Raw genomic sequence first — 144,179 nt, 5'->3', positions numbered from 1 at the left:
TCTATTAGTTATCCAAATTCCAGATTTTCCAAGAACAGCTGAACCACACTGTGAGAGCGGGTGCTGTGTACTTGTGACCGATGCTTATTTCAGTCTGCATAAGCTCACTACCTTACTGAGGCTTAAGTAAAACCTCCAGCAAAAAAATCTGGCACTTCAACCATACCACAAAAGGGACAAATTCTAAGTGGTTCCCGGTCAAGAACAAAGTCTAAAACTCAATGACTTCCTCTATGAATTCAAGTTGCTTTTATTCCTCATATTTCATTCTGGAGAGGAGCAGCCACAGAATACTCGTCCACTGCAAATATACACTAAACAAATGAAAGTTGCCTTCGTTTTAAGAAAACTAGTTACATAGGTACATATACTCCAGAAACTGAAGAGTGCTGTGAGAAGATAGGATGGTATTTCTTTTCTCCCTTTGTCTTTTTGTGTTAGATTTTCGGTGGAGTTTTCTTAAGGCGAAGAAGAATCCTGAGGAGGGAGGAAAAAAATAATTTGGAAGCTGCGTGGGTTAACAAAACACACTGGAGAAAATAAGAGAAAGGGTCTTAGTACTTCTATACTGTTAAGCAGGAAAGAAGCAGAGGATAGATACTTTCTAATGAACGTGATGCTACTTTTACATCCCTGTTCTCTCTGGAGACTTGCACATACTTTTTAGTTTTGACTGATAATAAATAATAGGTTTCCTGCCACTAACGACAAGGTTCCCCTCTCCCCGCCCAGGTTAACCGGGTCTGTCCAAGAGATCTGGCCCTTCGCACACAATAGCTCGCTTGCCGCAGAGCCCCTGCAGAGGCATGCTGAAAGCACACAGAAAAATATTTCTTCTGCTCTCTTCCTGAACTTCTTAAACTCTAGGTGACCCAGAGTAAAATCCATTTTAATGGGGCCTCGGTTAAATCAGTTAACTGAGTCCTTGTTGAACTAGGCAACGCTATGCAGAAATAAAAAAAAAATCATTAGAAGACGACATTCTTGTTTCTTTTTGGAGTCTTGGTTCTTACTTTCTTTAGTCAGCAAGGAAATTATTATGTTCCCAGTTTCAATCCTCACTTCACTGTAGAGCTAATCAGCATTATTCAAATACTGCAGCTACTGTTCATTAAATAGTGGTGCATTTGGTTCTATGGCAGTAGTCCTCCAGTGCCATAGCAGATGAGGTCTTGTTACTCCACTAAACTGTTCAACACACACTTCTGATTTTCACTCAGTAATTCCCTCTGATGGTGACACCAGCCCAGTGAACAACAGTTAGAACTGAGAATTCATAAGGAGCACATCAAAGTTGGTTTTAATGTAAAAAAGAAAGTAAGCATACGTCTCTGTATTCTGCCAGAACATCAACTTTTTAAAGTCTCATTTCAATCTGATGTTGCAATGAGAGAAGCCAGAGATATTACAGTAGATGTTTTACTTTATCTATGTTGTGCTCTTCTCTGGAGCCGAAGATATATTATGTTTAACTGTAAGGCTATTCTAGCAATTTTAACACAAGTGCGTAGAAAAAATACAGAAGACGTCACATGTCTTCAAAAACTTATGTTATTAGTATAGTAAACCTCAGTCTTCACACATCCAAAATCCTGCAAGTATGATAAATCTACATTACCAAAATAGCGCATTCTTGAATCAAGTTTTAATCTGGATTAGAGTAACAGTGACAAAAGAGGCGAGTTTTGCAACAAACCCAAACAATCTCGGCTCTTGATATTGTCACAAGTATTTAAACAAAATCAGTTACACCAAAACAGTCAAAGTAAGTTAAGAACACATCTTTCCTGTTGCATGAGCGACAAGTACTGCAGGAGGTGTAGGAGATAGCTGAGAGATAGATCCTTCCTATCATCTTACTCTGTAGCTTCTCATGAAGCGTTTCAGTCTTCCATCGACCTTTAGGTGCATTCCTGTGAGATACAAACCAAGCACGAGTGTTAGGACTGCAGCATCAAACTTCTGTTGAGTGGTTTATTTGCAGAGTCTGAAAAGCTTGAATAAACCCTGCCACATTCACCAGTCTTTCAGGACTCCACATCCCCAGTTCCTTATACAACTGCATGTTCTCTGGATTTATGTGTATATAACACTATTTTTTATGACTGAAAGACCTAAGCACACATTCCTTCAGCTCTCCCTTGCCTTCTAATATTTCTACATCGGCAGCTAGAGTCTCTACCAATCCACAGCTCCACAAAATGCACTTCTTTCATGCTGGCATTTCATTCGATTTTCAAAAGCACTTTTAGGAATGAGTCCGAGGCAAACAAATTTTCTAAAGTATGAAGCAGTTCTTGGTTTTTAAAACCTTACCACATCGTTTAGATGGCCAGTCTATAAGCCCCGAGGCAAATTTTCAGTACTGAGACAACAGAGGAGACATACACTCCTTTTAATACTACTAGTATTTGATCATTTAAACAGCCACATACATTTTGAAATGCAGTCCTTGGAATTTTTACTCTACCCCCCAGGCACTCTTTAAACAAAGGGTGCCTACATTTGCTGTACAGGTCTTTACACAGAGGTTAGGAAAAACTTCTTACAGTAAAAACCACAGAAACAAGAAAAACACCAGTTTAAATGATGAGCCACAGCTGGGGATCAAAGGGTCAGCATTTTCACCAGGAGGGAATCCCTCTTCCACTCCTTGTATTATTTATCAAACTAATTACTGGACTTTGCTTCAACAAAGAGCACTGTTTCTCCACTTTGGGCTCTGTTTGCCTCTAAATTTTGAGTAATTTAGCCACAGTTGGTCTAAGTAAGAAAGCTGCTAAGGGCTACAACACTAACTGCTTCTATTTTCTTTTTGCCTCTGCCCTACCCCATAATCCACACCGAGTTTTGCTCTCTCCATTATCCGTAACTTAGATACACTATATTTAGATTAAACAGTCACAGTCCTTAGAAAAAGATGCTTATCTCCTTTCAACTGCTCCAGTCTGAAAGCGATCAGAGTCTTCAGCCTTTGTGAACTTTACAACTTGTTGGATTTTTCTTGAAATGTGTCTATTCTTAAAAGCCAAACCCATGGAAAAATAACTGAAACCAAATGCCATGTGATCAGGGCCAACCATAACACATGAGAGCCCTAAAATAACAGGAGAGATACTGCGGTAATGCCTGACCTTCTGAACTGTGCATATGGGTTGAAGCAAAACAGCCCATATTCACGTCTTAAATGGTGCATACTAATAGTTTATTTGTAATGCAGAAGAACCCAGTTTAGAGAGCCATGATTTTAAAGCTTCAAGACTTGCTTTAGATGCCAGAAATGACTTCACTTTTGGAATAAGCTTAAACAAGGTCACAGTTGAACTTTATTAGCTTATATGGTCAAAATCAGTTCAGCAGGCAGTTTCAATGGCTGCAGACATTCCCGCTTTCTCCTGTCATGTTTCCACCTCAAAAAGGAAGGTGCTCTAGCAGATTTTCTGTTCTAAACATCTCTGAATTATGGAGTTATTCCGGCTGGCCTGAAACTAGCTGTTCGAAAACTTTTATTTAAAGCATACAGGCAACACAACTTCAGCAAGATGTTTCTTATAGAGATGTTAGCAGCCTGTTCAGATCGGCTCTCAGCCCTTAACTCAAGTGATAATGTCTATCAATTACACTCAGATCATCCCTGTAGAAACTGAGCATGTGTAATCCCAGTAACCTAAAACACAGATCGTGTTGCTGCTGACAAAGATGACTGGAGCCCTTTGTATATATCCATATGCAGATCCTAATGCCACCAGGATACAAAGAAAGCATATTCAGGTTTGCTCAGGAATTAAGAGAGGTGTTTCCTGGGGAATATTTTTAACAGGATCTGCAACTGTGACACTAGGAAAGGAAAAAGTACGGGGGGAAAGGACAGATGCATCAAAGAAGACGACATCTAGGCAGTTGCTGAAGTCTTGGTATTGTGAATAAAAGGGAAAAACTTTGAGAAAGTTGCTGGGTCTGGTGCTAGCTGAATGAGGGTGACAGCTGAAAGCAAGGAAACCTTTTGTTATTATTCCTATCCTGTTTTCGGAGAAACTGATTGTCCTACTTTCTTTGTAAATGAACGGGATCGTTCTGGAGACTCCTCAATCCACAGCCATGCTTTCTTCCCTGGGGGAAAAACTTGTAATGCCCTTGGTCTTCCAGACAGGCACGCAGTCGGAAGAGTGAACTTCGTTGCCAACTAACACCACTCGTGCTACCTACAGCCTTTATGCTACACACATACAATGAAATCCTGATCCCATTCTAGTTGAAAGTCCCACTGCTGGCAGCACACAGACAAGATTTTCTTTTCAAGCATACCTTTACTTCATTAAAAAGTTTCATGTGAGTAAAGAGAAAAGCATTACAAGAACTATATAAGATAGTTTTGTCTTTTATCTGCATACCCATACTTACAGGACCCTTGCAGCAGAAGCTAGCAAAGATCCTGGCAGAGGTAGGCAAATCAATAGGTAAAAGATACCGAAACTGTGTGCAATTTGCCATGCTCTGCTTGATAGGTAGTTATCTGAAATAAACAGTTTTGACAATAAAGGTGAGATGTGGCAGCGCGACCACAGAGGAAAGAACAGTAAAACGTCTCTTAATGCATGAAGAATTCAAGCATAAAAATGGAAGCACTTGTTGTCCACCGATAGGGTAGAGGGCCCAGAGGATGAACTGTTACAACAGTTGATTTTGGCACAGGATCATACTTCACTGTACTACTTCCTTCAGGTGAACTCCTGCCAGAAATATTGCTGGGCAGAATCCAAACCTTCATCTGACCAGAATCACTGAGCACAAGCAGAAACCCTTCAAACTGAACTGTAGAGAAGGGGTTAAAAATATAAATCACCACTTCTTACACGCCTCAGAAAACAGGATCACCATAAAGAGTTACCTTCTTTGTAGGACCTTATTTAAAATCCATGGAAGTCAGTAAACTGGATGTTTCTAACTGTGAACAGGGATACCTCTGTGTTTTGGTTTTGGGTTTCAGTATCATCCGTCCAGAATATTGATTTCTTTCTTCTCTGTTGGTTACAACCTCAAGAGAGAAGATGAATACACAGAGCTAACTGTGGCTCACACAAGAAGGCGTAGGACTTACAGCAGGCTGACCCTAGATGATGACAATTAGTACCAATATACTGTTCCACCATCTCGTACTGTATCTCCTGCTGGCAGCACTCATAATGCTTTCAGTATAACACTGCAAGATGTTATTTTTCAGAAGCGTGACTCTGCAGGGAAAAAAAAGAACAGTTGCTGCAATGTCTTTCTTCTGAAGTCAGTAATTATAACGGAAAGTCCAATTATTTAATATGATCAGGACAGAAATCCTTCAGCTCTGCATCTACCCGGTCCTGTGACTTGAAGCATGATCCTGATCTTTCCAAAAACATCTCTTCGTCTGCCTCCTCTCCCATCCCATCAAACCACCGAGCTGTTCTCAAACACTTGTACAAACAGGAAGAGGAAACTGAACTGATACTAACATCCTCATCTTCAAAAATGAGGTAGCTCCCTTGTGCTGTATCATTTGCTCCCTTCTGAGTCCTGATGAAGTACAAAACATAACAACACACAAAAGCTCTGCTTAACCTTAATTCTTAACATTCAGGTTTAATTCGTGGCTTGAGCAAAGGGGTCTTCCTCCAGAACTTTGAATTGTTATCTACAAAAGACTTTAAATGCTGTAATTTCTGATTTCAGAAAAGTAATTTAGTTCTTCTGTATACTGTGGCCTCTTTCTAAAAATAATCTTAGTTTCCTGTCTTAAAAATCTGCCTTCAGTCACAAAAAGAGGATGATTTGGAAAATTTTTCTTCTATTCATCTGATACTTTCCTAAGTGCTGGAGGGAAACAAATAATAGTGTCACTCTTCGTAATAATTTTGATTATATCAGTATCCTATGAACTAAAAATTAACAATAATGTAGATCAGAGTCGTACAGTGTAGCCTATTAACAAAAAAAACATGCTACTTTTATACACGTCCAGGATAGGACGTTGCTAAACAAGATGGGTCAGGGAAGGAAAGACAACTCAGGTTTAGCCTGGTCAAGAAACACTTACTGAAATTGGGCACAGTTATGTTTTTTCTTAATAGATACAGCACTCCTCAGAGCAGAAATGCATGATATTGTGTCAACATTTGGCTTTGTTAACTGCATTTGAAGACAGCTTTGTGATTACAGAAACTATCCTGGAATGATATTGGCTCATACGTACAACAGTATCTCAATCCCCTCCTTTCACAGCTGGCTTTCTCTTGCCCTACTAGCGTGCTGGTTTTTATGTGGATTGGTAGAACTGTCTGGCTGTTCAGACCCAAATCACCCAGAATGAGGCTTTTTTCCTTGTAGCGTCTTAATTATCTTGTCAAGAACTGGCCCAAGCGGGAACCTGCAACGCGGAACTGCAATGAAAGAGCCCGTTGCAGAGCATCTGGTTCCCCTAAAATGCAAAATGTCAGAACAGACTCCTGCAGTCTCTGACATGAATCTCTCTTTTGCTGCAGAACTTGGATCTCAGAAATCATGCACGTTAATTCTTCCTACAGATGTCAAATATAAAGATGTGCTGACAGCATAGATGTCAAAGACAAAAAAACTTCCTTTCACTCCGACAGTTAATCTCTTTATCAATAGCATATTCTTTTATGGATTTTTGTACCTAGTTCATGACAACAGCTGGAAAACAGAGGGCGAAATGCACAAAGCAAGCCACAAGAAATACTGAGGGCTGACAGCGTCCCAAGAATTTGGGGAGCACAATAAAGGGCTGCATGTTTGTAGCTTCCTCTTGCTGGTTCTATCAAGTAAACAAGCACCCAAAAAACATTTTCAGAAGTTTCCATTAACCTGGGTTTTCTGAGTTTCACAACCATTGAGATCTTCCGGGAAGCTACAACATAGAGGTACACTAGCAGAGGATGCTGTGGAGCATCGGCTAACTCTAAAATGCTGAGTATTGTGGTGGGTTGACCCTGGCTGGATGCCAGGTGCCACCAAAACTGCTCTGTCACTCCCCTCCTCAAGTGGACAGGGGAGAGAAAATATAACGAAAGGCTTGTGGGTTGAGATAACCACAGGGAGAGATCACTCCCCAATTACTGTCACGGGCAAAACAGACTTGACTTGGGGAAAATGAACCTAATTTATTACCAATCAAATCAGGGTAGGATAATGAGAAATAAAACCAAATCTTCAAACACCTTCCCCTCACACCTCCCTTCTTCCTAGGCTTAAATTTACTCCTGATTTTTCTCTAGCTCCTCCCCCCAGCAGAACAGGGGAACGGGGAATGGGGGTTGGGGTCAGTTCATCACACGTTGTCTCTGCCGCTCCTTCCTCCTCAGGGGCAGGACTCCTCACACTCTTCCCCTGCTCCAGCGTGGGTCCCTCCCACGGGCTGCAGTCCTTCGGGCACAGCCTGCTCCAGCGTGGGTCCCCGCGGGGTCACAAGTCCTGTCAGAAAACCTGCTCCAGCCTGGGCTCCTCTCTCCACAGATCCGCAGGTCCTGCCAGGAGCCTGCTCCAGCGCGGGCTTCCCACGGGGTCACAGCCTCCTTCGGGCATCCCCCTGCTCCGGCGTGGGGCCCTCCCCGGGCTGCGGGTGGAGATCTGCTCCCCCGTGGACCTCCCTGGGCTGCAGGGGGACAGCCTGCCTCACCATGGTCTTCCCCACGGGCTGCAGGGGAATCTCTGCTCCGGCGCCTGGAGCATCTCCTCCCCTCCTTCTGCACTGACCTGGGGGTCTGCAGGGCTGTTTCTCTCACATATTCTCACTCCTCTCTTCAGCTGCAGTTTCTGTTGCACGGGGTTTTTTCCGTGTGTTATCACAGAGGCGCTACCACTATCGCTGACTGGCTCAGCCTTGGCTGGCTGCGGGTCCGTCTTGGAGCCGGCTGGTATTAGCTCTGTTGTACATGGGGGAAGCTTCCAGCAGCTTCTCACAGAAGCCACCCCTGTAACCCCCCGCCGCTACCAAACCCTTGCCACGCAAACCCAACACAGTGGCATAAGAGTCTCCTGCCCTCTGTTACCTGAATGTGCGTGCCAGAGGTTCGATACCTAACTCCACAGCATGGTTTTCATTCTTAGAGATAGTGAGCATCCTTCCAAGTGATGACAATGCACGATGAGGATTTACCTTACATTTTAAAAACAGGATGAACAACTAATGCCTATGTTAACGTGTTCAAGTTTTTACAAGCTGGTGCGTGAATACGTGTAACCTAATGACAAATGTAAAGATTTAGACGTGGAATTTGACATTTTATCTTCATCACATAGATCTAACGCATAGAATATAAGTTCTTGTATTTCACATGTATATCATATATGTGAGATATACTTTGGAAAATACAGCCAGATCCTTTGCCAGATATTGAACTGTTCTCCTCAGCTGCTTTTAATCTTTGGAACGTCTTTAAAATGTGCAGATTAGCTCTTTTGTAAACACTTTAGCCAGTCATAAATATTCAGCATTATAAAGAACAGTAAGGTCAAATTCTTGCTTTCCATAACAGTTTACTCTTTCCACAACATTTTATGAAATACTTAGGGAAAATCAAGCATCTGTCAATCTAATTAAATATCAACTCTTTGTCTGCTTTTGTTAGATTAAAACACACAGACTGAGATTTATGCAAGCGATGAAAGGAGCCTCATGCAACGTTGAAGAGTTGCCTCCTTAGTCTGAAGAAGTCTGGAAAACTTTATTGAAAGCACATATACCAACACAAAACTTTATACGTAATGTCTCCAAGAAGCATACTACCTTCCTGAATAAATCAAAAGGAAACCCATAACTGTATTAGTTATATATGTAGTTAAGACCATGCCAAACTGGTTCATATGTCATGACTGACTGTACATTAATTGTTGCACCCCTCCTTATACTGGTCTGGTGATAGAAGGCGAAAAGGTAAGTCTTCATATTCCCTTACCTTCCTGTAACCTGCCTGTGCTATCAAGACTTACTTGGAGGAGGAGAAATAAGAGATAAAGAACACATGATTAGGGGGTTAAGAAGTCAATTCCACGAGAGAAGGCCTGGAAGGCATGCAGTGTGCTGCGTCCTAAAGATGAAACATTTGCTTTTCAAAGCAGCTGGGGAGAATGAGCTTCCAGCAATGACAAGAGAACCTAGAGATACATTAGGACCTAGAGTTCAACTAGATGAAAGAAAAATCCCACCCATTTCTATCAGCATTTCCATCTAAACAGAATAGATTGAAAACGTCTTTAGAGTCAAACTCCTTGCCATTTGCCTAATGCACTGATTAACTGATATTTTCTTTGAATTATTTGCTTTGCAATCTTTTTATTATTTAAATCCAGGTGAACGATTACATATTATAAAAAACTAAAGCTAATGGGAGCAGTAATATTAATCTTCCACTGGGTTAAGAACTGGACAAACATTGCAAACCTTTCATTGAGACGAGGATTGTTTGGTTTGACAGAATTGTTTTCAGATTCAAAAAGTACCCATTCCTTCTTAAAAAGCAAAATTAGTGCTATATGGTATAATTGTGTAATGATATCCTCATCACATAGTGGGCAATGAGGAACGTACATTCTAGATACTAAGACCTGGAAAAGGTTTTTGAAATGGATGGGACTTGTGCTAACAAGTATGGCTCCAAAAAATTCAAAAATCCAGTTATGTCTCAGGTTCTTTTTCAAGACTCAGTTTACCAAGAACCATATAACGTCCAGAATACTACAGAGCACCAAGACATCTAGTGAGTGAAAAATATATTGCAAGTAAAATTACATTATATAAACTAAACAGCGTTGGGTTTAGTTATTAGATGAGAAGTCTATGGGATCATTGCTAGAGGAGTATCATTACCATATGAATTTTTCACTGTACATTTACGATTCTTAAAGTTCCCAGGAAAAGAAATGAGTGGAAAGAGACTCCATCAAAACCCACCTGTGTGGGACCTCTGACATCCAACTGTATTCATATATTGCATTCCACTCAGCAGTGAAAGGAAAAACTCAAGTTCCACCAGGAAAGGCATACCTCAGCTAGTGCTTTTGCAACTGCCATTTCCCCCTTCCCCAAAAATGGCTGAGGCAGATCCTTCACTCTGTGTGTCTGGGTGTTGTTTAAAGTTTTATTCAGTAGTTTTTCTTATCCTGGGGGCTTTCACCATTGCAACGCTCTGGTCTTTTATCATGTTCTTGCTTTAGTAAAGACCCAGTACCATAAGAACTCGGAGAAATAAAGTTTACTGGTCTTGCCAATAGTGCAGGTCTGGCATTAAGTCCTACCCGTTAAACAGATACCTGGCGTATTTATCACTATAGAGCACATTTATTTAAATTAAATTTCAAAAACCGTGATGAAGCACATGGCACAGGATGCGTGAACCCTTCTTTCTTTTTAAAGGAAACACAAGTTTTTCACAACTGTATTGACATAAAGAAGTATGACAAAAACCTGGAATGACTTAATTCCTGAATCAATAAAAAGATGAAGCTAATTATTTTCCCCATGGGCCTGGCAAACACAGTTAAAGCAATCTACCGTCATCAGCTTCAAATACATCAGAACTGCTTCTTGAGGCTCACAAAATAAAGAGCAAGCAAATCAGTTCAGAGAGCAGAACCCCTGACATTCTGCTAGGAAACCGTGTGTGGAAGACTACGTAGCAAAGAGGTAACATCAACACATGAATCACATTTGAGAAACAGAAGCATATTCAAATTGAAGTAAAAATTATCAAATAATCATAATCAAAAATGGAAGTTTAAAAAAAAAATCAATGTATTGTAACAGGGTCACTATAAATTGCCAAGGGTTGGTAATGCTTAGAAACATTCAGATTCCTTGAAATTGGAAATTAGGTCAGATTCTCTTGTTTACATCTTTGTCTTTATCAATTCCCTTTTTTTTTTAAATCTAAGCAAATTCATATTGACCTTTATACACAATAAATAGCATATATTGGATATACACGGCATATATATTTGTTTCCTTATGAATCTTTCATTAAGAAAAAATATTCTTTAAAAAAAGGAGCAGTAGGACAGAATGTTTTTGATTTTTTTCCCTTCAAGAACTTAAGGGAAAAAAAGTATTTTCCAACCACACTATTACAATCCCTGTTAAGTTTGAGACTGACTATGTTCGTAGGGCAGGAAAGGCTTAGAGGGAATTTCTGTTTGTCAGAACCCCTTGAAAACAGACCCCTCAGTCTTTAGTCCTACATTTTATGCAGCGGTCTGCTGAGATGGAGACAGACCTTGTATTACCCATTGGCTGGCCTTTTTGCTAGGTCAGACGTCCTTGACCTACTAAACTGCTTAGGTTTTAATTGCTTAGGTTTAATTGCTTACGTTTGACCTGGTATTTTCAGAGTTTTTGGTATGTGAACTTTGCTTTTTGTGGTGATGTGAGAAAATTTTGGATTGAAAGAAAAGGGAATCCCATAAATCTTGAGTTCAGACCACCTTCAGTTATCTATAAGAGTTTCTTCTTCACATTGATTAGGATTCCATCATTAGTTATGGTAACATATCAAATTACTTTTGACAAATCTCTTGTATCACAATCTGGCCAGAGGCTCCTAAACCAGGATTTCTCAGAAATTCCCAATCATTTCACGAGTTGCAGCATGTCTGGATTTTTAAAGGTGTTCGCACAGCTGCTGAAAACACTAGGAAATGGGTAGTTAGGTAATCTAGAAGGATTGGCGAGTAACAGTCCTAGTGACAGTGAACACAAAATTAAGGGTTATATACTGGGTACTTTCCTGCTGCTGGCAAAGAATTTTTTTAAAAAGTAGGTTAATTAGGTTTCATAAAAACCCTTCTGTTTTTTCACATATCACAATTTTCAATACTGCAATATCATTACTAAACCGTACGCTGAGAATTTATGCATATCATCAGCTAACTACCTCATCAATGCCACAAACACACAAGCTTCAGAAGTCTCATAGAGGTTTCTTCATAGAAATCATCTTCCAGACAATTTGCAGGGTGTTCGATTTTGCAGAGTAAATAGAGCATTATCTTTTGCTTTTCTTTGTTATGTTGCTTTTCTCACAACATATAATGCTGCTGGGCACCAGATGCACAACCCATACTGTTCATTTATCTGTCATACATTTGGGTCCTGCTCAAAGTGATGCTGAAAACTCTGTAAGGACTGAGGATATACAGGCTGCTAGCAACTCTTCAGTCCTACCAGAAACCTACGCAACCATATAAGCAAATGATGTCTTTATACTTCTAAGACCTGCTTCTTGGTTTTCGCCATCTGACAATGCAAATTAAGTTAGCTGTGAGACACAGCAACAGCTAAAATCTGCTAGACAGGTACAATTTACGGCTGGGAGGAACCGGAATCCAAACAAATAGAAATTTAGTTTGGATTGACCAGTAGCGTTGCTCACCAAAAAGCATGATTTGATTCTCAGTAAATTATTGGGGTATTAGTTTACAAATCACGACACTAAGCCTCCTCTGTTTTCATAGTATTTCGAGGTGGTGGTTTTTTTTTTTTTTAATGAAAGTGAGATTATCATTCAATCCAGGATTTTACTGAAAAAATACCAAATACAAGACTCAGAATAAAGTTGTGACAGTGACAATAATAATAGACCCAGCTGATCTCAAGACACAGCTAATGCTACAAAAGCTATGACCTGAAGTGACACAGATAGGATTAACCTGACCAAGCAGCAGAGACCTGCACGGTAGATACCCTCCAAGATAGTAGTTATATACAATGGAAAGAAACACACACTTCTAGAGTTGAATTTGCCTTTCTGGAAGACCATTGCTGCACCCTGAGCATGCCAATATGTATCCACTGATACAAAAGAACATGGTGGGAGTAGTTTACAAGGTAGGTGTCTAAAGTTAGGCAAGATGAAACTGAACCCAAGTGACCTTCACTTTTTCTTTGTCTCCACTCCTTTGACATAAATATTAGGAAAGGTATATCTGATTTAAACTGATGAGCAATTTCTAAAATTCACCCACTTTGAGGCATATCAACAGTTGATCACCTAAGGAAAAAACCAGCACTTAAAACCACTCTTGAAAGTACACAGCACTGCAACCAAATCTCGATGTTGCAAATCAAGTTGCATTTGAAATCCATGACACAGACTTTCATCCCTCCCCTCCCTTCTCCAGCAACAGGAAGAACTCGTCTTTCCAAAAAACTGGATTCTAAACTATGCCTCAGGCTGCAGTGAGTCAAGGTTTCATATGGGATTGGTTGAGCGGTTGTTTCTTTTTTGCCTTGTGGTTTTTGTTTTTTCTTCCCCTAAAAAACTACCAAAGGGATTTGGGGTGGACTCAAAGTGTAGAAAAGTTACCATGTTTTATAACTGGTAAGAGACAGGAAAACTTTTACTAAGTAATAACTGCTCTGGATATAGTACTTATTTGTGCGGTATTGGACGTTACAATTGGTTATGATTTCCTTTATTGCCAAAGTTTTTTTCTTTTATTTCTTTTTTTTCTTTCTTTTTTTTTTTTTGTTTTTGAGAGGGCAAGCACATCTGGCTTATAATGTTAGTTCCAGACATTCTTTGAGCTTGGTTTTTTCTCTACCAGGAAGCTTTTATTATATTTTTTAGCTTTTTAAAAAGTTCATGTTGCCAAAGTGCATTTAGTTGCCTAGCAGAGCATGCCTTTAACTCGCAATCAAGAACAACAACGTGGCAGCAAAGATAGAAAAAAAATTAAAACAAAGTTGTGGAAAACCTGTAGTGATCTGGTTTCTAGATAATATTTAATTGCATCTGTTTGAGACAGTGCCTCTTATAGCAATGGATCATCAGCGCAGTTAAAATAATACTGTACATGCTAGCCAATACAAAAAAGCCAGACAACTGAAAGTCTCCCTTATCACTCAGCTATTCAGTGTAACCCTGCCTCCTACACCTTCTTCCATATGTGTGTTTCTACCTGGCAATCAAAAGTGCTAATTTATGAAAGCTAGTAGCTTTCAGACATGCTCTAACTTTGGCAGAGAGAAGTTACTTAGCTTGTCCTAGATCTAACAAAGAGTCAGAGGCAGAGTCAGATATCTAATTCGGGAGTTTTAAATCAAGTTCTTTGATTTCATCACAAGACAGCATTCTTTACCCACTGTATATTGTCTCAATGTTAATTAAAGAGTGTACTGTGTAATTCTACAAACTATACACAGCTAGACAAGAAATATTTTTTGAGATCATGATTCAAAAGCTTATAATTATTCATTTTACTTCCCTTTTGTGTTCAGGAATTGAAGCAACACTAAAACTTAGCCAAATGTTTTTCATATATATAAAAATACACATATTATATATATTAAGACTCCAAGAGAAGTACATTTGAAATCGTTATGCAAATAAAAATATCATTTTATACCCTTGAAAAAGTCCCAAGATAAAACAGAACAAAAATGCTTCACAGTGTTAGAAGGAAGAAGAAAACAAACCAATCCCCGGATACACTTTGTAGATCGTATCATTAACGTGTGAGGCGTGTCTTTTGTTTACCAGTGATTTGGTCTAGAAAGTCTAGATGCAAACTCTTTTCATATAGGACTTAAACATAATTTACGACTGAATATGTGCAAAATTAAAAGGAAACAGTAGCACAGTATTGCAATACTTGTATTACAAATAAAGTCAAAACGCTAATTAATCCTGTTTCTCTTCCTAGCTAGCCTCTCTGTTGACCACACAGGGAAAAACAAGTTGCAGTGCACAGCTATGAGTCACCATCCATGCATTCGTATCCTGCCAACCAGCTGTGTGCAGCAAAACCTTAACTGTAACTTAGATGCTAAGGGACACTGTTGTAAAAATAATTAGGGTTTTAGCATCAGTAGAGGAACTACATTTTCCTACCTCAATCCTTTCCCCAAAATGTCATTCAAACTGCATCCAAACAGAAGCTAAAACTGTCCTTATCAAGATCAAAAGCCTAAAATATTGTTCACTCAACATTAAACTTTTGAGATAAAACAATTGTAATTGTTACTATAAATAAAATATAAGATGATTAAAAGAGTTTTTTTCACAAAGCTTCTGAAAAAAACCCAAACACTTTATTTCCCAGTAGTCAACACTTACCAGTGATTTCCATTCATTTCTCCCATGCGTATTCAGGTGAGAGAGCTAGTGGCCAAATAAGAATATATTACCTGGAGATGTTTAATCCCCTCTGCTCAAAGTATCTTACTTTGCATATATAAGTAGAAGTTCATGGATCAGAGACTGAAACTCACGTATCTTATTTTCTAGGCCAGTGGCTCTGGAATCATTATTACTTGTAAGTTATTCTGTAAAAAACCACAACAGTTTCAACAGCAATGTCTGAGGGAGGGCAAATTCTGTAAATTTATTGGCAAGGACAGTAAATTAATGATAAATCACCATTCAAAACACTGAACTAGGCATGAAGTCGATTCATATTTTAAGTGACTATACCAAACATTTGAACTGCTTTACAAGAAGATTATGCCTTAAAAGTATCAAAGGCTTAAGGGTAAGTTGGAAGGTGCAATGCCACTTTTCAAGAGTTTTAAAAGGTATAATGTTGAAGCTTAGTTGCCTTACTCCTGTTTAAGCATTTTAATCCTGAAATATTATACCTCCGAAGCTGTCTTAGAAGAACCCTAACAATTTTATGTATGAGCAACACACCCAGACCACCTGAAATAACAAAAAAGTAGGGAGGTTTTTTTTCAAAGATTTGTTTGTGTTGGAATCTCATGAAACATGACCAGCACATCCACTACATTCAGGAGATTACATAAAACCTTACCAATTTTCAAAGCTGTTCATCTTAACCAATATCGAAGTGAAAATAGTTCCATAGTCAGCATTTAAGCATGGACTATTTACAAATAGTTCAATAACAATTTAGGCCTAAAAAACAAGAAGGAAAAAAAACCAAAAACAAAACAAAACAAAAAGAGCAAAAAACATCAGCTGCACCTGGATGCTAGAGTTTCTTCAAATTAGAGTTCCTGTAACATTTTGTATTACTAGCAAATTAAACCAGTATGAGAATACTTTCCTTGCTAAATTCATTGGGGTCGTATTACCCACTTCCCCTACACCAAGAATCTTGGTACAGTTAAACAGACTTACCCTCCCATTTTTCTTCCTGAGGAGTACAAGAATTTGGATATGAAACAGTACTAAGTTCTGGAAAGCCATCTGAGGTTGAAGTACACGCAAGGAGACAAGGAAGTTTCGTACAGTTTATGTCAGCTGCAATAGCCTGGAACATTATAAACAAGTGCTAGCCAAAAGCTTTAATGTTCAACCCTATATCAATGCAGCAGCTTTGGCATTTAGCTTAATAAATATCACACTGTCTAGATTCTACTGGTGAGGGTACTTCAAGCTGTTGTCATTCACACTTGGCTTGGGATAATTTTGATACACCTCTGACAAACTGTGCATAGGGTGGCATAGCAAAAAGTGCTGGATGAGCACAATAACTCACTTGTTCTGGTTCAACATTGCATACATTCCTATGTCGTGTGAAACAACTAATGCGACATAGGTACCTTATTCTGCCCATTCACAGCTGGAGCCTCAGTTGCCATCTGCCTTTCATCTTCGTTTCCTGCATCCCTGGCAGTTACTTCTAGTGGGGAAATTGTTTTTGCAAACTTCCCATGTCCTTTTATACATTTGTCATTGCCTGACTCAACATGCTCTGAGCTATGCTCAACTGGAGCAGACATTCTAACAAACAGAGAGAGAAATCACTTCTGAACAGTGGAAGTAAAACCATTGGTGTTAGCCTTTTAAACTAGTGCACTCGCTTAGCAAGAACAACACAGGAATTCCTGGGACCCATCCTCTATAACTTGATCACAATTTTGTTAGCGAAGGCTGACATGTGGATTTATATCGGTATATTTGAAGGGCTCTTTGAACTCAGGCATACCACAGCTGTCTCGCCTTCCTCCTGGGTACTGATAAATATTCTAAATAGCTTTCACTAACTGTTATTTAAAGATGGACGCACACGTGTCAATGTAAAGGGGAAACGGAAGAGCTTTCTCCTTACGCTGATCAATGTCTTAACAAAAAGGACCTATACCTTATGGATTTCATACCTGTACGACTATATATGGTGGCATTGTATAATAAAACTTGTAGGGTTTTTTTGGTTTGTGTCAGACTCAAGTTACGGAGAAAACATTCTAGCATCTATTAACATTTTGGCATTGCTGGATTACTTGTAACAACTTGTTGCCTTAATCCCAAAACACACAACCTTGTGTTGTTTAAATGAATTACCCGTGAAAGTCAAAGACCCATCTTCCACAGAACCTATACACGAAAGCACCTATTAGGATATTTATCTAGGTGGGCTAAGCACTTATTATTGTTTAGCACTAATAATACTGAAATAATTTCTGTTGTGACTTTAGTAAAAGAAACCGAAGTCTAAGTCCTTTGTAACAATATCATTATCAGTAACATAATTGAATCCACCCTTGGCATCTGGCCACAGCATAGTTCAATAGATTTTGATATTAAGAGCCTCAAGTATCTCACTTTTCAAATCACCCACCTTGCCAATTTTCTGTAAATTCAAGTTTGCCTGTGAATTAAATACTTGCAATCCTTGCTTGAGTCACCTAGACCAAGCAAACATTTAAGTCCATATACTAAGAAAAAGTCTTCACATTTTGCAAAAATTTACTCTCGCTTAACTACAGCTTTAAAGAATTGTCTAATAGGTCATTATAAAATGAGTTACACATGTAAAAACACAGACATAACATTATATATGAAATGGAGGCTGTGCTAACTGAATAGGCTTTAGGTCCTAGGCCTCAAATCCAGGAAAGCATGACTGCTTTAGGCCTGCTTTATCAATGATCTCCCTAACACATTTCAAGTTAATCAAGTGTTTATACACTCTACTAGATCAGGGTGCTCAGATTTCCTTTTCATTACCGAGTTTAAACACAGCTCATGACGTTGCCCAGGGGACAGGAGTCTGGAACATTCACCTTTTGACCACAGCAATAAAGTGTGAAATCTTCCATATTTACTCACAAAAATCTCCCAGTGAAAATGATCTCAGGACTACGGACTGCTTTTCAATCTGGTTTTCAAAATGACAAATTAAGAAATTAATTTTACAATTAAACATCACACTGCCAAGGACATTATTAGAATCTGATGCAATTATTGGGTTCAGGTGAAGCCTTGGCTCCACACCAGAACCAGTAAGAAAACTTCCAACGGGGAAGTTGTATTATGTTACATTAACCGGACTACTTCCTAAGAATGCAAGGCTGCCTACAGCAATAGTGACCTCTTATCATATGCTCTTCTGTGGCTTCTTTTGATCCACTTTACTGCTTGTAGACTTTCAACCCTGAAACATCTGTGTGAAGATCCACCGTCAACTCCTGGAAAGTCATGCTACTTTACAGAGCACCTACACAGTAATTTTCGAAACCAGTAAAAGCTCATAGGAGCTGTAATCCTTCACAGTGAGGTTGACTGGGGCACTCTATGACTGACAGGTGGAGAGGAGGAAAGGCTGGGAATCCTAGAAGGATGCAGCAGCTGGGATTTTGAAGTGGTCTATGAATTCTCGCAACCAGAAGTTCTGCAAAAACAAAGGGATGAAAATAAGCTGAAGTTGAGTCTCAAATTATTTTAGCAGCATAGACATCAAGATGCAAGATCTTGGATGGTTTCTAGTGAGTAATTCGAGATTCTGAAACTTGATCTACTGTGAAATTCCATGAGCAGAGAAATCCAGGAGAGAACTTAATAAGAGACTACAGAATGCTGTTTAAGCTACAACAAAGTGTTAAGATTTTATCTTTCTAACATCTGAGAAAGAATGGTGTAAATTAATTATTTGCTGCAACAGCATGAAATTATAGCTTTCTGTAACATACAATCTTAAACTATGCTACAAGGTCAGATCATTTTATTGTGTGGTTGATACCCTGTTGGAAAAAATCCAAACAATATTTGTCTTTGCTCAGCAAAACCATTATGTTGATTGAATCGGAGCCAATATGTACGCTCATGAGATATCGTGCCTTAACCTTATTTGTAATTTCGTTAGGACAGAACTGCATTTACAATGCTATAGATAAGCTACAGCAAGGGCCTCATCTTAAAGCTGCTATTTCAGGGGTTGTAAGTCCACTTAAAGTCGGCTGTCTCCAAATGAAACACTGTTCTGACTCTGAAGACAGGATAAACCTTTCCACAGAAAATTTGGTGGAGGAAAAATAACACTATCTTTGGTGGGGAGAAAAAACAGAATAATGGCTGTAGATATTTATTAGTATTTTCTAAAATCTCTAAACCAGAATTCCAGTAAGTACTCAGTTTGATTATTCTGGCTAAGGCATCTGAAAGAAAACTACTAGACTTCAACATTTACTGCTATATTCCCATTCCTGAACGAAATACACATTGAAGATTTATTTAGCCCTTCACCCTGGGTGCAGACATGCGATCCTGAAGGACAACTCTATTTGGGTTAGCACAGGATCCCCTGTTAAATTGCCATTTGTCACTCTTCAACAGAAATCTCGTCAATGATGCGTTACAGCAGAATTGAGCCAGAGATTCTTTCTTACTCTGTTAATATAAATGCTATCAATACCTATCTTCACACGATAGGCTATTTTGTGTCACTACAAGCAAATAAATGCTAACAACCCAAATACAAAGTCTTAAATATACACTCAGATAATTATTTCAACACACCGGTGGCCAAAGGCTATTTCAGAAAAACTTTTAGAGGAAATACTAACATGATAGTATATAGCTCTTCAACTAAACCAGAGTCCCAAGAAACCTCTGCAAGCTAATCCAAAATTAATCATTTACATTACAGTAAAATGCTGTCCCTTCATCTAAACACTAATGAGCTTCTGGTAGCATACACAATTGTCAAACTTCTGACTCTCGTAAGACATCTCCACAGGGCAAGGTCAGCTGGAGAGATTAACAACTAATCCATTAATCCACTAGTTTCATACCAATCCATCGTGGAGGTCCTTATAGAGAAAGCCGGGCACAGAGTTCTACGTCCTGAAGATAATGTGCAGACTATTTCTGTGAAGCCCGTGTTCTCCTACTTAACAGAAACACAGTTTGACACTCTGCATATTTTATGGAGTCCAGACTTCTCCTAAGTGTATATAGTAAAATTAATATAAAATAAACACACAGAAGAGAATAGTGCATGAGCCATTAAAATTACTTTCTGCCTTTAAAAAAAAAACAAAAACCTGCAGTGAGCCAAAAGCTTTGCATACTTTAGAATATGGAAGTAACCTATAAACAGCATTAAGAGAACATTCTAGTAAGTCACGGCGGTGGCCTTGCTAGGAGTTTTTATTGTCTTTAATGAGAGCTGCCTTACGTATCTTTGTATCTTTTGCTTCTTCTCCCGATTTTCTCCCCCATCCCACTGGGTGGGGGGGAGTGAGTGAGCGGCTGCGTGGTGTTTAGTTGCTGGCTGGGGTTAAACCACGACATATTTACATATTAGAATAAATAGGAAAATAAACTGTTAAATAAATACAGCATTAAAAATTAACAGTTTTTACTCTGTATGCCCTATGACAAATATTAGACTGCAGAAAGTCAGGCACTCTTAACAGACATTCATTAACTAATATAATGATAACCCATGTTGCATATGACATATTTATAAATGTTTGGCACTTGATTTTCACACTGTTACAGAAGTAAGAAGAACAGACCCATCAGGGACACTGTGGAGCCGAGGTATCTTAGTGATAGTAGAAGTGAAATGCATCAGATCAGCTTTTGCACCCACCATACACGATAAACTGATGAATATACTCATATACTCGTACTAGCTTTTGTCTATTTTGTCAGCTTAAATGATGCACCTTCAAGTATTAAAATGGGCTTACACTTGTACTTAAATCTGTCGTACACAGCGGTCCCAATTTTAGTTGGTTTTAGCCACTACTATAATAAAATTATAGAATTGAATTAAAGAAGATTCATACGTTGCTCTTTAAATCATTTTTTTCTTTTCCTTGTGATGAAGAATAGCTTTATGTTCAAGACTTTACATTTTACAGTGTAAAATGAAAAATTAAACTCAATTGTATAATGTCCTTTGCACTGCTTTAACAATAGGCAAACATGAGTTACTTTGTGAAAGTCTAAATATGTGAGACTTCACACTAATTCATATCATAAATTACTGACAAACACAAACCGAATAATCCATTAACTACTGTAAGATGCTGCAGTCTTGTTATTATTTGGCATTATCTAGAAAGAACAGTCATAGGCGTATTGTATAAACTGATTCACTCAAGGTAAGGGTACAAGTAATGTTTTAAGTATAAACTTGACACGAGATAGTTTAGTATTTTTCATGATTTGCTCTGAAGAAATTTGAATTGATTATTAAGATTAGAAGCAGAATCAATACATTGAACTACTTACATGCCAGAATGTGCCTTAGTGGTTTTTTTACAATTTAAATTTTATAATATGTAATATACTTTTTAATATTGTGTCATTTTTAAAGGATAACAATGTATTTCTTAAAGTGATACAACTATGATAACAGGAAAAAGTCTTACTTCTTTCTGCTTTCTCCTTTTCACCATTGATCACAGAATTGCTGAGATTGGAAGGGACCTCTGGAAATCATCTAGTCCGACTCCCTTGTTCAAAACAGGGCCGACTAGAGCAGGTTGCTCAGGGTTGTGTCCAGTAAGGTTTTGAGTATCTCCAAGGATGGAGACTCCACAACATCTCTGGGCAACCTGTTCCAGTGTTTGATCACTCTCACCTTAAAAATTTCTGTCTCATGTTTAAATGGAATTTCCTGTATTTTAGTTTGTGCCCATTGCCTCTTCTCATGTCACTGGGCGCTACTGGGAAGGGTCTGCTCTGTCTTCCTCTCTCCACCCATCAGGTATTTACAGACATTGGCAAGATGTCCCCAGAGCTTTCTCTCCTCCGTGATGAACAGCCCCAGCTCTCTCAGCTTCTCTTTGTCCGTCAGACGCTCCAATCCCTTAATCATCTTTGTGGCCCTTCACTGAGCTTGCTCCAGTATGTCCATGTCACTCTTTTACTGGGTTGCCCAGGACTGACCGTAGCGCTCCGGACGTGGCCTCCACCAGTGCTGAGTACAGGGGAAGGATCGCGTCCCTCAACTAGCTGGCCAACGCTCTTTCTCATGCAGCCAGGAGGCTGCTGGCCGCCTTTGCCGCATCCATCACCTTTCTAGGTGACTGAGGTGAGGCTGACTGGCCTGTAGTCCTCCAGACCCACCTCCTTGAAGATAGAGTTGACATTTGCTTTCTTCTAGTCCTCAGGAACCTCCCCTGATCACCACGAATTCTCAAAGATAATTGAGAGGGCCCTTACAATGGTATTTCCTACCTCCCTCAGCATTCACAGGTACACCCTATCAGATCCCACAGACCCGTGTATGTCCAGTTTGTTTAGATATTCCCTAAACTGATCCTCCACCAACAAGGTTGCCTCCCTTGCTCCAGATTTTCCCACTGGACTCTGGGACCTGTGATTGCTGAGGTCAATCAGCAGATTGCCAGAAAAAAAAAAAAAAAGAAAGAGTGAAGAAGGCATCAAGTACCTTGGCCTTTTCTATGTCCATTTTCACCAAGCCCCCGCCCCATGTGGCAGCGGGCCCACATTTGTCTTAATTTCCTTTTGCTGACGATATACTCACAGAAGCCCTTCTTGTTGCCCTTCACATCCCTTGCTAGTTTCAACTCCAGATAGGCTTTGGCTTTCCTAATCCCATCCCTGCACACTTGGAAAGTGTTTCTATATTCCACCAGGGTCACCTGTTCCTGCTGCCCCCTCTTGTATGCTTCCTTTTTCTATTTTATTTTAGTCAGGGGTTCCTTGTTTATCTATGCGGGCTTTCTGCCACTTCTGCTTGACTTTCTGCTCATTGGGATGGACCATCCTTGAGCTTGGAGGAAGCAATCCTTGAAAATCACCAGCTCTCTTGGATCCCTCTTCTCTCCATGACCATATTCCACGGGATTTTTCCAAGCAAGTTCCTGAACAGGACAAAATCTGTTCTCCTGAGTTTCGGGGTTGTGATCCTGCTATTTGTTGCCTCCTCTCAGGATCCTGAACTCCACCATCCTATGGTCACTGCAGGCAAAGCCGCCCCCAACCTTCACATCCCTGACCAGTTCTCCCTTGTTTGTACATCAGGTCCAGCAAAGAGCCTCCCCTTGTCAGCTCCTTACCGACTGTGTCAGGAAGTTCAGGAAGTTACCAATGCTCTCCAGAAACTCCCTTGACTGTTTGTGCCCTGCTGGTTGCCCTTCCAGCAGATTTCAGGGTGGTTCAAGTCTCCCTATGAGACCAGGGTCTGCAAGCATAAGGCTTCTTCCAACTGCCTGAAGAATGCCACACACTTCTTCCCGGTCAGGTGGTCTGTAGCAGATGCCCACCACATCGCCCACCTCAGTCTCCCTTTTTAATCTTAACTCATTAGGTCTCAGCTAATCATCAGCAAAACTTCATGCGTTTCTCCTGCTCTCTCCCCGCCTCGCCGTCCCAGCCTATGCTTCCTAAAGAGCCTGCATCCATCCACTGCAGCACTCCAGCGATGTAAGCTATCCCACCTACATCTCTGCGATCCCAATGACATCATAGCCCTGCAACTGCATGCAGGCCTTGAATTCCTTCTGCATTAAGCCAAGAATTGTCTTAAAGTCTGTTATAATTAGCACCTTTAAAATGACCCAGTAATACTGTCGCCCAAAAGAATAATCACAAACAGAAAAGAACTTCTTCAACAACAAAAGAGGAGAAAAGGAAGAAACAATCTGTGCGTTTTATTGGTATTGAGGTACAGTTCCGTTACAATTGGCTAAATATGACTTTTTTTTTCTTTTTCTCTTTTTTTACTAAAATGCAACATATAAAAAAAACATATAAAAACGCTGATTGGTCAGCTATAAATACAAAGCCTGTTCACAAAAACTAAAAAGCAGCCTGTTTTGGACATATAACTACATATAACTTCATATTTATGGCCCAGTTCACTCAAGATCATAAGAATAGTTTTGTTTTCTGTACTATAACTGCTTTCTGCACAAGGATCCAATACAAGGGTTGGTTTTGGGCTTATAAATTACTATAGGTGAAGACACATGTGACTGACAAGATACAGGCCTCTTACTCTTCTTCATGGTAAGAACACCATCTTCCTTTGGAGGAGGCACATTTACAGGTTTCCAAGGAATGGGGTTACAATATGCTGGAGCTGGATACAGATTTCCATCAGCACACCCTAAAACATTTAGAAAACACACATAACTAAAAAGGAATATTTACACTACAAGCTTTACAATGCAAGCAGTTATAATAATCATCTGGACTAACAAAGACACAACAGTGTCTTCAGAGGAGGACAGCATAGGCACATCACATAATTTAAATGATTCAAAGTAATACATCTTCCACCTTTTTTTTTTTTTACCAATAACTGGCATATTGTTCATCTCTATTTAAAATAATAAGCAGGTCAAATGCTGTGTAACATTCAGAATGCTCAGTCCTTTGTATACTTAAAAGCTGTAAATGTCTATGAATTGGATCCTTAGCATTATTTCAAAACATTTATAAATAAAACTTCCTGTCACCACATATGCAAAGCTCACGTATTTTTCCATCTTTGCTTAACTGTTATTCTTCATTTTATTGAGGAGAAAAAGACACTAATTATCCACATATACATTAATAATCTGCAATTAATAACCTAGGGCCCATAAAGCAATATCAGAAAAACTAAAATGCAACAGAAGGAACATGTTGCCCTATCAGTCATTTGTCTGTAGTGAAATTTCAGTGCATACGTCATGTGGTTGGGTAAAACAAAGCCTGTAATATATTCTACTGCATGAACACAACTGAGTAGAGAAATATTTTTCAAAAATCACTTAAACAAGTGATTGCAGCTGTGGGGAAGTAATGAAGGTCCAAAACAAAACATGAAGGCAAAGTGTATCCCCATCTATAAACAGATGTAAGCAAACGAGCAAAGGTTGTTCACCTGCTTTATACATTTTCTTAAACATTCAGAGCCTGGAATTTAGGTCCTAAAATATTTTCTGTTGCGAATTCAAATAATAACAATGATTTTAATTATATAAAAAAATAAAGGCAAAAGTATATATGTATTTTTAAAGAAAATTTAATTAAGCACTCAAATGTAAAAATGCAATGCTATTTCTTACTGCTCTTCTGCTTTTGTACCATGCGGGATGAAGAAAAATACAATAATAAAGTAAGACTCACAAAACACCACACTATCAACAGCATTCTCTTTAACGCTTCCCTTTAAAACAAAAAAGGAATAGGATTACAGAAGCCAAGAAGGTGTGATGCAAGTGTAAAGCTAAATGGAAAGGAAATCTTAGCTTGGAACATAGGTTGATTCCCATGTCTCCTTTTTCAGACAGGACTTCTGTCAGCCTCTTATTAATCTTTGCATCTGAAAAAAACCCTCTTTTCTAAGGAGGTGTGATAAGGTGGCACACACCTTCTGTAACACGAACACTAACTTTACTAGGATGCTAGCATAACTGATTTGCTTCAAAGGAACCAGTGACTGGCTCTCGTGATTCCGATGCCTGATAAGGAAAATGAGATCAAAATCAGTTATAATTTGGTATGCCATATTATTCTCTCAAATAATATCAATTTTCTCCCAAATAACATGAAGGGCTACAAAAAATGCACAAAGGGTCTCAGAGTAAAAGCTTCTCTGACTTATACCATATGAGATATTCATTACCATGTGCCAAAATTAAATACTGGATGAAAATCTTAAACAGGCTTCATTTCACATTAAACGATTAGAGGGAAGGAACCACAAACCTAAGTAACTACGTCTGTGTAGCAGAAGTACAAACCTGTAGACTTCCCACGTGGGAAGCCATAACCATTTAAAACAGGGCGTGGTTTATTTCTAGCATTATGTAGCCACTCCTTAAAGATCTTCTCTGATCTTGCTTTCTTCTCCTGTAGTTCAGCTTCCCTTTCTTTTTCTTTTTCCTAGAAGTAAAAAAAAAACCAACTAAGATATTTATAGACAAAGCCCTGTACAATAACTGCTGAATATATTTCAAATATGTTTTCAAATAGAAATACATTTTCCTGACCATTGAAAAGTTGCATTTTTTTTATTTAACTCGGGGGGGGGGGGGGGGTGGGAAACAAATCAACCTTCTGCGTTAATCCAGTGTTTCTCTGAGAAAAACCTCTCAGAAGATATTCTGAACATAATGGGCAGATGGCCAGGGCCTACTGTGCTGCAGTTAGCCTAAAGAGGCTATTGCATCTGGGACAACCATGCACTCTTCTCACTTACCCACGTTTGTACAACCCTGTATCAGCCATGACTGGGTTGCCTCCAAGCCTGGAGCAGGCTTGTGGAACCATTAATCAGAAGTAAAACAGTGTGTTTAGGCATGGCATTTGGATTTAAACTAAGTTTAATTGATACTGTGAACATGGCTTATAGGAATCTACGTAATGAAGATATGACTAAAAGAAGGCATGTGGTTTAAATCTGTCTGATGACTTTAATTTTCTTGGGTTTCGAGGTCCTTCTACTGTGCATTTTAGAGGCTCAGCAGAGACACAGAATCAGTTTGCTAAGCAGGAAATAACCACTGCCAGTACAGAATATTTAAGTGTGTTTTAATTAGATGGGAAATTTTGAAAGACTGCAAAATTAAGGTCATTAAGACCTGAAAGTTGATCTGATACAGCTTACAATATTTTGAAGTTAATCCAAAGAAATTATTATACGTACTCGTGAAATACTTACAGATGTGCTCTGCACTTTAAGAACAACTGCTGTAATTACCGGGGGAATATAGATAAATTCTTCTCACCACAATCCTCCCCCACTTAGCTACAACAGTAGTGTAGTACTCCTATAATATCGCATATTCTACTGAAAAATTATACTGTAATGTTAATTAAATTAAAACACAACCAATCAGCTTCACAGTTGAGACTTCTGGTCACACATTTCATAGTTTTCAGGCATAATCATTACCAATATGTGATATTTCAGAGGAATTCTGGATGATTCCTGCAAGCGTAGCCTTGTTAGAGCATTTGTTCTAGTGAGCGAGAGGACCTCAAAGCCTGTACTTTATGAAGCTTACAAGTAAGAAGTCTTCTGAAGCTCACTATAAAAATACATAGGTGATTAATTAATACGAAATAACATCAAAATCAGAACTCTTAGCATCAGATTAGTACAGACAGTTATGAAGAAAAATGCTTTTAATTAGAAATATGTGCAAGTATAATGATAATATAATGATAGCAGTGGTGCTGGGAGAAAAATGCCCAGAATGCTGCCTATTTTCTGTCTGGGTCACCCTGCAACAGACTGACTAATAAAGGTACACTGTGTCGTTTGCATTTCTCTTTCCCTTATCATATCACAATTGCAGTGGGTTTGCAAAGACTGTTAACAAAAATGTGTTAATACGCATCTTGCTTTGCTGACCACACCTCAATGTCTTCAGTGCACTAACATTACAACTTTTGAAAGTTTTTCTCATGTACAACACTGCCATTTGATAAATTCTAATCAATTCAATCAACCAATATATTTAATATAAATTACAAATTAGGTAACCGCATCCAAATAAATGATTAGTTGATTAATACCTTCTCTTTCTTCTTCTTTTCTGCCTCTTCAGCTCTCTTCTTCCTTAACCATTCTTTATACTTTACTTTGGCCTTTTCTTGTAACTGCATTTTTTCTAGTTCCTTTGTGGCTTTTTCTGCCATTTCTTTGCTCAGCTTTCGTTCCCTTTCCCTTCTTTCCTACATTAAACAGATCAAAGAAACAGAACAGAAACTTTTCAGTATGTTTCAATGGGCAATTCTTTTGAGGGATACAGTTAATTTTATTACATAATTACAAATAAAATTATCACAACCCTGAAAAAACCATCATATTGGAAGATCTTTGAAGACAGAACCTATTCATCACTAGGTTCTAGATAAAATAGTTTTAAACATATAAACTTGTCAGAAAACATGATAAAAAAATTACTTTCAGCAGTCCTTATGCAATTAAGTTTACTACTCTGTTTTATTTATTCAGACATTTTTTTAAAACACTTCAGACACTTCTCAATATTTCTGGGAAAGAAATATATGTTGCAATTCTTGACAATAGTGTGTTAGTTTTACTTTTCAGTGAATCCAGAGCAAACTACAGTTCCAAATGGAAGTCAGGAAAACTGTCCCCTTCTAAGAGTCATTGACATATGCAGATTGTTCAGCACACTCAAGCATAAATTGATATGAAAATAAGAAGTTCACATTAGAATCCAGTTCATGTTTTGTGGTATTGCCTACATTTTTTATATTCTTTAGTTCATTTGTGTATGGCTTTCTTCGACGAATCAATCCACACATTCCTCTGCTTCAAATGATGAAAGGGAAAATGAGAAAACACATTCTAGGGCAGGCAAAAAGTGGCAACTGAGTGTGAAGTGAAATTGCTACCTGTATAATTTGGAAGATACAACACACAGAGGTGTCATTCACTTCTACGTCTTTTCAGGGTGTGTGTATCTTAATGGTACAAACCAACGTTTTGGGGGACCATTCTCTAAGCTAACAAGCACATATTGATGGCCTTTTCTTGATCTGGAGAGGGAGGTATTTTCATTTGAAGACTAACAATAGCTCTCACTTCCCTTCCCTGTAACCTTTATGAAATGACTGGGATTCTACTGATTCAGTACTACTTCTGCTTAGCTTGCTTAGCTCTGAAGAACCTGCATACACATGTAGAGGAAAAAATCTTTACCAGACAAGCTGTGCACATGACTTGGAGGGGAGGCAGAAGACTTGAGATCAAACAGTTTCCACTTCATAGAAAAGAACTGCTGAATAAAATCTTTTTCTCTGAAGAAATCTTTTTCTTGTATGCTCCCCTGCAAACTCCTCTTGAACAAAGATGTGTAGTTTAGCATGAACTGATGCTGACTTAGAATTATTATAGTTGGCAATATGGATGTCAAATGCCTAGAACTACAACTGCAAAGTATAATAAACTGGGTCTGTCTGCTTCATGGAAAAGAGGAAAAACACATTTACAAGAAGAGCAGGAATATACTTCCCTTCCCATTTTACCTCTTATAAGCACAAAAAGGCGGAAAGCTAGAGCTCTGCTCTGCTCCCCCCCATGGGCCCCTCCCCCTTTTTTCCCAGATTTATTGCACTTTTGGAAAATTCAGTTATGCATAAAGAAGCAGAATACTGGAGCTGGAGACCAGCACAGTTCTCTCAGTCTGGTCTAAACAGGGCATCTGCTGGTTCAATCCTTGTCCTCCATACCAAAATCCACCAGTAATTCAATATAGTAGCATCATACAGAATAAAAATTTTAGCTTATATTGCCCTGCAAAACACTAACTCATTTCTGCCATTTATTGGATGAGATGACAAGTTGCAAAACCAGGGCAAATAAAGAGGAAATGTATTGCTTTCAGGTTAAAACATTTGCCAATTTTTTTGTAAGACTTAGTACTGGATATTAAACGCTTTCATGTTTGAATCCTTATCCACACTACATGAAATTGTCTCAATAAGGAAATCAGTCTAAGCATAATCTTAGCTTACTCTTGGCATTCAGTTTCTCTGAACGTGTCGTAATGCTAAACTGCAGACTTCTTATCAGAAGAAACCAGTTTACAGAATTGTTTGAGTTAGCGTGCCCCTCTCTGTGTTTGCCAACACTAGAAGCATGAGTACAATTTTAACATCAGCAGCTAAATTATGCATTAACTCTGGGGTATTTCCCCCCCTTTTACAAGCTATACCTTATTAACTGTATTTACCATAATCTCTGAGGTGGATGTTTCTTCACCTAAACCATGATGATACTTTCAGTACCACTGTTTTGGTACACTCTTGACAAATATTCTAATCTGGGGACAAAGAGTTATTTGTGTACACACTGCACACAATTTCACGAAACAATTAGCTACTAACTATATTTTTTCCTTGGGTTTGGAGTGTTGGGGTTTTTTTTCATTTCACTTCTAATCCATTCTAGTGAACATCAGCTGAATCTGTTCTGCAATGTAGGGAAAAAGGTCAGGTATGAATACACTCCAATTTCCATGCATATTCTGGAAAGTAAAACTCCATAGAACTACAAAATAATGGAAGTCTTATTAATATGATTTCACAACAATGTTTGTAAGGCCTGTACATGCGATAAAACTATTATTTACAACTAAGACCAATGAAAAAAGAATTTCATTCTGGAAAAAAAAAAAAAGAAGCTGAGATTCTGAAATATTTTTGTACTAGTGAAGAATGGAAACAAGATCTTTCTTAACATGAAACAAACCCTTCCATGCTTAAATACGTTAAAAAGGAAAAATAATCTATTTTTGGCAAATTATGCAGATCCTAAGTATCACCTGCCTGAAAAACAAATTACCAATTGTCTAAGCTTTTCTTCATTCTTCATCTAAATTTCATCTTAATCTCTTTTATTCAGAGCTGTTCCTCTGTCCCTTCATTACCAAATATTCCCCACATGCATCTCTCAACAACTCCTGTTTTGAGACAGTGATAGTCTGGGACACATAAAAAGCATTAATGTAGATGAGAGATATATGCTAAAACAGTGAGCTAAAACCATTGGTGAAGACGGCTTACAAAGATTTCAAAGCTTTTGTTGTTTGCTGGCTTATCTCTGTTGTACATGAAAGTTACAAAAGTAAGGATCTTTCAAAGCTACGGTCTTTAGCTGAGGGTCTTACCAAATAAAAATCATGAAAATAAATATAGGAGAAAACGAAAAAAATGGGGCCCTTCCATACCTAAAGGAAATTGTTCAATAATGGACAACAATTATAAACAGAAAATAGACTAAAAACCTTTCTGAAGACTGTAATTAAAAGGCAGGGAAGCTTCCTAAATTATTATCTTTAATCGCAATACTTCAGATGAGTTTAGCCACTATCTAGGCTGACACAAAGTTAAAATAGCTCCTAATGTAAACAATGACATGCCATGCACACTACCATGAAAGCCACAACTATTGCTAAGTTTCACTTGCAGTGAGACATCCTTAAGACAGGAGAGTCCCTGCAGAATTGCAGGCTTGCAGCTGCCTAGATTATTCTGCAGACAAATCAGAAATGCTTCCTCTTTCTCTCATGCACAGAACAGTTTTTCCTTCATAAAGTTAGTGTACACCACATTCCCAGCTGCTTTAATAACCTGCTTCATGTCAAGTTCCTGTCACCCTGGCCTTCCCAGCTTCTCCCATCCTCATTACTTTCCCTTATACAACTTTATCAAAAATGCTAGGAATGTGCATATTAATGTACATGTTCTTCAATCCTACCTTCCCTCTCCCTCCACATATATACAGGGGGATATACAGGGGGAGGGAACTTATACAATTTGTTTATGCTTGGTGTTGTCAGATTGGGTTTTAAAAATTCTCTTTGATCTTGTGTTCAAAACAGACGTGATCTATTCACTAAACCACTAGCAAATTTACATATACTTTAAAATATGATAAGGCATATTACATAAATTAAGGTATTGATTGTAAAACATCCAGTTACTCATTGCAAGAAAGGCGTGTTTTCCCACCACCCCACCCAAGCACATTATTAAGGAGAAAGGATACAATCTGGCCTGCGGGTTCACTGCTCTGGGCTGTGATCCTATCAAGCCTCGGAACCTAATGAAGCCTGGGCTAGGTCAGTACTTGGAAATCCCCCACCCAGAACAAATCCAGCTATCCCACAAAGCAGTGATGGTGACTCAGTAGGCAGCATGTGTCTCACTGAGTCAGTACCAAACCAATGTCTCAACAGCAGAACTACTAACTTTTCAAGAAAAGTCAGACCTATGCATCTGTGGAGAATTCTCAAAGGAATTTAAAATTTGGAGAAGCATCCCACTTCCTTCCTGACAGAAGGTAGACATATTAAATAATTTTCCAGGCAGAAAAAAGCCCAATTGCCATCAAAACAGAGACGCTATATCCAACTGGAAGAAAATTAATAAAATATTTTCTGTATTTTCATATAAATGATTAAATGAGAGGCTGGAAAGGGTAAAGTGCAAAGCTGCTTGCTGTTCTGCATTTTCTATGTAGAGTGTCGCTGAATAGAAACATTTCCAGATATTAATGTTGTGGTTTATATTTTTTTTAAGATACTTCTCACGGCAATCCTCTCCCATTTTCTGGTCTGCAGAACATGACATTTTTCTTTTTATAGATAACTGATGGTTCTATTTCGCGGCTGTTTGCTCTGACATCTTAGCTACTATATTCTAGCATCATTTTATGCTGACTGATGGCAAAATATAGGAAAAGTCTACACTGCCAACATCAAAACATATATCCAAATTTCCTCATATATCCGCATAATAACCCTGAATGTCAATCACATTTAGCAGCCTCGGAAATCTGGGTTGTTCAGCCAATTGTTATTATCTTTTCAATTTAGCCCTATTACACAGCTCAGTCACCAAGCCTAGCCTGCAGAAATACTTCTTTAATGTCTCCAGAATTGGCATGTGAAAAGAACAAGAGGCTAGAAAGGAGGTCAGTGAAACAACACTGAGCTGCATTCGTCTACTGACAGGCAGGTTTACAAAAATTTACTGCTCAAGTTCACACAAAGTCAATGCAGACCCCACTGCAGTCTAGTAGTTGGAGAACTGTAAGATGGTTACACCCATGGATCTTTCTCCCAAACTGTGTTTCTTTCATGTGGGTACTCAATATACGTGACAAACAGAAAGTCTTAGTGTACTTGGTCTCTGAACACTCTCAGGGTCTTCAGAAGAATGCAGACTCCACAAATGCTGCTGAAATACAGGAGTACTCATATTTTAATCATCTGCAACCCTGAATTCCTCCTCCACAAATCTATCTAAAACTCATTCTAACACTAACCATGAGAAATTAGTTCATTCTACTTACAGAAATCTCAAGGCAAGTCTGGACACAATTAAGATTCAGGTACAACCTAAAACTAAAAGCACAGCACTGGCCATGCAGAACCTCACAGAAAAGTTTTGTGTAAAGACACATCGACACTGTGCTAATAAAAAAAAAAAAAAAAAAAAAAGACTGTCTTGTAAAGTACTCCAGGTCTAGATGCTGAAAAACCCACAACATGCAGAAAAAAACCCTTATGAAATTAAGCCCAGAGTTACAAAAAAGTTTAGATATCTAAAGACAGACTTGGGCACCTAAACAGAAAATTTAAATTCTTAAATGACGTTGCTTCTCAAGGTTGGAAGGTATTTATGCTAGATATTTAAGCTTCCCTCACAAATACATTTCTTGAAAGGGTTCAGTCTTCAAAAATGCGAACACCTCAGCATCCCTTTCAAGTCTAAACTGTCAGCAAAAAACCACAGCACATCAGGCTCTATATAAAATGTAGCAGCAAACACAGCTTTGACTTAGAAGAATAGCTCAGCTGTTAGAACATTAACCTAGGACAGGGAAGATCCGAATTTCATTACCTCTCTCCCTGAGGGGATTCAGACTAACATGTCCCACTGTGGGGAGAAGACTCCATCTACCAGGCTGCAGGCTGGGATGACAGGATTCTCCACCCCTTCTGTTGAAGCGGTACCACTCCTCACAAAATAATTAAGAACTCAATGGATGAAAGAGAGCATGAGCGAGCATGACTTTTTAACTTGAAAGTCATGCTCAAGCTGCTAAACAATCTGTATTCTATATTAGCAGTGGTGAAATGAAGTATGCGTTAAACAAAATCTTTGGAGTAAGAGTTGAAATCTAAGTCTTTCTTCTGTGAGGAATCATGCAGCACACCAAGAAAGGGAAGTCTGCTCCAAGAACATTGTCATTCATTATTTTATAGTGTGTTGGTTCTAAGTGTTCATATTTCTTACTGCTTTTTCCTTCTTATAAAGTTTATCAGCCAATAGCAAAGGAAATCATAAGAACAAAATTTTCAATGAAAAAGCATCAAAAGAGAATTTTCCCATCCTGTACATGTTTTCCATTAAAATTATATTTTTCCATAAGTAATGGGGACTCACTGAAAGAAAAAATGAACAACAAAAAGTTGAACAAAGTTCTATGATTAACGCCCGCTTTGCTCATATTTAAAGAAAAAATAAAAAGTGATGCCTTATTCTCTATTCAACAATGCAGAAAGTATTTGAAAAGCTACAGTCAAATTAACATGGGTATTAGAATAATTAGTTTTTCCAATGTAAAATGCGTAGCTTCACTACTTGTGCTCTTACAACCTTGTTAGATATCACATTAATATAGCATAAAGTATTATATGCAAGTTAAAGACTAAAGACAACATGAGTTTCAGAATTACAGTTATTTGGGGATGCAAGCATTCTGCTTTTGAGATTTCAGTTATTGTTGCAAATATATGTATTACGTATATGCACTGGGGTTTGGCTGGGATGGAGTTAATTTTCTTCATAGCAGCTTCTGCAGTGCTGTTTTGGATTTGTGACCAAAACAGTGCTGATAACACAACAGTGGTTTAGTTATTGCTGCGCAGTGCTTACACGGCTTCAAGGCCTTTTCTGTTTCTCACTGCCCTGACAGCAAGCGGGCTGGGGGTGCACAAGAAGCTCGGAGGGGACACAGTTGGGAGAGGTGACCCCAACTAACCCAAGGGGTATCCCGTGCCACGTGATGCATTGCTCAGCAATAAAAGCTGGGGAAAGAAGGAGGAAGCAGGGGGACGTTAGGAGTTACGGATTTTGTCTTCCCAAGTAACCGTTATGGGAGATGAAGCCCTGTTTCTCTGGAGATGGCTAAACACCTGCCTGCCGATGGGAAGTAGCGAATGAACTCCTTACTTGGCTTTGCTTGTGCGCATGGCTTTTGCTTTACCTATTAAACTGTCTTTATCTCAACCCACAAGTTTTCTTACTTTTACTCTTCCCATTCTCTTCCCCATCCCACTGTGGGGGAGTCAGAGCGCGGCTGCGTGGGGCTTAGCTGCCTATCGGGGCTAACCCACAACAATATATAAATATGTACGTGTACACATATGCATATACATTAATTGAATACTCTAGATAATTCTAAGTTCATATTCTATTGGCATTCTAAGAATGAAGTAGTTTTGCAGAGTCAATAAAGGTGGATTAAATATGATTGGACGATACCATATTAAATAGAGTGCAGAGGGTAGACTGCACTGCATCAGTGTTAATTTTTTAAATATTTAAATCAAAAAGCCGTTGTCATTAGGCCTGACCTTTAATCCTAATAGTTTCTTCAGCATCAATTCATAAGAGGTTCTGACTGTTATGACAATGTTCTAAAGAATTAAACGGTCACATCAGTTTACAGACACTTTACAATTTATGCATCCACAGTGCATTTCTCAAAGCCTTGGTACTTTGATTTGAAGGCAATTAATCAGGACTTCAGCAATTGCATGTACCTTACTTAAGTGTTCAATCCCATAGTTATTGATAGGAATGAGACTCCACATCTTGGGATCAAAAGTTCATGTAAAACAGGAAAAGAAAAAGAAACCTGCTACTGTCAACAAGCTTCCTACTCTATAGTAAAACATTAGGAAGTAACTCATATATAACTGGGGTTCTTCAGATACAGTCTTCTAAACACAGCAGTCTTGATAGGTGGGCAAGTCTTAAACCCAAATTATGCTTACAAACTATAAAGGCAGGGGCTGGGCCCCCATTTAGATGAAGATAACATTTCACATGAGGTGAAATAAAGGTCATAAAGGTCCACAGTCAAAACCATCCTCAGTTCTTTAGAGAAATACCAGTAAGGGGACACAGAATAAGGAAGAAAGGGAGTCTGGGAAAACAAAGGTTTTATAAACCAAACTGTAAAAAGGAGTTCTCCACACTGCACCTCACGCCTGGGAGATGAGGCTGTCAGGGTAAAGCCTTCTTCCTGGAAGAAGGCTACATATGTCTTGAATTAATTAACTCAAGGGCAAATGAGGGCAAAAAAACCAAAGTGGCTTCAGACAGCAGCTTACATATTTTCCAAAAGAGAAGAGAAGCTTTTTACTAGCATCTCCAGAAACTTCCACTGAATAGAACACAGTAAATTATCAGGCAGTAGAACCAGTGCCTGGTCACACTGTGAAAGAACTTGGAACTGAACCACACTGGACAAATTCTGAATAGTGGTGATCTTCAAAGGAAACACTAAAAAAGAAAGTATGAGTGAGTGATCAACTCTGAACATCTATGACCTCACCTATCACTTTTTTTTTTTGCATGTTTTATACCCAGCCAGAGTTTTGTCATCGCATATTAATCCATCAGAATTTAGACAAAAGAGAAAAATCCTTGGAAGGAACCAGAAATGGGATTCCCAAATATTTTTAAGATATTAAGCAGTACTTTTATCTTCGTTCTTAAACTGTTATTTACCCCGGTCTGTAAACAGTCTTGGTATCACCTACAGCCTGCTAAGCCAGTCACAAAACCTTTATTTGTTAAGCAAGAACACATTTGATAAAAGACAAGTCACAAAGATGCCACTATGGAGAGGAGATTTTCAAAATATATCACACACGTAGTTCCCCCGATCCAAATAATTCCAAGACACAGTTGGGGGGGGGGGGGGGGGGGGGAGGTGAGGGTGTTGTTGGTTACTGTTTGGTTTTTTTAAACTTACTCAGTGGAGAAAATGACTGAAGTTAACTGGTCTGTTCAGCATCTACAGGGAGTCAGCATATAAACATGAAATGATAAGACTTTGAAGGCCTCTTTTTTTTAATGATAAATTCTAGCCATTCTTTACCTCTTGGTTTTACTTTCAATGAAAAACTTAATTCTACTAAGAATGGGTCCTTTCTTGGCCCTTTAAATACTTCTTTCTGTCTGTACATGAGTGCTGTGTACTAGTTCAGAATGGTTCCATAAACAGTTCAGGTTTTGTGCTTACTTAGCATATCAGCATATTAAACTACATAGTTACACTAAATAGATCCAACTTTTAAGAAAACATTCAGCTACAAAATCATTGTAGACAATGTCAGAAGGAGCTACACATAAATGGCTTTTCAAAATCAGTCCAGTACTGAATATTTTAGTCTAACGTTTTAAAGATTTTTCAAAGGTTTAATCTAAATCCTAGTGTTTTAAAAGTATGAGTTTAGTCCTGACTACTGCCTCTTGTATAGTTCCTGAATTTGAACAGAAGAATCACATATTTTCAAAGAACTTGGAAGAATGCGGTGAGTCAGTGAAATCAGGTAATTTTTCCCTAAAGGAAAAATACCTTTTTCCCTGAAGCAATAAAGAACTATTAGAAAGATATTAATAGTTTTTCAAGATTTTACTGACAAAATAGAAAATAACAGTGGAAAAAACAGCTTACTTATTAATGTGAAAAAGTAGGCAAGTGAGCTTTCTATGGGATCTTTATGTATACACATATGGGAGTATATATAACAAAAGCAGTGGCTGACTTTCAAAACAGCACCATAAGTAAGAAAAAGTTCATAGACTCAATAAAAATTTGAATTGATTTAGGAGCCAATACAACTACATAAATATATACCTACCTTATCCCAGCTTAGAAGTAGCTCAGGTTCTACATTACTTCACCAAAATACACCTTTGTACTTAAAATTTAATAAAATTTATACTTGGCATAATGAATTATAAGCTTTCAACACAGCTACACCGTTTCAATCCAAAATAAACGATACTTATATGGTCAATTTCACCTCTTAGCAGCTTTACTCCTCCACATAACGTTAACAGATTTACCCATTTGTGGTTAGTGTAACTTTAAAAATAAAAAGAAAAAAAGAAAAAAACACATTAAGTGCCAGAATGAACACCATGGAGAAAGTAAGCTTTCACAAGCATTAATTCTAACCTGAAGAAATGAGACAGTAGTTAGTTTTCAATACCTATTTAAGATTTAGTTCTATGATAAGATTGGGATCGAGGACATCAATTCCTTTCTTTTTAAACTTCACAGTTCCGCTACGAGTTGCCTCACAAAGCTCCTTACCAAATTGGAGTCTAAATACAACAAGTAGCAATCAAGCAAACATTTTAACATACCAGAAGGATTAAGACAGATTCTAATGGCTTTGCTGATCTATGTCCAGTTCTGCATACCATTCAAATCAAGGGTACTTTAATAACGAAAACATGACACTGAACACCAACTTTGCTTGCTCAGCATTTATAATCATGCCCCCCTCATTTTTATCACTAAATCTAACAGTAACTCAGAAGTAAAAGTTTTAGTTACATACAAAGTCATGTTGGGTTCAAGTAAATTTTCTTCTGGAATCAAAAGCATGTTTGGAGATATTTTAGAGTTAAAATATTTTGATTAATACTTCTGCTATTTGTTAAAAACAGAGCTCTATTACATCGAAACCAAACCAAGTCAAACAGATTATTTACTGTTTGTCCACAAATGACTCAACCTTAGGAGAGAGTGAAAGTAAGACTATTTTTGTCCAGCAGAGATCTAGTATCTTACCGAAAATTCTAAAGGCATTAGTAGAACCAGGATAGCGCCTGACAGTTGATTTTATTAAGCTTTTAATTCCTAGTGAGCTGCAAAATTTTGCCATATTTGCATAAACATATTTGACAGCTTAGAATGTTCTTTGATATCTCCTATTTCAATATACTACTTCTAGTTCATTTACAACCTTTAAAATCACAAAAGCTATTTACACAGAAGGATATTAAATGGTTATGATTCCTTTATTTTCAAAAATAGTTTAACTCAAAATGATTGGAAGCATAAAAAAAAACTTCACAGCATATAGTTTTAAATATACATTAAGCAATAAAAAATGAAACTGCCAGTGAACAGAAACAGTGCTCAAGCTTTTCTTCCTAACCTGACCCTAAAGGACTATATTTACCAGTCAGAGCATCACAATGGACGTTGCCATGCAACAAAATACAAGAAAACTGGCTTGGCATACAGAAAACCAGCAGAATTCTTTTCTGCACATACAAACATTCTACTTCTGATATAAATATATCTCACATTCACGGTATGAAGATTTTTCCAGCAGTGTCTCCTGGTGCTGGATGCTCAAGATGAAGAAAAAAGTTTCATGCGCGCTCAACCATCCCTTACTTCCTTTGTCAGTCCAGTATTCAGCAATGGGAAAGGATACAGACTTGTGGACATCACAGAGGTAACATCCCCAAAAGTACTGCCTCCTGTCAAGTAAAGCATTTTCTGCAGTCTACACACAGGGGCTCAGAATCACTAGCTGGATACGAAAAAGGTGAGCGCTTAATGCATATTTCAGTGAAGAATACTGCGAGTTTTGCCTCAAGGAGCACCTTTTGATGCTTCTAGGAGGAAATGAAGTGAGCTTTCCCTAATATGAGATGTATACATCCTCCCCAAGAAAATCACAGCAACTGTCAGTGCTCATGAATCGAATCTTAAACTTCGTGTGAAATCTTCATGCAATTCTAAACACCTTCTTAGTCACTGAATTGACATTTTTATCCTTCAGTCTGTGTCCAGATCCACAGATAATCTTGCAGAAACTTGAAGTGGTAAGATCTATGCAGCACAAATGTTAATATCCTAAAGACAGCTAAGCTTTTAAGTTCAGTTTGTTCTTGATTTGAGTGTGGTTTACAGAAAAGACTAACCAATGAATCATCCTATTTAAATGAAAATCAGATTACTTTTGGTAAAAGCTTGGGACATGGCCTAAGAATGACCTTATCCTTCCAAAATATAATATGATAAAGTCCAGACACAAATATGTTTCTTACCCTGTCCTCTGGGCCGATGTGAATACCATTAAAAAAGACCTCCTATTCCCATTGACAATAGAAAAGAAGTTGTTAATCAGTAAATTGACAAAGGTCTTTGGAAGACCCAAACAGGTAGAAGTTTACAGAAGTTGAAGGTGGGGGGGGCTGTGAAGAGGCGGGAGGAGGGAGAACAAGAATTTTCACTGTTTTGAACTGTAAACAATTTTAACAGGCAGCCCAAACTCTTTCAAGCCAATGGTTACAGACACATATAATTTAATTTGCATTTTAGAAGAGGAAAACGGCATTGTTTGTGCTGAATAATAAATCTTCAACTTTTTGATGTGTACTTTAATAAGGGAGGACCCTTTCTACATCATAATAAATGCTTAGAGCAGGATTGGTTTGGGGGTGGGTTTATGCCAATCATCCAGTTAGCACTGAGACTAAGAGTAAGTAGGTTAGATCCAAACTCACGTTATTCTAGTGGTTCTAGATTGAATCTGAAAAAAGAGTTCTGAAATGGTGAAATGTATGAGGTCTGGATACCTAGCCCAGCTAGTGCTATTGTATTCAATTTTCATCTGATTTTATTCAGAACCAGAAGTACATAACGGTAAGCAACTGGTATTGCTACAGACCGTAAGACAATGAAGGCATGTGCCCACAAACTACCAGGGGCTGAACAAGCCCAAGCCTTCCAAACGTTCCCATTTTTGCCACCCAGTACACATGCTTGCTTTGTGTGACACTGAGCTGTACAGTGCCCTGTGGAGGTCAGGATTCCGTCTGCTTCTGACTCTGGACTTAGGCATCCCTCTCAAGAGAACTTAAAAAAATTTTTGATCCCACTCAGAAATGACTTTTTGGATGAAGGAATTCCCAATTGCTAACTGTGGTCTACTGAGAATTTCCTGAATCTGGCCTCACACCTCAATTATCCCTCTAAACTCTACCATACTATTTGCCTGTCCACAATGGTACTTAACTAAATCCTTCTTCTGGCTCTACTTGGTGTACAAGACATCGCAGACAGTTAAGATGTACACTTTACCCAAAATGCTTGGGCACTGAACCTAGGAAGTCAGAAAGAGTAGGGTATACTGAAGATCAGAACCCCAGCTATAATTAGCAGAAGGCTACTGCACAAGATGTAGGTCAATTATCAGTTACCTGACTACTCAGAAAACAAATCTCTTTATACTTTATGGAAAAAAAAAGAAATCAGTCTTGGAAAAATGTTTTAACTGTGTTGGCATGGTTTTATAATTTTCAATTAAAACAGCCATTCATTCAGCAAACTAAAAACATGGTTTTCCAAACAGTCTAAGTAAATTTTACATAGGTTTACTTAAGCATGGTATGTGCTCGAATATTTGCAGTCAAAGCAATATTTACCTCTTCTCTTTTTTTTTGGACCCATTCCTTGTGCTTCTCTTCAGCTATCCTTTTCCTCCTTTCACATTCTTGCCTTTGCTTCATCTTCTCAAGCTGTATATTCATTTCCTAATTAAAGAAAAAGTATACATCTTAAATCTGTGGTGACCATCTACACCAGTACACTCGATACTGGAAATAGTGCTGCAGTTAAAACAATGTAAGCATTAGATTTTGAAATTTTTTCTTCATTAAGATTTTGGAAAAGATGGATGACAGTCAATACAGAAATATTATGAAATACAATCAACGGAAATGTGTAATTTTTAGAATATGAACTGGAAATATGTATTTTAATTAGGCTTTGGAAACCACTCAACAAATCACTCCTCAGCTTATTTAAACGCCCTTTCAGTCAGTAGAATCTTAATTTGCAGCAGTACTTTTCTACAACACTTAAAATTTGCATGGTGTACTGCTCTGCATTCAGGAAGGCATCAAAAGCCAAGTGAAATATTACTCACTTGTGACGTTTAGTACCAGAACTACAAAAACCTTAGGGCTTAACCCAAAGCTTATTAAAGTCAAAATTACTGCAGATTTTAGCAAACTTTGAACCAGCAGCTTTGTTTTGAAGGCGACAGAAGAAATTCTGAAGTATTTTATCTTTATAGGACATAGAGTATATATGCAATCACTTCTCTCTCTCCAAGGAAATGAATCGATAAAGAAAAAACATGACTAAGATGACAATTTGAGATGCCTAGCTTCTCTAACAGTAGCATTAGCACAAAGTGCTATTTTTCACTGAAAATTCATACCTTCAAACACAGATGGAATTATTTCCATGAAACTGATTTTATGGTCCTTACACTGCAGTCAGTTTCAGAGAGAACCCCCTCTTCTTATAACTTCGAATTTGAATTTATTAAGTCCTCAAGCAAAAATAGGAGCTTACAGAAAGCTCAGAGAAAACACTCACAACACAGACATAGTTTGAAAATATAGTTGTTGCTATATTGAGGGCAAAGTTACAGCAACTAACATCTCCTTTGACTTCTAAGACATCTGTAGTGCAGGGTTCCTGGTTTCTGTAAAAGGTGATGGCACTCTAAGGACCTTAGAAGACCCCATCCACTATCCACTCAAAATGTTTATCCACATTTCCGACATTCAGGGCAGACTTGGCGCTGATGTCAGCAAAAGATCTGGGACTTCACAGTTGTTTCTTAGGATATCAGTTTAGAATACTTTTTATAGGCAAATGTAGTAATACATTTTTATATCACAATCGCATACTTTGTTCTCTTCTGCCATCTTACAAAAAGGTTAATTGTATTTTTTCCCCTGATATAATCTATTTGAGTTGCCTACATTGCAGTTTAACACCTAATATTCTCAAAATCTTACAAATTAAAAATAAAACACTATTCCACAAATTTCTACACAGCTTTAAGTAATGCTTATCCTATGACTGCTCCTAATATATATTTAAAAGACATCTTCTAGATTACATTTAATACTGTATAAACGCTATTGTGTGATACACAAGAATAAATTGCTTTGGTTCCTCATCAAGACCACGTGAGAAGTCCATACACAAACCACATTTTCTACATGACGCCAGAAATTACTTTGGCTCCTTTTTTGTACTTAAAAATCAAAACAGGGAGATGACCACCAAACTGGAATCTAAAGGGGAAGTCATGAAATGTGTGGTGCATATTAATGGATCAGAACACATTCCTCAAGTTTAACAAACTATTTTGGTGTTATGCTGACCTCTAAAAGACTGTTCCAGAACCTTCCAGCAGTGGGTGTTTTATAAAAAACCTAAGGTAGCCCACATAAAACAGCTGTATGTTATATTCACTTTACAGATAAAGCAAATCACAGAAAGGTTAGGACATTGCTCAAGGTCAAACAGTAAATCAGTAACTAAAGTGAGAAATGATGTAACTTTGATGTGATTGTTCTAACCACTACCCAATACTTCCAGTTTGATCTTAAATGACAGTATGATTTAATCAACTGCAACTACAAATATATTAATCAAGAAAAGATATAATGCTCTCACTTAACTCTGCCCCAGTATTCCAGAACTGTTCATTTGCAAGGGGGCAAAAGATAGAAGGAGGGGAAAATAATGCTGGGACAGGGAAACCTATCCTGGGAAAGGACACCAAACAGTTGTATAATTACACACTAAGTGTGTAACAACACGGTGCCTCATATCTAACCAAGTAGTTTGGCATACTTATACCCAGGACACGCCCTGTCGTGTTTTACTACCTACATGCAGGCATATGTACCCATGATGAAAATCAAGGTACCAATTATATAAATAAGTTTTAATCCTTTAAACTTGAACCATCACCTGACAGTTGGATAAGCAAAATATTATACAGCACCACTTCAATGAAGCATAACATTTAGCAAAAGAGAATGCATGTAGCATGAGTCATGTCAGCATTATCAAACACAAACACTATGGAGGCCCAAGACACTAAAAAATAATGGACAAAACTACTTGTGTTTCCACAACCAAAAAAAAAAAAAATTCCTGTGCTTGCTATCTTCTATTAGCCTTCACATCAAGCCAATTGGATGTATTCACCTCTGCAGCTCTAGCTTGTAAGCGGGCACGTAGTTCCTTCTCTTTGCCAATGAACCATTCTTCCCATGGTGAAAGATTATCTTTCAAAGGTGACTCTTTTTCCTCCCCTGCTATTTCAGAGTCTTCAGCCTTCCTGAATTAAAAACAAGAAACGTAAAAGAATATTATCTGTAATATACTTGGCTGAAAAATTAAGCAGTGCTACTGCCTTAAAATTACATTTCTATTATGGCATATTGTGACAACGATGACATCATTTTTCTACTTGCTTAGCAATCTCCAGAATGGATAACTTGCATTTATAACGCACCTCTGACCATCCCCCTTACATTCTACTTATTGAATTCTAGCTTTTTAGTGATTTCTGCCCCCCCCCTCCCCGTTCCAAATTGTGGAACAGATTCAAACATTACCTTTTATGAACTAAACAAAAACTAACACCAGAAACATCAAAGTGCCATCTTCCTTCTCACATATGGAAACCAAAGGAAATCAGAGATTTAACATTAACATCCTGTCCTTGGTCACCAAAAGGCTCCATGTATCAACTGGCCTTTAGCACGAGCAAAGAATAATCAAGAGTATTTTTTCTTCTTTTAAGTCCTATAGAATTGGATTCATGATATCAAGCAATCTCAGCATTAAGAATCCATTCACTCTAACAGGTAAAGTTTTCCACTCTAAAAAGCTTTCAGGGGAAACATACTTAAGAAATATGGCTTGCATACAATACTTGATAATATTATACAAGGTTCTGTTAGACTTTTAATAGAGTACCTTGCATAACTCACTCGTAACTTCTTTACTCATGAATAATGCAGCAATCCTAGCCGCAGGCCAGAAATATCTTTTATAATATTCTATACGTGTACTATCTCATAAGTAAGACAGTATATTAGGCTCTAAGTCAACAAAAATTGAAAACATGCCAATAGATTTCTTGATAAGATTTCTTCTATCTTATACAGAATTCTTTCTTAAACAACAAAACAGTGAAACTAAACTTCAGTTTCGTATTTTATATGGACACATGGGCTCTGGAAATACCTACCTACGTACATAATTCGCTACAGTGAGTAACTCTGCTGAATTCAAGCTACAGAAGAGGCATCCCAACAAGCATATCATGTTAATGCTCCTGAAATAAATCTTTTAAGCATAAGATACCTGTTTTTTATCAATATAAAAGTATTACATATTCACAAGGAACAGCAATACTCTGTTGGAGAACATTTTACGTCCCGGTAATCTTCAGAATCTATTTCTGTGATACAAAGCATTTGAGGACAACGTCAGTGCCAATGAGTTTTGTCTTACTCTACTCCATTGTTGTTACCCACATGTGTGTGCACTAACATGATCATTCGCTGGTCAAGCCAGGACATGTCCAGGGGAACTGATCCACGCTGAAACTAACCTGGAAAAGGGTTGTTTTCCCCACACACAGTCAGCCCCCAACCCGCCTCATACTGTGCTGCCACAGAGATGTAGCACAACAGAACGGACAGGACACCCTGACAATGCACGGACAGAAGCGGCACAGGCCAAGCACTCCCAAGCCCAGTGTTGTCCAACGCATTCTGCTGCACCTTAGGGCTTTTATGCTACAGTGTTAACAAAGACCAAAAATTTAAGAGAGACAGTTTTTGAACAGGTACACATAATAAGGGATGCAACTTAAGAATGCATAATAACATATTTTGTTAGAAAATAACTCTCTGAAAGTTTATTAAAGATAAGGATAAAAGCATTATGCATTCAAATTCAGGAAACCAACGCAACTTTGTCCAGACTTGACATTTTGGGCAGGGATACTTCCTCAACACATTCTTTTGCTGTGCATGATTTGCATTATGGCACCTTGAACTAGAATAATGCTGACATATTAGACCAACCTGAGAAAAAGTACTAGTAGAAGGACTGAATTAAGAAAAGTAATATTTACTATGTGTTTTCTTGTATGAGTAATTATAAAGTTCACGCTGTTAACTGCTCAAAAAAATAATTCACAGTAATGAATTAAAAACTTACTGTATACAAGTAAGAAAGAACAGGAAATGAAGTTTAAACAGAGTAAAACACAAGCTCAATATGAAGAACTGTTCGGAGAAACATTTCTCTCGTTCTGCAGTACTGTCGAAAGCTCTCAGGTTGCACCAGAGCACAGACTGGAATCCAATCCCTCTCAGTGTGCATCCCAGCCACCATCACACTCTCCCTGGCACACCAATTACGTATTTTGAGCCACAGAGACCTTGAATATCATGGGACCATTTTCTGAAATGCTAGCGTGTTCACATCTATGACCTTGCTCTGAATAATTAAAATAACAGACTTCTTAAAGTACCACGTTCTCAAGTGCATTTATTTTTAAATAAGTATCTTAAATCAAATTAGATGTATTTGGCATTAGAACTGAAGTCTGATTAATAGAAAACACTGTGATTATCATTTACCATATATTCACTTAAGTCACGCCATAAAACATAACACTGATCCATAATGAAAGTATGAAAACACCTAATACCATTTCACAAGGCCTTGCTTTCAGCCTTTCTCTTTTGCAAATATTGCATTTCCCACATTAAATGTCTGCCTCGGGCTAATTTTGTGTAGTTTTAAGAGGACAACAACAACAAAAAGACTCTTTGAGAGAGCGCGTGTATACGTTGAGGGTAGTGGCTGTGTAAAAAGAAGTGTTTTTTATTATTATACTTCTGACATCTTGGCAGTTATACACGGAAGCTGCTATATGAACATTTGGTAGACACTGATTACAACACAGCAGCAGTATTACTCAGATGCAGTGTCTGCACGAGTGAAGTATATGTTGTGCTCGCAGAGTTTCATGAGATTGTTCCAACCAACTCAGGCCCTAACAGAGGTCATCTTCAGTTCCATCTTACCACCACCAGGAAATACTGCAGCAACAGGCCCGAAAACTGACAGCTGTTTCAAGCAGCATCTCAAGCTGCAAAGACACGTAGCAGTTTGAAGCGAGTGCTACAGAACTTCAAGGTACATGAACAAAATTGCTTATTGGGAGGGAGTGAAAGGACAGGTAACAGAAAACTGGAAACAGGAGGGACCGTAAACAGGCTAATATCCTTTTCATTCTGAGGCTTCTATTTCTGGCTACATTTGAGCACTTTCCCTGCACTTTTAGCACCTTTTTCAAGAAACGCTTGTAAGAAAAGTTCAGCGTGGTCCATACGCCTTCAGTCCATCTGGGAGGTGTGCACTGCTCTCCATGAGAGTTTGAGAACCACACCGGAACCCTGCACTCCCGTGAAGCTCGGCTATCCTCCCCTTACCCCACTGCCACTTTTAGCTCAGCTCAGTCTCGCTAGTTACATCCACCATCAGTTACCGCACAGATCTGCGAAGTTTCCATTGCGAAGGTTGTATTCCAGGCACTCCCTGCTCCTCCCCCTTCTGTTTTAAAGGGAGGAATAAGTATTATTTATTTTCCTGCCAGGCAGAGAAGATCCCGAGGGAAAGAAGACATATTAAGTTTGCGTACAATTAAAAGGGAATGAAGTTAAGCCACAGGAACAAGAACTGTGCAATGCATACACATGAAACTGACTCTGGATATGGCTATGTACACTAGGCAAAACAGCCCTTCAGTCTCCAAGATCATTTAAAAGGATGACAGGAACGGCTGTACCTTTTTTAACTTGCAAAGACCCCGAGGCTCAGTTCAACAGCTCATAGATATTTTACAAACCCACGACGACGCTCAACTGCCCCCAGAAAAGACTGCCGTAACCTGCCACTTCCCAAAAAGGGACCGAGGTGCCTAAAGCGCTTATCTCTGCGAACAAGTCCATACTTCTGTGAAATAACCTTCCGTCCCCAACAAAAGCCTCAAGCGGAGGGAGCCGAGTTCGGGAGCCCGGCTCCTCAGGCGGGAGGCGGCCCGCAGCTCCCCGCTCCGACCTGGGCCCAGACGCAGGGGTTACCTATCGCCTCGCCGGCTCCGGCAGGCCGCCGCCCGCTCCTCCTCCTCCTCCTCGTCCTCCTCCTCCTCCTCGCCGCTCGGGGAGCCGGGGCGGGACGGGGGGGAGAGCGGGGAGCAGCCAGAGGGACTGAGGGGCTCCTCGCCCTCGGAGCTGGCGGAGGCCGGCGGGCTGAGGCGGGCGGCCCTCCTCCTCCTCCTCCTGCCGCGGGTCCGGGCGCCGCTGCTCATGCCGGCGGCCGGCACCTGAGGGAAAGGGCGGCGGTTAACGGCCGCCCGTCACCGCAGAGCGGCGGCGGCGGCGGCCTCCGGCAAGCGCAGACGACCCGGCCCGGCCCGGCCCGCGCTCCCGGCGGCCCCCGCGGCTTCCCGCCGGCTCCGCGCCGCCGCCACGGCAACCGCGACGCCTCCGCCGCCAGCGGCCTGCGCCCGCCTCGCCTCGCCTCAGCCGCCGCCCTCTCCCGCCTGAGGGAGGAGCGGGCGGCCCCGGCCCCGGCGCCCGCCTCGGCTTCCAGCCGCCTCGGCTTCCCGCCTCACCACCTTCCAGCCGCCGGCGGCGAGGGCTGAGGCAGCGCCTGGGAAGAGACACCGGGAAAACACGGGGTCGGGAGCGGCGGGCGCTGGGTCTGCGCGGAGCAGTGAAGTCCTCTCCCGGGATGAGGGGGGAACGCCGCGCCAGGGAAGGCAGCAGCCCCTGCAACCGCCTGCCTGGCCCTGGTCCTCTCCACGGCCATCACGAACGCCCTCGTATGCTAATTGATAGGAGCCCTTTACAGCTGTTCCTTATTACTTAACATTTTTGCACACTTACAGGTTCCATCAGCAGGTACCAGCAACCTCAGCCCCAGATGAAGATTCCAGTATGTCAGAAGAAGGTAGCTCAGTGTTTTCTAACAGCCAAGTCAAAGTTGGTCACCTATCCTTATGTTAAACTGCAGCATCCCCTTTCAGTCCCCACAATTAGAATCTTGTTTCTGATTTAAAGTTTTAAAGACTTTTGTTTTTCATGCACTTCTGCTAGGCTAATGATGTCCTTTCCCTTCCCTCCTGTCAGTTATTCTCCACTGAGTCTACAACAATCTGTCCTAAATAAAACTTTTTTTTTTTTTAATACATTCCTGTCCTTTCTTGTTTGCCACTGGATACTTTGCCAGTATTCCATCATGGTTCCAAATCCCAGGAACACAGTCCCTCTGTACTGCCAATGTTGGGCCACCTCGACCACCTTTTTAGCCAAATCCTTAAGCAGAATCAGCAACAATCATGTGTATCACCAAAGCTTTGCATTGCCTTCGAATTTCATCTACCAAGGAGATAACCGATAAAAGTGGATAGCTTTTTATAACTTCATTGAGTCATTTTGCTGTGGCTGACTAAGCAGAAGTGTTACTGATTTGAACATGTGTATTGGGTTCGCGTGGCAAGGTTTTGGTACTGGGGTGGCTTCTGTGAGAAGCTGCTGGAAGCTTCCCCCATGTCCGACAGAGCCAATGCCAGCCGGCTCCAAGACAGACCCGCCGCTGGCCAAGGCCGAGCCCATCGGCAACGGTGGTAGTGCCTCTGGGAGAACAGATTTAAGAAGGGGAAAAAACTGCACAAGGGCAACTTCAGCCAGGAGGGAGGAGTGAGAATATGTGAAAGAACTGTGCAGACCCCCAGGTCAGTGCAGAAGGAGGGGAGGAGATGCTCCAGGCGCTGGAGCAGAGATTCCCCTGCAGCCCATGGGGAAGACCGTGGGGAGGCAGGCTGTCCCCCTGCAGCCCAGGGAGGTCCACGGGGCAGCAGATCTCCACCCGCAGCCCGGGGAGGACCCCACGCCGGAGCAGGGGGATGCATCTGAAGGAGGCTGTGACCCTGTGGGAAACCCACGCTGGTGCAGGCTCCTGGCAGGACCCGTGGCCCCATGGAGAGAGGAGCCCACACTGGAGCAGGAGCAGGTTTTCTGGCAGGACTTGTCACCCCGTGGGGGACCCATGCTGGAGCAGTGTGCTCCTGAAAGACTGCAGCCCGTGGGAAGGACTTACATTGGAGAAGTTCATGGAGGACTGTCTCCCGTGGGAGGGACCCCACGCTGGAGCAGGGGAAGAGTGTGAGGAGTCCTGCCCCTGAGGAGGAAGGAGCGGCAGAGACAACGTGCGATGAACTGACCACAACCCCCATTCCCCGTCCCCCTGCGCTGCTGTGGGGGTAGGTAAAGAATCCAGGAGTCAAGCTGTGTCCAGGAAGAAGGGAGGTGTGGGGGGAAGGTGTTTGAAGATTTGGTTTTTATTTCTTATTCCCCTACTCTGGTTTGATTGGCAATAAATTTAGTTTTCCCCAAGTCGAGTGTGTTTTGCCCGTGTCGGTAATTGGTTGAGTGATCTCTCCCTGTCCTTCTCTCGACCCATGAGCCTTTTGCTGTATTTTCTCTCCCCTGTCCAGTTGAGGAGGGGAGTGATAGAGCGGCTGCGTGGTGCTTAGCTGCTGGCTGGGGTTAAACCATGGCAACATGAGATATCAAAGTTTGAAAGTGATTGTAAATTTGGTGGCTTTATTGATATAATTGTTCTTGCCAAGATTCTGCAGGTAGGCGAGTTTAACAAGAAATATATTTTTAGTTGGATAGGCAAGTTGAAATATAAGCAACAGTATTAAAAATTATTTGTCTAAAATAGGAAGGTCATTTGAGACATTTGAGGCAATTGATTTGCCATAAAAATTGAATTTCACTGGCTCAATGACATAAAAAGGCCATCAAACCTACACAACCATTATGTGTGCCTAGACACCACCAAAAATGAGTGCCATGAGGTGGGAAACATTTCAATGCCATCACTAACAGTCCTAAAGAATACCCAAATGATCATACTTGGGAATTTTGAGATGGGCTGTTTGGCGCTTGGGCTGCAGATTTACAGGCACCCAATTCCATCGTTTCTCCACCAAAAGGTCTGCATCTCTCCTGCCTCTCAGGAGCATGTACTTCTCCCTCCCTCTTGCTCACGGGACGCTTCACCAAGCCACACTGCCTCACTAATGTAGCAGAAAACCATCCAAATTGTTGGCCAAGCAACTTGCGGTCTGAGCAAGTTAAAGCTCAGGGAGACGTCTGACAAGCACGAGGCCAAACCAAGGCAAGCGCCAGGAGTGCACGGCCACAAAGCGGAAGGAAGGGAGAGGCAGAGGTGAGCTGTGAGGGATTTCCCCCTTTCAGTGGTGGAGCTTCTTAATTTGGCTTACCTTCTCATGGGAACTGCAGTTTTGGCAGCTTGGAGAAATATCATTATGGTTCCTGTAAGGAAAAAACAAGTGTTATCCTATTGCTGGTAATACGTGCCGATAACCAGCTGATCATCTGGAACGGTTTTCCAGCAAGCTGAAAACTGAATGCATTTCTGATCTAAGCACTCCTATAAGACTGGCTACATCACTACGCAGCAAATTCATATTCACGATATTAACATAGCTCTAGCCACTTGTGGGAGATTGTTGAGCTGATCATCATCGAATAAAGATTCAAGTATTACTAGCTACACCGTCTAACAGAGAGCATATTGCACCTGTTAAAATAATTTAAGCTGATGATTCAAGTACTGGGGACAACAGAATATCACTAGAACCTAAATCTCATGCCAAGTAAAGTTACAAGAACAAGAAAATTTCAAATCAGACTGAATTCTTAGGATACAAGGTGCGCAATGCAATGCCTCAGCTTTGTTAAACACAAAACACCTATGGTTTTACATGAACGCCTGTGTATGTGCTGCATGCAGCTAAGTAGTAAAAGAAATATAAAAGTTGTTTACTACATGGCTAAACAAGCACTGGGAGCAAAGCTCCATGTCACGGTGGGCATGAAAACTTCAAGTATTTCAACAGGCTGCAGACTAAGGTAATTTCAAAACATCTTAGGAATGCTTAAAAACCTCCCCCGACCTTAAAGCCCATCTCATAGTGAAGACTGGCAACAGTCTTAAATGAACAGGAAAAAAAGAAAAAAAAAAAAAGTCCTGTTGTCTCACTGAACTGAGGAGTTCTGGAGGTCACTGCACTGGGCATCTCTTGCTTCCAATGAGGCCCCACAGCTGCTCATCCAGGATGGCCAGAAACTACGAAATGGATGTCTCAAGGCAAGGCAGCAGCCAGCTGCAATCTTGCCAGACACAAACATTTGAGTCTTTCTCTTCCCTCCCTGTATTATTATACAGAATAAGATAATTCCTTGCGGATTCAAGAACAGGAACCGGGCAAATAGCTTATACTAACAAACCTTACTATTGTGACAAGGAACCAGAGCTTATGCATCAAGACTGCCTATACAGAGGGTGGTGAGAGCCAGTTCACCTTTCAGGGAATTAAAGCACCGTTACTGGAGTGGCAGAAGCATCCAACTTTGAAGAGAAGTGAAAATATAAAATAATATCGTTGTTATCCCTCTTCTTATTGTTCTGCCCAATTTGTCAAGCCAGCTCCACAGCCACTGTGCCCCAGTTAATACAGGCAAAGTAAAAAGCCCAAACAATGTCATTTTGTAAAATACTAACAATCGAAACAACAACCCTGCAGGTTCAGGTACACAACTCCTGTGGCCGCAGAATGACTAACAAGCAGACAAATGGCACGTTACAAGGACGTGCTTCATGGCAAAACCTTAATTCTGTCAACTTAGTGCCATAATAGGAAAGACTGCCTCTAAAAAGCATCTGCCCTGGCAGGAATTAAGCGCCAACAGCGCTAAAGCCTACGGGCAAAATCAAACTGACACAATGAAGCACAAAAGTTGCCACAAACAATTGAGTGTAGTGAATAAATATATATACACACAGCCCTCTGGTTGTTACCATTGTGAAAAATTAGCCTAATTTCTCACCAAAGAAATGACAAAACTGACATTCAGTCTTTCAGTGCTAACTGAAACCCCACCATCGTAGACTATGGAATAAGTACTTTAAGCTATCTAGCAACAGGGAGTTAAATTCAGAGTAAACGCAGAGTGATATACTCACAGACCTATACTTTGACTGTTGAGTCATGCCAATCAGTCTGTTTGAACATCCAAATGCTCCTGACAAATTGCTCACAAATAATCCCTAATTGCCATCCACAGTATTTGAAAAACCATTTTACATAGAAAATGATATCAAGAAAGCAATTCTACAGGTAACAAACATAGGAATGAATTAAATTCTAGGCATAAACAACTACCCTGAATCACCAACTACCCCGATTTGACAACTCTGAAATATTTGAAGTTGCCAGCTGTTCTTTATGAAATAGTTTAGAAATTCAACTGTAACCCGATCAACTCAGTCTCCAAAAACATAAGAGCCATCAGAAGGAAACCTCTCAGTTCAACTTGATTAATACTAGCCAGATTTAATGAAAATAATCAGATAAGATTGCTTTCAAATGTAATGTCTAGTTCCACACTTGTCTTCAGGAACACAGAAAAAGCATAAAAATAATCCTACTGAAAAAACAACCTTACTAAATTTAGGCACAAACTAAGGCATAGACAATACGCCTTCAGCTTGTTGTCTAAGCATACATTTGTGAAGAAAAGAATGTATATCTTGATTTTACTTGCAACCTGGAAAAAAAGAATAGAAAATTTGAGCCAAATGTAGTCAAATTTAGGAAGCCTTCCTGAGTCTTCAGATTTTCCAGGGTGGGGGTGTCATGGTTTAACCCCAGCCAGCAACTAAGCACCATGCAGCTGCTTGCTTACTCCCCTGCACCCAGTGGGATGGGGGAGAGAGTCAGAAGGAAAAAGGTAAAACTGCTAGGTTAAGAACAGTTTAATAGAACAGAAAGGAAGACACTAATAATGATAATAATAACAATAATAATAAAAGAATTGGAATATACAAAACAAGCAATGGACAATGCAATTGCTTACCGCTCGCCGACAGATGCCCAGTTAGTTCCCAAGCAGCGCTCCCCTCCAGGCCAACTCCCCACAGTTTATATACTGGGCATGATGCCACATGGTATGGAATGTCCCTTTGGCCAGTTTGGGTCAGCTGCCCTGGCTGTGTCCCCTCCCAACTTCTTGTGCCCCTCCAGCCTTCTTGCTGGCTGGGCATAAGCAGCTGAAAAATCCTTGACTTAGTCTAAACACTACTTAGCAACAACTGAAAACATCAGTGTGCTATCGAGATTATTCTCATACCGAATCCAAGACATAACACTATACCAGCTACTAGAAAGAAAATTAACTCTATCCCAGTTGAAACCAGGACAAGGGAAAAATGGTACAGCAGGCACGGGAGCGAGAAAGCAAGCTACTTGGCTCCACACTCGGTGTCAGAGCTGACCAAGCACTGCCTATACTCTTCTACTGGCTATTTTTGTGCCTGCACGTGTAGTTCTGCTCGACTAGAGGCTGTGAAATCCGAGAGGTCTTGGATTGCTTCAGGTTTCCTTCACGGTACGGTGTATTCTCGTCCGTGCAATACACTGTACCCGCTGCTGGTCCCAGTCCAGATTCTGTTGACCGCAGATGTGGAGCCATCTGCGTTCAAGGAGCACGGCCTCAAGGAGGTGAGAATTTCTCTCGTGGTTAGGGGAATGTGCAAGAACTCTAGGAAACACATTTATATTCAAATCCCATCTTTTTGCACCAATAGCAGGATCTCCTCACCTCAGTTGTTTTACGTTAGTTGGAGATCACAGCCTTTGCTTGTTCAGCTAGTTTATGCTTCTGCACAAAGTCTTTCTCTCTTTTAAAGCTGCAGTTATTAACAGATTTAGTTGTTCATTTTTGGGCTGAAGTTTTCAAAAGACACTTACAGGTTATACTTTTGTTACTGGAAACCAGTGAGACACTTCGTATTTTGTTACCCTCAAATCTAAGTAATTTCCTTACAGTAAACGCCACAGCGACCATTAACTAGTATTTCTTAGGTAAAACCTAAATGACAACATTTTATAGTAGCATAGTGCCATGAACTCAACATATGAAATGTGTCCATTCACCCTCCAAGTTCTTACAGTATGCAACAGTAAAGAAAACAGTAATTTGTGATGTATTACCCCATTTCAGATTTAATTCATTTCCTTATTTACTGAATTAACTTCAGCTGAACTCTAGTGCTAAGTGTAAATCAGTCAGATGCTACTGTACGATGCGTGAAAGGTAATATTAAAAAAATCTCTTGCTAAAAATAAACCTATGCTAGCAGCAAAAGATCAAAAGCATCTATGTAATTAAAAATTATTGAGAGTACATATGAAAAACTCTGCATTGTGCTTTTAATTAAAAATATTACCCTGTAAATTAAAACTGAAGGCTTAAAAATAGTAATCAAGGTCAAAAGAATTATTAGAGAAAAGTATCTCTGTATAACTTTGAAATTTCTGAGTAAATTTATGATTAAAAATAGGAAATGCTACTGGAAAGAAATGAAAAGGGGTAAAAGGGATCTAGACCAAAAAGTTGCTTAAGTAGATGCATTATTTTTGTAAGAGAATAAAAAGGCTCCGTTTCAAATTAAGAGATCTCATCAGCATAGTGCCACAGAGCAGGCTAATAGCTCTCCGTAAGAAATTACCCTCAATGGGGGGAAAGGTAGGGAATACCTTAGCAACAACTTCGGCAATCTTATTTGCGGCTGTCTCCCTGTAGAAAGCTGCTTCCTCACAACAGCAGAAGATGAGGAAGGAAAACAAACAAACAAATGTTCTCCTTGCCCTAAGTTTTCCTTTATTTAAAGCGAAGAGCAAATTCTTTTTGTCTGCTAAATCCAGCGCTGGGCTCAGAACAACAGCTGTTCAGAAGGGTTTAGAAGCAAGGTGTGTGACATCGCCACGTAAGAACAGTTTCGGCTAGCTTTAGACTCTAGGAAATCACAGGATTTCTTTCCTGCAGACACCCCAGAAGAGTGTAACTTGGGAAGTTTCAGTCACTTGAGTATCAAAACTGAAATTAGGAAGCTTTGCCTCGCTGAGGAGATGGCTGCCTGGGTGACAGCTCTGAAAGCCGCTCGTACAGAGGTAACTGAAAAACCGCACGCATTGCTAACACAGCACAGCTTTAAGGCAAGTTGTCCCCACGTATATGATACCGCTTTTGGAGTGGGGAGGAGAGGGAGCGAGTTCTCAGTGGATCCCTTTCCTATCGCGGCTGTGAACATCTGAACATTGTGCCCTGCTACCAAGACCAGCTTGTCCATCAAAGACACGACAAAGAGGCACTGAGTACCTGGTTTCTCCGGCTTCTCCCTACGCGATCGTCCAAAGGGGTTGGGCACGTGGCGATGTTGAGACAGGCAAGTTTTGCAGCACTGCTTCTTGATGGGCTGATTTTAGTAGCCAGTGCCTGTATTCTTTCACCTGTACCAGCAGATAAAACCTGTGTGTGTTGGAAGACACTGGGCTGACTGCATTAAATCAAAACCATATTGATGTATAAATTAAACACTGTAACTCCAAACGGATCGCATCTGACCATTTTAATAGCATTTCAGTGAAAACTCATTTGTAAAACAGAAGAAGAAATAAATCCATACCCAAAAACATTGTTTGAAATTGACAGTTGGATTTCCTTCCCTACCGATTATGAAATGGCATCTGACATTTCTTGCCCTTTTTGAGAAGTATTCTTGTTAGAAGTATGCTCGTTACCTGTGACTGGTTGGCCAACATAGAGAGTGTGGAACAGACTGGGACTCTTACAAGACTATGGCTAACCCCCCCCCCGCCCAACTCTCAGCATGGAAAGAGTATCAAAACCAAAATCATCACCTGTATGATTTTTCCAAGCCATACTAAAAACATTTCAACTCAAATACAATATGTAGTAACATCTTTATTAAAGAGATTGCTTTCTAAGAGGGCAAACACTTCTCTGAAGGTTTTAACCTTTTGCATGCCAAGAGTCAGCATTAGTCCGAGATCATAAATCCACTTGCAAATTGGCAACTTTCTTTCTTTGCTGGCAATTCTTTCCTGAAACTCTCACCACACGCAGTGGAGAACAAATGACACGTTATATACGCTCAATAATTTCACATGTGCACCGTTTTCAGCCTTAACTTTTGAAAAACAGAGATAAATAACAATCAATAGTCATGTACCCTTTATTTGCTTTCAGTGTAACATTCCATGCTAATTGCAGATGTAATATTCATGAGTGTAAATATAAGAATTAACAACTCTGGGTTGGTTTTCTTCTCTTTTGTTTTTACATGTGAATATTTTGGCTTACAAAATTAACAGCATACAGTAAATAATCCTCCCATACTTTGTACAAACTACATGATTTTGATATACAAGGATTCTGTTTTTATTACAGTGACAATATACAACCATGTCTATTTACAATGCAAAAAGTATATAAACCACATTTTAAACATTCTGCTACTGGCAGCCACTATTGTTTAGGAGGTAGCTTTAATTAACAAAATGAACTGAAGCCACATTTCCCATCATGTGTTCTATCAAATAATTTACAATACAAAGATAAAAATTCATTGTATGAACAGTATATACAGTTTAATTCTTAAAACAGCAATCTAGCTTTAAATCTTAATGTCTCCAGAGTAACTAGGATGGCAGTGGATTTGCTCTCGATTTAGTGTTTCGTTCAAGAAACATATGTAATTACTTAATCATGCATTCATAACTTTATATCGATCAGATTTCAAACTAAATGTAGATAAATGGATCACTGATTGTACTTAAATAATTTGGGTCGCAGGACTTGAATGGTTTTAAAATAGTGCACTGATTTACATGAAAATCAGTGACTTTGCACAGTGTACTTCACTCTCAGCAAAATAATTGGCAAAAATGCTTTTCTTTTATTGCAAAATTGCTTTCTGTTTTCCCTCTATTTGCTAAAATCTCAAGTCTATTCATAGATATTATTGGGGTGCTGTAACATTCAACAGGCTGCAGAGTATTCCCCGGTCTTTCTGCAAAGACACGAGCTATATACATCGACAGCACTGCTAACACCCACCGATGCATCGATACTCCTTCCAACAGTGTGACCCGACTGCATAATACTGAAGAAAGTTGCTGTGGTTCACCTGAAGTAACGCATCATCACTGGAAAAATGTCTTCAACCCTATTATTCCTGACAGCTCTTACTACGCTTATTTTGTAATCTATGCTATCTGTAGACTATAAGTGCTTTATTGTAACATGACCTTTTTTTAAAATTGAACATTGGCTTGAAATACAAAACAAACATGGTATTCCTATATTGCTGTCACAGTTACGTATGGGAGAATCAATCCCTTTTTTGGCCCTGCAGTAAAATTCATCCTGAGATTCAATGCTGAATACACTATACAAAGCTAGCAAGAGAGTTTTTTGCTTAATTATAGAAAAGTCACATTTAAAAATAATTTCTTTAATATTAAACAGCTGTCCTTTATATTGTGCTTTGGCAGAAAAAATAAAGAAAAAAAAAAATCAACAGAACTTACCTTGCCAACAGCAGAAGTAAAGTACAACTGGAGCACAACGTGGAAACACGCCACTAGCATGTAAAAAAACGTATAAAAGGAACCACTATTGCGTGGAAAGAGTAAAAATATTGGGTAACAAATTCAGTTTACCAATTATTTACAGTCAGGGCAACTGATTTATTTGTTTAATTATTTTTAAATGTATGGCTCAAGAAGTTACTGCCCGCTTCCCTTCTTTACAAATGACACTAAATGATGATTACAAAAGTGCTTCCTGCTCGAAAGGTCAAAACAGGCAACAGTCCACGAAGCGTTATACCTCTTTATTGGAACAGCCGATGGCACAAAGCCCTTTCAGTCTTTAATTCTCGGTATGTTGTAGGCGTAACGAACCAAAGGGAATCCTCGGCTTTGGTAGAAACACGCGCGGCCGCAGGCCTGCACTTGGTCTGAGCTGTCCGACACGAAGGAGTCGTCCTCGTCCGCATAGTCGGAGTGGGCTGACTGGGTGCCGCAGTCCGACCAGTAGCCGTCCGGCCTTTGACAAGGCACCACCGCCAGCGCGGGGCAGCTGTGTGATTTTATTAAATGTTTACAGGGCACGGGCTTGGATAAAAGGAGCGATTCGCAACATTCGCACACGGCGATGTTACCCTGCAAATGGGTGTACATGCCACAGTCGTAGTAAAAATCCTGCGCCACGCAGCCCCCTTGAGCGTTGACGGCGATTGCTACCGCTCCATTCTTCCTGGTCATGTGGCGCCTGAGCAACTTCCAGTCTTCCTTGAACTTTGGGTTGAAGAACACGTACAGAACTGGATTCAGGCAAGCGGGTAATGGGAAAAATATCAAAGTAACAGACTTCATGATTTCAGGGCTGATAGAGATCGCAGTGATCAATGGTGCAAACGAGAAAAACGCAACAGGGCAGAAAAAGATGCAGTTCGTGAAGATTAGCCAAGCGACATGCTTAATCATGCTGGACTGCGAGTTTTCGGAGAGGTCCTCTTTTTCCAAGTTGCAATACAGTTTAGTGTAGATAACAGCCATTAGCAAAAATGCTAATGAATTCAGGAGCACTAAAGTTACTGTGAAACCTAACGAAGGTGTTTCTCCAGTGGGGAAGGGCAAGCAAAGGGGTGACGCCGAGTACTCCGCTTTATAAAAAAGTGGTAAGCATCCCGCTACCACAGCACACAGGAAAGCAAAAACTGCCGCAATTTGAAATTGTTTTTGGCGATTGCTTTTCCCCTTTTTAATGATCTCCTTCGCAGAGAAGCTCCGTTCAACAGCTGCCAACATCAGGAAAAAAATGGCACTTTCTGACGAAAAGACTGCAAGAAACCCAGCAACTCTGCAACCACTGCCAGTCTCCCACCATATGCCAAATTCAGCAAATCTTCCCCAAGAGACAGCATCCAAGAAAGTTAAAATACCAGTATAGATCCCCATAAATAAGTTAGAGACAGAAATCAGGCCTATAAACAGTTTGGAAGATGGCAATGGAGTACAGGATGCAAATATTGTTAACATGACAAGCAGGTTGAAGAACAAAGCAACCAAAAAAATAAACCAGACAGTAAGTCGAATCATCCAGCTGCCCAATAAATATTCACAAGGCTTAAAAGCACCTAGAAGAAAAAAAAAAAACAAACAAACATAAGGACAACCAATTTAGGAAAAAAAATCATGCCTGAATAAGCAAGATTTTCAAAAGGTATTACAAGAGAACTCATTAATTCATGAATAGAGTACACAGCTGAATTGCTAAATAGGTCAGTTAAAAGCAAACTATTCTGCTGAAGCTATTTACTAATTAATTATGCCTGAAATAATAATTACTGCGATGAATGGTCACTTGAGAATACTTTGTATAAACAAGCTAGCTAAACAAACTTAATTACCTTTTAGCTACTCAAAACAGCTTTTATTAGTGCCATCTAAATACTTTTTATTTTCTTTAGATTTCATACTTCATAAAAAAAAAATTGGTAACAAAATAAAAGCAAGTGGGGGAAAGAATTTTTTAGAAGGAACGTGTTCTCTCAAAAAATTATTCACAACCATGCCTCCTGGAGTAACTTTTGGTCACAAGGAAATATCTTTAAAACAGCTGACAAATTCAATTTAATCAGCTTTAATGGGGACAGGAATTCACCACAAGCCCCACCCCCCGCCCCCGTCACTGAAAGGCACTGTGAGCTTGGAAAGTCATATAGGGAAAACGATTTTTTTCTTCTTCTTTTGCCACTTAAAAAAGCTTAAATAATAAAAAACTTCCAACAAGCAAAATAATATGAGGCGAGACAAGGAAAAAAGGTCACTACTACTGCTTACCCTTCTAATCCTTCTAATTGCTAGTTATTCCATAGGGAAATCCTACTGATTTTAAGTAACAATTAGAAGAGTTTAACCTCTCCTACATCCCCATTAAGCACAGCTAATTGTCCAAAGCACAATAGCTGGGGATCTCTCCCTGCAGTCGGGCACACTGGGAGCTGGAGGCAGGCAGAAAAATGCCAAACTGTGCTGCAACCTCGGGCCGGAGCGTCTGAGCCGGATTCAGCCGGCGACTCCTGGCTCTGCGCAGCTCATGCCTTCCCTTTAGGCAGGTGAAAGGTAAGTACAACCCATCACTAATGTGGGCTGCAGCAACGGCGGAGAACGATTAAATGTCAGTGCAAAAGTCTCCCAAGGCCTAAAGCAACTTCCAGAAATTACTGAACTGACAAGTCAAAAAAGAATCTTTTTGTTTAAACGAGCAAGCTTCATTTCTGGGCAGGGAATAACAGTGCTATCTGGATTATCAGACCAGTAAAATCCCTTTTTTTGCAGGTATTCCCAAGTAAGACATTCTCACCAAAATAACTATTTCTGCAGTACATTCACATGACGCAACAATAGCTGCTAAACTGAGTCTACTTAAAAATAAAAACAACTTCCTACTTAGGAAATTTAAAAATCCCAACGCTGTGCTTCCAAAATCAATTTGAAGTCTGTTTTCTAGTAGCTGTACAGTGAGGCATCTTCAGACAAACAAACCCCACCACACTTTCCTCCCTTGTCTTTCTCCCAAGGTCTAACTATCCTTAGAGCTAAAAGTTACCCTCCTCTCTTGCTAATATTCCCAGCCCACCGGGGGAAGTTCATGCTCGGAAGGATGAGTTTCATGGCTTTCAGTGCTGTGCTACTTGAGTGCCACTGTTCAGCAATCCACTCCTGCCATTAGGCAAAGCGGAAAGTGGATCTACGAGATGAGCAATGATTCACAACTTACACCGTGGGTGGAGTGTCCTACTTATGACCAGACGACAGCATGGCATAGAAAACAAGTTGTTAGTATGGGAGGGACTGGTGAAAAACAAGGCAAATTTTGAACTTGTAAAACAAGCTCTTCCTTCCCTTTTAGAGCTACAGCATCTCTGGCATGGGCAAAAAAAAAAAAAAGAGAGCTAAAGGCTTTACAGATTTAACCCATGTAACACACCATCTGAATTCTCATTCTGTGAACGGGAGATCAAAAGCAAATAAGTAGCCTTCGTCAAATTAATTCTCAGATCACGTACAGTTACATTAATAATGTATTTGACTTTCTGACCACAATTTTTTTTGGCTGTGATCAAGAAATCCTTGTGATATTCTGTATACTAAAGCTGGAGCTAGCCCAAAAGACAAAGACCGAACAGATTTTCATAATGGATGTAAAATACCAGTTTAGGAGAAGAGAATGAAACAAGACTTGGAAAACCCCTGCTCATCCAGAAGTAACTTCACTGGAAGCATACAGTTCCCCCCATCTATGTATTCCTGTTTATGCAAACAGGAGGGTACAAGACCTATAGAAGGAATCCTCTGGAGAGCCCACGGCAAAGGCAAGGAAGCAGGAGGCACCACAGCAAGCGCTTTAGGAGCTGAGTGGAACCACGTGTGGAAATTTGCAGTTCGAGGAAGATAAGCATAAGGGCAGCAACGAAGCTGCCTAGAATGAAAATATTCGTTTGCAAGATCAAAGACTTTCAGCACTCCTGGACTGTTCAAGCCCAAATTGGAGCAGTTCTGGTATGCCAATAAGACTACTCATTGCGCAAATATCTGTAGCAGTTTAAGATGCTACTGCCTGCTCCAGCTACTTGTAATAGCCCTCTGCTGTCACTTAATGCGGCTATAGCAGGGCTGGGGAACAGATCACTTAAGTGCTCCTCATCCTCTCTTCTGCAAAGACATCAAGCTTAGTTAAAACCACCAATGACAGCAGTTTGAGTTAAGCTTTTAAAGCACAGGCTGGCTTCTCACTGAAACAGATGAGCATTCATACAGTCTGCTCCACAGACATCTCTTTGGCAAGAGTAATGCAGAATTAGGGGGCAGTGCATTAAACACAGCAGGCTCCAAATGTAAGTATTACAGTCTTGAGTGTCCTGCTTATGGAACAAAACCTCTGTTTTTCTCCTAGCATAGTTCTCCGATATAGTGCTATGTGTCTACAGCTGAGCCAAATCTTTGTGATCGCTCATCCAAAACAACACTGACATCAAATGAAGTTTCACCCAGGCATTGTAGAATTTAATCTTCTGTGTACAGAATGACTACGAGGAATGAAACATGTAATTCTGCAGACAGCTATTTGCATAACACCATGCCTGAAGTTCACAATGTGGCTAAAGCACATTTTAAGATTTACCTGTTGCTGGTGTACAGTGAATAATAGTCTGTCCCAGTTCCTCATTTTCCTCATTTCTTAGAACATCTGCATCAGCTGTATCCAAGTAAAAATGAAAAACAGGTTAGTTGTAGGAAAGAAAAAAAAAAAAAAAAAATTAAATGCAGTGAAGCTGCCTAGGATGGAAATAGTCCTTTGAAAGATCAAAGGCCTAACACTTCACCAACATTCAAGCTTTAACAAGTGGAGCTGTTCCAGTTTGCTACGTAAGGTCAAACGCTCAGTGCGGAAATCGCTGCAGCAGTTTGAATTACTACTGCCTGTCCCAGCTACACAGAATGCTTTCTAACAAAGCAGCAACATCTTTCATCACCAGGGAAAGATCTATGGGCCTTGAAGTAGACAGTGGAAGGATAAGCCCTTTCTGAACAGGAAGGCTGAAATACTGAGAACCATTTCTGCCAGAGCAGAAAATGACAGAAACAATACCAGCAGTTTAGAATTTTTTAAAATATGGATTATTTTTTTTTTTATTATTAAGAACAGGCAAATCTTACACTCTCAGATAAATCCACTTCACGCATTTAGAAGGAACATGGCACTGCCGATCTGTAAGCAACTGCTAAGCACTTTCAGAGACAGCTTTTGTATCCCTATAAAGATTTACATTTTTCCAAATTTCCTTATTCAAAGACAACATACACTGTTATTCAGTCTCGTCTGGCCCAAAATAATACTGCCAGTTTAGTACAACGAAACACTTACCCTTCTCGCGATCCATCAAGGCACCTTGATCTTGGTGACTGGAATCTTCAGCATTAGAGTTTAAATAAGAATCACAACCCCAAAATGCACAGCACTGGTAAGCATATGGTACAGAGAGTGACCTGAAATACAGGCAGAACAACAAAGAGTGTTACCCATTGTAACCGAAGTTAAGATTACCATCTATTAAAAATATTTCAGTGGCACACTTCAGTGCTAAAACTGAAGCTTCTTTTGGTCACGGCTGTTAATAGTAAACTATTTCAAATTGGATCAGTTGTAACCATTTCTGATGAACTTTTGCAATGAGATAAAGGACAGGTGATGGATCCAAGTCTCATCTGCTGCAACGGGTACAAAGAAAATTCTGTGATGTCTAGCCCTCTACTACTCATTCTCCTCCACATACAAATCAAATTCTGATCAGTGTTTGTGGTGTTGCTGTACAAATTAAACTAAAAGCTAATTAAGCAAGTTAAAGAGTAACTGTTTTTTAAGAAGGTTAATTCCCAGATGACCACAATGTTAAAAATCACATCTTTTCTTCTCACTTCATTTTGTGGCTCTGAAATGAGATTTTTTTTTTTTTTTCCTATTTTTTTGTATGTGTTTGACAGAAACGGTACATACCATTAATCCTGGTAGAGAAGAAGTACAGCTGCATAGAGAGTTTTTAAAAGTTAACATAAACAATGAGATAATAGCAGACCAGAAGCTAATTTTTCTGACTCAAGGCTACAATATCAACTATCTGAAGTATTGTTCCTGAATTCTGTTTTGGTAAACATTTGGGAGGAACATCAGCCTAAAGGATCCCACAATGCATTAGTTCTCAAACACAGATCAAAACCTAAAAACGGATCTGCTCGCTCCACAGGACTGCTGAAGCCTGATTCTAAAAGTTACATGGATTCATTTGCTGGCCTTACAACAAATTAACAGTATCTTCGTCTCCATTTTTTCCATTGGACACTATGGGAAACAATTTTTAACTGCTGCTTCTTAAGGTGCAGAAGGATCTTTAAAAACGCAAAGCAGTTAATCACTGTTTGATCCACCTCCCACTGAAATCAGTACGAGGTTTCCATTTGATTACTGAATGATTACTGTTACTCTTTATTATTCGCCTCCAAGAATAAACAGCGTATGTATAAAGCATGGTGATTATGGAATCAAACACCTGCGCATCTGCTCCCGTTTTCCACACTCTGAATGACAGATGTGCTCAGTTCAATAACAAATGGAATCCACCCAAACCACTACTCCAAAGCCATAAGGTAACTTCCTGAAAAGTGGTGGAGGAAAAATACAAAAGGTTCCAAGAAAATTGTCTGCAAATGGCTTCTATACTAGAAGAGTCAGATGCCCTTTCATATATATACCAACGTTAAGGCACTACAGGACTCAGCAAAGGGCCTGACCATTTGTCATGAATATTATCTAAACTGGCTTCATTTATTGTCACATTGCTTGTTACTGTCAAAATAAGCGAGGCACACTCTGGTGTCATTTACCAACGTACCGGAGCTTTGCAAAGTTCTTTGCTGCCAAAGCTTCTTTCAACTCAGAATTGCCTGCAAGTTTAAGCTGGTTCAGTCCACTCAATCCTTCAGCTGGAACTGAAGTGAGTTCATTGAAACTTAGGTCTCTGAAATGCGAATATTAAGACAGTGTTACAACGAAGTACGTTTGAAGATCCTATAGCATACATTTCATTGAAGTAGGAAGGCTTTTTAAAGTGTCATATTGAGGTTGTGGTCTGGCAAATGCCTGTCAGCGCAGCAGGCACTTTAAAGAAGCGTGCCCTGCATGTGTTCAGCTAGCGAGAGGTTTCGTGATTCACAGAGATGAAACACAATGGGCACATATTAATTTTAAGCTAAAAATATTTACTATTTCAGAAGTTTAATGATAGAGAATAGCTGCACAGAATAGCCTACTTACAGGTTAACAATAGCTCCAACAGTGGTGAAAGCTTCCTTGTGGATCTGATGGATCCGATTTCTACTGAGGTCGCTGCAATGAATGCCAAATGAGATTATTTTAGCAGTTTCATCAAAACTTCGTAACAGCCACCGTACTGAGAAAAAAGCCAAGGTGGCAAATAAATTATGCCTTTGTCAGCAAAGCTGAATCAACCCTCCCATTTCCCCTCTCTCCCCAGACAGCCAGGTGCAGCAGCAGCCAAATCCCTCGGTAAGGCAGCTGTATCCTGCTTCACCTCATCCCCAAAGCAGAATCCATCTCCCATTCCTGCCCCCTTTCCCTTCCTTCCTGGCGCTAGCAGCTCAGCCTACGCTCCCGAGGTAGAGCCTGGCTCTGCCACCACCCACGGCCAGGCTGAAGGTGCCAGGACGATCCCTCCGGTGACAACCGCACGGGCGACAGGGCACGTCGGCAGGGGTGGGGGAAGACAACGTAAGAACAAGCAGAAGGCCAGCTGCTTTGCTGGATTTCAAATTCCAGATCCAGCTCCCACTGGACCACCGTGACTTGTATTATGACTTTTCTTTTAAAAAACCTGTCAATTTGTGGATTTTTTTTCTGATAATTTCAGTGTTCCTATATAACTTTCATATAGCTAGAGATGTAAGGGGAAGGGATAATTTTGTTTACTTGTCTGCTCCTCATGAGGAAAACAGACAAGATCTCTCCAATAAATATTATATAATGGGATAATATAGTAAAAATATAATGCAAAATAGTAGACTACCAAAAAAAACCCTCCTTTTTTTCTCTCCATACATATATATATATATGTATGTATAAAAAAATACAGGCTAGAAAAACAAAATGGAGAATAGAAAGAACAGGACTGAAACTGGCTGCTGCTAGTATCTCTTGTACATGGTTTGCTTCACCTTAGGATCCAGCATACCTGGCCTTTTGCCATCAACCAGATTTGTAACACCAAACCCTGACATCAGTTTACATGGGAATCAAAAACATTATCTTGCTTTACTCAGTATGCAGCTATGTGCACTTACAGGATACGAAGGGAGGACAGTCCTTGAAAGGTATCCTCTGTGATTTCATGGATTTGATTATGCTGTAAGGAACTGCAAAGTGGAAAAGTAGAAACAGAACTTTATTGGCTAACTGGGCTGACTTCAAATCAAGGGGTAGCTTCGTGCCTGCTAATAATAGATTTAACCTTACCAATGATAAGATTTTTCTTGTTTCCCCTTGTAGGCAAACTGTTTAAGTATTTCGCATTAGCCACGTTAATACAACCACGAAGCTCTTTCATGGCACCTCTGCCCAATCCCAATTCACAAGTCACTTAATTTAGAAGAGACTGTTAAGTGTGGACTGAATTATTTCCAAGCTAAAAGTAACACTCTGTGAACTTTGAGGGGTCACACTGAAATTTAAAACAAATCTACTTCATTCTGCAGGGAGTCTTCAGGCATATTCTAACCCTGAGTGAACTTTCATTTCTCAAAATACAGATTTATCAAAGGAAAATGTTGAGTAACGCCTCAGGACCTAACGGGCAAATTATACTTCCAGTTCACTAGCTGCCTTTACAATGAACCATGTGTACAACAAGCCTGAAGATGTCAAGAGTGTAACAGCAAAGGCCTCTGAGAAGTCTATTAGCCCCACTCTGGTGAAGGGGAAAGAAGCTTGAGTGTAGCAGAGGTAGAAGTAGGAACATATGCAGGCAGAAAAATTGTGTAGGGTCTGGAAATGAAGCTTAAGAAGCTTTAAAGCAGTGAAGTAAGGAAAAGCAAAGATGGGTTTTGAACGTGTCTTACAGGGCCTAGAGGAAAAAACATTTTACACAAGCACAGGCTGATGGTTGGAGGGAACTGAAGAGTGGAAGAGATAAGAGGCAGGAAGGAAAACACATAAATGCTCACTCCATTTATGCGTATAGCAGTACTACTATGAAATGCAGGATTAAGGTGCCCCTCATTCTTTTTTGCATCAGAGGAGCAATTAAACCTTAGCTAATTGAGGAAAACACAAGTGGTTGAATTTTCTGTCCAGCACACTCCTCACATGAGACGGTCATATTATCTCTCTCTGTCCCGAATCTTAGAAACTTATGATGAAACATGAAGCAAATAAAGTTTCTAGAGACTCAGCATACTAAGGAGGTAATAAAAATAAATAACATGTATTTCTACTTACATTTCTTCCAAGGAGTGGCAGCCCTTAAAACTTGGGAGGTCCTTTATATTGTTATAAGACAAATCCCTTCAAAACAGAAAATGGGAGAAAGGTGCTTAGTTCAACTCTTTTCTGCCCGAAACATCTCATCACTTGTAACCACGTCCTGGCTTCTGCTGGGATATAGTCAATTTTCTTCCCAATAGTTGGTATAGTGCTGTGTTTTGGATTTATGATGAGAATAATGTTGATAACACATTGATGTTTTAGTTGTTGCTACGCAGTGGTCAAGGACTCTTCAGCTTCTCATACTGCCCTGCCAGTGAGTAGGCTTGGGGGGCACAAGAAGTTGGTAGGAGATACAGCCAGGACGGCTGACCCCAACTGACCAAAGGGATGTTCCATACCATATAACGTCATGCTGAGCATATAAACTACAGGGAAAGCTGGCCGGGGGCTGCTGCTCGGGAACTGGCTGGGCATCGGTTGGCAGGTGGTGAGCAATTGCATTGTGCATCACTTGTTTTGTATATTCTAATTCTTTTATCATTATTATCTTCCCTTTCTTTTCTGTCCTATTAAACTGTATTTATCTCAACCCATAAATTTTACTTTTTTTTTTCTGATCATCCCCCCCTTCCCACTGTGGGTGGGCAGGGGGAGTGAGAGAACGGCTGTGCAGTGTTTAGCCGCCTGCCGGGTTAAACAATGACTAACCATTAAATGGATTGGCAGAAAAATCTTCCTGTTAGTAACATGCTGTGAAAAAACTAAGGGCAGTTTAAAGAAAATCATGAAGGGAATCACACGTGTGATCTCTCCACAGTTGTCCTAAATAGCCCCACTATGCACTTTGATTATACATATACACACCCAAAGACGTAGAAAGACAAAACTACTATGTCAAGCTTGCAACAGTCAGCAAATAGCAGAAATAAGGCTGTCTATATAACTGTAAAATGTTGATTCATTGCCTTACACTCACTCAATTTGTGTAACCTTTTCAAAAGCTACATTTCTCTCTCCTCTCTCTTTTTGCCTCTGAATTCAGTGAACAATTTTATTTTTTTACTTTCCTGAAATATTCAGCCATCGGTGTAAAGCAAGCAAGCATTAAAAAAATTTCATCCCAAAACTCTCTATATGACTAACTTTAACAACTGACACTAGTGCCCTGTAATTGAAAAGTAATGGAGAAACAGGCTGTGCCTTTGTAGTGGCTTCAACAGTTCATGAGATCCCTCCCAACCAGTATTTTTGATTCTATATTCTATTTCTATGTATATTCTATATTCTATTTCACTACTTTCAGCTCTGCATCTGGATATTCGCGTACCCCAAAACCATACTGTACAAATTCCCTGAATTCTGAGACTTGTAATCTAAAAAGGTTTACTGATAATCTGCTTTTTTAGAACAAACTGGATGATGGTATGCAATGCAGGAATTTTGTGCAAATTTTGATTTAGTATGCTGGTACCCTCCCCAAGCAGAGCTAGGGAAGTTCAGAATTTTCTGTGAAACTATGCAGCAAAAAAGGAGACAAGAGACTTGCAAACAATCTTCAAATTTCTGTTCAAAATATAAACTGCCATTTGAAAATAAATCCTACCTCATCATTCCTTTTCTCCAGTTTTTCTTCCATAAAACAGAACACATTTTTCAGCACTTTCTTTTGTTCCAAATTTTCCCATGTGTATCCTTTGTAAACATGTCTTTGCCTCTACCCTCCCAATGGCTTCATTTACCAGTTTGGGGTTTTTTGCATCTATTTTAACACATCCTTACTGCTTTTTCGGTCTTGCCTTTGTATTACTATCCTCTTCCTAATCCTCATCTGCATTTCTCTTGGTTCCTGATGCTCTCTTCTGTGTTCCCAAACACAAAAAGTCAAAGCACTATAACTAAACTCTTCCTTAACCTCTGAATGTAGGTGACTACTGTTGTGTTAAGAACGAATAGTGGCTGAGTGAATTTGAAGATGCAAAGACTGTTCTGCAGCACCATATCTTTTATAACATATGAAACAAATACAGTGCACCCCTATAAAGGGGACCCTGTTTCAGGAATATAAATCATTACATCAACTCTGCCACGAATCTTGATTTGAAGAATCAAGAAACCAGAATGAGATTTCCAACTTTCATAGAACTACTAGGATGAGCGATTCTAAGCAATACTTGTGCTTTAAATTAAATTTAAGTTTCTTTTAAAACATTTTGATGCAGATGAAAATAGGAGCACAATATATATACTTACAAAGTTCGTAGCACCTTTTGCTCTTGGCATAAATTAACAGGAATGCTGTTTATCTTGGTCCCTGTTAGAGTTCTGGGGGAAAAAAAAAAACAACCCATATATAAATGTTTGCATTGTTGATGGTAGATGGCATAACAAGCGTATGGAAGAGCAGAATAAGGATAGTGTCTCAGCTCTCAGGGTGCTAGATTCACCCACCAAAATTTTTTGGGGGTTGGGTTTTCGGAAGAGGCCAACTTTTCTGGTTTTCAGTTCTGTGAGTTAGGGTTAGTATCAATGGCCTTTTCATAGGCTGTTGTTAGCTTACCCTATTAAAAAAATAATAATTAAGAGGCACCCAGGTATCACAGTAAGGAAAGCTATATAATTACATTTATTGACAGGGAAGAGAACATATATCCAGTTGCTCTCCAGATCCACTAATCATATTTAATCGCTTCACAAAAGGCAAAACCAAGAAATTATTGGAAATTATTTCTGTAGAAGATACTTACAAGCTCTCCAGATTAACGGTTCCTGTCAAATTAGGAAACCACTGCACCATGCTGGCACCCCGAATGACCCTAAAAAAATTCCCCACAAAAATTAGCTGTAAACTATTATGCAAATGAATTGTTACATTCAATCCTCCTATCAGGTAGATATTTTCACTGTGGAGACATTCTAACATTCTTACTGCTTTTGTTTAAATTCTACACACGAATAGTGTGTAAAAGCTAAGTTTTTTCACTGCTGCTTATACTAGTAGTTTGCTTAATAAACTACTCCTCCGTTAGCAAACAACTGGAATTCATCAAGCTGGGAAGAATCATATCAATACACATATGAAAAGGGCATAAACTCATAGGTAGTTTGTAGTTCAAAGTTTGAAGTCTCACTCCATTTTGCTTACTTGTCACCCCCAGAACTGATACGTTTTGAGAGCATGCATGCACTAACCTGCAAAACATTCTCACAATGTACATCTCTGTTCAAAAACCACCTAGGACATATTGCAGTTTGTTTAAGTAAGAACCTGAGCATTTGGCCTGAGGTTATGTGTCTTATGCAAGATAAAGAAGATTTAAAAAAAAAAATAAAAAAAATAAGAAGGTTGTAAAGCGTATTTACTAGAGCTTCTTAAGAAACTGGATATTCCCAACAATAACAATGTTAAAGCTTACTGCAAAAAAATTATAAGGTAAGAGGCAGTCAGAAAATTTAGTTATTTTGTGTTCTTAGCCATAACATTTCTTATCCATTTATCGTACTCTGTAGTTGAGAGGATACTTACAGGGAATGCAGATCTGACAGATTCTGAAATGCTGAGTTCCCCACAAAAGACAAAGGATTATCATACAAATGTCTGGAAAATGAAGAACATGTTTCAATCATTGTTCTTTCAGTCATTGTCTGCTAAAGACTAAAAATAGATGCATGAAAATTACTTACATCGTTCTTAGAAGGGGGTTTCCTGCAAATGCACCATCAGGAATTATGGAAATGTAGTTACTGTGAAATCCCCTAAAGATATTAGCAAAGAAGAAACCCAAAATTTAAAAATATACTGCCAGTAAATTCAACCAATAGTAATTTTCTTCACACCTACTCAATTCCCATTCCTGCCAAAAACAGGATTGTAGTTAAACAGGAGTAAGTCAAACTGTAGGAATAACTTTGAAGGTATGATTTCTGTCTAGTGCACATCAGCTAAACTGAAAATATTTCATTAAACTATTCTGTACAAAACACGATCCTGTGCTTTCTCTCTTCTCCCTCCTCTCTCAAGGAGGGGACAAGGAAAACGTGTGATCAGTGAATACTTCATTCTGCTACTGGAGGCCAAAACCAGCTCATGATTAAGATCTATGCTAATGGTTCTCCTGAATAATTGCTTGCTTATATAACTCCAAAATCATTTTCAATAGGTTCCCTCTCTAGCTGATGATTGCATTTTCCTTTAATTATAGCTTCACTTAGCATAACTTAATCTGATTTAGGTTGCTGCATAATGAGACAAGCATTCTTAAATCCAGGAATTTCTTTTCTCTTTTTATTTATGGAAAGGAGAAAGAAAACTGGTAAAAAGGGAGAATAAGTAATACTCACAACTCCTTTAGACTTGGGAGTGCTTTTATGGCTTCAGGGAACTCTACCATGTTGTTATAATTTAAATCCCTAGAAAAAACAAATTTTGTAAAATTGTAAAATTCTTAGTAGTGATCATGAATTGTCAAAATAATTTTTGTTTAAGACAATTCAATGAAAGTAAACTAGGCCATAGAATAACTTAACTTAGATTTAGTCTTCTGATGTTTTACGTGCTTTATAACCAGCTAATAACTTAGGTAAGATATTTAATATTATCCAGAGGATTATTCACATTAAGTCAAATGACATTTCCTTACAGTGAAGCTCAGTATTATTCAACACCTCACAGACTTTTCTTCAACAGAATTTACATGGAAATGAACTAAGATTTCAAAGTTAAAAAAAAAAAAATAGTAAATACAAACAACTACTCTTTATTAGCTTACTAAGAAACCCTTTTTTTCAGGTTTTATAAAACAAACAGTAAATAAGCCATTAGGTAATAGCAGACCTTGTAGCAAAAACAATTATAAATACTGAACAGAAGCAGAGGAAAATCTCATCACACTGAATCAGTGCACATCGGTGATAGGGATCAGTTGAAATCTCAGTTAACTTGTCATCATTCTAGCAGTAATGTCAGGACCTGCCACAGTCATTTTTCTGCAAAAAGGACTCCTTATGAGCAGCAAAAACATTTTGAGAGCCTTACATCAGCTGTGCATATTACATAGCATCTAATTATTACTTCATTGAGGTTCTTAACTGATGGATGAGGAGCCCACCGAGAGCTTATTGGTCAGGATTAAAGGGAGGACAGACAGAGGCGACATTACAGTGGGGGTCTGCTACAGACCACCCGACCAGAAAGACCGAGCAGATGAGGCCCTCTACAGACAGAGAGGAGCAGCCTCACGTTCACAAGCCCTGGTCCTCATGGTGGACTTCAGCCACCCCAGTATCTGTTGGAGGGACAACACAGCAGGGCATAAGCAATCCAGGAGGTTCCTGGAATGTGTTGATGACAACTTCCTTCTCCAAGCGATGGAGGAGTCAACGAGGAGAGGTGCTTCGCTGGACCTTGTTCTCACCGACAAGGAGGGGCTGGTGGGGAATGTGAAGCTCAAGGGCAGCCTCGGCTGCAGTGACCATGAAATGGTGGAGTTCAAGACCCTGAGGGCAGTGAGGAGGGCGCACAGCCAGCTCCCTACCCTGGCCTTCAGGAGAGCAGACTTTGGCCTCTTCAGGGATCTGCTTGGTAGAGCACCATGGGATACAGCCCTGGAGGGAAGAGGGGCCCATGCAAGCTGGTTAATATTCAAGGATCTCCTCTTCCAAGCTCAGGAGCCATGCATCCCAACAAAGAGGAAGTCATGCAAAACCACCAGGAAGCCTGCACGGATGAACAAGGAGCTCCTGGACAAATTCAAACACAAAAAGGAAGCCTACAGAGGGTGGAAGCAAGGACACGTAGCCTGAGAGGAGTACAGAGAAATTGTCTGAGCAGCCAGGGCTCAAGTTAGGAAAGCTAAAGCCCTGCTAGAATTAAATCTGGCCAGGAACGTCAAGGGCAACAAGAAAAGCTTCTATCCGTACGTCGTTGATAAAAGGAAGACTAGGGAAAACGTGGTCCCTCTCTGGAAGCAAACGGGAGACCTGGTTACCGGGGACATGGAGAAGGCCGAGGCACTCAACGACTTTTTTGCCTCAGTCTTCACCAGCAAGTGCTCCAGCCACACTGCCCAAGTTGCAGAAGGCAAAGGCGGGGACTGGGACAATGAAGAACTGCCCACTGTAGGAGAAAATCAGGTTTGAGACCATCTAAGGAACCTGAAGGTACACAAGTGCATGGGACCTGATGAGGTGCATCTGCAGGTCCTGAGGGAACTAGCGGAGGAAGCGGCTAAGCCACTATCCATCCTATTTGAGAAGTCATGGCAGTCCAGGGAAGTTCCCACTGACTGGAAAAGGGGAAACATAACCCCCATTTTTAAAAAGAGAAAAAAGGAAGAGCCAGGGAACTACAGGCCAGTCAGTCTCACCTCTGTGCCCAGCAAGATCATGGAGCAGATCCTCCTGCAAACTCTGCTAAGGCACATGGAAAATAAGGAGGTGATTGGTGACAGCCAACAGGGCTTCACTAAGGGCAAATTGTGCCTGACAAATTTGGTGGCCTTCTGTGACAGGGTTACAGCACTGGTGAATAAGGGAAGAGCGACTGATGTCATCTACCTGGACTTGTGCAAAGCATTTAACGCTGTCCTGCATGACATCCTTGTCTCTAAATTGCAGAGACATGGATTTGACTGATGGACCACTTGGTGGATAAGGAATTGGCTGGATGGTTGCACTCACAGAGTTGCAGTCAATGGCTCAATGTCCAAGTGGAGACCAGTGACAAGCAGCGCTCCTCAGGGGTTGGCACTGGGACCAGCGCTGTTTAACATCTTTGTTGGCTAAATGGACAGTGGGATTGAGTGCACCCTCAGCAAGTTTGCTGATGACACCGAGCTGTGTGGTGCAGTCGACACGCTGGAGGGAAGGGATGACATCCAGAGGGACCTTGACAGGCTTGAAAGGCGGGCCCATGTGAACCTCATGAAGTTCAACAAGGCCAAGTGCAAGGTCCTGCACATAGGTCAGGGCAATCCCAAGCACAAATACAGGCTGGGCAAAGAATGGATTGAGAGCAGCCCAAAGGAGAAGGACTTGGGGATGCTGGTTGACAAGAAGCTCAGCATGACCTGGCAATGTGTGTTTGCAGCCCAGAAAGCCAACTGTATCCTGGGCTGCATCAAAAGAAGCATGACCAGCAGGTCAAGGGAGGTGATTCTCTCCCTCTACTCTGCTCTCGTGAGACCCCACCTGCAGTACTGCATTCAGCTCTGGGGCCCCCAACATAAGAAGGACATGGACCTGTTGGAGTGGCCCAGAGGAGGGCCACGAAGATGATCGGGGGCTGGAGCACCTCTCCTATGAAGACAGGCTGAGAGAGTTGGGGTTATTCAGCCTGGAGAAGAGAAGGCTCCGGGGAGACCTTACAGCAGCCTGCCAGTACCTAAAGGGGGCCTACAAGAAAGCCGGAGAGGGACTTTTTCCAAGGGCCTGGAGTGATAGGACAAGGGGTAATGGCTTTAAACTGAAAGAGGGTAGATCTAGATTAGATGTAAGGAGGAAGTTCTTCACTGAGGGTGGTGAGGCACTGGAACAGGTTGCCCACAGAGGTTGTGGATGCCCCATCCCTGGAAGTGTTCAAGGCCAGGTTGGATGGGGCTTGGAGCAACCTGGTCTAGTAGAAAGTGTCCCTGCCCATGGCATGGGGGTTGGAACTAGAAGATCTTTAAGGTCCCTTCCAACCCAAACCATTCTATGACTCTATATAGACTCTAAGAGAATGACAAGATCTGGAGTAAGCAGCATTCCTGGACTCCTCCAACTCCTCATGTTAACAGAAGTTGTCACTGGCTTGCCCTTGCCCTCCTTCATTTGTTTTATGTATTTAGCATTCTCCTAAGCATAACGAAATGCACCACTGAAGGAGATACCACTTATTAGACATTCACTGAGTGAGCTGAAGGGAAATGGAGATTGTGATCCAAGTGGCTGAAAACCATTCCTCGCCAAGGAGGCACTCTGGAGGTTTAAGAGTACTGCGGAGCTAGGATCCGGCCGCTCCAGCCTCCCAGTTCTGGGGGGGAGTATGAATTGTCAGTGGGGACAGCAGACACGGGGCGAGGGGAAGGTGATGCTTCCCGTCCCCATTCCCTGTTTCTGTCCGAAGGAACATAAGGCTCACTGCTTCAGATAAACCAGTCCCTAATCTTAGTATTTGCCAGTATTTTAAGTGAACTCAGGTGAATCTCTTGTACGAGAGCCTGGGAACCAGCAGCTGGGCTGTCTTCTACCCGCCTGCACAGGATCAGTTCGGGAGTTGCGGGGACACATGAGCAACAGTCTCCTTGGCAGGCACTGGTGCCCATCCAGTAATGGAGGAGCAGTGGTGAACAGCCCGCAGCGGCCCTCTGAGAAACCTCCTATCATCACACAACAGTTTTGGCAGTGTATCTCAAATATGTTTAATCCTACACTAAATCTGAGAAACAAATATTTGTCCCTTATCACCCACAGGGCCACTCAAACACTTCTGATATATCCACCTGACTCGGTGGAGTGCTATGCAAAGATATACCAGCTAGGTCAGGGCTAGGAACATTAGAGCCACATCATGGCCTGGGTGACATTTCACCCAGGCTAATATTTACCTGCTTCTCAGCATAGTTAATTAGTTTTGGTGGAGCACTGCACTCATACTAGCCTTCAGTTCCAAAACCTGAGCTGGACCTAAATGTTGGTGGTATGTGTTGCGTGGTGCACACGTGCCTTATTTGCAAAATCTTCACCATACCAGTAAGGTAACCTTGATTAAGCTGGGAATGAGACAAACACTGAATTACAAATTACTTTAAGAAACATACTTACAAGGTTTCAAGGTTGTCTAATCCATCAAAACAGTGTTTTCCTATAGTTTTTATTTTATTATTATGAAGATGCCTGCAAAGCAAAAACAAAACAAGCATGAAAACGAATGATTTCATATAAATTAACAAATTAGCAGATATTTCTATGAAATCAAGACAGCTAAATGGTTTAGAAAAAACATTGCATGGGGTGGATTATGCAGAAGAGTGTCTTTTACTTCCAGACAGAAATATTTCATCCTCATATGGGAACAGAAGAGATTGCCTGCAGTCAAGACAACCTATTTTAAACCTTTACTCACTCTCCAGAAGCGTGATAAAAATATGATTTAAACATATAAATCAACCTAATTTTTCATATTCATCCTAGAAGATATTTAAGACTACACAGAAACAGGTCTGTGGCAGATAATATTTTCTTCTTTTAATATCTCTGAAAGCTTTCTCTGACAACCACTGGTTTTAAATATTCATTACTAAAATGAGGTGTCAGGAAAATATATACATCAATCTCACTACCCATAGCCCATTTGACTTTCTGTTTAGGAGAAAGCCTTTAGCAAACCTTCAGCGGGTTGTCTAGTATACGTGGTGTCATCTCGCATTGGTGGTATAGATTGTTATTAGACAACTGAGCTAAAACATAGCAAAATACCATTTTCAGTGCCATCCTAGATTAACCAAAACTGTAACTGAGGAGAGAATCAAAGTGACCTATGAAATACATTTACAAATACTCACAGAACAACAAGACTTGAAAGGTTTGTAAATGCATAGTCAGGAATGTGTGTTATTTTGTTGAGAGCCAGCGTTAACGCCTGCAGAGAGGGGAGATTGCTGAGCGGATAGATGGGAACTTCTGTCAAACTGTTGTCATCCAACCAAAGGTGACGCAACTGCACCAGACCCTCAAAACTGTCTTCTGGTATGGCAGTAATATGGTTAGCATCTAAACGCCTACATTAAAACACAAAGAATTCACATAGTGAACTCACAAACTACAGATAAGTAAAAAAAAAGCAATTAAAGTCCTATTACTCCTGAATTTTTTTTTTTAAGCTTAAATGTGCTTTACTGAAATAATTTAATATTGGAAAGTTCAACGGTTTACTGAACGATGCATGAACACCCCATAAGGCAAATGAAGAGCCCATAAAAGAAAGCTTCATAAAAAACTTCTCAGACATTTTTAATAAAAACATTTTAACAAATTCATATGCTTATAATCAGCTTAACAAATTGAATTGGTAACTCAATAGACATCTCGCCCTCACAAAACCCCCAGCTGCTAATACTGGAACAAGTCTTCAAAATGGTAGCTTGATAGTGTATCAAAGATTGCAGAGGCATTTACTCATTTGAACTGATTATCCCTACAGATACATTGTCGATAGCATCATATACTGTTATATGCTTTCTTTTGTGGTACTGCTGTACACCTTCAGCGACTACTTCAGAGAACAAGATTATTAAAAGCAGTTCTTGAACAAAGTCAGAGTTATGAATTATCCTGACAAATAAAACATTATATCATCAACCAAAACTGAAAAATTTCTTTCACTCTTGCACCTGATCCTTTCTAACATGCTCCACAAAAAAACGCAAAACAGCACATTTGCACTGTTGACTATTGTACATACATTACTGGATTTGCCACCACACTTTTTTCCCCAAATGAACTCCGATCGCAAACATTAGTAGTAGTAACACACGTGGAAAGTGACTTAACTCTCTTTCATACAGGAAGTCAAACCATGTGCGACAATTAGTTCTGCTACAGTTACCAGCTCACCTACGCTATGGAGTTTCACTGCTTCTTCAGGTTTCAAAGCATAAAAAAAAAAAAAGCCAACACTCCACACCTGGAAACCTAGGAGGCTAAAATGCACATCCTCAGCTCCAGCTCCAGATGTGAAGCCCTCGCAACGGGACGTGCAGGTGTTACTGTCAGAGTCTCGGCCAGAATCCTGATCCACGACAACTGACAAACCTGATACTGCAACTCCTTGTCTGATGGCTTTGGCAGTGACAACAGAAACTCTCGTGCAAAATGACACGTACTTTTTCCTCATGCAATGCACTCTGAACCAAGTTGTTTTTTTCATCTTCCTACACTAGCAGTGTAGTTACTTGGATAGCATCAATGGCAACCAGGGCAGGCAAAAGACACAGACGGGGACTGGTTCAGGTTCGTCCACATCCACACTATGCCACGTAAGCAGATGTGTCAGCGACAAAAGCAGAAGATCACCCATACTAAAAGCTTAAGCTTGGATTTACATGGATGGAAGCCCCAGGAACGGGCACCGGCAAGGGATGAGCCAGGAGGAAGCAAAACATTAATAAAGCACTATTCTTCATATGGGGATGAGAGGAAAGGTCAGCAGCGATAGCCCACGAGATGAAAAAAATGGGATCGTAACCGATCCGAGCCAGCGTAGGGCTGAGAGCAACAGGCAATGTTTGACTGTCCTCTGACCTAGAGGCTGTCTTCTCTAGATCAGCACTCAGCTGAACCGTGGTGACTTTGCTGCAAACATGGAAGAAAACACCTTGCGTAACCGCTTTGAAATGACTGGTGTACCAGCCATGGTATGTATGCTGCTGTCCAGGGAGACAAAACACGTATACCCTCCTCCATTAGCATCGATGTTCATTACGACACAAATCAGCACAGGTTTTGAGTTACATTAAGCATTCACTGTGTTTCTAAAGCCATGATCAGACATGCTCTTGAAAGTCCAGCTGGGTTAGTTTAAGAAGTCATTGCCTCCAGCCATTCATCCCGTCCCTCTCTGGGCTGGCAGAGTGGACCAAGTCACTGTGCTGCATTTGTCCCTGGGCACAGTCACGACAGCTTCAATAGTAGTGAAAATGCTTCTGGACCTCAACACTTAAAGGACATGCTGAATTCAAAGGCAGAAGACAAGCTTGATCAAGAATTAATGCACTTAATCTATTTCCGTAAAAGAGTTTTGTTGTTGTGATATACAATGGTTTACATATTTCAAATTATTAGGAAAAAAAGTCAGCAGCTGAATTTCCATGTAATAAAGTCAAGAAATACATCAAATTAAGCAACAAATACACCAATACAAGTGGGAACTTACAAAACTGTCTGCAGTCAAAGGCTCTCTCCTTAGAAGAGTGAGGTGCCATTAGCTCTAAAGCTATACATCAAAGAGCTAATTCCTACGGTTCATATAACTGGCATCCCCTTATCATTTGCCCCATGGTCTGACAGGTGTGTACACTATTCTGTTTGAATGCTTTTAGGCTGCACTGAGACTGGAACGTTTCAGAGAAATTAAATGTCTGATAATAATAAAGAAAAAAATGGAGGGGGGGGGAAGGAAAAAAGCCTGCGGCTCTGCTTCAGAAAAAAAAACAAAACTAGAAATTACCTGTCTTTCTTCTCTCTCCTAAATTCACACACCTCCCTGAAGATCAAAAGAATTATTTTCCAGTGGAATAAACATATCCGAGTCTTCTCCAACTAATTTCTCCCTAACCTCCCCCCCTTTTTTTTTTTTAGTTTTTTTTTTGAGAGAGACTCGAGAGGCAGGCCTCAGTCCTTGTGACTACTTGTCTACGCCTTGTTTGTACTTTCACTGTGCTCCTTGCTAAATTCCATTTACTCTAGCAGACTTCACAAAACAAAAACACATAATGAAGCCCCAAGCCCTGCTCCTCCGCTCCCACCGTTAAAGCAGAAGATGACCAGAGGAGGGACGGACACAGATAACAAGGGAGTCGAACTCGCAGCCAGGGAGAACAGAGAGGGTCATGGAGAAGATGACGGACGCTTCATCCCTAGCTTGCTTTGCCAAAACCTCTGTCCCCCAGTGCAGGTGGATCAAGTACCGAAGTAACTCTGCATCTTAAACTGATGGCTCTCCACAGCCATGCAGTCTGTTGCGTTCATCCTCTCCTGCCCGTAGCAATAAAACCGAGGAGGGGAAAGGAGAACACCACCCGCCGTTGGCATTGAGCAGGGAGGTTTGGAAGGTGAAAGAGGGCGTTTTTCTGGCTCTTCTGTCACTTCTTTACAAACTTTTGGCACCATCTTAACAAATGCGATGTCTGAGTAGGGCTGAAAGTAATTAGCGATGCTAAATCATAAAGCCAAAGTCAAGAAGACAGACAGGGCATCCTGCTGTGATTATTTGCGTGTCTCCCACTCTCCATTTACATAGCGACTTCCCGATCCCTGCGTCTGAAGATCACTGTGCTAGCCCAAGGTTTTCCCAGAGGCCAACAGATATATCAGTACAATAGTTGAAAACGGATGGTTTGCCCAGAGTTTTCATTGACCTTCATTTACAGTTTTAAAGGGAAAACCTGTGATTTACAAAAGTTATAGCAACAAGCACAGCATCAAAAGAACCAAAGTGGGTATTACTACGATTACACAAAAAATATTTATTGGTGCTGGATTTCTGTTACTAATTGTCATACCTCAAGACTTATTTTTAACTAATTTGGCCATTTGTCTCATCCGCATTTTTTGTGTTCCTTCATGCCTCTTAGCGTAAGCCTGATGTACCACAGTTATTTTTTTTCTTTTTTTTCTCTTCCAAACAGTCAAAGCTTATCCACATTATGTTGAATGAAAAAAACACAGCTGAAACGCTTCTATTTAGCATGAAATGCACATAACGGAGTACCTTGTAAAACAACTGAAAAGCAAACCTAAAACATTTGACAACTTCCACAAAATATTACAACTAAGGACCACACCTCTTTAAGATGGGATAAGGGAGTATTCACTAGCTCCAATGACTAGCAAAGTACAAATAATATTCTTCTCTTGGACTGAACTTTTTCAAAGACTGTCCTTTTCCATTAAAGTGTTAAAGATAAGACTATGTTCTTTAAATTAGAGCTTGCAGCATGTACTTAAATTCCTTAATCTTTCAGAAGCTACTCCAATTCCAGCTTCCCTATAGGCATTGGCTTGTGAGAGACCTTTACATTTTAGTCTATAAATTCAGAGTTTACTTGCGGAGCTGTCATCTTCACTTTCATTACCTGTCAGGTTCCCTCCTCACACAAACTCCAATTCCACAAGAAGAAAGAGCAGGAGGATGATAGAACCTATATATTCAGCAGCTCTTATATCAGTATTTGACATATTGTTAAACCAGGTAAAGAACATAGCAACTTAAAGGTCTTCAAGCAATTAACTCAGTTTTAAGGAAACTGTAAACTAATATGAACTCCTACCTCGATTCAAATGAATAAAAGTTCCAAAGTCGAACAGACACATATATACGAATTTTTTATATTTATACAGTAACATAAACACACACAAAACCACCATTCTGACTCCAGTGTATTTCAAATTTTCATAAAGCTTTTCACTACAGATCTTAGGCCATGCCTGCCAGGAGTACGCTAGTATATGGAGAGCCGATACCTGGGAGGTGGCACAGCATGGCAGCCAGCTTTTCTAATATATTACAGTGGGGAGGAGGGGGGGGGAAAGAAGGCAGGAAAAAACTAAATATATTCGTTTCTGGAGCACTGGGAGCTTAAGAAAAAAAAAAAAAAAAAAAAAAATCACCAGATCTCAGTGTTTCCCTGGGATCTCCCAGGAGCCAGCCAAGCTCCCTCCTTCCCTGGTCTCAGAAACAGCCCCGTACCACACCAAACCGCAGCAGAAGCTCCCATGCCAGACACTTGCACAAAAGCAGGTGCTTGCCAACGAAGCGGGCACAGCAGCGGGGTCACTGGGCACAGCACCTACTTACAGGGTTAAAAAGGCTAAGAGGCCAGGTCACCATGGAGGAAAGGATATTCATGGCCCCGTCTGGGCTGGCCAGCAGCGCTGCTTAGGGCAGCACCCTACAGCCTGCATCCCTTGTGGATAGCGCTGCGGAGGCCTCCAGAACCACGCTAGCACGTCTCCTCCGGCTGCCTAGTCCCTCCAGTGCTGCTCCTCTGGTTTATTCTTCTCCCATCGTCCAAAAGATGCCAGGTGCTGGGCAGTGAGGGTGCCTTCCCGCCGGACCAGGGGAAGGCAAGGCAGAGCATCCTCGGCCACGCAGGTAGGGTCGTGCTGCAGCCAGGCTGCGAAATCCACAGCTCTGTGTGATCCCAGCCGGTCTGGAGGGATCAGGAACGCGAGGGGGAGAGCTGGGCACAAAGCTCAGTACGGGGAGGAAAAAAAACCCTGTGTTTTGCTCCCACCCTGTAGTCTCTCCAGGCATGTTATGGTCAACTCTCGCTCTGCTGGGACAAACCACAAACAGCATGCCGGTGTCCATCGCTGTAGATGCTCCCCAAGGAGCCGGCCAGGCTCCTTGCCACAAAGCCCACCTGGGTGTTGCACATGCAAGAGACATCTCATAAACATCATCTTAGTAATAATATTCATTATGAATGCACTACCACACAGTTTGTTAATACTATCTGCCTCAACAGAGGAGACCATTACAGATTTATTTGCAGCTGCTATCCCAGCCTCACTAGCTCTCATCTGTGACCACACTCAGCCTTCCAGCCTTCAGCGACTGGGAAATTTTAACAGCCTTGTACTAATAGCGGAAGTTTAACGTTGATGTTAACAAAAGGAAAATCACTCCCAACTCATGTTAAACCACTTCTGCTCAATGGCAATTGTTAAAGAACTTTGCTCTTTAAAGTGCTCCTTCAAAAACCACAAAGAAATCATTCAAATAACACTGGAGTAGATTTTTAGGTTTTGAAGTTGATAAGCCCGGTACCCAGGAAATTCTGCTACAACGCAAGGCAATAAACCCACCATGTTAACACAGGTACTTTAAAATACTCAGCGCGTTTGCTCACCGTATCAAGCAGCGGCTCTCTGTACCTTATGTGTTGAGAACATCAACACAAGGATTTGCTTTATTCAAAGACAAATTTACAGCAGCTCTCAGAAACTAATGATACATGCCATATTTCAGCCACCAGTACTGATGTGCCAGCACATCTATTTCTTCCATTTAAATGTTTAAGATGGTACCAGTCAGAGATCATACCAAGTTTGCTACATTGCCCTTAGAGAATTCAGCTAATTTTTATGTACATGCTGTGTAACTTCCACCATCCTGGTTAAGTTTCTGGTCATTCTGTTTCTAAATTATTTCCTGACTTTTATTTAAACATTAGCAATTCCTTAAGCAAGCCCAGACAGTTAAAAAAAAAAAAATATGGCTACAAAAATCCCAGAGATTCCTAAAGCTCACAAGAAATACCCATATCTCACTTTTGAGAAAACCAGAACAGCTTCTAAAGGTGAACATAGAAAAATGAGACTCTTGTCATTCAGCAAGTATGTAAAGTTCACGAAGCAGTATATTTAAACTGCTGCATATTTAAAGATTTGTCAGCACAAACATGCACAGGAGAGCTCTTATACATTCTTTACTCTAAAAAAATGCAAGGGAGAAAAGCATATTCAGTGTATTTAAGTTTGTATTGTTTTTGCAGGTTAAAAAGAAAATGCACGTGAATTTCTTCCTTCCCCATTCTGGTGATAGTTCAATCCTATAGCTTAACACAGACTCACTTGAGGGCTGGTCTCCTTTAACCCTTTAATAACAGCAAAGCAGGAAACTAAAAAACATCTGAAGACTACCCATTAAAATTTGATTAGTTGAAAAACCACCTGCCACTGTTAAAGATGCATACTACATATAAGACCATATAATGCTTCTTAACGTCATCTAGTCATTGCTGTTAATGAACATCTTCCACAGCCTCCCAGACAAGGCTATCCTTACAGATACCCCTGTCCTTCAAAACTCTATAATCCAGAATCAGAAAACTATCAACAGAAGCCATGAAACACACTTTAAGAAAAAATTAGCAGAATTAGAACAGAACTGTATTTTTTGATACAAGACATTGTTTGCATTGTCCTCTCCAAATTCGGAGATCTTCCCTTCTGACACCTTTCAACGTGCTTATGGTTTACGTTACTAAAATTGCGTGAACTACCGCTTAAAGCCGTGCTGTTTCATTATGGTACCAGCAGAATGTTTCTAGATTTGATTTGGGTTTTGGTTTTTTATAAATACAGATGTAACTTGATCTCTGTAAGGAATCCTTTCTAAAATCAGAAAAAGCTAGAAATGCCGGGCTGTAGCTGATATCTGCTACAGCACATATTTTAAATGTGTCCTGACTGACTGAAATACGCCTCCATCCTCTGTCACCACCCTTTTGCCGTGCATCTTTACCCTGCAAAGCAAGACCCTGCTCTCGTTTCTTTCGATCCCAGTCTTTCCTGCCTGGGCCAAGCTGATTCCCTCTCCCAGAAAATACAATCATATCCCAGTTCAGCACATTCATGCTTCCTGCCCCATCCTGCCTCAAGCCTGCTCCAGCCTTCTGAGATAGGGAGGCAGACTGCAAAACTGGTTATGATCCTGCAGCGGAGACTGCAAGCAGACCAGGCTGGGGAGCCAGAACTGCTACCGGGTACCGCAGAAAATTACTGCTGACCACATGCATGAAGACACTTACCCTGCAGCTCAGGTGAACACCCACACAAAAGAGAAAGGCAGGAGCTATCACAGTTGAGTACCACACTGGCACAATCCCAATACCCACAATTTGGGAATCTGGCATAACAGCGTAGCTGCAGTGCTTTGAACTATTGCTGCAGAACGCTCTAACGTTCCCTGCATGTGGGCATGTCTGCACATGTGCAGGGACAGTAACTCGGCGATTCCTGAACTACAATTATAATAAATCGTCTCCAATACATCGGCAGCTATTGACAAGCTTTCAGAAATGATTCCTGGATTTGATGGCAAATACCCACTAAAATTAGCAGCAATTAGGGTTTTTTGAGTTTAAATGCAAGACAGTTCCCCTTTCCAAAGCATCTGAAAGTCTTTGTTTAAATAACCTAGTTCCAGCATTCGTTACACCCTGAGGATCGTACTAGAATATTCTGTGCTCTGACTTAAAATTCTATGTAGCTGGGTTTCTGGGGTGAGTTAGAGCAACCCTAGAAGTTGCTGTAGTTTACAGAACCATTTTACAAATCCCGGCAGTCTGGGTCAAAGCTTGGAATAAGCAGTGTTACCAAAATAAGTCATCGCTGTCAAATATGCTAAGGCACTTAAAGAAGTGACCCTCTGAAATGGCTCCCCGGTCCTTTCGGGCTCTGCGCATGCTGCTGGAGCAGCACACCGCTTTAACCACCTCTGGTTCTCCCTATGACCCTGGGATCGCCAATAAACCTCACCGACACCATTTCCAGACTTAAAGTACAAAGTATGCCGCTTCATTACCTTGTTATAACAAAAATACACTGTTGATGCTTTGCAGTTATTGAAATGCATCAAGACTATTATTTACATTTGCGAAGCTCCTTATCTGTCAGCTTTTTCTGCTGCCAAAAGCTGCGGGCACAAGCCAGGCAACTAGTAGTGCCTTCTGTCTCGGCAGTGCGGTCCCACGGTCCCAGATACCACAGCATCTTGCGATGCGAGAATACATCCCACCAGCTAAACCTTTCTGGGGTGCTAGGCAGTGAGTTTCCACTCCGCAAAACTCTTTCATTTTGCTAAATTTCACCTCCATAAATAAGGACTCTATTCTAACTCTCTTTCGGAGGCCAAAGCTGGGAAAATATCCAACGTAAACAGAAAATAAAGAGCTGTCGTTTAGTATTCTGAACCAGGCTGGCTACTCGCCAGCTATAATATAAACATTAGAGATCATGAAGCTCCTGTAACCATCTCCTTTATTTCCACCCAGGTATGTTTACTGGGCTTGTTAATGCAGTGTATGCAGTGTGGCAACCGTCTTCCTACGCAGCTAGAAATTGGAGCACATTAAGAGAGAAATTGGACAGTGCTACAGGAGTTGCAAACCAAATGATTATCAATATACTATAAAGTTTTATGAGCAAGTAATTTGTGTCTTCACCAAGAAAAAAATCCCCCTAAAGCTTACTTCAGAGCAAACTGGGAAACTGCCAAAACAGAGTCAGTTAAGTGATGTTTAAACTTGCAGGTTTTGGATAGAGATTATATATTAAAAAGGTAGAAGCAGGTTTTCTAACATATATTCTGCTAGAAGAAGGTCACAGCAGCTCAGGAGCTTTAAATCCATTTTTGACACAAATTCCTGGGGGGGGGGGGGGGGGGGGTGTGCAAATAAATCACACCCCCCCCCTTTTTAAAAAATTAATAAAGCAGCATGCTGACACTTATGTTTCCATGCCTACACACAAAATTCAGAGGACCAGTCCTACATTCCGTTGCCAGAAGGTGCTCCCTACATTAGTATGGGATATGCATAATTACACTGTAATTTTATGAGTGATGCAAGAAGCTGAAAGTTTTCCTGAAATTCATTAAAGTTGCAGAAATAAATTCTGGTGAAGTAAACAAATTGCTTAGGAAAAATGCTTTACATTTCTCACTACGCTTGTCTCAAAAACTTATTTATTCTCAAACTTCTGCCATTTCTAACAAATTACGGTGATCTTGCAATGCAGACAGATATCCTTCTCGGGAACAAAGAGGGGGACAACCCAAAGCCTGATCCACAGCAGTGGAAGAAAAGAAACCAAGCAACAAAAAAACGCCCCACCTTTCTGAGCTTCTGACACTGATGACTTCCAGACTGCATTTGCCCACCATATTTCTAACAGCTACTCTGAAATCTCCGTTTTGTTTTCCTCAGAAAAAGAAGTAACAAGTAGCTTGCCACTTATTAACCCAATTTCCTCCTTTTTCACCTTCCTAAAATTGATACAGTTTGTCATTTGCCTATGAACAATGAAGCTCCCAGAAAGGGAAACCTCACCACACTTCAAACTGTTACTGTTATATTTTAATTACAATGATGTTATGTCAAGCGATTATACTGGTTACATTATACAATAGTACATAATCATTCCATGATTTTTTTCAACAATTAAAATGTCTGCTTTTTTTAAATAGCTCTAACATCATCTTCTTTCCAATCATATTAAAAACATATAAGAGAGAGAGATGCTGGCTTCATTTATACATTCATTTTTTTTCCCTTGGTTTTGTCCCTTCCCTTTTGCACATAAAACTATCATGAAACCAGCAACTGGAGATTTAATATTTTAAACTGTAATTAGAGAACAAACATTACTGTAAATAAGTAGACAAAAAGAGAAAAAACTAGAGAAAATGAAATGGATGATTTGTAGAGAACAAAAGTATTTAGTAAAGTAGTTTCTTTTTTTGGCATCACAGAAATGCTGGAAGCCAGGAAGGAGTATTGTTTTGTTTTTTTAAATAATTACTAAAGGGTTATTCACATCATGTAATTTGAAGGATTTTTATTACAACGCATAGTATTTGCACAAAGCAGACTGTGGCCCTCAGACCAAGGTATTCTCTCCTCTACGCACACACGCACACTAAAACAAGAGGGAAAAGCGGATATTAAATTCGCAAAACGGCTGCAAATGGAAACCTGCATCTGTCCTACTCTTGGATCCAAAACCCTGGAAAAGTCCGGGCCAACTCACGGCACCAAAACTCGCTGCTCTCTCCTTCTACGAGGAGTGTGCTGCCCACGCTCGCTGTCGCACGCAGGAGATCCTCGCCGGTAAGCAGCCCGGCAGAAGCAGGTCTGTGGCTGCACCGAGAGGTGGCATGTCCCTGCACCGCACAGGCTCCCGCTCCCCAGCGGGATAACCTGCAGCCAATCTTATTTGGCCCGTGCTGCTTTCTTCAGATGGAAAAGGCGGGAATACCCGAGCAACTATGAAAGGGTAGTGGCCAAGATCCAAGTTTAGGGAATGCAGAAAGCACCTTTGCAAAAGTTGTGCAATAGTATGCAAAGCAACTTTGCAAAGCTATGGGGTTTTTTTTGGTTTTTTTTTTTCTTTTTTGCAAAACTATTCCATAATCTGATGCAACACTGAAAGAAACAGGATCTTAGGCCAGAAACCTGAATTTTGGCACAGAGGGAATAATCTGCCCTCTCTCTCTGTAGCTAAGCAGAAAGCAGGAAAAATTGTGAAGCCCTTCCCCCCTCCGCCTCCTCACCACAGTGATAAGCATCTACCACCTAGAGAGCTGTAACTAACTATTAAAGTCTGATTAAGATGCTTTATAAAAACATAATAAGCCATGAGATAGCATAAGCACATATGAAATATCTTATGAGCAACTAGCAATAATGGCCAAGGTCTTCATAACTGTCTGTGTGATTTCAACACCTTCCAGTAAAACCAATACTATGCACGTCTCAAACAATACTCCTTCCCAGAAACCCCTTTTCCTCCTCCGGATACAAAAGACTTGGGCATGATTCATTTTTGCACAACATTTTAAAATTGCTTAAACACCTTAGGACATGCAAGAAAGATGATAAATGTTAAACTCCACCATCACTGCGTTTATATAGCAATCTTGCACCTGCGTTTGGGTTTTGAAAGAGTTTGGATTTGGGTCGCCCCACCAAAGATGACAAAATTCCTTATGAACTTAACTTGGGAAACTTTGCTCCAGTTGAAACTGCAATATCAGAAAGTCCAGGTACATTATTACACATACATGATTATACTTCAAGACTCTACAGAACAAAGCAGATGCATACAAAGTGACTGAAAGTAGAACTTGGGAGAGCAATACAAGAACAAAAGCAAAGTGAGAAAACTTACAAGGACTGTAAACCACTTAATCCTCTGATGGCCTCATTAGGTACAGTCTTCAGCTGATTGTTCTGTAGGGTTCTGTAAAAATCCATTGCGTTAGTAAAGTAGAATTTGACAATAATCTTCATCAACAGTAGAGGTGACAGAAGAGCCCACGGTCCTGTTATGATTTCACAGATTTCTAGTGTACATAAAAGCATGTAGAATTATCAAGACCAGACACCCAAAGGCAACAATGAAACAAGAAAATGGCCTATTTCAGTTTTATTTACAACTCATTAATTAACTGCATTAATTTGCAGAGAACAAGCCTCTGACATAACATGCTGAAATTCCCCTGGGAACTCACTGAAGAGGTTGAACAACTTAACACTAGTACAAATTTGCTACAATGAGTGATATTTTATTATTTTCTTGTGAAATCATCCTATACATGCTACAAAATACACAAACCTCTAATTTTTCTTAAAGCCGCATCAATACACAATGCATTAGCAATCTAATTTACAAAGTGTGTTCACAACAAAACACCTCTGGGCACAACATTAAAAAGACACAGAATGAAACTAGAGCCAAGCTGAATTAAGTTATACTGGGGTTTTTTTTAAGAACTTCTCTTCTGGGACAACATATTATTGCATGATGAGTTCTTTTATACAGAGAATGTAAATAACTGAGATCTCACACATTATAAAATCTTATTAGATTTTGGGGCATACTGGCATAAAATGTGAGTGCACAACTAAGTTAACTGTTAATTAACACTGAAGTCCCAAAGTTTTCAAGAACTGCTAGAATTTCAGGCACCTCCAGTGTTGACGATCCTGACAGAGATACCTTCAAGAGCTTTGACACCCTGCGTTCAATTTACAAAACATCATATTAAGTAGTATTGCAGATGGGCAGTTTCCTAATCTGTACCCTGCTTATGCTGTCTGTTTATGCTTCTTCTTTAAAACCTCAAGGTCCTTTTCCACTATTTATTTTAAATATCTGTTTAATTAACTATTACCCTACTAGCAATTGGAAATATTTACATCAGCACAAATGCTACAATTACTGGCTACAGGTTTTTAAAACCCCTAACAACAGAAAGCTCTTTTTATCCTTCGCTATGGAAAAACATTTGAAATGGCTATTCTTATCTCAGAAAGGAAAACAGGGTATGGGAAACAGGGCACACAATTCTAATTTTTTTTTTTTTTAATTAAAACTTTTTTTCCTAATAGTAAGTCATTTTCACCTACAGAAGCATCAAACTATAGAAATTATTTCTATCACTGGTAGCGGACAATTGAAAGGTCAACAGCATTTTAAATCTCTGTAAATACTAGTACTACCTGATAATGTTGGGGCACCCGATGGAGTAAACTGAGAAAGTAGAGAACAACAAAAAGCTTTACATGTCCTTTTTAGGATTTTTCCTTTTCTTAGGATTCTTCTGCTACAAGATATACTTCAGAAGCAAGTAAGTGTTCTAATTAAACACAGTAATTAGAGTTTAGTCAAGTTCACTGCTCATCATCACCACTTATAGCAGGCTTTGTTAAAAAAAAAAAAAAAAAAGTAGGAGAGCTATAACTGGGGAGGGGGGCAAAAAAATTTCCTCCAGCCTACCAGTAAACAGGCTGGCCATGCACTAAGAAAGCATGCAGCTAGCTATGAAGCTCTAAAACCCGATTACTTACAGAACTTTGAGTTCTTTCAACCCAGACAAGGCCTTTGGATGGATAAAAGAAAGGTCATTGCCAGCCAGTCGCCTGGAAAAAAATTGCAATAATAATTTCAGTCACAAAATACAGTACTTCTACAACCATCTAACAAGGAAAATCACCGATACATCAAATTTTGCAAGCAATTATGCATTTTGCATTTGATTAAGCCATATTCATGACCTTCAAAGTCTGCAACAGTTATTTTAGTCATTGCACATTTTTAACGACGAGAATGCACTACTCTGCTTCATGGATATACTTTTGCAAACATGCCAGAAAAAACACACCCCAGAATGATAAAGAATCTTCTTATGGTACTGCATTTGAAATGTGCATTTACCAACCATTAACATGATCCTCTGGCTTTCAGCATTGCTCTGCTGAACCATGCTCTGGTACCCATGTGTTTTTAATCTATACAGCAGTTTCTAAAGAAACTATGCAGTTAAGTAAAAATAGCTGGATGCTAGCACAAGGCAGGGAAAAGTTTCTATGAGAATCCCAAATGTGAAGACGATACTCGCAAGCAGGCGGTACGTTCACAGTGCTGACAATTGACAGGACGCCTGCTGACATTACCAAGACGTAATCTTGGTAATATTTCATCTTTTTGGTAAGCTATTTGGACAAACTTTTCAGGAAAGAAAACTGTTTTGGGGGAGGGAGAAAGGGAACAGGATCCTCAGCCATACTCACTCTCTCTCAAGATGTGGCCAGTTTCAAACTTGGACTGCTAGACACTAACACAAAGTCAATTGTGAAAACCACCATGATATTGAAAGTAATAAATACAGGAGACACTGCAGAACACAAAGCAGGAAAGCAGAAACAGCAGCCAAAACAGCTGCTTTCACATAGCTCATTCCCCCTTCCCCCACTCCTTTTTTTCTTCAACCTTTCTACCTCTATCCTGACCAGCAGACCCTGTGTGGTCCAACCTTTGTTGAGCTGCTAATAGTTGTGACACAAGGTATTTTATTAAGGGTAAAAGACAATAATGCAGAACACCTGGTAATCCACAGCTGCCAAAAGATGCCATCATTTCAGCCAAAGTATTCGCTTTCAGACTTGGTTTCATATCCAAGCTAAGCAAAGGCAACGTTGGAGAAGGCTGTACAATGAAATCATCCAGTGGAAATACTATGTACAATGCTGTAAGTGTTAATAATTAAAAAATAGTCAATGTGCTTTAACAAAGGTTACAAGATATCAAAACCCACCTCTGCTGTTACAGGGCACTGTGAAGCAAGCCAGACACACTAAGGGGAAAATATTATTTCAAAGAGGCAAACAAAGGAAATAACAAGAGCATCATCTAAAGTATCAGTTTGCCAAAACATAGCAAAGTTATTACTTTTTTATCTTAGTCTCTACTTCTAACTACATAAAAGAGATTACCCAAAGCATTTGATGCCTACATAAATCTGCTTGCAACAGAATTAATGACTTAATAAAATGCTGCCTGATAGAGAGGATGCTAGTTATGTTTATCAAATCCATTTGTCAAAGGTAGATGGTTTTATTTATAAACAAAGGGAGAAGAGGATGGCTTCTCATGAACAGGAAGGTGACAGCAGCAGCAGATACTACTCGATTTTAGAAAACTGTGTTACTATCGTTTATTAAAGTAGATCTTGGTATTTAGTCCTTGTATTCTCCTGCACACCCCAATCGCCATAGCTATGGCTCTGACATCATTACAAGCATGCTTAAATCTCAGCTTCTTCTGTCTTCAAAAAAAAAAAAAAAAAAAAAAAAGACTTCTCCTGACTGCTGAGAAAAGTTTGTTTGCGTGTCTTGTGTATAACCAAACAGCTCTGAGACCAGAAGAAAAATCAAAAGAATCAATGTATACTTATTCCTGAAATCTCCTGTCTGCAAACAACCTCAGGATTTCAGAGCTGTGACATGATTTTTCAAATACTTTGACTTTTTAACATGAATGAAAAATTCCAGATGGCAACTAAACACTCCCCTAAAATTCGTTTTCTTGTCAGTAGCTACCCAACTCAACTGTTTTAACTTTATCTGGGGGGACATGGAGGGAGTTTTGCAATATTTCACGGCTTTCTTTTTAAAAATTTCCTAAGAAGTTAACTGTAAACAGAAAAACATGCTGGGTCTCTATACCAGAGCGCCAGTGATCTGCAAAACACATGTTTTTTTTAAAAAAAGTGTTCAAAACATCAGAATAGAAATCCTTAAATCAATCGAAATTCAACTGAGTCTATAGCACCGAATTATTTTGGCACTCAAACACTACTAGTTGATGTTGATTACCTACCGCACGCTTCAAGAAGCAGCAGCCCTGGTACATGTGCGTCAGGCAGCTCTGGCTGCAGCTCTGCCGAGGATCCCCATTAAACGGGCTGGTGTGCGGCTCGTCAGGCAGCTGCTGGAACTTCTCCCTCCGCCCAAAGAGGCTGGGATTATGATTTGTTTTAAAAAAGCTAAACTAAATCCAGTTGCAATAGGCTCCCCCAACCTCACTGAGTGTCACTAACACAACCTACAGAGCACTGAAAACAAAATACAGCTGAGCCAGAGCAAGGCTTGCGTGACTTCAAATAGCAAGACTTCGCCTACCTCAAGGCAACTCCTGTTTATTCAGCCTTTTTGCAACCAACCAACAGAAAAAAGCCTTGCAATCCATTACATTTCCGTTTCTCCTCCATCTGGCAGCCTTCCAGGAAACAGGATACAACTAGCCAAGTGTGCAAAGGCTTTACTAATCAGATTGCCAAATATACATTTATCATTCATGTCCTAGCCTTGGGGAACGTGGCTGCTCATTCAGAGGTTTCAACTGCAGCTCTCCAGCAGGCAAAGACCAACATATCATACGCCGCTCTCAACACGCTTCCCTCTGCTGCAGCATGCAGCAGCTGGGAGGATGGAAAGATTTCTCTTTACATAACCAGGTTCATTTTAAAGAGAGAAACGAAAAATTAATAGCATATAATATAGTGCACCTACAGCATATAAATTAAGATGTCACCGAAATCGTCCAGTCAGGTTTTCCACGTTACCTCCTTTCAGCATGTCTCAAAAACAGTCACATCCAGATTTTCAAATATAACGTTTAAAACAATTAGATACTTAAAAAGCACCTCTGTTTCTCTCTTTCTGTCTCTCTCGCACACACGGTAAATGGGCTAAGGAAAATCACAGCTTTACCAAGCCCCAAACTCCAGCACAACAGAAAGGAAGGAAGCTTCATCTCCTTGCAGCAAGACTCACTAACCTGCTTGGGACCAGCCCGTGGTGGGACAACTCCACTCTGCTACGAAGGTACCCGAAGGCAGCCCTACCTTTATGCTATCGAGAGCTGAGTACCCGTCCTTCCCTTCATTTTGAGTGGAAAGAGTCTCAGAGACCTGGTCTGAAAGTCCATCTACAGTTAGTGAGTCAAGGCACATCACCGTTAGAGCTCTTTTTCCGAGAGGCAGAGGACTGTAAAACAGATTCATCCACAAAGACAGTAAAGACTTAATTTAATAGACGACTGTAAAGTGCCCTGCTATGCTATAGGCCACAAAAACTCAATTTGCTGTCTTTTACTTCTCAAGGTACACAAGCACAGCAGCAGGCATCATCTGAAGTGGGGTGTAAACACGTATCACACTGACCAAGAGTTTTCCTGCTAACTTGATCATGACTCCCCTTGTTTGGAAACTCTGCCCAGGACTGCAGGTATCCTGAATTAGCCCAGCCGACTTACACCTTGGAGGCTTCTGCAGTGGAATCACAGTTGTAATGTGTGACCGTATCAGTATCTTTCTTCTAGGTTGGCAATCTCTCCTTGTAATTGCTTGGTATTGAAAATTGTAGGCCTCTATTTTTACTTAAAAAATAAAAATAAGAGTGTTTCAGTGGGACAAAATTTCTGCAAATTCAAGTAGACAAAATCAATTTCAGCATAGCAGGATAATAGAGTAGGACATATGGAGTACAAAATACTTCAGCTATCCTGTCATATATAGGTGAGCAACACCCTCTAGTCATTATTTTAAGGGACAGAGTAAATGATCTCCAGACGTAGAGGACACCTTGTTGTTATTACAGAAATCAGGATACAATCTGGCTAGGGAATAGTCCTCCGTGGTATCTCATTCCCAGAGTATACAGCAAGCATAGCTTGCTGCACTGAAACTCTTCTGAAAGCAAAGACTGTCTTCTCTCTTTTGGGAAATTAAAACTTCTGCAATTATGAGTCTGGCAACCCGGCTGCATGTTAACCGAGCCAAGTTAATCACTAGCGTCACTCCAAAATCAGGGAGGATGTCCCAGGGATACATTTTTGTCCGTAACAATTAAAACCATCACTCTCATTTTGACAGGATGCAATACAAACTTCTTGGAAACCTCTCTGCTTGCCTTGCATCCCAGATGGTGGTGAACCTCAGGTTACTTAAGCAAAGAATTAGGTCTCCTCCTGTCCTTCTGCAGATCTCCTGCACATACACAAAGTGGTTTTGCTGTGGCTTTTTTTTCCTTTGGTGGTATTCTGGGATCCTCCTAACCTTCTCTGTCCATCTTGTCTCTGATAACAATACATCGGCTACTTTTTCCATGGATCAACTGTAACCTTACTTCCTCACTGAAAATTCAAATACTGACACAGACAGCAATCCTGACATGTCATAATAAATCACCTGATTCATTATTTTTATTTCTACACTACCTGCTTTCTGGTAGACCTGAGACTCCTATTTCAAGATCCAGTCAAGGCTGAGCCTTCTGCATCCCTTACAGATGGTCCATCACTGCCCCTCTGCCCACTCAACATCTTATTTTAGCTCTCCAACTTTTACCTACCTATTTTCATCCCATTTGAAAATACTCCGCTGCTTCCCCACTTGCACTTCTGCAATTTCTTTACTTTTTTGCTGTCTTACATCAAACTATTCTGCCACCCTTACATGCCTGTCCCCAACATCAACTTTTTCAGGGTTCTTCATGCTTCCCACACAAACTTGAATTTTATTTCAGGTTCTCCTGCAAAAGAAGTAATCTTTGAAAATGCCTTATAGACACACTTGCTGGGTATCATGGATTGAATTTTCTCAAGAAAAGAGCTTCGGGTTCCACTTATTCCAGAAAAGCAGCCGTTTTGGAACAGAATCCAGTTTTCTTAACAGATGATGCATAGTTACATGCTACAACCTATTATCAAAGCTTGAAGCTTCACACAAGAGGTACAGACATCTACAGGAAAGTACCAGGGGCTCGCTGCTCCCCCCGTGCAGAGATCCCCTGCCTGGCAAGGGCACACACCTGTACAGACAGCTCCTACCCAAGCTGGGCAGCTGCAGAAGCGGACGGGCTGGTAAATGGAAGCCATATCGCCAGACTAAACATCGCTTTGCTTATCTGTGATTAGCAAACAGCCCCTTTGGGACTTTTGTCAGCTGCAGCCTGCTGCACTGCTGTGAAGCCAATCAATAACCTACAGATTGCTCCCAATTCTTCCACGCCAATTTAGCATAACTAAATGGATACTTTATTCTGCTGCTGCTAATGGAAAACGCATTTGTCCCCTTCTCCTTTTCTTGCAGCAGTTTCAGTATTATACAGCCTCAACCGCTATTTATAAAATCGTGAGTATGTAAGCCAAGACACTTCAGGACTGAAAAAGGAAGCCTGTAACTACAACCATCACTGAAACTGCACCCACTCCATCCAGCTGAGTAGGCACTTCTCATCCTGAGCCTTCTCTTTCTAGCACTTACAGCCTTCTCAAAGTTATACTGAACTTCAAGGTAATAGCTTGTTTTCAAAATGCATTCCTGGTCTAAAAATTTAAAATGTCTAAGTAAACTAAACTGATTTGATTAAAAGAAGTCAAAGCCTGTCCATATGTTCTACTGTTACATCGTCAGCAAGAGTCACCAGCACTCACTGCAAGACAAAACATGGCTCTATGATACTGCTTTTCATGGACTGTCAAAGAATATTTATATTTTTTTCTTGTTAACTGGAAAACAAATTATGATGGATTTTGAAAAAAGCAAGCATTCCCATCCATGCAAAATATGCTCTATCATTCAATTTGCAAGCAATATCTGTACTGGGGAAAGACGTCCTTGAAGTAGAGCCCGCAGGCTACAACATACGTGCACTGAAGGAAACACATATGACCTAAAACAACTGTTACACAACATAAGCTGTTGAAGCAAGCTGTCTTTCTAGTCCCAAATAGTATTCTCCAGCAAAAAAACAGAAGTTTGCACAAATTTTCTATCACAGACATGTCTTAGAAATAAGCAACAATATCCCATTGTCTTGAAAATTGCTAACACCTAGTCTACAGCAGTAATGACAAGTTGTTGCAGTAAGCAACTTCGATTCCTCTCACCTCTAAAGCAGAAAGCAGAATACATTTTATAAAATGCACCTTCTCCATAATTGCCTTTGCACATCTTGCACCGTGTCGTGATAACTTTCCTTTGCTCTACCATAGGCCAGGTAGACCTTTCCCTTGAAGGCACTCAGGTGAGTCTGCATATGCTGATCCAGGTTCTGCCACTCTGGATTTCTATTTCCCTCTAACTTCTCACTGCACAAACAGCAATCATTACAGATGCCACTGTGTTTACTCAAGGAGCTACCCGAGACAGATATTCCATGTTCCTCCAACATGATGCCAAAACTTAAAATACTTCAGTGGCAGAGTAGGGGTGAGGTGGGTGGCTTTCAGGATTTTATTTCTTTTTGCTCTCCCCTCAAAAAGCCACATCTAATTTTAACTTCTCCTTTTCACCGTGGATGCTGAGAGATCGGAGGCACTTAGCTGTGCTATAAGAATGACTTCCACAGCAGTGGACCGGCTGCTGAGAAAGCAGGGGGGGATTTGTGGTTGACAGCTCCAGTTCAGAGGACTCCGACACTCCGAGAGGGATCTGTGGATTTGATACCGACTTCATCATGGGCCAGCACAGACAGCGGCACAGGAGGGAGACAGGCTCTCTGCTGCCCGTGCGGATCAGCAGATGGGCTGCTACGCTGAACTGACAGGAGCTCTTGCGGCATCAACACGCTCCTTCCTAGCTATAAATACATTTCACTTACCTAGTCTGTAAAGCAGAGACACAGAGATGAAAGTAACCAAGCTTGGTTTTGATCAACAGGGATGCAACAACTGAATCAACTACAGATTTGTGCTTTTAGCAGACAGTGCTATTTGGGTGCTCTGAAGGTTTCCAGGATCATGAAATAACGTTAATGGTTAGACGTGAGAGGGTGAAAAAATGACTGTTGAGACAGTAAATCCTCAAAGTTGCTTCGATCTGTCCATACAGCCTGTCTCTTGCCCTGGCAGTTATTGTCTTTCCAGGCATGGGATCTTATGAATGCCTATGCATCTGGCAAGTGACACTGCAAAACGTGGAAGTGGATTAAATCTACATATATTTGGCAATTAAAACTTTGTTACCCGTTTTCTAACCACTTCAGATACATACTGGGTAAATATAAGAGCCAGGTTTTGTAGACACCTCCACAATGAATGACCTTAGAGAAGTGGGAGTAATTTTCAATATGATTCTTTGTTTCAGATTTAGGTCAACTGCTAACTTTCTACCAGCTGAAAAAAAAGCAAATATTTTATCGGAATCATCTAGAATTTTACTTTTATATAGGAAGGGCAGGAAAAGAACTTCACATGAGTACTGGTTACTACTTCTGTGCCAAGATAAGATCTGCCAATGCTAATTAGGTAAGAGCACCTCAGTACTCACAAAAAATATACCAAAATGCAACCACCCAAGAGCAGGGAAGGAAAGGAGGTCAAAGAGGTAAAAGAATGACTTAATTCCTCACCGTGTCTTCTTATGGTAACATACAGTGTCATACCACGACACTACGATGACAGAATGCACTCAATTACTTTCTCAAGAGTATGGGGAAAACACATTTACCTCCAACGTATAGGATTTGTTTTTTCTGCTTTTCTGCCTGACTATCTGAGTTGCACAGCTACGTGTGACTCTTCTTGAGGCTTGAGCCTGGAACTGGCTTACCTGCTCGCTCGCACATGCACATCTTTTGTCCACGCTCCAATTCCTGAAACCAAAAGGAGGAGGTGGACTGCACGGAACGAGCGCTGTTTGGGGGACTCTACCTGGAGAGACCCAGCCTGAGAGCTTCCGAGGCTACTGCTCGGCCTCCAGAAGTTTCTTATCTGGTTTATATGTTCACACAGCCCCAACCCGGCAGCTCAGGCAGCATAATAAATTCAGGCTCGTAAGACGGGTCTTGAAGCGTAACACCGCAAAGTTCAGCCTCCAGGCCATTTGGCTAAGCCAGCTTCTGTGTGCGTGCGCATGTGAAAATAATGCTGAACACTGAAACTCTAAGACAACAGATATGGAAAAAGTTTCGTTTCCCTCTAAAAGTACTTGCAGCAGAATAACCAGTCTTGGGATCCTTATACACAACCATGCCAACTTTTGAAATTAACATGTAGAAACAGAAACTGGAAAGAAACTTCCTCATCTTCTGAAAACAATGGAATTTACTCAACCTACTAGCATCTGTCCCCACAAACGGGAAAAATATGCAACTGTTAAGCACAGCAAGAACTTTCTAAGCTACAGAAATATTATTCTTGTATCAGCAGGATTGAAACGCATCCAGAATCAAACTGATTTAGGACTCGCATAGATAAGAAAACATTAATTAAACACAGGTTGACCAACATGTTTTTAAACATCACTTAGCATCTAGTGCAGACCAAGTAGGTGATGTTTAAAAATATCTTAGCTGACTGTGGTTAATTCTACTTGGGAGTCTTTGCCTAAAGGTTTGTCTTGACTAGAATTTGAAGGTGCAAGTTACAACATGCTGACGCATTTTCTAAAGCTCCGGCGCACATAAGGCAGCAAACGTATCTAATAATGTATGCTAGCTGATCAAGTCGAAGCTTAGGCTCTTAACTTGCTACCACACGTGAAACCTACACCTTGCATTTTCTTCATTAGAACTTTACCTCTTGGAATTCAAGCTGAAGCAACTGAGGAAATTACCTCCTCCAGCTGTTCAAATATTCGGAGCTGGCAGATGGATGAAGACCGCTCATCGGCTTCCAAGCCAACGTCAGCTGGCTATTTTTGAAATACCAACAGAGGACGTCTACACTGGCTGCCTTTATAACAAAGCAGCTGAAGAGAGCTCTCGGCTCGTTCCTCCGTCTCTGCTGGTGGGGCTGAATGGACAGACGTGGGGTGGTAACGTCTCCAGTTGTACCAGCTAGTTTCACAAGAGGATGTTTAACCACAGCCTCAGTTACCACATGACTGCTAACGCAAGGCATCGGGAGAGCTTTTCTCATGAAGATTCCTCCTTTTCTACTCGAAACAAGCCCTTCGTCTCCAGCTTCCCACTACAAATCCTGGGACTACTCACGTTTACGAAAGGGAGAGGAATTGCGCCACCTCGTCAACATTTGCACGCTACCTTGAAAATACTACTTTAAAAGACTTAGCACTGGAGGACAAAAAACATCCTCCCACCAAATGTTCCACAACCAGGTGAGGAAAGACGCTGCATCCCAAACTAACAGCTCAGCCCTGGTGGCCTTGGCAGAACTCCAAGACATGCCTTATTCATAAAACCAAAGTAATAAAAAAGATAGACACACCCCCTCCCTCCCCAGGGATAATACAACTTGGTGCTGATGCAGAAATTAGAAGGAAGGGGACCATCTAAATTACACACTGAAATAGATACTACAAAAGCAAGCAGCTGTGACATTTCAGCCAGGTGGTCATCTTCAGCTGCAGTCAAGAGGAAAAATAACTCTAGACGTTTCCCTTGCAGATACTTCCTGATTACAACCTTATGGCAAAAACACCTTATTTTCACTGCCAGTATGCATTTTAATTAATCCTTATGTTCTTAAGATATACTTTGTCAATTAAAAGCCGTGTTCAGAGACTCTGGCTGAGGGGGGGGAGAGGGGTTTGAGATGTTTAAGCAAGACCTCTTAGTGCTGTAATCAGCATCGATGTAATTAAATAGTCAAGCAAATTCTCAGTTGTACTATTTCTTTTCCTGAAAAATTAGTTGCACATGTGCTGTCTCTCACTCGCTGTTTATTCATCTCTCAAAAGGCAGATTAGCATTGTCTTTCAGAAAAGAGAAAACTTTTATTGATCTAAACCTTCCTTTTATCACTTTATTTCCCTAACCATTTTCACCAGCCATTAAATAAAAACCTTAATAAAGTTTTGCCCTTGACTGATAAAAAAAAAAATCTGAAGGTAGCATCACAGAAGAGAGACTGTTTCATATCATGTATGAACAAAAACCAGAAACACAACAGACCTTGGCATCAGCACACATCTGGAAGGGAATCAAGCACTGCTGTCTCTTGGTGCTTTCAGGAGGGACTGTTTTCCTTGCAGCATTACTGGGCACGATATGGTCTTCAAAACCACGAAAGTCAGAGAGCAGAGAGCGTCCTCCCTAACCCTTGCTGGAGGTCAGAGCCCTGCCCCGAGGCTGACCGGCTGGGAGGTGAGCGGTGCTCCCGTTCAGATAACCGTGTGCTCGTGTAACGGGCAACCTACGGACAGACAGCAGGACAGCTTGCTGTCCTCTGCCTGCCTGCTGCCTCTCACATGGACCACCAGCCTGGCAGTCAAAACCTTACCATTTAAACCTTACCCACCAGGGCAGGGGAAATAAGACGACAACATTTTAAAGGGTTAAGAGTGGAAATCAAAACAAGGTTAAAAAGTCATTAAGTCAAGGAGACTTGTTTTATTCAAGTGGTTCAAGTTTCTGAAGTCAGACTAGAAAACTGGCCAAGAATAAAAATCATTTTGATTTGCCTTCCTTGATGAGAGAGTGCCCTTTTAATTAATCCAGCGGATCATTCACAAATATAGTGAATGGAAATCATATAGTTAAAATCTTCCAGACTACTTTAGAGAACTTTAAATATTAGAAGGAACTGCAACCGTTTAGAAGGGCATCAAAACATAACACAGCCTGGCTCTTCCAGTTTTAAAAATCCACACTGGAAAATGGTTTCTGCTTTCTAAAAACACTGCATTATCTAACTATATTTCCCTCTTCTAGCTTTCTATAAATACTTTAAGGTGTGGTTCGAAAACTGTGGCCAAGTTCTTCAAGGATTTTTAGTTTCCATATCGAGTTCAGGGCTGCAGCGTATTTACATTAACATTTTCTGGAGAATACACTTCATTAACTGCTGTGGCAAAACCCTTGGTGGTCTGCTCCTCGCTGACTCTGACCATTGCCGTTTCAATCATTTGCAAATTACTTCCAGATGGGTATCAGTTACACAGAGATAGAGAATTTTTATAACATTTATAAATAGTGCAAGAATCCTCCAGACATATGATAAGCGTGCTATGCAGTGACACGTACGATGAGGCTGTGAACCGAGGCACGTGGAGCACATAACCCAATGTGCAGATTCTGCCCACGGACAAGCTGGAACCCCTTTGCTTGTACCTCCGAGTAATAGGTGGAACACTATCTCAAAGGTACAAAAACTCGGACTATACCTGCAAATTTGAACGTGGCCATTTAGTGCCATTTCAGATGTCCTCTTCCACCTGGCCCCAACTGCCATTCCAGGCAGCAATCCGTCTCCCATCTGCATCCTATCTGCCAGCCTTGTACGGGTGTCTCAGATAACCCAGCACATCTAAAAATGGCATGGGATGCATACATCGAAGCACCCAGGTTGCTCCCCCTTTGGTGATGTAGAAGGCACCTTTTAATCGAGCAGTCAGCTTTTACAAGTTTGGTACGCTGCTTCTTTCACTTTTATTTGCTAGCGTTCATTTTAGGATTCGGAAAATGATCCTCTGAAGTCTCTCCAGACTACCAAATAACTCATTGCATTAAGGAAACGACAACCCCCATTTTAAATGGCTCCTACTGCATTTTTTAATCCCATCCTCTCCATAAGTGCGCTGTGTAAGACTCAGTTGCCTACACAATACATCTAATTGCCTCCCATTTACATTCAATTAAATTCTGCGATACTATTTTGCAATATTAATTAACTATGTCAGGGGCTAATCGCCCAGAGAATTTGACAAATGGCAGGGCTAAAGCACGGTATAAAGAGAAAGGTGTCTGGGGCTGTCTCCTGGACGAAGAGCTACTAGAGTCCGTGATGGTGTGGGTACTTACTGCATTGCCATTAGTTTGTGGGATTTTCATTTGCTTTAGATGTGTAGTTCCTGGGAAAAGTTCTAGATGTAAAAGTCACTTCTAGCACAGATTTCAACACCACTTTGCTTTAACTCTGTCTCTTTTTCTTTGGCATGGAGACTCACACCCAGGTTTCTGTGCCGAAAAGGCAGCTTTGCTAGTGCCTGGCAGTCAGAATTTGCATCTGTTCAACTATAAATAAAAGCCAGGAAGAAAGTGTGAAAATCATCTTAGAGTGGAGAGGGAAAATTGTGGTTGTACAGTGGCAAGTACGACAGTTTCGATTTTTCTGTCCATAACCAGCAAAAATAAAGACCAAAAAAATTCTGTACCCTGTCCCATAAAGAAGGAATGGGCAGAATTAAAAATGCATCATGTCTGGTGCTGGTCATTTCTATTAAGGACAGAAGCTGCTTTTGTTTGAATCTACTTTACTGTATTCCCTCTAGGAAGAACATGAACTGAAGCAAGGGAACCTGGATTTGACTTGTGCATGGATGACCTTACCCAGGTCTTTAAAGAAAAGGTAGAAGCCTTCCTCATTTCACTGCTGGTGGGCATGGCCAGAGCCTCTGCTGCAAATTCAAAGCAGGCTGCTGCTGCAAAACATTACTAACAACTTAAAAGTCTCAGTTAATGGTTTTCAACTGAGAAGTACTGTATACAGGTACTGTCTACTTATGGCTCTGCTCTCACAGTCGTTCTCCTGTCTTTCTGCATCTGTGACAGCTGGTGAATTGGAGTTTTTCTTTTTAATCTTTCTGGAGATTCTCCTACCTCTGCAGCTGTAGGAGGTAACTTGAACATGAAATTAAACTTATGGGGGTTTCTTATATTGTACTGAGGAATTACGATTGATTTGAGTATGTTCAAACATTCAGCAAGTGTCATTTTTACTGTAAAGTTGTTGGGGTTTGGGTTGGTTTTTGGTTTGGGTTTTTTTTTTCCCCCCAGAAGTTGCTTTAACATATCAACTAAGCGTGCTAGGAATGATTTAAAGCTTCTGGGTGTTCACATATAATTCTGAGCTTAATGCTAGCCTATTTTTTTGCAATCTGAAATGCTGGAATTTAGGGGGACAATGAGGTACACATAGCAAATGGCTCTTAGGCAATAAGCACAACAGATGATGGCTGAAGGCTCTGCCTTTTCTCTTTACCTCCTGACACACCCCAGGGTTTAAGGAAGTTACACAATATGCACACCCACCAGTTAGGTTTTATTGCTTAATTACTTATAGGGAAAAAATGAAGTCTCCCACAGTCATCTGAAGCTGGGAAAACTGAATTGTTCTTTTTTTTTTTTCCCCCAACTTTCGGTGTGAAATATGACTATAAAGAATTTGGGAAAAAATGGACTACAAATATAGTCTAACAAAGCATACAGACATACAGCAGCACATATTATAAAGCACAAAGCGAATGTTGGCTAGTATATACTCTGAGCCAAGCAAGCCTTCCCAGACCTCTAATTTTTTTTTTGTTTGTTTTGAATTGACTACTCATGCCACAGAGCCCTTCTTAAATTGTGTCAATTACACACATGCACCATCTGAAGTCCTGGTAAAACTACTTTCCTTCACAAGGTATTCTCAACTATATCGGAAATTTAAGCAATACCTAAAGTCAGAGGGAATCAACCAGAACCTGTTAAGCATGAAATAAGATATCACACACAATTCATCTGACATAAATAAGTTCAACTGCACTTCGTAATTGTACTGACCCGAGTCAAAACTACTTAAGAACCAGGGAAGATGGAGTTATTTAAGTGTATTAGCAATGGCAGCTGCTACATCATCAGGATATGAGAGAGACCAAAATTGTAAGGAGAAGTAGAACACCTTATTGGACCAGCCAGCGTAGCTGGGGTGCAAGGAGGAAAATCCAGAGAAGCTTTCAGGAACACAAGCCTTTCTTCAGGAGCAAGTGATCCAACTCTTATCAATTTCTCAGTAACTTTGTTCCAGTGAGGTGCAGTGGTTGTATTGGTTATACCAGATAACCAGAGTCAAAAGGTTCTGGGCTTTATCTGCAGTTTTGCTATGGGGTTAATTTATCCTGTTGCCCTCCACAAATGGCTTGCTTGCTTTGCTTCAGTTTCCTCATCCACAAAGTCAGAAGAATGCTTCCCTACCTCATAAGGGTTTGTCTCTTTGGGGAAATGAGCTGTTCTTTCCCTAAAGTGGATTTATTGAAAAATCTCTCAACACAGCATTCACAGTTCCAGTCTAGTCAAAGTCACAAATTAGGTCAGCCTTACTTTGTATTTTAAATGCTCTTTGATATGAGAAATGCTACTTTGACATTGAAAATGCAAGAGAAGCAAAGCAAATTGCAGTGGTTTTGTCTTATCTATTGCTTATTACTGGAAGTTCTCAACGCTCTCTGGCAAAGGTTGAACCATTACCCTCTCTTCATAGATAAGGAAACTACGGCACACAGAAGTCACTTGTCACATAATAGTACTTACTGAAGTAGTAATTGAAAGTCAAAGCCTTCTCCCTGCTTATTGACTCTGAAATCCAATCTAATTTAGGGCTATGCTGTGAAAGGGTGCTTCACTTTGCAAAGGCATGTCAGTTAAGACTTCAGTTCAGCAAAACACTAGGCACAGGAGCCTTAGTGCAGCTCAAGGATTCAGAAGTGCAAGTATTACATTAGTAAAACCTAAAAAAAAAAACAAGCCTACAAGAGAGTGGGACAAGAGGGAGATGGGAACTAGAGAATTTCTGCCAGAGAAACTAAGAACAAGAAGCCCTGTACCACAGAACGTGAATTTCTGATGCAAGTCAGGATGGGCTTTTGAGCACTGCATTTGCAGCCTACAGGGGCAATGGAAGCAAGCTGCTCAGTAAATGAAACAACATATATTTTATGGAACTTATGCAACAGCTATACTGTAGCTCCTTTGGAAACAATGGTAATTACACACCTCTCGTGTTATCTTTGGATAACACTGTAATTAGTATGTGTCATCACTCTAGCCATGATTAAAATAATTACCGCAAAAAGTCCCTTGTAAGTAGCATTTACTGTTCCGGTTTCCAAACATGTACAGGATTTTTTTTTTTTTTTAAGTGTAATTGCTTTCTCTGTTTGCAGCTCTACTCAACACTACCTCCCCACCCACCTTCTACTTTAGGCAGCCATCCGATGTTGCAGCAAAACTTTAACGTATGTGAAATACTTACAGCTCTTCCAAGTAGGGAAAGTTCTTGAATGCATCTTCTGGTAGCCTTGTGATGTTATTCATGCTGATATCCCTGGAGAAGAAGAAATAGAGATTTATCAATAAACAGTAAGGGATTTTTACACTCTAGGAAAAGGAGGATAAAAAGAAAGCCCAATCAGATGGTATGAGAGCAGAAAAAAAAAATATTCTAGCATCACACAGTATGCTAGTATTTCTCTTCCTAGAAATTTGCATGCTAAACTTCCAAAGCAGAGTAGTTTGAGAATCCAGATGCAGCAAAGACCTCTATCATGCAAAGTTGATAAAAATGTTTTCTGACACCTCCAAGCAAAAAAATTACAGTGAAACTACAGAGTATGCCTGTATGGAAGAGGCTCTATGGTACTGTTAACCTCAGTACTAATTTTTACCAACTTACACATGCATACAATTTTAACACAGACGATTAAGACTGCTCTAAAACCACAGCATATGAAAAAATTAAAAAAAAAAAAATTGTGACCACCCACCACGTAAATTTTCATCCCATAATGTCTTTAAAAAAAAAAATAATACATGCATTGGGACTTAATAAAGAGCTTCTGGCAAACACAGCTTCTGGAACAACTGACAAGAATAGCAGAAACATGTCCTAGCTCTACCACAGTCATTTTTTTTTTCTACAAAACCTATAGAAGTCCTCGAGGTAATAGTTTTAAGCAGATTTCATTCTCAGTCCGTGAGCAGAGACAGGCCAGCAGCAAGTGCTTACATGATAGGTATGCAGACCTGTTCAGCTTTTTTCTTTCCAAAGGAGCAGTAAGTGGCAAACTTGGTGCCATCACCTCAGTTCACACCTACATAACCATCACAGATAATCCAGTCCTAAAGCAAGTTATTACTCAATATGAGTAAAAGTAGCACGAAAACAATTCAGTTTGATAATTAAACTAGTAACTGCCTAACAATCCATGACATAACCCAAATTCTTACTTTCCACTTGGTTACTGCCTTTTTTTTTTTTTTTAATACGTAGTTTAACAAGCAATTCAATGAGACTCGTTAGTACAGCCCTCCCAACTTCCTTCTGCTTGCCGCCTTCCACACATTGTTCTCTAGCATCTATGTGCCGCCTCCCCACATATTTCGGGTAAAAAGCAAACAAAACCAAACCACCCCTTCCATTTCACTGATAGTCAACAGGTACTGCTGAAGCTCCTGCATGAAGATCTGAAGGTCTGGTGACCGCATGCAGGGCAACAAATTTTGTTTGCCACCTAAAAAGCTCGACCTCAGTGTAAAGTACCAGCCCTTGCCTACCGCTCGGGCAGACGTTCTTAGCCCATCCATAGCCACCACTGTTTTTCAAACATCTGCCTCAACTGCAATTATCGCTGCTTCTGATGAGGAAGAGAAAGGTCAATTTAGACTCTTCCTGCTATACTGAAAGGGCACAAATCCCTGAAGAACTATTTTGTAGCAGCAAAAACCACCCCATTGAGAAATTATAAAGTTTCACGTTCAGGATTATCTTCCACCGCTCCCACCCATGACAGCACTCAGTGCTGACCTTAGGAGGTTCAGGGTCAGACCCCCAAGGGGAGCAAGGAGCACGCGGAGGGGTTGCTGCTCCTTCTGAGCAAATGGTGTCTTGGGACATTTGTGCCTTCTTTCATGCTGTGACAAACCGAATACCATGTCAGTACCATACAACCTACCAAAAATGTTGTAGCAGCTAATTACACCACTTTTTGCAAAGAGTGCCCATGTTATTCCTCCAGTTGCCAGACCATAATGTCTAACATAGCTCATTAAAAAAAGTTTCCTTATTTATACTGACAACAGAATGCACTACATAAAAAAACCCCATAGTTACTAGGGGGAAAAAAAAAAAAAATATTTTTTTCCCCACAGCAGTTGACAATGTCAACTGATGTCAGTGAATTTATGTTGACATTAACAAGTAACTGGCAACTGGTCTGCTGCCCCTGACTGAGCAGCACAGCCCCCCGGCCACCACTGACATGAACACTATGCTCTTACATTAAATCTAGATGCAATTGTTCCTTTAAACTAAGCGTTTATTAAATAGCAGGCCAAAACTTCATTCCTCATACCCCAGCGTAAACCAAGAGTTATTCCTCAGCAGCTGTTAGGAGTATACTAACGTAACTCAAGAGCAATGGAGATCAGAATAAGGTTCAGCACATACAAAACAAACCCAATTGTGAGAGAAGACCAAGAAAATCCACTATGGCACAACAGACTCCCTCACTAAGCTCCAGAAGGAGCTGAACTGGAGATGATTTATTTCTGAACTCTACAGCCGGCGTGCTTTAAGAGGTGCTTTGTGTCTCAGCAGCAGCTTGGGTACCGTGAGATGCTGCAGTTGCTGCAGGGGACATTTTTCTTCTTGTGCAGGAAAGTAAATAAAAGTATCAGATACATGAATCATCAGCTGTCTGCTCCACGGGAGACTGCAACTTTTATTCTCCCTACCCCCCATATACATTTTTCAAATTGTCATGAATACATGCATTTCACACATCCAGGCTAGTCCTCTCCTTTCCAGACGACTACACGTCCCCTTCCAGTATCAACTGGGAAGCGTTTATGAATAGGGCAGAAGGGTAAGAAGGGAGTGGAGACCCTACGTGAGTCCTAAGAAATAGTAACCCATGCAAGAAACTCACAACTCTCTCAAAAGACTGTCCAGGTAATATAAAACCCTTTTATCGTATATACCATATTAAATGGTAGTAGTAAAAATAAGTCAACAGTACATATCATCAGAAAGCACTTCATGAATGGCCATACATCACTTGGTCAAGGATTTTGACTGCAACCACATTTGTTGCACTACGCGATAGCTCCTTAGGACAGAAGCAGTAAGAAATCACATCCCTCTGAAAGCAACGCTCTTGAAGTTTCCAGACCTATAAAGCCTGATTTTCAGAAGTGTCATATGCAATCCTACACAAAGTCAATGGAAACCATGTAGACGTACAGTAGGGCTGACATCCAAATTCTACGTAATTCCAGCTTTCTCTGGGATCTGAAATTAGCAAAGAATGTTTTTTTGCCTGTAGCTCCAAGTGTTGGCATCTACAATTTTAATATGGGGAGTAGACTCTTCAGATGTAAGCACAAAACAGAACACCTTAATAATGAAGATTTGAGAAGCATCATCAATATCCACAGATTCTACTGAACTTTATTTTCAGCGAAACTGCATTTATAACAAAAACAGGCACAAAGACATACTACAGTTCTGTCTTCAGCATTATCGTGTGAATCTTCAGGGACTGCTTATCATGACACCTTGTTAAAAAACTGGAATTATTACAAAGTTTCTGTATTTGCCTTCATTACATGCGACAGTAACTCCTACTCAGTAAATAAGCCAATCTTTATAGCACTGATTCGCAGACTTTGGTGAACATCAGGCCACCAACTTTCAAAGTTTAAGTTTTAAATCAATTTTTGTTTAATTAAAAACATTATGTAAAAGCAGTTTTGCTGCAGAAATCACAAACTGATTGCCAGTGCCTCACCAATCAACAGACTTGGGTAAATCACAGTTTGAAAAACTGCTAGAAAAAAATTAAGTTTCAACGTAGGAGATGAGAAGGTGAAAACACACTAATCTTACCTGAACTGCACTATCAGCAAAAAAGCAACCAATATAGAAGGGAAAAACCACAAGGAATTGTAGAAGCCAAAATCAGACACTTGGGTTTTTATTTTCTTTTCATTTCACTCTACAGAATATCCTCAAAGAATCAGTTCATGGGAACTATTTGCTGGTAATAAAATATCAAGCAGTTCACAAGCTTCAATGCAAGAATTTACAAACAATATTAGCAAACACCCATATCACTAAAATTAGATGACTTAGTAACTGCTCTCTAAGACGTTTTCCCAGTTAATTTGGAAGACACATTTAATAACACATGCTTTCTAGAAGAATTACAACAAAAACAGACTAGCACCATATATTATGACAAAATAATGGCCAATACTCCCCCCAAAACCAATGCCCAAACCAAAAATAGCTTTTATTTTAGAAAATATTCATTTTACTATTCCTAAACTTTCAAAAAACAAGTAAGTCTATGCAGAATCAAGGAAGCTGTCCATGTAATAAAATATTAGTACAGGCCTTGGATATGTCAAAGAAATTTCCACTGAGAAGCTGCCCTACTCCACCTGTTCCTCCACCTTTACTAGAAAGGCCTCAGGCCTATGAGCCCAGAGCTCTTTTAAGGTCCTAATATATAAAATAAAGTTCTAAGAATGAACAAAACGAATACCTAAGAGTACTTTCCCAACCTCTAGCTAGCGTCCACGGGAACGATGCTATCGCACAACAGAAGGATCACGTCAGCAGCTGCCTAACGCCCCATTTCGGCAGGACTACGCTGAAGGACCCATTCTGGTTTGGGTTATTACATCCAGACATAAGTCCTCTAAAAACAGCACAACACCTACAAACCTCTCAATTGCCACCAAACAAAACAAAACAAAACAACAACAAACAAAACAGAACACCAGAAAACCTCCACGCTTGCCCTAAACTTTACTGGTACACTGAAGTTCAGACTCCGTGTCCAAAAGGCTTATCTTAAATTTCTTGTTCTTTCGTCACTTCACAGTATCATCTGTCGGCCCCAGCCATCTACAGCTCTGTCTTGAAACTAAACTCAGCCCCCTGCTTATATTTGGGGTGTTTTCCCTGGGATGTGCAAAACGGACACAACAGCTTTAAGAGGGAAAAGATGAGGGCAGCGATACCTGCCCATAGATCTGCCAGGAAAACGAAGGAGAAGCCGGGGTAGACCTGCACCTTTCAGCAGTTAGCCATTAACCAGGCTTATCTGTACTAAGCAGCCAGGCTAAATCTTCACTCGCTAACCAACTTTAACCGAGGCACGTCAGGGCGTGATCAGGCAAGGAGCTGGCATCGAAACTAAAATGATGAGCAGCCAAAGGTGGTAACCTCTTTAGCAAGAAGAGGCTGCATCTCGGGGATAACATGAATCACAGCCTTACAGTTACAATTAGTTTCGCCATTTCAGGTAGAAGAGATTTAACGCCAGAATATAAACACAACCATGCTCCCTCCTACAGTGCTATTGGTGCCGTGGCTGCAGTTTTGAACAATAAATAAGGCTCCCACACTCGGTCGTAAGTTTTGTCCTTCTTCCAGGAAGGTACTACAGAAAAGAAAAACAACAACAACAACAAAACAAAAACAAAAATCCCCCACCAAAAAAAAAAAACCCAAACAACTAAAACAAGTAGCTTGAAGAAACCTACTGAAAATGTTATTTCACCACACCAGGTACTGCAGAGACTCATTTTTACAGGCCAAAGGTGAAAAATCAGGCCACGGTACTCCAGCAGTCATTTGCTGTCTTCAGCCTGCTTCAGTAGATCCCTTCAGGACATTCTGACAACTGCTTTAATCTTTATTTCCAGCTTAGTTTAGCAAAGTCCCCTGCTTTCACCTAACACAGAAACACTTTAAAGACTTTAAAAATACTTGTACATATACTAACCAGCAAGGATGCTAAGAGCTACGAAAACCTCCCTCTGTTGAAAATAGGCATCAAGTGAGATAAATTAACTTGGAAGAGGAAAGCACCTTTGTTGGACACAGTAAAAACACAAAGCACCACATCTCCTCTGCGTAAAGCAGGAGATTTAAACTACTCTCAAAGCAACCAGCATGGAGTTTCAAAAACCTGAATTAGGCAATATAATGCACTTAAACTTTTTTATTATACTCCTTCTGTGCAAGAATTCCAGTTCCTGATAGAACGTTTTGGATGGTTTTTTACTTTAAGGATTCTTTATTCTACCACTAGCCAAAGTCAAACTTGCCCAGACTTCAGGATGAGCAGAAATACTTCATATCTTGAATGGCAACTTACTAATTCTCTCGCATTTTAAAAAAACAGAAACTCTTACTTATCTTTAGAAAGTGGATTCAGTCACAGCTTTTATCAGTGGTATCATGCAAAAGAGAATTAGCTAAAATGCACAGCATGTCACAGCGTCTCCTGCAGGGCACAGATAGCTTTCTCTCTCATTTTCAAGTACTGCCTCTACCATAAAGTAGCCTGACCCTTGTTAGATTTATCCTAAACGTCTTTCTTATCGATTGCCAGAGCGGGATTCCGGCTAGAAAGGCCAGCTGACTAGAGACAATGGAATCAGAGGAGGGGGACGATAATTCTTGCACGAGAAGAAAAGCTGCAACAACAAAGAGGGACCACAAAATGGGAAACACAGGCTTCCTGTAGAGGGCTACAGAAAGGACAGGCAAAAATGATAAATAAATTAGCCCAAGATATAGGCAGAGAATGAAAGCTAACAACCTACAATAACTGATGGGCATTGAAAAGGAAAATGATGCCAGTCTCTCTGAACTGAGGGACATTTAGCTGCAACAGCCTTTTTTTTTTTTTTTTTTTTTTTCTTTGACAATACCTACCGTTCTCCACTGCATCTCCCCGGCCAAAAGGTTTGCACATTTTAGGCAAAGAAACCTTCCTCGCTACCCAGCTCTGGTGTGCTGGCCTGTCTCCTAAAACTCATAGGAGATGCCGGTCCTACGCTTTCTATCCTGCATTGCAGCCTCGGCTATCAACACATGGATCTGCGCTGAACTGGGGGCACGCACACCTTCCCACCACATTCAGGCACTGCATCTGAAGGCACGCTAACGACTTCAAATACTCCACTTCGTAAAAAAGATCCTAAGCTGGAAAAACATGAAATATCTAGCTACGGAAAAGGAAAATTAGATCTCAGCCAAACCCAATCGAGACTGACTGCTTTAAAAATAAAATCAAAATACTCCCCTGTGCTCCCCTGCACTTCATTAATAGCTAACTGCTTTTTGGCTCTCCACCTAACCTCTATCTTTTGTGAAGTTTAGAAGGGAAGGGGAAGAGAGAATATGAGAGAGAGGGAGAGGGAGAGGGAGAGGGAGGGAGGGAGGAGTGTTTGTTGAAGGGAAGAAGATCATGTTTCAACAAGGCACCTTTAAAATCCTGTAAAATACTCCCTCTGAGCAAGCTTAACCTGTTTGCTGATAGATAATAGCATGTAATACTGTAGGCTCCATTCAGTCTTTTCCAAGGTCTGGGCCCTCTGCCACTGAGTTATTTAATTATAACACTTACAAAATGATTTAGGCAGAGCTATCTATATTTGAATAAAGCCCTCCTACCTACCTGTACAAAACCATTAGGTAAAAGGTCTTAATCTTATGTAAAATTCCCCAGGTAGTAACCCTGATCTAGCTTCAGTAGTACTAGGAAAAGCTGGAACTGTTAATATTTTTAGAAACTACATTCAATAAGCCAGGTTATTGCAAATGCAAGTCAAAATGATGCTGGAAAATACTCAGCAACAATTAGCCATCCATTACCACTGGGATCATTGATATGTGGATAATGTCCCGATTATGTTAACGTCAGCGAAGATCAACAAGACAAAGCAGCAGATATTTTTCTTCGTATACCAGACCAACAATTCTTTGCTGATTATCAAAAAAAAAAAACCAAAACCAACCAACCAAACAAAAAAAACCAACAAACAACAGAACTATATGTAGCTGTATGGCAATGGTCAGTGCCTGGTGTGGCAGCAGGGAGAGGCAGAGGAGAAGAGGAGAAATCAGGGAGACTCAAGGTTAGACCAATCTAAGTTGCACTGTGGTGCTACAGTCTTGAAGAAACACATTCGGTGCCTAACTCCTTGTAGGAACACGCTCACATGATAAAAACCAACGTAATTTTCAACCAAATCACACACCTTAGCAGCTGGTCCCAGGGAGACCAGGAGCTGAATTACACCCCTGATTTAGACTTACTCCCCCTTTTCGCCAGTTTCTTCAGGATGAACATAAAAACAGTGAAGGGACAGAGTAAATGAGTTGGCATTAATACTGTCCCATGTCTTAATCGAATTCGGTATGTAATGGACGTATAGAAAGCCTAGAGGATCAGCAAGGAAATTCTAATTAAATTCATGCCATTAAAAAGAAAAAAGTTTGGGGTTTGGGTTTGTTTGTTTGCTTTACTTTATCTTCCTGATAACAAGAAGCGAACAATTCTCTTCCAGAAGCATCACCTCACAGCTACTGCTTTGAACTGTAATTGCCTGCACTGTGAATCCAATGAGCGTAACTAAAATTCAAGGATGTGTGTTACATGCAGACATGTAGAACAGCTAGAAATCATGAACAGGAGGCAAACAAATATCAGGCAAAGGAAAGATGATGTTTACAGAGGAGCCTACACTTGCAAAGTGTTTAAACTTGCATTGGTGTTTGAGTTTAAAAAGTAAGTTAAAGTAATATGCTGAATAATTAATTTCTTACCTTTTATATACTACCTATATCTATTACTGCAAGGTTTGGCTACCTCAGCCTATACTATTAGCTAAAACATTTATACGGTAATAGCACACCGATACCCCAATATATTAGACTGGTATTTTATTTAAAATTTACATTCTCCCGATTTCTGACAAGGTCTGCACAACTACCAGTGCCCATCTCCCAGCGGGAAGGGCCCAGCTCGAGGGCACCTCTGGGTACGCCAACAGCCAGGACTCTGCAGTATTAACTGTCCCATATCCTCCAACCCTTACTGCCGTGCCCCGCCGTGTTTTTCTCCTCCTGATCTTCATCTACTGTTCCTTTTAACACGAACAAAGTTGTTAATGATAAAACAAAATGGAAGGTTTGAAACCATTTTTTGCATTAATGTAGATTTCTCTCCTTGTGATTCCATCTCTCCCCAACAATCGTAAGTATGGCCCTACTGCCTCTGACATGATCACAGAGACCTCCAACGCTTAGAAAGCACAGAAACCTGTTCTGTATTCACAGCCCATTTTGCAGTCACAAAAAGCCTATCAGCCATGCCATTTTTTCATTTATGAGCGTGTTTCCTCTTCGTCTAGGAAACATTCTTGTAAGAAAGGAAATACCCAAATAATTAAAACCTTAGTCAACATCTGCTGTGACTGGCTGAATAAGACACAGGTTGCATTCCCACCCAGCAAATACACTTGCCATTTCCTAAGTACCCATGCTATCTCTCTAATGAGCACAGCGTCTTATCATCTGTTGTTTGTATTGCATCAAGAAGCTAAGGGCCCTAGTTCAACATGTCAACGTGATTGGCACTGTACAAATACGCAGCTGGAGACACTCCTCACCAAGAGTTTGCTGCTTAAATGGACAAGACAAACAGCACGGACGGGAAAACAGGCACACAGAGGTGAAGTAACCTGCCCAACGTCACCAGCAGAGCCTGGAGCCCCCTCCGGTTGCCCAATGCTGCTCTCATGTGCTATGCCCAGCTACTACCCACCATGTCCTTTTCAAAACAAATGAATTACCTTAATTTTTCCTTTGGTTTTTTTGTAACAGGGAAACAGGACAGGAGACTGTTCTGACAGTTTCTCATTTGCTAGATGTGCAGGTTCACTCCATTTGGTAGCGGTGGAAAGAAATTACGCTCTAACAGCTATGCAAGCAGCTTACATGCAACGTTTCCATCCACTTTTCTGTGGCTCAAACTAACGAACATTCATGTGACCGCTCACTTGGGGATGAAGCACTTACATTGCTTTTTCATGTAAGCAATCAAACTTCAGCCTACCCACCAACCCTGGCGATTAGAGGGAACTGATAATCCAGAAGTTTTAGGAAATAGGGGTAAACGGAGCCCTTTTTCAGTACAAATATGAAAAAAGCATATAAATCCTGTTGATTCCAGTAAGCTTTTAGCATTTTGCTGAAGCAGGACCTACAACATTTCCACTGACAGTCACAGAAAGGCTGAAAAAATTCAGACAGGTCTGTTCCTGCAAGAGAAGTAACGTCCCCCTCTTTCCCCTACCATATTTGTAAGTTATTTCTCATGCCTCCTCCTTCCCATGTCACATCAACCTGTTGTGTTTTTTTTTTCTTCCAACATGATGTCTTAGCTTTCTTTCAGACACAGTAACTAGCTCTAATGTACCCTATTCATGTGCCAATCAAGCCATCATCAAGATCTTAGAGAGAACAATACTTGTATGCAAAGCCCTATTTTGAACTGGTATTTGAGTCACTGCAGGCCAGCCATTAAGCAATCACACATACAGTTAATGGCCTATGTTGACACATGGTGGGGAATTAACCCAGAAAAAAATTCCACTGCATTATTATGAAAGAGATCATATCCTGGAATAGGAATACAGCGCAAGGTAACATGCTCTTCGGTTAATTTTTAAGAGCCACACGTTTGGTGCGGATTACAGGCTGAAGGAGGAAACAAAATGTCTTTCGGTACAAGAGTATTTCCCTTACATAGTTGGAGATTATTTATAGAAGAGAGTACAATTATGCATTATTCATGGTTTTATAATTATTTATTCTCCAGAATACAGTAACACCAGGGAATTGAGCAGAAAAAAAAAAATAAAAAAAAATCAGGCCACAAGCATGACAGGCACATTAGTCAAGCAGTCTGAGGGCAAGCCTGTGCCAAGGTACTCCTCCTATACCTATGAGTATCCATCACAAAAAGCAAATAACCAACCTGTGCAAAACCATGAAGAAGTCCATGGACAAAACCGAGTGGGAACTCAGATCATCCACACCCCCGATCTGTAACCAACCTTGCAAGTCCTCATAGAATCACAGAATCATTTAGGTTGGAAAAGACCTTCAAGATCATCGAGTCCAACCATCATCCATGCCCACTAAACCACCCAAACTCCTGGTTGGGAACCTCTCACAGCTACCCTCTGACTTGAAAGTTTTTAAAAGTCATTTATAAATAAGTAACATGGTTATCCAGGACTCCAAGAGTAACTACAGATTAAAATGCCAGAAAAGTCATTATAAGTATTTGGTGATAATCCCGTCAGATTCACACCCACTTAGGGTAACACAGACTATGGAGGGGACTTCAGGAAAGCAGCAAGGCAGTTAAAATCAGTAAGGACCAACATTTTTTGAAGGGCCACTGCAAAGCATCTTTGCCAGGCAGACTCATCATGCCCTGCAACTAGCACAGCAGTTGTTGAGTGGGATCAAATCTAAGCAATGTAATTATTTTATGCCTACTGCATGTCTTCTGCAATTTATCCAGCTTGTCTCCTGCCTCCAGACAGCATGGCTCGGGCTACGCGTGAAGCCACGGCAAGTTGTAAACCTGGCAGTAGAGCCTTTGGGTGCAAGTCTTCAAAAAGCTGTTCTCCTATTAGCGATACTTTTGCATTTCACTGACATGTCTTCCAGATATGGCAAACTATGAGGAATACTTTCATGCCTTCATCTCATTTAACAACGGTCCCAGTAAACTGGCTGGAGTAACAACTCTCCAGGTAAGGGGCTTGAACCTTGGGATCATCTTAGCCCAAACCACGTGCGTCCAAACCATTCGCTACAACCATCGTTTCTGGCAAGACTTGAGATTATTTGTAAAAGCCAGGAAAGGTAAGCAGAAGGATTTTTTTTTTTTTAATCCATAGGTATCTACATATAAAGGGAAAAGGGGAACGCAGCAACAGGTTACATGCTTAAGGCTTCAACCCACTACATCCTCCAGGGTGTAGTCGTACGATGTGTTTTCTTTCTGACGAAGGAAATTGGATTATATTCCCATCACTTTCCACCTCCATGGTGGAACTGTTTACAGTCAGCATTCTGTAATCAGATCGTTATAATAATCTGGATGTAAACAAAACCCTTTCTGGGTTTTGGCCTACTTTTTTTTTTTAATCAGATGGGGTTAGCTGTCTTCTATATAGCATGGCCTCAGAGAGAGCTGTATCAGCACAACTGTGGAGCAGCAGACTCCTATGGTAGTAGGAAAGAGGAAGGGTACTGAAGGAGACAGTGGGAACTCCGCACTAAAAGAAAATGTAACATGAAGCTATGCCTGCAATGAAATCAACACCAGATTCCCTACAGGAGTTTTACAGAAAGATATTTGTCACGTTTTAAGTAAATAAAGTTTAACACTGTGTTTGCAACCAAGTTAAAGTAGGGCAGCATTGCCAGTTGCAACAGTTGTCCTTATCACCACAGAGTCGTATTGAACCGTCAACCACCAAGGTAACTATGTCATTTTTAAATGACTCTGACTTTGATTTTTCTTTAATGAGTTAAGTCAGCCCAGGTTAGACACATATCGGAGTTTTAATTTAAAGCACATATTGCTAAACCCCGACACAGACACTTCACGCATGACCTAGCCAAGGTTTTGTTCGTTACTATTGAGGAAGTTCTCAGGCATTTTTTCCTTATTGAAAACTTCTGTGAACAACCATTGCTGAAACACTAGGAACATCACCAAACTATGTAATCCAACCAGTTTAATGAGATCTGGGTGTCCCCCCCTCCAGTCTCAGGTCCCTGGTGCATAACCACGAACACCTACAAGGCACGTTTTGTTCCATTTAACAACCTCAAGGGCAATTCCATAAAACTTAAACTGCCTCAACTGGAGCATTGGGGAGCCACGCTCACCCTTTGGACTCCAAGGACACCACATCTCTCTCCACCTAGCAACGCAGTATTTACTACAACAAACGTTTATTTCACACCAAAGCTCCCCGTTACAACTCCGGACACAGACCTGCTGAGGTTCAGTTCCTTGCCTGAGCAGAAACTCATTTTGTGGGTTTGGACAGGTTGCTTCCCCTTCCCAAACCCCAGGTTCAAAGGGGAATAATCTTTTCTGCATCTCTGTGAGGAAGGGGGAGGATAACGCTACCCATGTTTCTGAGCTGTCCAGACAGAGCCCGGCACTTAAATCTGTTTACACTGATAGAAAAGCAGTGCTATCATTACACACGTATATTTGTTTAAAAATCTTCTGTTGCATTTTCACTCTGTGTTTTTGCTCCGTTGCAAAAAGAGAGCACAAACAGCTACAAATCCAATTTCATAAGAATGCCAACTTTAGTAACTCTAAGTACTTTGAATTTTATTCATTTTCTTCTGGTTTATTTTGGTCTCCTAGTCTGTCCCACCCAATGTTTAGAAAGCAACCTGAGCCTCAAAAGTCTGGGTAAGCCCTACATTTTTAGAAGGCTAAAAGCAAAAAAGCAAAACAAAATTGGTGAACACAGTTACTGACCCAATGAAGCCAGAAGATGAAATGTAAACACTTCAGTCAGTCCAAAACTATGTACAACAGCTTTAGCATTTAAGAATTTTTTTCACTTACATATAACATGTAACTTGCATGTAACTAAAAATTATTTCTGGCAAAAATAAAATCTTTTTCTGCAATACAGCGCTATAATTATCTACACACTGTGGGAAAACTAAAAGCACACAGTACAGCTTTCTCATGTCAAAATAGATTTCATGGCAGCACCTGGAATGGCCTTTATAGAACCAAACATGCTTTTACGTAGCAATTTTCAAGGCATCTTGAAGTAGCTCACGAAACACGAGCAGTTTTAGTAAGATGTAAAACTTAGGGTTTGGAACATTCCCAATCATCAACTATTGCACTGTACTTTAACAGAAGAGTAATTTCCACTTCATGCATTTGAAGGATTAAAGTGTGCCTGAAGTCTTCTGAAGTTTCCCACGTGGCAGCGTTCATGCGTGCTAACACACAACCCTTGCGTTTCACTCCAGAAACGGCACCTTCAACAAATGGTAAGGCGAGGGTTGCTGCCTACTGACAAGACGTGTAGCTAAATACAAGAATCCAAACAGCCTCGCCAGCTTTGTACAAGCTTCCCAACCTTTTGGGTTATACTGATTTCAGCTACATTCCTCTTTTTGGTTTATTTGAGATGGGCGGCCAAGTCCCTTACACGCATGAAGACACGGGTTGAGCATCCACCTTACCTTCCAGTGAACCTTAGACACGAACTGAAACGAAAGCTGCCCAAAATGTCTGCCAGGACACTCTTACAGAAAAGCTACAGGTTCAACTTCTACTTCAATAGTACAGGACTGAACAAGGGGCATCAAGGAAGTATTCGAAACCAATTTTATTTCTTTTTCTATAATGAAAGCGTCAGGAGTTATCTCATTCTTATCTGACTTATCACAGAGCTAATTATTTCATTTCAAGAAGCAAAACTTCATGTATGCTTTGCCTTGTGAAAAAACACAACTCTTTCCTTGGCAGTCAAAGTTGCATAGCTTTTATTCCTGCCCCCGCCCAACCTGCATTTGCTGTCATCTTAAAGAAACATAATATGCTTCTAAGTTCAGGATCTACAGTGACAGCAGCATGCGTGCATACATGTAACGGTGGGTTTTCTCCCCCAGTGTCTGCGGTAAAAAAATAGCTAGTGTTATGAGCATTTGGGGAAGGGGGGAAGAAAAAAAAAAAAAAAAAAAAAGACAAGTGATTATTCCATTGCTTTTCAAATTTGGCCACCAACCAGCCCTCTCTCGAGAAGATGGGCAGACTAACTCTACTTCTGCAAGTAACCCTCAGACAGAGCCTTCTCCCCCAGCCTCCCACCAGACAGAGCAGGGTCTCACACCTGGAGACCTCCCTTTGCTGGAACACCACATTGCGGGACGCTGCTTCCCGAGAGAGAGCCGGGCTGCTCGCCGACTCCCTCCGACAGGCGATCCAGGCCCCCGCGCCCAGGGACGGTCGCCCCCGTCCCTGCCGACGCGTCCGCGCGCGCGGCCATCGCCGCCAGCGTCGTGCGGGCGACCTGACGGCACCGCGCGCGTACGCATCTCGCGTTCCTGGGAGCGTGGCGGAGGTACGGCCCTGCCGCTGACCCCCGCCAAGAGATGACACGTGCCCGCAGAGCCGCGTCCTCCGACCGTTCGAGAGCCTCACGCAAGGCTGCCTGCGCCACGCTAAGCTCATGAGGGGCACAACTAACTTCAACATGCGTTGGCAATAGAGCAGAAACCGGCAGGAGCAGTCACATCTGCAGGTAACGAGCCATCCAGTAAGAAAATCTGTAAAGGAAAATAAGCAGTCTGGACGCAGAGAAACCAACTGAAAGCACAAAAAACGCCTCTTTATGCACCAAGAGATGAAGGAAGAGTGCCCTCGTAGCGCTTCCACCTCCGAAGGTCAGAGGACAAAAGGCAGACTCTCCTTTCACCTGCAGCAGAAAGCCACATAAGATGAGGAACACCGCCTTTTTTTTTTAAATACTATTATTACGAACTATGCCGAAATGCAGATTTCACATGGCTACACAGAGAGGCCACCACAAAAGCAGATGAGAAGTCTTTCAGTGTAACAAACTAAGATGGATCAACTCTGGCTGAAACGTGGGCCCTTTCTCAAAATTTGCCCCAAACTGGAAGAGACTTCTCCAGAATCAAAACAGTCAGAGAACCTGGTTCTCCATCAACCGAATCTTTTCACAGATTTAAACTACAACTAGAGACTCAAACAAAGAAAATTTGGGGAGAAAGGAATAAATGTTGAATTATAAAAGCGAGAGTTGTGGGAAAAGATTTTATAATGTTCTGGACCAACTGACAGAGATGCGGGAGAAGGGGTGGCAAGTGTCAGGCACAGAGACACCTTCTGAGGTCCCTAATGGCATGCAGACGTTTATTTTGCCGTTGCAGGGCTCCCTGCTAACCTGTGGAGGTTGTCCCTCCGTCACTACAGCACACAAAGCAGCCAGCACAGTCTGAGCTGGCAGCCATAAGAGGGTTAATGCACACTGCACACCAATTAGAAAAACCCTGTAGTTAAAATTAACTGCAACTGCAAAGAGAAAAAGAATATAAGAGGAGAAAAAGAAACCCCAAAAACCTCACTCACTCACATGCCCAGAGAAAAAGCCAAGTACACTGTTAGTGTGGGGAATCCAGCCCTTTACACATTCCCATTCCACGCCAACATATTCACAGTAGTTTTCAATAAACATCTACACGAGTCACTGGAGGGGGAAAAAAAAAAAAAAAAGAAAAAAAATCTGTTTTCTTTCATACAATTCCACAAAAATAACTGTCATCACAACCATCCTTGTGGCAGAAAAGTCCATATTTGCCTGCAGTGAAATCCGTCTGCAGCTGCCCTGTGGAAAAGACAGCCAATAATTGGCTTCTTTCACCTCTGTTAACCACGAACAAAAGTGTCATTCAGCTCCCAAATGGACAGAAGGCACCAATGGATGGTCAGCTCCCTGAGCCAATGGGCTGGAATAACAATAACCCTGTAGCATTTTCTTTTTCCTTTTGTTTAGTCTTTCAAAGCCCTTAATTAAGACCCTCACAAAGCACCCCTACAGGCTTCTTTCAATGAGGCATTACACGCCTGTTTTCTTGTATTTAAGGAAGAAAAGTAACAGGGATTTCTGAAACACATTAAGCAGTACACACAGCTTCCATGTATTCACAACTGAAATACTGTTACATTTTAGCTTTTAAATATTATCATCAATAAAAAGAAGTTCAAGCTTACTGCGCCCGCACGTTGCTGTACATCCCTTGCTAAGTCAAGAAAAAAAATAAATACAGGCGGTCAGAAACCTGGCATAACTGCAACAGCTCGCCCAAATCCATCGCAAGCCAGCAGCTCCCAAACGAAGGCAAGCGGAACAGCGCACGTTGATGAAACATCCCTGGGCATCCTGAAGCAGACAGCTGAGAAAGGACCGGGTAACGCAGGGAACTAATTTGTTGAGACTGCACATGACGCGCTGGCATTGTCTGAAAATCAGAGCTTGTGAAGGCTAAGGTATAGACCCTGCTGGTTTAGTGGCCTCGCATACAAGTAAATATCTGCTTGCATTTAATATACGTGAAGGTAATCTGCACTCCGTTATTTACGGCCAAACTGATGCAATATCGATGTTTGTATATCGAACGGGACATTTGAGGACTACCTCTGCTTTTCAGCAGCACAGGCAGTCTCAGCTTAACAGAAACGATATAGAAACTTGCGACATTTGAGCAAACAATATCTGAGCAGCTCCTTTCTTGAAGGACTCGGCCCCCAGCCACGAACAGGAAATAAAAGAGTTTTAAGAAACCACCACTGAAATATCACCCTCGTAGGTGCAGGCTAGTTTGGGGAAACCTAGTCATCTAGTCCTTTCCCACCGCAAACCAGCCCGAGCGGCAGGCTAACGTGGCCGCTGGTTTTTTGGGGGGCACCCAGTGCGTGGGGCGATGGGTGCAGGGGCGGGGGGGGAGCATCAGGTACAGCCAGCACCTAACAAAGCCATCACCCGGCCACGGACGGTCCAGCCCCTCCAGTGTGCTGCTGTCTCTCTCCGTTGTCTTGTAAATGTCCTTGTCCTGTGAAAGGCGGCATATGGTTCCTCGCAGGAGACCGGCCCGGCAATAGAAGGTGCAGCCCAAAACTACCAAAATCATTAGCAGAGGGTATTTTTCACGTCAAAGAACCACAGGCTGAGGCTCTGATAGTCTCCAAAACGCTTTCTCCCCTGCAAGAAAACGGGCACGGCCTTTTTATGACTGACAGAAACCCCACACAACACGAAGAGAGAATAGAACAAAGACGGTTTTATTGCTACCACCAATCTGAACGCACACAAAAAGCAATGGTTTAAAATCCTCCTCTCTACACTACCTACGTATCCAGCAGGCATTCTTTAACAAGTACCGCTTGCTATAAAGACTGCATGCATCTAGGCAAAATGCAACTGGGTATAAATCTGCTTAGACCTTTTTTCATTACTTTTTTTAAAAATATATCAAAGAGTTAGCTGCTTGTATCTGTATTCACATAGTCAAGGAAGTAACTTGCCTTTTGGGAATGGTGATCTAGCAGCAGTACTCAGTGATTTTGCTTTTCAAAAATCAGACTCCCTATTTAGGTATTATACACCAAAATCTCTTCTAGTCTTACCTTAGACCACTGAATTAAGGCCCCAGCAAATAATACATGACTATCACCTGTCCTATACAGCGTTCCTGTTTCCTCCTACTACAAGAAAATACGATGTAACTGTAGTAAAAGATAAGAAAACAAAAAGACAATGTCTGCATGACATGGCTTTGAAGGCCTAACCCCAAACACACATTTTTGGAAAGCCTGTTCACAAGCCTTTATCAGAACGTGCTGTATCACTGACCTTGGCAGAGCTTCAACATCGATCAAGCAGGAGTTTGCTCTCAAGTTCTGTTATACTATTGACAATTTCTGTGATTATTTACCACAGCAGTTCAGGAGGGACTCCTCTCCAGCAGCAAAGAGCAAGAAAAGTAATTTGAATTCTGAAAACGAGCATGAAATGTCATCTTAAGTGCATCAGCTACAATCCAAATTCATATTGCGAGTACCTGATAAAACTGCAATATAACGTGAAAATATGCCACAGCAATATAATGAAAAAAAGCAAAACAAGACCTAGCCCCTCCCATGCCCCCAAAGCCCCAGACACAGCTCCCAGTAGCACACGCTAAGGGTAAGGCTTGCCTCTTACTAGTTGTATGGCTCAGCGTCCAGGACAGGGGTATCTCAGTACCTAAACTGCTATGGTCTTAAAACAAACAAACAAACAAAAACACCACCAAAAAAAAAAAAACCAAACAACCCCCCCAAAAAACAGTCCAGACACCAGAGGCGCTGGCCAGCATGACTTCGCTGGTTAGGAATCGCATCCCAAACTGGATAGCTGTGCTAACCAAATTTTGTCGTACAGCTCTGGACTTCTGGATTCTGCCCTAACATGAATAAAAATAATACTACTCACCATTGCTGACCCAAGAATATAAACCAATAAAAAATTAGCATATTTTCTAATTTTTAAGGAAAATATATACAAGCAAATGAAATCTTTCACAGAAACCCTCAGCCAAAAAAAACCTGATAGCCATCGCTCGCCATTATAAATAAGAGGTCAAAGCAGCACTTTTTACTAGTAATTTTCTTGAAAAGGTTAAGTTCTCTCTTCGGTTTAACTCTGTTCTCAGGATTTACATGACTACACCTATTTAAAACTGAATAGATTTTAATCACTAAACTGTCAAGAAAAAAAACAGCATACTTAATGCAAACAGAACATTACAAGTATTTACATGAAAAACAAAGACCTACCACAATAACTATCCAACCCACACTCTTAGCAACAGAGATTAAGGCTTGTCAAGTTTAATCATGTACATAGGATCAATTTCATACATAAACACATCTAATGCATGTGTGATGGAAAAGCAAGAGACCCACAAAAGGCAATCAAGTAATCCGCCCATATTTCTAGCCTGCTTGTAGACAGAAATAGCACATGTATCTTTCCGGCAATATGGATTTTACAGACGAGCTCCACGAAGCAAACTGGGCTTGTGAACCCTTGTCTCCTTGGCTATCTCCACCCCACAAACATAGGCATAGTTTTACTTCATCAGAGCTACCCTATAGGCAAGGAAACACTCCAGCTCTTAGCTAAAGGCCACCACTCAATGTAAATTCCTTTTTGATGTATAAACCTATGTTGCAGTAAAGACAACTCTAATGGATGCAAGATGGACAAAGAATACCCCTCCCAAGCTCCATTAATAAAAAGATCTGGTTTTTCTTGTTCTCACTTGTTTCAAAGAAGTCCAGTTTCTTCTGCCTTGAAACACTATGGGTTTTACTGAATCAGTAAACTGGGGCCAGCAAAACTTGCCATGCAGCTCAAAACCTGCCCCTAATATGGACACCTTAGTGCTGACACCCTGTTTACCCCATTACCGATTTCATCATTTACTACCATCAACACATCAATTTTTCCAATCTATCACCAGCAGAATTGTGAAGATACTATTAAAAAAAAAAATTAACACCCTCAAAGGTGAGAGGGTGAAAAGGTTTTTACTGAAACTGGCAAACCATATACTCTTTTCATTTTTAATAACAATACACCTATTAACAACAATATTTAAGCTACCAGAAATGAAGTAATGCTCTGCAATTATGGTGTCACATCCCACAATAAATACCAACACATCTTATATTTGCTACCAAATCTGAAAAGTATAAAGCAGATATAGTAATTTATTTTAACTTTTAGTTGAGGGACAAGTAATCCCGCAACAGATCAGAGATTAGAGCTTTGAGAGACTACTTTAAAAGAAAAGGTGAGAAAACATTCAAAACATGATCACTTTTTGCCTGTGTTCAAGCAAACACCAGGATATAATGAAGAAGGCAGTGTAATTTAAAAACATACATAGCTTTGTCATGTTCAAAAGTTTATTTTTTCCACATACATACATGAAGACTATTACTATTACATACTATTACTGTGTAATTAATAGTAGAGTTAAATAATTATTCCATCTTAATAACAGCACTAAATATTCAGAGGTCCAAGACAAATGGAACCTTTTGCTACTTTTCATTATATTTACCACAAAATAGTTATAATAATGTAAGGACTATTTACAGTAAACATGGTAGAGAATGAAGCATCCCTATGCCTTTGACATATCAGATTGTATTTTGTATAGCATACAGATTAATACAAGTTGCAGAAGACAAACCTTTCAGAACTAATTCTGTACCACCCATTCCACAAAATGATCAGTCGTACCTCCTCTAACTACTTTTGACTTAAAATAAAAAAGATTTTAACAAAGAACTTATGCACTTTATTCATGTTCGTCTTTACAATTCGTGTTTTCTTTTCTTTTCTCCATACTACGTATTAGGAAGGACAGCATGAGGAGCAATCCTAAGGATATAATCCTGAGAAATTTCCACAAGATTAAATATGTATTTCTTTGCTATCACAGGAGCAATCAGTCTGGCAGCATTGCATCACACTCATCTCATAAGGAGTCATTCTCTTTTGACATTTAAATAGTGTATGACTAAACGAGAGCTACTAGTAGAAAGAAATGGTTGAATTAATGGATGTTATTTGCTAACTTAAAAGTCCTTTCCTTTCTACCTGTATCGCCCCACTACAGAATCGAAGTGCAGTGTAAACTGGTGCTTTTCTGCTGAACTCGTACCACCTTTAGTTAAGGGAGAAACATTTAGACCTTGCTAATTCAGTACATCTAGTAGTAGTTGAGTTTCAGCAAACTGAAGCTTAACATCATGCTATGTAAAAGGCATAAATTATCTTTCCAAGACAGCTCCAGGCACTGCCTTGTTTGGAGTTGCTTACCAAGCAACTACGTTTCTCCAAACAAACTAATGTGCAGAAGGGTAAAGGGCAGTGAAGGTAATTATTGGAAGGAAATCTCTCCCTAGGCCAGAAAAGAATAATTAAGCTTGTGCATGTTAAATCACACAGGGGAAGTGAACACTGAAGTAATCGAGTGTAAGCGATAGCAAGACCTATCTACAATCTTCTTGAAAAGAAATTAAGGCAGGGGGTAACCTAAAGTGGGATTGTTTAGGCAGCACAAAGGCAGTATCCCCAAACTTCATTCACGGTTCTTTGTATAAATGTGCATGTTTCCCCTACACACACGCATACATACCCCCCCACAGCGGAGAAAACATTCAGTAACCCAGTAATTAAATGAGTGTGCTGAAACCTACAGCAGTTAAACTGCATTCTGCAAGCCTGGATCCAATGTAGTTTACTTATTGCTCATTAATCTCTCCGCAGATAATATCTTTTTAACAGTTAAAAATGCTTAAAATACGAGCAAGATTTTCAATGTTTAAGATGCCTCTTGTGCTTCGACCACCACGGTGTTTTGGAAACTGCCTCGTCTAAATGAATGCAACATATGGCAATAAGTGCGATGAGTTTCTAGTCTAGTCCTTCCTCAAAAGCCTTGGGCTATTGTGTGAAAACTTAATGAAAGTCATTTGCACAACCCTGAAAAGCTGGTGAAGAAAAGCTGTAACAGAATCTCCTCCTTCTGAGCTTCTGAGTTGCATATCTGGGGAAAAGAGCCTTTCTAAGACATCAGCAATGCACTGTTGCTGCTGACAAGATGGGTGTTTTTAATCGCACACACTCTTGGTTGTTATTTGCTGAAGCTTCTTGGATGATCTGCATATATTCTCTGAAAATATACTATACGCTAACTGCTTTTAAAGTATAAAGCAACTACGGAGCAACACTCCATATTTCTGACATCCTATGCACTTCAGGAAGATCTAAACCAAAAAGAGACTACTTCATAATGACATGTTAAGAAGCAATCTCATTTAAGGCCATGCTTGTGTGTTTGAGCTCCAAAAGGAGAGAAGCAAAATGTGTAACGTAGCCAGACCTTAAGGCTTTCCCAATAATTTTGCAGGTATGAATTGTTAAGAGATCTGCTATCAGCCTCAAATGAAGCATCTGCTAGCACTGCTCTGCTTCCTTCACCAAACTTTTAAAACTTTGTAACTTGTCACTTAACCCTTTTCGCAAAGTCCTTGGATTAACTTTCAAAGCTGGATATCTCTACACACCAACAGATTTCCATTGATGTACAACAGAGCTAAAAAGAATGGTGTCTGGGCAGGGAACCTAACCACTATCATACACAAGGCTTGCACTGTGATGCAAACATACAGGCGGGGCTCAAATCCTCAAGCAGGGTGCTACTACTCAGTGGATTTTCCTTCTTTAAATCAGAGATGCAAAGGACTTTTGTAATACTGAAAATGGTCATACGAAAAAATACCTCTACATTTTCACTGTTGATTCACACTGTGATTCACCTGTTCTCTTAAAATCAGAAGCTACTTTTCAATTTGACATAGTAGTCTAAGAAGGGCACCAACAATTAAAACTTACTTAGCACGTGGGATGAGCGATTGTAGGCACTACATACTTCTTGTCCTTTTTCTCTGCAACAGCACAATGCAACTAATGTATCATCTTTTAAAAGAAGAGGGTTGTTTGTTTGTTTTTTTAAATGTACATATATCAAACACCACGTAGAACCCTCAGTTTCCCCAGTACCTCTAAGATGTGAAAATCCAAACAGGGACTGGTCGCGCAGGAGCTATCAGTGAAACTCCCGTGTTCAACTAGTGGCTGTTGAAGAAAAGCACTTGAACAGGGATAACTCCTCAGTGATGCTGTCAGTCCTGAATGCTGCAGTACCAAACAGGGCAGGAAAAAAAGGCAGAAGCTCTTATTTTAAAAAGCCAGCTAAAGTTCAGAATAGAATACCTGTTGCTTGTTTAGCCACTCAACAGATCCAGCTCCATGTAGGCAGCCCCATACCCATTTTTGCCACGGCAAGTATTTACTACTGCAATATTGCAGAAAAAAAGATCAAATTCCAGCTGTACTCTCAACAAATGGGGGGACTCCAGTGAGCATAACATGGTTTTAGCAGACATAGCAAAACAGAGACAGCCACAAATGTCTGCCAGTTTGCATGGTATTCTACAAAACAGCCCCAAACCAGAAGGACAACGGGAAGCTACGGCAGTACGTGTATTCTGGCCAAGCAGGCTATCGGACAGCACAGGCATGGCCCAAGAGGTCAAGTACGTATCCCACAGTCACCAGGAAACAAAGCACGTGAACTAAATATTGCCCTTCCATATTGTGGCACATTTATAGCTATGTATTCTCCGCTGGCACAAGTGAAGTTCACGGAGGAAGATTTCATATTGCCATGGCATGGCAGAAATTCTCAACTTGGTGATTACTTGCACATCACATTCCTTGTGGTTTGAAGCATTTGTTTCTATTATATTTATTATGGTAACAAAGCTTACACAGGCAAAAAGTACTAGTCTGGCACGGACATTAAGACAGCAAGCAGTCAAGGATCAAACTGTACAAAGCTCCCCCAGCCCTCCCAAATACCTTATACAGAAAAGCCCAAAGGGCCTCAGCGGCTCCATACAAACTGCGAGCGAGGAGCAAGCCCCAAGCCGTGTCTCCTGCCAGGCACTCGCAGGACGGAGATGAAACAGAAGATGTCTATTCCCATTGAAGATGCCAAAGGACAAACTGGTGGGCAGAGCAATCTGCACAGCAAAATGGCCTACAGTATCAACCTGACCCTTTCATAGTAAAATAAATCAGACCAGACACCAAATTCGCTGGGCCCAATTCACTGAAAAATGGCATTAAGAATGAAATTTTTTTTTTTTTTATGTTATTATTCCACTATTTTCTCTTCCTGATGGCACTGAATCAACTGGGACCAGGTGATGCTCTTTGCCTGAAGGAAATGGGGAATATATTTAGCGAGATAGACATCCAGGGTATTTGGAAATAAGCGCCTATCTGATGTATGTTACAGAACTTCTCCCATTGACGCAGTTAGTTATTAGGGCAAAAAAAATTATCTTAGGTGAGTGGAGAGACAATGACACTGCAAGCAGTCCTACACTTAAGCAGGATTTCTAATATGTTATTGTTTAAACAATAGCCTTCTCTTTTGAACACACTGTAGATTTATTTCACTGGCACAATCACTTAGGAGAGTTGAAAAAGATTTTCTTTTAAGGAGGAAAAATTGGCCTTGCTGCACAGTTGCAGAGGCTTCTGATGAAGCAATAAACGACTGCCAGTTATTATCCTCAAAACAAATCAAAACCTGCTTAAAACTCCTAAACATCAAGATACTGTACGTTTTTGGTCTGGAAACTAGAGACCTGTCTTTGCAGGAAGCAGGTTAAAAAAAAACAACATGTAAACAAACTAGTTGAAATTTTTTAAAATGAGATGTCAAGCAAGAGCAAGTCAATTCTAAATAAATGATTAATTGACCTGGATATTGAAGAGATTTAATACCTCCACTAAACACTTAGCACAGAGCCAGCAGATTTGCCCTTGGAAAAGACATGGATTTTCTACACCTAGCAAGACTCACACTAGTTCTGTAAAATATTAACAGTTTGGTCAATATTAGCACATACTTTTTTTTTCTTTTTTTTTTTTTTCCTTTAAACCCACGTGTTAAAAGCAACAGCAGTAAAAGAGTACCAAAAGGCAGAAGCCTGTCCCAGTCCAAACCACCAGCAACTACATTCTCAAAGTAGGGCCCCTTACGAAAGACCATATCCTTTTCTCTCCCCAACTCAGCTTTCTCCCTCTAATTCCATGAAGACCACAAAGACCCCAAGGAGATACCCAGAGGAAACACAGCAGGGTGAGCATTTAGTGCCCCAAGAGGGTAGCCACTTGAGTGAAACTGCAACTAAAAGAGATGAACAAGGAGTTGTAGATTGCTGCTGGCGGCAGCTTTGCAAAATTCCCTTAAAGAACGTGTAAGTCTTGGCCTAAATGCATCAATCTTCCAAATAGCATGGGCTCCCTTCAGTAGGTTCAAGGGCTCCCAATTTGCAGGAGCAGCTCAGAGAACTGCCGAGAGTGCCACAAGCATGTTTCTCAGTTTGGGCAAGGTTTCCCCTACTTAAAAACCCAACACATTTCTAGGGCTTCCAAACATAGCACCTGAAAAAGAAGATGGCTCCTTCACAGCTTTTATGTACAAGAATTGAGTGAGGGCCAGATCCACCAGTTCTGCCAAGTGAAGACCACCAGGCAGGTTTCCACACAGAAAGAACCTCTGCCATAAAGAGAGAGGCCTGCACACCAAAGTCACAGGTTTCAGAGTCCCTTCACTTTTCCAGATGAACCAACTCTATCTGCTACTGTTCCAGATCAACATTTAGAAAAACAGTAAGGAAACTTCTGAAGCAAGAGTTATGAAAAGGAATTTTAAAAGAGACAACCAGGACACTCCTTACATGAAAATTTAGCAACAAACAAAGGATTGAAGCTGGACACCACCAAATCCTTTTGACAAACATTGAGCAGCAAGCTTCCCCAAACATCTTCTCCTGACTCGCACCATCTTCTCCTGCAAGGTGGTGCTGCAACAGGAGCAAACTGTCCCTGCTTTCCTGACACAACCCCAAAGCCCTGCCTGCAGGAAAAACAAACTCTCACTTGACAAGCTAACACACTGCGGTGTCCTGGTTGGATGACAGGCAACAGTTGGTCCCAGTTTGCGCTCTGAAAGGGGAAGTAATGGGCGTGGCGGGAGATAGACCCCAAGGCACGTTCCAATGGGACCCTCGCATCTGCGCTCCCATCTTCCGCACCTCCTGAACACCAGATACCAACCACCACCACAGTGCCCAAACGGCTGAGAAAAAACATCGCTTAGTATCACGTATCGGGAAGAAGGAAACGCGACCGCGGTGAACTCTACTGCGTGGTCACGTTGTTAAAATGGCAGTGCCAAAATGGCTTTGCTCTACAGCTGGGGTTCTGGTCCCACGGCAAAACACAGCACCACGCAAAGCGGCAAACCTTGTGGCTAGCTTACCGATCTAGCATGAAGTCTGAAGCCCCCGGCCCTCTGCCCTTACAGCCCCGTACACCGCTTGCAAAGAGGGGAGTGAAATATTCCATATGTTTCCTTTGTCAGTGACATGCCTATTGAAAGTAGAGCCACGCCGCTCTCCCCGCTGGGGCACTGGGTCAGGCTATTCATCTGTAACCATGCAGATGTCAAGAAGGTAATGGGAAAACTCCCAAACAAAAACACGTTTTCACAGAACAAGGTTATAAAATACACAACTGCATTTGCAGCGTTATTAAGCTAAATTAAACAGGTTTAGGCCTTCCCTGCATACCTCTGAAATTGCACATCCATTTATGATTCATTGCTAATTGTGTACCATTTAAAAGACCAAACACATTTGCTCAAAAATTTTAGGGCAAAGAAAGTCCTTGCAAGACCTAGCATTCCTCCAGGATTGGTTGGAGAGAAAAAAGGAGGAGGAACACCACTTTAAAAAAAAAAAAGTCTTTATATTTTAGTAAGAAAATGCTCAACTGAGAGCTGCAAAGACGGCTGTTTACTCTCTGAGGGCCTGACTTCTCAGGGTGCTCTTAGGAGCGCTCTCAACAACTTCACCTGACTTTGGATTTTTCTTCGTCTTTTCCTCAGGATAAAGAATTAGCACTTGCTCTCTTGGAGAGAGAAAAAAAAAAAAAAAAAAAAGTATTTTTTTCTGCCCCAAAGACAGCATCTTCTGCTTAACTTCTATCCCTTCTTCCAGACCATGTTGATGGTTTGAGGCTCCTCCTGCATTTTTAATGCAAAGCTTACAGGAGTTAGTTACTGTCTTTTTAAAAAAGTGATAGAGTTCTTATACTTTGTAATAGTTTTATTACCCCAAAGGAAAGAATTAACTTTAATATTTTCTTAACTTCAGATCAAAAAATACCAAAAAAATTTCAGACTCAAAAATTACTTCAATTACATCTTCACTGTGCCAAAGTCTTGAGATCGAGTTGTCAAAAATCACCAAGCATTGTCTGAATTACCTACAGGTAAGAAAGTTATAAAACAAGATTTTTTAATTACCTGTGTATTTATCAATATTAGATTTGAACAACATCAACAAAACAACCTAACACTGATGCACACTGAGCATCAAATCTCAGCAACAGACCTTACATGTTTTAGAGTTATCACAGGTTATACCAACAAACAACCGGCTACATCTAAAACTGCTATCACTTGAGAAACACGAGAAACTTTCTTCAGTAGTGAAAAAACATATTGCTCTTATCTTCCACATGCTCCTTACTTTACAGGTTTCCTTACTGAATTGTATTCGTCAAATAGAAATGCAAAAAGCACACAGAAGCCTAAGGAATTTATTTTTATTTCTGCCACGCTATGAAGATCATTCTTCCTTTGAGAAGACATTGATTAAACAAGATATATTGAATAATATGCTTTTTAATAGGTACAAAAAAATTAATGCCCAAACCTTAGCCAACAAAGTTTTACTAACTCCAAAACACACTGTATGACTGAAACAGGCCACCTAAGAAAAATATGACTTCCCTACAACTCAGTAAGTATAAACAGCAAATATAAAAAAACATAGCAGGAAAATGAGGCTGACAAAAAATCATGAAGGGATATTCTTACTTCCCAAAACCAAACACATCCCTCAGAGGTGTCAGACCCCAGTCCACCAGGGAATATATATCGGTATCACCTGTTCAAAAATAGCTATCTACATTTTTTAAAACATGTTATCACATTGACTGACATTATGCATAATGCCATCAGTTAGCTGTTATATATTCTAATTCAACAATAGTTTACAGACACCTACTTTAAACTGTTATTTTTGAGATCATTACAGTCCCCTCTGTTGTTTTGTAAAAGATGTATATCATTAATAATGTAAGTTGACTGGCTGTATGCAGAATGTGCTTTCAAATTCAGGGGAAAGCTCAAATACAGATTTCCCCTAAGCTTTCAGCGACAGTAATGTGTTTCTGGGAAGTGGAAAGTTCTGACCTTGTCACAATCCTCTAACAGTTAAATCATTCAGCAGTACAATAAAATGCATTCTGCTATTTCAACTATGTATTTTAAAATAAATGACATACGATTTGAAAATATTGGAAACTTTCAACTTCAGTGAAACTCACTGACAGCTGCAGTAACTCAGCACTTTAAAGAAAAAAAAAAAGCAAAAAGGTCAACTGCTTTGCCAGGTAGATCACATGCCATTTCTGCACAATTTATTTACGCTTTCCAGGCACTCATGCATCTAGTGCTAGATGTTTCCGATTTGGACATACCAGCTCTATTTGGAACACAAAATTGAATAAATCTGGGCCCGATTCAAAACCAAAGGCTTTCAAACATGTTTACAGCAAGGACAGCTATCTATATAGTAACGCCAAGATCTTCCTCTCCTCCCTGTGAGCCACTGTAACACCCATCGCTGCACGCAATTCCACATCAACCGAACCGGTTGCCCATCTATCAGCAAAGGAAATACCAACGGCTACCTCCACGTTTCCAAACGCGTTGTGCAGGGCAAGCTGGCGGTGGGAAAGCATTAAGAACCAACATCACATGACCAGAAATCGCTTTTCAGACCAACGTTTGAGAACATCTTATCAGAAAACTGCAGCAGTACCTGAAAGGCAGGTATGAAAAACTGCAGAAGAGTACTTCCCTGTAGCAAAATCCTAGGTCACCGCTACAGCAGATGGTGAGTCTCTACCAGGCGGGGAGGATGGCCAGGGACCTCTAAACCATGAAATGCTGTTCATACCTCTGTTAGCAAAGGCCTTGTAACTTTTAAATCTCTGTTGCCTCAATTTACAGGTTTCTTCAAATAGGGGTGGTTTCTTCTCCTCTTACCCTCTCTTATGCACCTTCTCCCACCTTTGTCTCCTATTTCTAGGATCACACAAATCTCTCCAATTCTTCCTCAAGCTATTTTTGACTTTCTGCTTCTTCCGTAAAGAACCCCAAAACCACAACTTGGCAGCACAGAGCTGCTGCCTGAAACACATTCATCCCTTAATAGAATAACTGCTGGCCATGAAGTCCCATGTGGCCGTGCTGAAGCTAACCAGCCCCATCCATTTCACTCCCTCGCTTGTTTGCAAAACAAGGAGCAGGCAAACCTGAGTTGTTGGCAAATCCGCCAGAACATAAACACAACATCAGCTCCTGCCCCATTCCCAAAAAGAGGACCATCTTTAGGAAAAAGCTTTCAGGAAAACCACAAGGGTGGCCAAGAGGAGGGAAGGGAGAGGAGGGTCTCTGACATTCAGAGGCGCTCCCGGAGCCCCGCAGCTCCCATGCTCTCTAAAATGAGATATGGGTGCTCAGCCCTTCTGAAATCTAGGCCAGTAATTTTCTCTGGGTAAATAAGAGCTTGTGTTCTGCAAAAATTGCTAGCTTAGATGTAGAATACAAAACAAATAAAGATCCTTGCGGAGGAGGTTTCTTTGGGTTTTGTTTTGTTTTTCAGTCCTTATATTACAGCTTCCATATTTTCCATCTCAAGCAGATAGTTACTAGTAAATTCCTCTCAAGAACTGAAAAGGTAATTATTTACTAGCATAAACTCGCTTACGCTAAAGTCCAACTTTTTTCCATGCTGCAGACTTATCTTAGTATTTATTCCCCAAAATCACACTTACAAGCCTCTGCCAGTAAGCATCAAACAAGAAATGACATATTGCTGATACAAAAGGGCCCAACGTACAAAATAAATGCCAAATACCTGACAAATTACATGCTATGGCAGGGCACTGGGTTTTCTGGGGGGAGGAATAAAAGGAAAAGAAGAAAACACCAAGTTTGCTGCCAATAGAGAACATAAAAAGGGTAAAAATATTTAACAAACTTTGAAACAACAACTTCACTTTTCTGTGCACTACCTAAGAGTGTCTACCTTTTTTTTTTTTTTTTTTTTTTTTTTTTTTTACAAGACCAACGGACAAATCAGCCAGTTTAAAATGAATCATAAAGACTCCAGTCCTTGGGGGAAATCTGCTGGAGAGACTGCCACTGGAGACCCTGGGCTCTGGTCCAGTCACCAGGCACTGGATGCTGCACCAGCAAACTCAGGTCACCTTCCTGCCCGTGGGATTTCTCAGGCCTGTACAAATCTAACACATTTCTGCCGACTAATAGGAATATTCATATTAAAATGATATGACCTTGTCTTTCCAAAAGACGTATGGAAAGCATGCTTTTAAAAAGACAGAATAAGCCTTTTATTACTTGCCATCACATCACCAGCATGTGGCATAGGCAAATGAAAAACTAAATGGTGTAACTGTAAAACCTTCAAACCTCTAATTAGATAAGGCTTTTCTATCTCAGGAGGACTGCAATTACGCTACATTTTCCAGACTCAAGGTCATGTCTGGACATCTTTACTTTTCACCGTAATAACTCTGCTAGACAGCATTCACAAAACCTCAGCCAGGTCCTTACTGTGCTTATCTGACCATAGTGGGATGCTAAGTACCTGCGTGTTCGTACTGGACGTATTAGAAGATGACATTTCACATCTACCTAGTGCGTTTCATCGCCATTCTACAAAAAATAAAAGCGCCAGATGAAAAGACAAAAAAACGTGCAAGCTCTGCTGAATCCAAAGAAAACCATATCATTTTGCCATTTATACATAAACGGAGCAGGACATCTGACTCAAACTCAAGCGTGAGACAGCGTAGGTATTTCCAGACAGTCTGCATGCTGAAAAGAAGATAGTCGACTCTCCGCAGTTGCTGAAGCAACCTGTGGTATGAAACAAGTAAAAAAAGGATCCTTCTCAACTACCACATCTTGATCTTACAAAGCTAGTGCCTTACACAGCACATAGAAAGACAGTCAGAATTAGGTTAAATGAGTAATAAAAAACAAAAGATCGAGATGATCATTTCATCCTGAAGTTCGATCCTCTAGGGCAGCCGGGACTTGCAAGCCCTCCCTTCACAACTCAAAGAAAGTAAAATTAAAGCAAGGGACTCTGCCATTCCCTGAAAATACAAACAAGAAGCACCAGAAGGAAAATTACCTGTACTGTTTTCATATTTCAAGTGCCCAAAATGTAACTGCAGGCACTGAGAAGGGACTACATTCTTCATTGTTGTCAGGCAAGCCCCTAAAACAGCCAGGCCCATGTAAGATGGCTCCGAAGTCATTATCTAGAATTATCTGCTTTTTGTCTCCTGCACCAGACTCACACAAGTATTAAACCCCCGAAACTAGAACTTGAGTTCTCAAACTGACAACCACGAGAAACGCAAGTACAAGTATGCCCTACCAAAACCTTCTTCCACTAACAGGGATGTTCTCTAGCACATGGCACGTGAAATATCACAGCAAAGATCAGGACTGTACCGCATTGATTAAAAAACCCAAACAAACAACATTTTCACATTCTTGCATAGGCATCTCAACTTGCTAGACGACAGTTATTTTGCAACAAAGCAAAATCACAACCTTCATAAACAGAAAAACAGGCAGCTGGTAATTAAGAGTTACATAAACACCTACCTAAATTATACAGAACAAATGGCCGCCTACAGTAAAAGTATCAAGTAATTATCCCTGGTCATGTCCTCCTGACTCCCTCTGCGTTCCTTCCCATCCATCCCATCCCCTCCCCTCCCACCCCCCAGAGAGCCTGGATCTAGTGCTGCCACATCTCTCTTTTCCAACCACTTGTATATCTCCCAAAAATCTCTTCACCAAGATGACTGCGGTTGGGACGACATACTCACCTTTCTTTATTCAAATTCCATCTCTCAAAGCACACTGATGACTCAAAAGTAATGAGCAGATACTCTGTCTTTCCAAGCTGCTCGGTCTGATGCAACCACCCTCACGTGACCACACTGTACTTCGGTAACCATATAACCCCCCCCCGGTATGACCCCTGTCCTTCCCTCCCTGCACCCCAGCACTATGGTTATATTCCATTTAGCCAGGTATGAATGCAGCGGAGTGTCGACCCAATGCATGTTCCACAGAAAAAAAAATCTGCTGTGTTTGGAGGAGCTTTCTAACCACCACAGCAAGCAAGGAAGGAGCAGCAGATCAGTCAAGAGCTGAAGAAAGAGAAAAGGAAAGAGAAGGGGAATCTGAAAGGATATGCTTTTGAGGCTCCACAGAAATCGCTGCCTGACCATTCGTGACAGCCCAAGAAACACGGCTGTAGTTTAAAAATACACCTTGGAAGTTATGTTAAATTATTAAAATTAATGCAAAGAAATTAAGACTGCAGGAAAACAGAAGTCATGAAAATTAAATATCAACCCCCTTCCACGGTTCTCAACTGCCTTGAAACTCATTCACTGCCAACTTGGGTTGTGAGCAACTTTTCCTCAGTTGCTCTCTCCTGGCCAAAGCCAAAACGTGGGCACAACTTTGCTTTAGTATTGCAGAACATCACTTGTGACACTCTTTCAGCCATCTCTACGCTATGGACTCTCTGCTGCTATAGCTATAATAAAAAAAAAAAAAAAAAAAAAGCCCTGTAGCAATGCTAAGGGGATTTCCTGGCATCGTTATGCTGCCTGACACGAAGCATAGAAAACCTTTCTTCTCTTCACGTAGCTAAGACGTTTTGCCATGACACAAACATGTCAGCTACGGGGTGTGATTTTCTTTTTTTTTTTTTTCCTCCACACAAGCCAACTCAGCTTCTCTGGCAAAACTATACATTGCCCGGCCCAAGCAGGTCAGAAACAAGTCTTCTATTGCCTATGAAACTCTTTTCTACATATCCTAAACTTCCAGTGGCCTTGCTACAACACGAGACTATTCAAGCTCAGAAGTGCCAAGAAGTCACCCATTTTTTTCCTTCGGTAAATAAGGAAACAGGAGCTAAACACAAACAGGGACCAAGAGTATCCTTCGCTGCCACAGAACGAGGGAGCTAAAAGTTTCTGCTTGAGTTTAAAGAAACAAAACCAACAGCGACACAAAGTCATCCCAAAACACGCTGAAGGGCGTGCAGATCTCCTCTCGCTTTTGCCCTAAGTGTTAAGTCAGCTTCTGGAAATTTACCTGCACAGTAAGGAAGAACTTACAAACTGAAACTCTTTGGCAACCTTATCTCTAATGGGTGTTGGCTATGACAACTTGTACCCATTAGACAATGAATGCCATGTTGCAGACACGCAGGGATGTACTGAGCCCATTTTACAAGACAGCCAGACAACGTGGTAGCCATAAAACCTTGGGCTTAAGTGCAGCTTTTACCAGACAAGCTTCAAGTACTATGAGATTGGGTAACTTCCCTGTTTTATCTGTGGAGGAAAGAGAAGACAGTTTACCAGCGAGTCCCAGGCTTCACAACGGGAGCTCCTGGCTCCTTACCCAAAACACTCACAAAACACCGTTTCTGCCACAGAAAAACCATCATGAAGTCGGCTCCCACTAACACCGTACCAGCACAAGAAGGAACAAAACATTTAAGCGCAGGTAACAACTGAAACCTGTAACTTTTGCCATTCATCAAGTACTACACAAGCAAAAGGCCCAGTAACCTTTCTCCACCCAGCTCGAACAATTGAAAGAAAAAAAAAATAATCCAAACAGGTAGCAGAAATTGGAAACCTGCTCAGTGAACGAAACCTCCAGTAACTAAGAATCAGACTCTCTTTGCATATTAAGTAAGCGTAGGCAAAGAGGGGGAAAAAAGGTGACATTTTCGAAGGCACACACCACTACTGTATTTTGACAACGCAGCAGTTCAGTCCCTATCTGAAACCACGCGCCGCAGTTTGCTGTAGTGCGCTCTGTATTGTATGTTGTAAATGCAGCGAAGCTTTAGTAATAGCAGACCTGACCACTGGCCCATACAAGACCTCGCTCCAGCCTGTGAAATCTTTGCTGAGAAGTGGGGCAAGACTGACAGGTTTTATTGTGAAACTTAACAGGTTTGTGGATTAGCAGAACTACCATATTGAAAGCTGCAAATCCCTCTTCGGTCATGTCTCTACAGAACGGAGTGTTCATTCCTCAATTAAAATCTTATTATTAAAGTTACCAAAACTCAGCGCAAGATCCACCAGTTTGTGCCTGCTTTCCGACATCACCACAGGATACCGGAGAAAGCGTTTTAAGAGTTTGTATTTTTCTCCGTCCACAAGCAAAACTCGACAAAGCTCCCGAGGCTTGTTTACGTTGGGTTTTTTTCAGGGTTCAGCTGCGCGCCCCATACCGAGAGGCTCCGTAAAAGCGAAGGCATCCTTATTTAACCAGATTTATGCCTGCTGCGGACTGAACATGCCTCGACTTTGGGAGAACATCGGCTAGCCTGGGGACTGTTTTCTGGAGAAAACTGAAGAGAAAGGCGCCTTCGGTGCGAGGACATCGCGCAGAGGCACACACGTGTGCGGGCTGCGGTTGCCCCCCCGCCTCAGGACGGCACCAGGACTGAGCCGGGCCCCACCAAACCCCCGCCGCGATCCTCCCCCCCTCGTCCCCACAGGCCCCGAGCAGCTCCCCCCGCCGACCCTCCCGGCCTTTTCAACCTCCCGAGGCCGATCCCTTCGGGGTTTCGGAGGGCTCTGCCCGGCCGCCTCACCTCCGCCCGCCGGAGCCCAGGGGCCCCGGCCGGGCCGGGCCCCCCGCCGCGGGGCTCGGAGGAGCGGGGCGGCGGCCGGGGCCAGGTGCCGCCTCAGGCCCCCGCCGCCCTCACCTGCCCCGGCGGGGCCGGGCCCTGCGTGCGGTGCGGTGCGGTGCGGCGCGGCCCGTCCGGTCCCGCCGCTGCCCACAGGCCGCCCCCCGCGGGCCGGGCCGGGCCGGCCGCCTCACACCCGGCAACGGCGACGACAACAGATACATCAACAGGCGATCATTGGGGTTTTTCTGAAATAAGAGGGGGGACAAAGCACCCGGCCCCACCGCGGCTACCTGCCCGCCCCGGCCCCCGGCCCGGTCCCGGCCCCGGCCCCCGCCCCGACTCACAGGGCGTGCGTGAAGGCGCTGAGTCCCGGGGGCACGGCGGCCAGCCCCCGCCCGGAGCAGTCCACGCCGCGGTCGCCGTCGCAGCTGCAGGAGGCCGGGCAGGGCGGGGGGGACGCTCCGCCGCTGGGCCCGGCCCAGCTCCCCAGGCCCCAGGCGACGAGGCCGAGCAGAGCGAGGCACCGCATCGCCGGCCACCGCCGACCGCCGGCCAGCCTCCCCCGGCCCGGCTCGGCTCGGCCTGCCGCTCTCCGCCGGCGCCCTCCGCGCCCCGAGCCCCCCCCACCGGCTGGCGGAAAAATAGATCGAAAAAATAACAGCAACGACACTTCCCCCCCACCCCCCCCCCCAAAAAAAAAAAAAAAAAAAAAAAAAGAAAAAACCACCACACCAAAAATAAAAAGGCGCCTCCGGCCGGCGCGGCGCGGCCCTGGGGCTGCCTCAGCGGCGCGCCCGGGAAGCCAGCCCTCCGCCGCCCGCCCGCCCCATCCAACGCCCGCAGCGCCCGTCGTCGCCGCCGCCGCCGCTCATCTCAGCCCAGCAGGTACCGCGCGGGGGCGGCCATGGCCGGCTCGCCCGCCCCGCTGCCGGCGGGTGGCGGTCCCCGGGGAGCGCCCCGGCCCCTGCGGCTGCCTGCGGCGGGGCTGCCCGGGGCTGCCCTCGGCTGCCGGCCCTCGGTCGCTGCGAGCCGCGGCGGCGGCGGCGGCTGCTCTGCGCCCAGCGCCGAGGTGCATATGCTAATGAACGGCCGCCCCCGCGCCCCTATTGGCGCAGAGCGGGCGCGGGGCCGGTGAATATGCAAAGCGGAGCTCGGCCGCGGCCAACGGGCGCGGGGGGCGGGGCTGCCCGCCGGCGGGGGGCGTCACCGCCCCGCGCCCCCTCCTCCCCGGGGACGCGCCGCCGGGGGCCCCGGTTACCGGGGCGGGAGCGCAGGACGGGCGCGGTGCTGCATCACCGTGGGCGTGCTGCTTTGCTCTTCCACCAATTTTTCTTTTTTTTTTCCTTTTAAATGCTTTCATTTGCACGCTCCTAACCCGCAGCCGCCACCAGGAATGAGCCTGCTGCAAGTTCGGCTCAACTCACCCACGCCCCGTGCTCCACGCAATCGCCGTACCTTACTGGGGATGTCCCAGCAGCGCTGGGGTAACGCCAGTTGGGACCTCTCGCTGTTGGCTCCCTCTGGTCCAGACCTCGCAACGGGCTCCGAGCCCACAGACCTGGCTGAAGCGAGCGCCGTGAAGGCACCCGAGCCTGCCCCGGTGGGAAACACCATCTACTTTACGGGTCTCGTTTGGGTGCTCTGAACCCCCTCGGGGAGTTGCCGGCCCGGCTCCGCTGCCGGAACACCCTGGATCACCCCTGGGCAGGTGTCTGCACAGCCCAACCCAAACAGCACAGATATCCAGAGAGCCCGCTAAAGAGCGAAGCTTTCCTAAGCCCTTCTGCAGCTACATAAGTAGGCAGGCATCCTTCTGTTCCTTTCCTGGATAGGCGATGGAGGAGCACAGAGACAGGGAAGCGACTGACAAGCTGCCTCCACCGTAGCAGGGAAATGGGACGAACCGCACCGCCACCGAGCTCCGCCGACTTCCCCGAAGCCGGGAGTGGATTTGCAACGGGGATGGAACCCCCGGTCCAAAGCAGGAGCAACCACGCAAGGGTTTCACGTCAGCGCGGCGGCACTTACTTCAAGTTGCTGCAGTCGCGTCCGAAAAATCCCAAATACGCGCACGTGCACGGCGAGTCAAACGCGTCGGGGATGTGGCATCTTGCTCCCAGCAGACCCTCGGTGAAGAGGCAGCGTTCGCAGCAACCCTGGCCCACGCTCCGATGCACACGCAGGGGGGTGAGGAGTTGAGGGTACCTTACACCTCATTCCTTACACAATTCCATATCTTACACCTTACGTTACCGAGGGCTGCCCTCACCGACACGGACATCGCCGAGGACGCTCTCCGCACCGGGCTGAGGTCTGGGCTAGTCATGCCTTCCTTGTGCTGACCGAGGTGGGGGGAAAGAAGAAAAGTGTCGGCTTAAAAGTGGTCATTTGGTGAAATTTAAAAATCAGGTATGTAAACAGTGGAGACCTGGAGATTTAAAATCCCCTGTGCTCAAGAAGATAGAGTACACACTGAGGACCCTAAAAATATAGATCTTCCAGCCACCACGCCCGCCTCCTACATTTTTTCTCATCGTTTTTTCAACTGTTAATTCCCTTCTAAAAATGTTAACTCTATTTTACCTAATAGATTATTCTCTTCCATATCAGGAATCCTGTTCCTGATGCACTGATTTTGTATGAACATCATCATTCGTCACTGCAAAAATAAGCTTATTTTGATAACTCACTGTGTGCTTGTCCTATACCATGTGAGCAGTATGAAATTCTGACCAAAGCTGAATTTACCGACGTATGATAAAGCTTTGCCGTACATACATAGACACACATGGTTATCTCTTGTCCTTCTCCCTGGCTGATCTTGGCAGGGGAAACGTGTCAAGTCAAAACCATCTTGTTCTAACAACTGTCGGGTCCAAAAGACACTGCACATTCATGTCACGGTCTCTGTGCCTGCGCTCAGGGGCAGCGATGGAGGAGTAGCAACCAGAATAGCAGGGGAAAAAAATTAAAAAGGAATTCTTTTCTAGACATCCCTCTACCAAAGAGAGCCAAACCAATGCAGATAAGAAAAAGTGACCTTTTTTCCCCCAACTGGCAAAGAAAAATAGCAAAGCGCTTATACGCACTCTGCAAATAGTCTCACTTCACTAAGCAAAGATAATGGGAGCAGAAATGGCCCTCGGTGC

General features: G+C 41.1%; 2 protein-coding genes across 3 annotated transcripts; both read right to left on the bottom strand.

Moving 5' to 3' along the window:
* Positions 1 to 23,834: 23,834 nt before the first annotated feature.
* Positions 23,835 to 51,062, bottom strand: CCDC34 (coiled-coil domain containing 34). Of its 2 annotated transcripts, none has more exons than XM_052811594.1 (6): positions 50,999 to 51,062; positions 43,819 to 43,951; positions 41,223 to 41,330; positions 27,723 to 27,881; positions 25,943 to 26,084; positions 23,835 to 24,318 (listed from the first exon to the last, which is right to left on the bottom strand). In XM_052811594.1, the coding sequence occupies exons 1-6, from the start codon at positions 51,040 to 51,042 to the stop codon at positions 24,104 to 24,106; spliced, it is 801 nt and encodes a 266-aa protein (XP_052667554.1). In that variant the 5' UTR covers positions 51,043 to 51,062; the 3' UTR covers positions 23,835 to 24,103. The 2 variants fall into 2 exon arrangements, with proteins under 2 accessions (XP_052667554.1, XP_052667553.1); XM_052811593.1 differs by lacking the exon at positions 50,999 to 51,062 and adding an exon at positions 47,784 to 48,129.
* A 5,760-nt stretch (positions 51,063 to 56,822) lies between these two features.
* On the bottom strand, positions 56,823 to 141,668 carry LGR4 (leucine rich repeat containing G protein-coupled receptor 4). The gene is made up of 18 exons (XM_052811285.1): positions 141,375 to 141,668; positions 106,260 to 106,331; positions 90,845 to 90,916; positions 89,163 to 89,234; positions 77,270 to 77,485; positions 76,530 to 76,601; positions 72,069 to 72,137; positions 71,412 to 71,483; positions 71,254 to 71,325; positions 70,475 to 70,543; positions 69,981 to 70,052; positions 67,743 to 67,808; positions 66,590 to 66,661; positions 65,547 to 65,618; positions 65,125 to 65,250; positions 63,603 to 63,724; positions 62,859 to 62,933; positions 56,823 to 59,808 (listed from the first exon to the last, which is right to left on the bottom strand). Exons 1-18 carry the CDS (start codon positions 141,557 to 141,559, stop codon positions 58,532 to 58,534), a joined length of 2,853 nt encoding a protein of 950 aa, XP_052667245.1. The 5' UTR covers positions 141,560 to 141,668; the 3' UTR covers positions 56,823 to 58,531.
* Positions 141,669 to 144,179: the final 2,511 nt, after the last annotated feature.

The sequence above is a fragment of the Harpia harpyja genome, chromosome 16 (assembly GCF_026419915.1).
Source record: "Harpia harpyja isolate bHarHar1 chromosome 16, bHarHar1 primary haplotype, whole genome shotgun sequence".
Lineage (NCBI taxonomy): Eukaryota > Metazoa > Chordata > Aves > Accipitriformes > Accipitridae > Harpia > Harpia harpyja.
The sequence above is the reverse complement of the archived record's forward strand: the minus strand, read 5'-3'. Positions and strand labels throughout refer to the sequence as shown.

Coding starts and splice junctions, on each gene's coding strand:
- CCDC34 (XM_052811593.1), bottom strand. CDS start 48,010: ATGAGCAGCGGCGCCCGGACCCGCGGCAGGAGGAGGAGGAGGAGGGCC. Junction 43,952..47,783: donor CGGAGCCGGCGAGGCGATAG/GTAACCCCTGCG, acceptor TTTTTAATTCAG/GAAGGCTGAAGACTCTGAAA. Junction 27,882..41,222: donor TCCAAAAAAAAAGAGAAGAG/GTAAATATTGCT, acceptor TGTTTAATGTAG/GAAAGAAGGGAAAGGGAACG.
- LGR4 (XM_052811285.1), bottom strand. CDS start 141,559: ATGCGGTGCCTCGCTCTGCTCGGCCTCGTCGCCTGGGGCCTGGGGAGC. Junction 106,332..141,374: donor AGCGCCTTCACGCACGCCCT/GTGAGTCGGGGC, acceptor CTTCTTCTCCAG/GGATATCAGCATGAATAACA. Junction 70,544..71,253: donor CTGTCAGATCTGCATTCCCT/GTAAGTATCCTC, acceptor GAATTTTTTTAG/GGTCATTCGGGGTGCCAGCA.